Source organism: Schistocerca cancellata, chromosome 2, assembly GCF_023864275.1.
Source record: "Schistocerca cancellata isolate TAMUIC-IGC-003103 chromosome 2, iqSchCanc2.1, whole genome shotgun sequence".
Taxonomy (NCBI): domain Eukaryota; kingdom Metazoa; phylum Arthropoda; class Insecta; order Orthoptera; family Acrididae; genus Schistocerca; species Schistocerca cancellata.
The window spans coordinates 255,260,624-255,389,796 of NC_064627.1; the positions used below are offsets into that span (position 1 = coordinate 255,260,624).

General features: G+C 42.1%; 1 pseudogene; it reads left to right on the top strand.

The window, feature by feature from the left end:
* Positions 1-34,461: 34,461 nt before the first annotated feature.
* Positions 34,462-102,700, top strand: LOC126144955 (glutathione S-transferase-like; annotated as a pseudogene).
* Positions 102,701-129,173: the final 26,473 nt, after the last annotated feature.

Consider the following 129,173-nt stretch of genomic DNA (forward strand, 5'->3'; position numbering starts at 1 on the left):
TCGGGCATGGACGTGTGTGATGTCCTTAGGTTAGTTAGTTTTAAGTAGTTCTATGTCTAGGGGACTGATGACCTCAGATGTTAAGTCACATTGTACTTAGAGCCATTTGAACCATTTGAGCATCAACCTAGATATCAGTATTTATTTCTTCCGTGGTTCTGTGGTTGAACAGAGCAAGCCAAGTATTACATGATCATTGTTTAGGGAATGCATGTTGATATCCGGTGTCAAGAAAGGTTGTAATATGTGAGCATAAGGCTTGTTATCAAATCATACATTCGACTAGAATTAGCGATGTAGACTTATATTTGTCAGACTGATAAAACTGCTTGACAAGGGAAATGGCCAATTTGTAATGTCAAACCTCTGCACACAATACAGCAGAAATTTCGCATGTCACAGAACTGCTTGTATATGGCATCAAGTATTTATCAAACACCTGGCAGATTCTGTTTTGGCAGTTGCGATTTTTCCGAATGATTCTGACAAAATGCACTTTAACCTCAAAGGACTGAATAATGGATCGTCAGTGAAATGTGTTTTTTTGGAGAGCAACGCAGACAGCAGAGTTGGAGGAAACCTTAGATGACTGAAACTGCAGTACAGTAGTCGCATAAGGGAATCATGTTCATAAAGCTTCACAAAGTTGCATGGTCATTGAGGTGCACTCGGTAAGACAGTAATACATTCATAGCATGGATTCAAAATAGATTCCCAGCTAGTTGTAGAAAGTGTAGTACTAGGTTCTTACATAGATTAATATAGATCCTCAACTACTGTACCACAATGGTAACATACTTTCTTCGCAGATTACTTTATTATTCTTTAACAAACACTGATTTTCGCAATAGCTAGGCATCAGTGCGATAGAAATTTGTCAGTACTCATATCTAAGAAGACTTCTAAGTGGACAGGAGTATGTTACCCATTTGGTATCTAGCCCACTATTAATATATACATCGTAATAGCCTTTCAAAAATCCTGTCCTCCGCAGACCATCCATTCAGTAGCCTCCAATCCAGCAAACCATTTAGTAGTGACGCTGAACATGTGTCAGAACTCACAATGAATGAAACGATGATTTATTCAATCCCACAGTCATTATTTTAAAGTAAAATCGTCTGGACAGTACTGCACTGGTCTGCTGGAGACGCATGTATAAGTGCTATATAGACACCAGATGCCTTCCTGTGAAATTAGAGCTATGTGACAGGTGACACTTAGTATTAACTCCACTGTACTCTGCAGTAGAAAGGTTCTGGAATTCATGCCTACAATAATTTGTCAGCAACCTCAATTTCGTTTCGTGTTACAGATACATCATGTTTTCTGGATACCACTCTGTTGTGCCGCTGTAAGAACTATCGCATGTAAGAACTACATGTCTGGTCAATTAAATTACATCCTCTTGTGTGGAAAAATGACACTTGGTGTACAGAACTAGTAGCACTGTGGCTTACATTGTGCTCCACACAGTGATATAGAGTCGTTAGCAGATCAAGAGTGCTGGCAAAACAATGCTACAATGGACTCTTCCACTCTTCCAGAGGTGGAAGATAACTGGTGAAACGGTTGCAAATGCAGTATTGGAAGAAATTCTGCAAATTTATGAGTTTGTGGGCCATCCAACTACATAAAAAGTTTTGCATCATCCTGATTCCCAGAACTCCTGAAGATGACTGTGGATATTGTATCACAGTCCCTTTGACTGTTTAGAGACGTCACTAAACCCGCCCAAAGATGTAAACAACCATGAATGAGCAGCGCGTATTGGAAGGAGGAGGCCCGACAACCGATGAGTTCCTGTCATTCCACGAGCAAGGAGGTAAAAGGCTCGTGTTCTCTGTCGTTCAATCATGCCTAGACGGTCAATACCGCGGTTCGATCGTGTACGCATTGTCACCTTGTGCCAGGAAGGGCTCTCAACAAGGGAAGTGTCCAAGCGTCTCAGAGTGAACCAAAGCGATGTTGTTCGGACTTGAGGAGGTACAGAGAGACAGTAACTGTCGATGAAATGTCTCGCTCAGGCCTCCCAAGGTCTACTGCTGCAGTGGATGACCGCTACCTACGGATTATGGCTCGGAGGAACCCTGATAGCAACGCCACCATGTTGAATATTGCTTTACATGCAGCAACAGGCTATCGTGTTACGAATCAAACTCTCCGCAATAGGCTGCATGATGCGCAACTTCACTCCCGACGTCCATGGCGAGATCCATCTTTGCAATCACTACACCATGCAGCGACGTACAGATGGGCACAGCAACATGCCGAATGGACCACTCAGGATTTGCATAAGTTCTCTTCACCGATGAGTGTCGCGTATGACTTCAACCAGACAGTCGTCGGAGGCGTGTTTGGAGGCAACGCGGTCACGCTGAACGCCTTAGACACGCAATCCAGCGGGTGCAGCAAGGTGGAGGTTCCCTGATGTTTTGTGGTGGCGTTATGTGGGGCCGATGTACACCGCTGGTGGTCATGGCAGGCGCCGTAACGGCTGTACGATACGTGAATGCCATCCTCCCACCGACAGTGCAACCATATCGGCAACATACTTGCAAGGCATTCATCTTCATGGATGACAATTCGCGCCCCCAATGTGCACATCTTGTGAATCACTTACTTCAGGATAACGACATCACTCGACTAAACTGGCCAGCATGTTCTCCAGACATGAACCCTATCGAACATGCCTGTGATAGATTGAAAAGGGCTGTTTATGGACGACACGACCAACCAACCACTCTGAGGGATCTACGCCGAATCGCCGTTGAGGAGTGGGACAATCTGGACCAACAGTGCCTTGATGACCTTGTGAATAATATGCCACGACGAATACAGGCATGCATCAATGTAAGAGGACGTGCTACTGGGTACTAGAGGTACCGGTGTGTACAGCAGTCTGGACCACCACCTCTGAAGGTCTCGCTGTGTGGAGGTACAACATGCAATGTGTGGTTTTCATGAGCAATAAAAAGGGCAGAAATGATGTTTATGTTGATCGTTATTCCAATTTTCTGTACAGGTTCCGGAATTCTTTGAAGCGAGCTGATGCATAACGTTTGTGATGTGTGTATGTTCGACTGTAGTGAGACTTGAATATTCCCGACATTCGTCAAGCTAAGAGTCATTCAAGGTCGTGGGGACTTTGATTTTCTGAAGGATACACTGTGGCGTTTTGAATGAAGTTCAGATTTTGAATATTTTATGTGAAGCGGGAATATGGCATGAACAGTTCATGGACTGAGCAGGACAAATTTGAACTACATGTGACCGCATTATGTGACTGTGTTGAGGACTAATAGATGCAATGGGCTGATAATGCTGATTTATACTGAAATGAAATCTTCACTCTGCACAAGAGTGTGCACTGTTATGAAACTTCACGGCAGATTAAAATTGTGTGCAGTATCGAGAGACAAATTCGAAATCTTCTCTTCTGCTGGCAAGTGGTCTAGCAACTGAGCTACCCAAGCACGACTCGCGACTCGTATTCATGTCTTTAATTCCGCCAGTACTCTACCTCCTACGTTCAAAACGGGACAGAAGCTCTCCTGAGATAATTATGGGACTAGCATTCCAGGAAGAAAGGATATTTCCTTAGCAAGGGATATTTCCAGACTGCATTATTCACTTTGCAACAGTGAGGACGGGCTGTAAGTCATGCTTGAGCATGTCAGTTGGTAGAGCACTTGCTTGCAAAATGCAAAAATCCTGAGTTCGAGTCTCGGTCTGGCATACAGTTTTAATCTGGCAGGCACACACTCCACTGTAGAGTGAAAAATTTAGCCGGCCGGAGTGGCCGTGCGGTTCTAGGCGCTACAGTCTGGAGCCGAGCTGCCGCTACGGTCGCAGGTTCGAATCCTGCCTCGGGCATGGTTGTGTGTGATGTCCTTAGGTTAGTTAGGTTTAATTAGTTCTAAGTTCTCGGCGACTGATGACCTCAGAAGTTAAGTCGCATAGTGCTCAGAGCCATTTGAACCAGTGAAAAATTCATTCTCGATATATCCTCTTGGATCGGTCTAAGCCATATCTTCACAATATTCTTCCTTCCAGGAAAATTAGTCCTTTAAGTTTCGCAGGAGAACTTCTGTGCAGTTTGGAAGGTAGGAAGTAAAGCCATGAGGGCAAGTCGGGAGTTATTTTTGGGTATCTCAGCTGGTAGAGCTCTTGTCTGCGAAAGAAAGATATCCTTAGTTTGAGTCTCAGTCCAAAATACGATTTAATCTGCCAGGAAGTTTTATATCAGTGCACACTCCGCTGCAGAGTGAAAAATTCATTCTGGAGACATCCCCCAGGCTATGGCTAAACAATATCTCCACAACATCCTTCTTCCAGGGAAGCCAATCCTGCAAGTTTTGAAGAAGAAATTCTGTGAAGTTTAGAAGGAAGAAGATGGGATACTGGTGAAAGCAAAATTGTGAGGACGATCCGAGAGGCGTACTTAGGCAGGTCAGTTGGTAGAGCACTTGCCTGCTGAGGACAAAGTTCACGCGTTTGGGTCTCGGTCTGGCACACAGTTTTAACCTGACAGGAAGTTTCATACTAGCGCTTATTGTGTATGCAGGCTCTCCCCAGCATATTTCAGCCACCACATTCACGTGGACGTTTCGCAGGCCAGTTACGGCCCATGTCTCACTTAGGAGGTTGTTTGTAAACAGAAGAGGCGAGGTAGTGCGTACAGTCAAGCCGCCAACAGTCGCCATAGCGTCCGGTGCCGCCATTCTTGCCACTAAGTGGCGTGCAAACTCCCAGCACTGCAGTGTCGGGCACTAATTTACGTCCACACGGTCATGTGTTCACGTGATACCATGCACGTGTACTTCCGCAGCACTTATGTCAGTTACATCCCAAGCTCCTAGCAACCGTCTCGAGTCTCCGCTGCGGACACTGCTTGCTGCTGCCACCTTCTGCCTGCCAACGTGCCGTGCTGCCCTCATCCGCTCAGCTTCCGACGCTGCACTTCCACCCCCTCGCAGTACTTGATCTGACTGCTCATGTGATCATCGCCTTGAGGGAAATTTGTGGTAAGTTCCTATGGGACCAAACTGCTGAGGTCTTCGGTCGCTAGGCTTACACACTACTTAATCTAATGTAAACTAACTTACGCTAAGGACAATACATATACCCATGCCCGTGCGGGGATTCGAAGCTCCGACGGGAGGAGCTGCGCGAACTGTGGCAAGGCGGCAGAGACCGCGCGGCTGCCCCGCGTGGGTCGCCTTGTAGGACCATGTCGTTACCAGTAACGTTCGACGAAAGATTCGTATCGAAAGACTGGAAAGTTGCACAGGTCACACCAATATTCAAGAAAGACAGTAGGGGTAATCCAGTAGGTTCAGTCAGTAGGTTCATGTCATTGATATCGATATGCAGCAGGGTGTCCCAGCTATCTTGTCCACCCAAAATATCTCTGGAGCAATAACAGCTATTGGAAAACGACTTTCACCGGTATCAATGTAGGGCTGGGGCCCATGAATGTACATATTTGGAAACATTCTAAAACGAAAGCATATGTATTTTTTAACACAAACTTATGTTTTTTTTTAAATGGACCTCCAATATTTTTTCTTCAGCAATCCATAGCATGACAAAGCACATACACAATGGCGTTGATTGCATCGCAATATTCCCATTACATCCCGAGATATTAAGACGCGAAGTTGACGCTTGATACACCCGACATGCGCTTCTAGTGCACGTCCTGAGGCTCAGGCGTGAACCCCATGCTGCCCGTAATCGCGATGTGATTGATATGCGTAATCACACTTCCATACTTATCAAGAGGTCCGAAACGAATAATACGGTCTTTTGCGCGATTACGGGCAGCATGGGGTTCACGCCTGAGCCTCAGGACGTGCGCTAGAAGCGCATGTCGGGTGTATCAAGCGTCAACTTCGCGTCTTAATATCTCGGGATGTAATGGGAATATTGCGATGCAATCAACGCCATTGTGTATGTGCTTTGTCATGCTATAGATTGCTGAAGAAAAAATATTGGTCCATTTAAAAAACATAAGTTTGTGTTAAAAAACACATATGCTTTCGTTTTAGAATGTTTCCAAATATGTACATTCATGGGCCCCAGCCCTACATTGATACCGGTGAAAGTCGTTTTCCAACAGCTGTTATTGTTCCAGAGATATTTTGGGTGGACAAGATAGCTGGGACACCCTGTATAGTGTTCGAACATTATGAATTATCTCGAAGAGAACGGTCTATTGGCACACAGTCAACACGGATTTAGAAGACATCGCCGGCCGGTGTGGCCGAGCGGTTCTAGGTGCTTCAGTCTGGGACCGCAGGTTCGAATCCTGCCTCGGGCATGGATGTGTGTGCTGTCCTTAGGTTAGTTATGTTTAAGTAGTTCTAAGTTGTAGGGGACTGATGACCTCAGATGTTAAGTCCTATAGCGCTCAGAGCCATTTTTAGAAGACATCATTTTCGCGAAACACAAGTAGCTCTTTACTCACACAATGTGTTGAGTGCTATTGACACGGGTTTTCCGTATTTCTAGATTACCAGAAGGCTTTTGACACTGTACCATACAAGCGGCTTGTAGCCAAATTGCGCGCTGTTGGAATATCATCTCAGGTACGTGACTGGGTTCGTGATTTCCTGTATCAGAGGTCACAGCTAGTAGTAACTGACATAAAGTAATGAAGTAAAATGGAAGTGATTTCTGTCGTTCCACGAAGTAGTTCTATAGGCCCTCTGCTGATCCTTATCTTTATAAATGATTTAGGAGACAATGTGAGCAGCCGTCTTAGGTTCTTTGCAGATGGTATTGTCGTTTATCATCTAGTAAAATCATCAGAAGATCAAAACAAATTGCCAAACGGTTTAGAAAAGATATCGATATGGTGCGAAAATTGGAAATTGACCCTAAATAATTTAAAGTGTGAGGTCATCCGCATGAGTGGTAAAAGTAATCCGTCAAACTTTGGTTACACGATGAATCAGTCAAATTTGAGGGCCGTAAATTCAACTAAATATCTAGGAATTACAATTACGAACAATTTAAGTTGGAAATAACATATAGAAACTGTTATGGGGAAGGCAAACCAAAGATTGAATTTTATTGGTAGGACACTTAGAAAATGTAACAGTGTTACTAAAGAGACTCCCTATGTTACACTTGTCCGTCCTCCTTTAAAGTGCTGCTGCGTAGTCTGGAATTCTTAAAAGAAAGCATTAACGGAGTGCAACGAAAAAAGAAGAGCAGCACGTTTTGTATACGGCAAAATAGGGGAGAGAGTGTCACTGAAATGATACAGGATTTGGGGTGGACGTCATTAAAACAAACACGTTTTTCGTTGCTGCGGAATCTTCTCATGAAATTTCACTCACCAACTTTCTGCTCCAAATATTTTGATGACGCCGCCGACTTACATAGGGAGAAATGATCACCATAATAAAATTAGGGAAATCAAAGCTCGCACGGAATAAAGATTCCATATTATCTTTTCGGTGCATCCAAGAAAATGAAATTTTGTCAGAAAATTTTTGATAGAACGCTACACTGCTAAGAGCCTGTTGTACAGCCCCGGTTAGCAATAGCTTAAGTTGTAGTCTCGGAATGATGCAGAAAACATGTTGTACGATCGCATAATAACGCATAATATGGGATATCAAAATCTTCAGAAAGATGTGTGCTACAAAATGAACATATTTTTGAAAAGTCGATTTTTCTTCAAATGTCTGAGATCTTATCTCAGACGCTCGAGGGGAAGGGCATGGGCGGGGGCGCCACTATCAAGTTTCTGCCCCGGTTCGGAAATATTTTAGATTCGGGGCTAGTCTTGGATTCTTTTTCTACATAATGTTTGTGGTGTCACCGCCAGACACCACACTTGCTAGGTGGTAGCCTTTAAATCGGCCGCTATCAGTGATAGCAGACCGAGCGCCGCCACACGGCAGGTCTAGAGACACTTCCTAGCACTCGCCCCAGTTGTACAGCCGACTTTGCTAGCGATGGTTCACTGACAAAATACGCTCTCATTTGCCGAGACGATAGTTAGCATAGCCTTCAGCTACGTCATTTGCTACGACCTAGCCAGGCGCCATTACCAGTTACTATTGATGGTGTAAAACATGTACCGTCAAGAGCGATGTTCACCTATTATGGATTAAAGTTAAGTATTTCAACAGCTACGACCTTTTTTGCTAAAGTCTAACTTCCTAGACCTGTTCCAGACCTCACGCCAGCCTGCGTGAGCTTAATGCGTGCCTTTTGGCTTCCTGTCATAGTGGGTTGGCTGTCTTATCAAGCCACAACATTGTTAACGTTCTATTCAGTGCTTGTGGAATGCAGGGTTGTCTTAAATTCGTTATCCCCATGTCGCTCATTTCTCAGGCACATGTTTAGACATTGGCTTACTGTATTGTTTGGGCAGTCAGCGCTGGATGCTATTATGTGCCTCTTTCCTTGTATGGCACTCCTTTGAGATGGCTGCATCATCTCTTTTTAAGGAGCTAGGGATAGTGGGTATGTAGAACTGCTCTGTGTATATTTCCGCCACCACATTTATGGTTATGTTTTGCAGGCCTGGAGGTTATTTTTAAACAGAAAGTGCAAGCTACTGTGTACACTTAAACTGGCAGCAGTCAGCACAGGATCCGGTGGCGCCAAATTGGAAATTTGTGGTAAGTTTTATGGGACCAAACTGCTGAGGTCATCGGTCTCTAAGCTTAGACACTACTTAATCTAACTCAAAGTAACTTACGCTAAGGACAAGGCACACATCCATGCCCGAGGGAAGACTCGAACCTCCGATGTGGGGAGCCTCGCGAACCGTGATAAGGCGCCACAGACAACACGGCTACCCCGCGCGGCCTGGGGGCGCCACTCTCGCCACCAAGTGGCATGCAGCACACAGCACTGCAGTTCTATCTATCTATCGCGCAGTTAAGCAGGGTGAGCCATCATTAATCGGATTTGGCGTGTTAATGTTTTAAGGGGTGGCCAGATGCCCTTCCTGCTGCCACCCCATAGCCCCAGGACGGAATTAGTGTACCCCAACTGCGTGGAGTGTAATCCATGGAATAGTGCGAATGTGTTCAGGTGTCTGCAAGCCGTGTAACTGAGGCGGAACACGGGGACCAGCGCGGTATTCACCTAGCGGGATGTGGAAAACCGCCTAAAAACCACATCCAGGCTGGCCAGGACATCGGCCCTCGTCGTTAATCCGCCGGGCGGATTCGATCCGGGGCCGGAGCGCCTACCCGAGTCCAGGAAGCAGCGCGTTAGCGCTCTCGGCTACCCTGGCGGGTAGCACACCACTGCAGTCACAGGCGTTAATTTACGTCGGCACGGTCATACGCTCACATGATGCCACACATGTATCCTCCCGCAGGAGTGTACTGAAGTTGGCGTTCTGCACATGGACAGTGAGTTACGTCCGGAGCTCCCAGCAACCAACAGCCGCCTCTTGTCTCCGCTACGGACACCGACTGCTGCTGCCAATTCGCCGCCCGCCAAGGTGCCGTGCATCCTTGTCCTGAGCCGCCTCCGACGCTGCTCTTCCACAGGCCGCTCCGAGGGCTTCTCTTCGAAGTGTCTGTTGTGACTGCCCACATGCTCATTGCCTTCTCGGTCAGTGTTGTTACCAGCTCTCAGCCTCACAGGACCATATCATCGCAGCGCCTGTTGCTCATCTGTAATAAACAGTTGTTAGTGCAAAGTGTATGCTTCACTCCAGCGAGTCTCGCTCCTCTAGAAGAGGACCGAACAGAGCACCGTATGCTGCAGAGTGGAAACATTGCCAAGGTTGTGGCTAAGCCATGTCTCCGCAATTATTCCAAGAGTGCCAGTACCACAAGATTTGTAGGAGAACTTTTGTGAAGTTTGGAAAATAGGAGAAGAGGTACTGCCGGAAGTCCAGCTGTGAGGGTGGATCATGAGTCTTGCTGTTGTAGGTCAGTAGGTAGATCACTTGCCTGTGACAGGCAAAGTTCCCAAGTTTGATTCTAACTCTGGCACAAAGTTTTCAAGTGCGCGGAAGTTTCTAACTTACTCTATTGCACTGTGGAGACTGCATAACATTTCGCCGTATACATCAACATGTTACAACAAAGTTGTAACAATATGCGTCATGCATCATCATGTTATAGCAAAAATTGTAACAGACTGACTCATACACAAGGTGGCAATTACTGAACTATATGAAAAAAACGTAAGTTAGTTACAAACTACAGCGTGCACACACTTTATCCAACATGAAAATGTCACTACAGATATTCGGATTTAGGTTATGGCATGTTCAGTATGCCTGCCATCATTGGTGATGATGCAGCGCAGATGAAAATTTTGTATACCCTCTGAGATGTCGGAAGTTCAGTATGCCTGCCATCATTGGTGGTGATGCAGCGCAGATGAAAATTTTGTATGCCCTCTGAGGTGTTGGAACATCAATGCTGTCGATGGCGTCCTTAATGGCTGTTTTCAGCTAAGCATTGGTTTTGGGCTTATTACTGTACACATTTTCTTTAATATAATCCCACAAAAAGGGGTAGCATTTCTCCAGACCCGGAGAATATGGTGGCCAATCGAGGCCTCTGGGTATCCCAGAGCAAGTATGCGGTCCCCAAAGTGTGCCTCCAAGACGTAAAACACACTCCTGCTCCTATGGGGTCGAGTTCCGTCTTGTACGAACCACACCTTGTCGAAATCAGGGTCACTTTGGATAATGGAAATGAAATCATCTTCCAAAACCTACACGAACAGTTCGGGAGTCACCGTGCCGTCAAGGAATATCTCACCGATTTTTCCGTGACTGGACACTGCACACCTCACTGTCACACACTGAGGGTGAAGAGACTTCTCGATCGCGAAACGCGGGTTCTCAGTCCCCCAAATGCGCCAATTTTCCTTATTGATGAACCCATACAAATGAAAGTGGGGTTCGTCGCTAAACCAAAGCGTAAGCCCACACTAATTCCCGTCATTCCCTGCGGCCAACAGTACAGTTTTAACGTCCTAACGCAAACCGTTCACAATTTATGACTATTTTATTTCATATACACTCCTGGAAATGGAAAAAAGAACACATTGACACCGGTGTGTCAGACCCACCATACTTGCTCCGGACACTGCGAGAGGGCTGTACAAGCAATGATCACACGCACGGCGCAGCGGACACACCAGGAACCGCGGTGTTGGCCGTCGAATGGCGCTAGCTGCGCAGCATTTGTGCACCGCCGCCGTCAGTGTCAGCCAGTTTGCCGTGGCATACGGAGCTCCATCGCAGTCTTTAACACTGGTAGCATGCCGCGACAGCGTGGACGTGAACCGTATGTGCAGTTGACGGACTTTGAACGAGGGCGTATAGTGGGCATGCGGGAGGCCGGGTGGACGTACCGCCGAATTGCTCAACACGTGGGGCGTGAGGTCTCCACAGTACATCGATGTTGTCGCCAGTGGTCGGCGGAAGGTGCACGTGCCCGTCGACCTGGGACCGGACCGCAGAGACGCACGGATGCACGCCAAGACCGTAGGATCCTACGCAGTGCCGTAGGGGACCGCACCGCCACTTCCCAGCAAATTAGGGACACTGTTGCTCCTGGGGTATCGGCGAGGACCATTCGCAACCGTCTCCATGAAGCTGGGCTACGGTCCCGCACACCGTTAGGCCGTCTTCCGCTCACGCCCCAACATCCTGCAGCCCGCCTCCAGTGGTGTCGCGACAGGCGTGAATGGAGGGACGAATGGAGACGTGTCGTCTTCAGCGATGAGAGTCGCTTCTGCCTTGGTGCCAATGATGGTCGTATGCGCGTTTGGCGCCGTGCAGGTGAGCGCCACAATCAGGACTGCATACGACCGAGGCACACAGGGCCAACACCCGGCATCATGGTGTGGGGAGCGATCTCCTACACTGGCCGTACACCACTGGTGATCGTCGAGGGGACACTGAATAGTGCACGGTACATCCAAACCGTCATCGAACCCATCGTTCTACCATTCCTAGACCGGCAAGGGAACTTGCTGTTCCAACAGGACAATGCACGTCCGCATGTATCCCGTGCCACCCAACGTGCTCTAGAAGGTGTAAGTCAACTACCCTGGCCAGCAAGATCTCCGGATCTGTCCCCCATTGAGCATGTTTGGGACTGGATGAAGCGTCGTCTCACGCGGTCTGCACATCCAGCACGAACGCTGGTCCAACTGAGGCGCCAGGTGGAAATAGCATGGCAAGCCGTTCCACAGGACTACATCCAGCATCTCTACGATCGTCTCCATGGGAGAATAGCAGCCTGCATTGCTGCGAAAGGTGGATATACACTGTACTAGTGCCGACATTGTGCATGCTCTGCTGCCTGTGTCTATGTGCCTGTGGTTCTGTCAGTGTCATCATGTGATGTATCTGACCCCAGGAATGTGTCAATAAAGTTTCCCCTTCCTGGGACAATGAATTCACGGTGTTCTTATTTCAATTTCCAGGAGTGTAGTTCAATAATTGTCACCGTGTAACAACAACATTGTGACCAACTGCCCCCACGTTACAGGAAAATTATAACAAACTTCCCATGTTGTTCAAAAATGGTTCAAATGGGTCTGAGCACTATGGGACTTAACTTCTGTGGTTATCAGTCCCCTAGAACTTAGAACGACTTAAACCTAACTGACCTAAGGACATCACACACATCCATGCCCGCGGCAGGATTCGAACCTGCGACCGTAGCGGTCGCGCGGTTCCAGACTGTAGCGCCTAGAACCGCTCGGCCACCGCGGCCGGCCTCCCATGTTGTAGTAAAGTTCTAATAAACTGCCCATGTTTTACCAAAGGAGTTACAATCTGCCAAGCTTACAGTAAAACTGTATCAAGTAGCCAATGTTTCAGTGAAATAGTAACCGATTGCCCCCCTTTTACAACAAAATTGTAACAAATTGCCATGTTTTGTTAGAAATCAGCGACTTTTGTCTAGTAGCAGTTATTTTTGTCAAAAAAAAGGTTCAAATTGCTTTGAGCCCTATGGGACTTAACTTCTGAGGTCATCAGTCCCCTAGAACTTAGATCTACTTAAACCTAACTAACCTAAGGACATCACACACATCCATGCCCGAGGCAGGATTCGAACCTGCGACCGTAGCGGTCTCGCGGTTCCGGACTGTAGTGCCTAGAACCGCTCGGTCACTCCGGCCGGCGAACCCGCTCTTGTAATACTTACATTGGTGTTTGCATTATCAATCTCCATACAACTAATACCTAAGTGTATCACTTTAGCAAATGAATGAGCAATAAAAATAATTATTCACTCAGTTTTAAGCACCGAAATTCGGTCCGGCTCCTTAGCTGAGTGGACAGTACATCTGATTGACATGCGGAGAACCCGGGATCTATTCTCGGCTGGATCAATGATTTTCACCACTGTGGTATTGGGTGTTGTGTTGTAATCACCATTTCATCATCATCGATGATAGGTCGCCCATTGTGGTATCAACTGCAAGAACTTGCAACTCAGCGGCCGAAGTTCCCCTGGTGGGGACGCCCGGCCATCCATTCCATGTCGTCATCGTCGTTGTCATCATCATCGATCACTGAAATTCGGGAAATGGAACGAAATTACAAAATCCATGTGCAGTTCCACAGACTCAATAGTGCTATGTACTTAATCATAGATGGCGGATCTGGAGTGCAATTTCCGATTACATCTTAGGCACGGACTTGCCCATATAGCTGTCAGTTGCTGTGTAATTGTCAGGGCGGTGTCAATAAACCATAATATTGGACTTAACAGACCTTAAACGAGGAGAAATAGAAGACAATTGTTGCAGACCTACTATCGTGATACTGCTACCGCAGTATACCGGTAGTTGGTTCATGAGGAAAATTTCGTGCTCGAAACGTAACATACGAAGAATAGGACTGTTTAAGGAAGATATGTGCAATCTTTTCCATGACTGTGACACTTACGATTAATACATGTCCACAAAACAGTGTCAGCAAAAACAGTGGGACAGGAACAGCAGAAAGCATATATTCACTGTAGTGCTGGCCTTACAAGACCTCTCATAAAGTAGGTCACTTTAAAGAGAATTCTTCAGCAGCGCTGGAAGTGTGCATATCTCATATCAGTTTGATGAATGTGTTGTTGAAATAACATGTCTTCTCAGACTTAAAGTATTACATCACCAGGGAAGATGTCATGCTGGGCTGAGATCACAGTTATCTATCTCTCAAATTGCTCCATACATCAGAATGTCGCATCAAAATTGTATCAAATCACTCCAGGTTACAGTAAAATTATATCAGACTGTTTCATACGCCAGTATGTTACACCAGACTTGTAACAAACTCACGTACACTGTCAAGTTACAGAGAAAATTGTAACAAATTACTTCTGTACATCGCCATGTTATAGCATAAGAGTTGTAGCGTAGACCACGACAAATCAGACGATTACTGAGGAATTTCTATCACACTGTAGTCGACCTATGTACATCGCCATGTTATAGCATAAGAGTTGTAGCGTAGACCACGACAAATCAGACGATTACTGAGGAATTTCTATCACACTGTAGTCGACCTATGTCGAAAATTGGTGTTCGTTAACACTGTCACCTGTCAGAAAAGTATGTGGTCATTGTGGAAGAGCTAGTTGAGAATCTATTTGAATCTTTGGTAAGAACCTACTACTAGTACTCTTACTGCAGCTAGTTGGGAACCTGTTTTGAATCTATGGTATGAATCTACTGCTACCTTACCAGGTGCACCACAATGACGACACGTCTTCATGAAGCTTTGGAGTTTCATCCCTCTTAGGTTTCTTCCTGTTCTGCAACGTGTGTTGTGCTTTAAGAAACACATTGCTCTAATGACCCACTATCGAACTCTAAATACAACTAACGTGTTATAATGACTTGATGGTCCAACAAACGAAAGATGAGAGGAAAAGAAAAACTAAGCAATACTAACACAGATAGCGATGAAAAACACAAGTACGACTCATGTCGAAGTTATTAACAAATCTTATCCTACAAACTTTAAGCTCGGAGGTGCATTGTATTCTACAAGGCTTCTCATTCACAGGGTTCAGTTTAGTTGGCGCTTTGACAAGCTATTCTCCTACCACAGAAAGGACCACAACATACGTTAAAAAACGTATTACACAAAAGTCTATGCTTTTTTGCCATCAATATGATTTCATGAACATTCTGTCCTATTCTCAAACTGATTTGGTGCAATGACCAATTCTGTCTGCACTTCCTTCTTTCAGTTATATTCTTTCTGTTAAGTACTAAATATCCTTATCTACGTGTTACTACGTCTGCACATACTCTACTTACAAATAACACAATTGTTACATCATTTTCATGCTCGAATTTATTTTCTCGCCAAAGTTTTATCAGCCAGAGTGGGCACAAGTCATAGATTTAGCCATGGAGTCTATGTGTGACCATGCAGTTTGCATCAAACTCATTGCTCCTACTCCTAGAAACATCATGGCACGCTTGTTGCAACCGCGCCTGCTTTGGTGTGGGCTGCTTCTACGTCTCTCACACTTTCATACTTTATACAGGGCTATTACAAATGATTGAAGCGATTTCATAAATTCACTGTAGTTCCATCCATTGACATATGGTCACGACACACTACAGATACGTAGAAAAACTCATAAAGTTTTGTTCGGATGAAGCCGCACTTCAGGTTTCTGCCGCCAGAGCGCTCGAGAGCGCAGTGAGACAAAATGGCGACAGGAGCCGAGAAAGCGTATGTCGTGCTTGAAATGCACTCACATCATTCAGTCATAACAGTGCAACGACACTTCAGGACGAAGTTCAACAAAGATCCACCAACTGCTAACTCCATTCGGCGATGGTATGCGCAGTTTAAAGCTTCTGGATGCCTCTGTAAGGGGAAATCAACGGGTCGGCCTGCAATGAGCGAAGAAACGGTTGAACGCGTGCGGGCAAGTTTCACGCGCAGCCCGCGGAAGTCGACGAATAAAGCAAGCAGGGAGCTAAACGTACCACAGCCGATGGTTTGGAAAATCTTACGGAACAGGCTAAAGCAGAAGCCTTACCGTTTACAATTGCTACAAGCCCTGACACCCGATGACAAAGTTAAACGCTTTGAATTTTCGGCGCGGTTGCAACAGCTCATGGAAGAGGGTGTGTTCAGTGCGAAACTTGTTTTCAGTGATGAAGCAACATTTTTTCTTAATGGTGAAGTGAACAGACACAATGTGCGAATCTGGGTGGTAGAGAATCCTTACGCATTCGTGCAGCAAATTCGAAATTCACCAAAAGTTAGCGTGTTTTGTGCAACCTCACGGTTTAAAGTTTACGGCCCGTTTTTCTTCTGCGAAAAAAACGTTACAGGACACGTGTATCTGGACATGCTGGAAATTTGGCTCATGCCACAACTGGAGACCGATAGCGCCGACTTCATCTTTCAACAGGATGGTGCTCCACCACACTTCCATCATGATGCTCGGCATTTCTTAAACAGGAGATTAGAAAACCGATGGATCGGTCGTGGTGGAGATCATGATCAGCAATTCATGTCATGGCCTCCACGCTCTCCCGACTTAACCCCATGCAATTTCTTTCTGTGGGGTTATGTGAAAGATTCAGTGTTTAAACCTCCTCTATCAAGAAACGTGCCAGAACTGCGAGCCCGCATCGACGGTGCTTTCGAACTCACTGATGGGGACATGTTGCGCCGAGTGTGGGAGGAACTTGATTATCGGCTTGATGTCTGCCGAATCACTAAAGGGCACAATCGAACATTTGTGGATGCCTAAAAAAACTTTTTGAGTTTTTGTATGTGTGTGCAAAGCATTGTGAAAATATCTCAAATAATAAAGTTATTGTAGAGCTGTGAAATCGCTTCAATCATTTGTAATAACCCTGTATTTGTGTAACCACTCGACCCCCCGCCCCCCAGCCCCATGCCGTTGGTGGGGAGGCTTGCGTGCCTCAGCCATACAGATAGCCATTCCGTACCGTAGGTGCAACCATAACCGAGGAGTATCTGTTGAGAGGCCAGACAAACGTGTGGTTCCTGAAGAAGGGCAACAGTCTGGATGATTGACTGATCTGGCCTTGTGACACTAACCAAAACGGCCTTGCTGTGCTGGGTCTGCGAACGGCTGAAAGCAAGGGGAAACTACAGCCATAATGTTTCTCGAGGGCATGCAGCTTTACTGTATGGTTAAATGATGATGGCGTCCTCTTGGGTAAAACATTCTGGAGGAAAATTGTCCCTCACTCGGATCTCCGCGTGGGGACTATGCAGAAGAAAGAAAACTGGCGTTCTATGGATCGGAACGTGAAATGTCAGATCCCTTGATCAGGCAGGTCGGTTAGAAAATTTGGAAAGGGAAATGGATAGGTTAAAGTTAGATATAGTGGGAATTAGTGAAGTTCGGTGCCAGGAGGAACAAGACTTGTGGTCAGGTAATACAGGGTTATAAATACAAAATCAAATAGGGGTAACGCAGGAGTAGGTTTAATAATGAATAAAAAGGTAGGAATGCGGGTAAGCTACTACAAACAGCATATTGAACGCATTATTGTGGCCAAGATACACTCCTGGAAATTGAAATAAGAACACCGTGAATTCATTGTCCCAGGAAGGGGAAACTTTATTGACACATTCCTGGGGTCAGATACATCACATGATGACACTGACAGAACCACAGGCACATAGACACAGGCAACAGAGCATGCACAATGTCGGCACTAGTACAGTGTATATCCACCTTTCGCAGCAATGCAGGCTGCTATTCTCCCATGGAGACGATCGTAGAGATGCTGGATGTAGTCCTGTGGAACGGCTTGCCATGCCATTTCCACCTGGCGCCTCAGTTGGACCAGCGTTCGTGCTGGACGTGCAGACCGCGTGAGATGACGCTTCATCCAGTCCCAAACATGCTCAATGGGGGACAGATCCGGAGACCTTGCTGGCCAGGGTAGTTGACTTACACCTTCTAGAGCACGTTGGGTGGCACGGGATACATGCGGACGTGCATTGTCCTGTTGGAACAGCAAGTTCCCTTGCCGGTCTAGGAATGGTAGAACGATGGGTTCGATGACGGTTTGGATGTACCGTGCACTATTCAGTGTCCCCTCGACGATCACCAGTGGTGTACGGCCAGTGTAGGAGATCGCTCCCCACACCATGATGCCGGGTGTTGGCCCTGTGTGCCTCGGTCGTATGCAGTCCTGATTGTGGCGCTCACCTGCACGGCGCCAAACACGCATACGACCATCATTGGCACCAAGGCAGAAGCGACTCTCATCGCTGAAGGCGACACGTCTCCATTCGTCCCTCCATTCACGCCTGTCGCGACACCACTGGAGGTGGGCTGCACGATGTTGGGGCGTGAGCGGAAGACGGCCTAACGGTGTGCGGGACCGTAGTCCAGCTTCATGGAGACGGTTGCGAATGGTCCTCGCCGATACCCCAGGAGCAACAGTGTCCCTAATTTGCTGGGAAGTGGCGGTGCGGTCCCCTACGGCACTGCGTAGGATCCTACGGTCTTGGCGTGCATCCGTGCGTCGCTGCGGTCCGGTCCCAGGTCGACGGGCACGTGCACCTTCCGCCGACCACTGGCGACAACATCGATGTACTGTGGAGACCTCACGCCCCACGTGTTGAGCAATTCGGCGGTACGTCCACCCGGCCTCCCGCATGCCCACTATACGCCCTCGCTCAAAGTCCGTCAACTGCACATATGGTTCACGTCCACGCTGTCGCGGCATGCTACCAGTGTTAAAGACTGCGATGGAGCTCCGTATGCCACGGCAAACTGGCTGACACTGACGGCGGCGGTGCACAAATGCTACGCAGCTAGCGCCATTCGACGGCCAACACCGCGGTTCCTGGTGTGTCCGCTGTGCCGTGCGTGTGATCATTGCTTGTACAGCCCTCTCGCAGTGTCCGGAGCAAGTATGGTGGGTCTGACACACCGGTGTCAATGTGTTCTTTTTTCCATTTCCAGGAGTGTAGATACGAAGCCCACGCCTACTACAGTAGTACAAATTTATATGCCAACTAGCACCGCAGATGAAGAAGAGATTAATTAAAGGTATGATGAAATAAAAGAAATTATTCAGATAGTGAAGGGAGACGAAAATTTAATGGTCATGGGTGACTGGAATTCGATAGTAGGAAAAGGAAGAGAAGGAAACGTAGTAGGTGAATATGGAATGGAGGTAACGAATGAAGGAGGAAGCCGCCTCGTAGAATTTTGCACAGAGCATAATTTAATCATAGTTAACACTTGGTTCAAGAATCATGAAAGAACGTTGTATACATGGAAGAAGCCTGGAGATACTGGAAGGTGTCAGATAGATTATATAATGGTAAGACAGAGCTTGAGGAACCAGTTTCTAATAGTAGGACTTTTCCTGGGGCAGATGTGGACTCTGACCACAGTCAGAAACTGAAGAAACTGCAAAAAGGTGGGACTTTAAGGAGATGGAAACTGGATAAATTGAAAGAACCATAGGTTGTAGAGAGTTTCAGGGAGAGCATTAGGGAACGATTGACAAGAATGGGGGAAAGAAATACAGTAGAAGAGAATGGGTAGCTTTGAGAGATAAAATAGTGAAGTCATAGAGGATCAAGTAGGTAAAAAGACGAGGGCTAATAGAAATCGTTGGGTAGCAGAAGAGATAATGAATTTAATTGGTGAAAGGAGAAAATACAAAAATTTAGTAAATGAAGCAGGCTAAAGGTATGGAAACGTCTCAAAAATGAGATCGATAGGAAGTGCAAAATGGCTAAGCAGGAATGACTAGAGAACAAATGCAAAGAAGTAGAGGCCTGTATCACTAGGGGTAAGATAGATATTGCCTACAGGAAAATGAATATGAATATCAAGAGCTCAGATGGAAACCCAGTTCTAAGCAAAGAATGGAAACCATAACGATGGAAGGAGTATATAGATGGCCTATACAACGGGGATTTTCTTCAGGACAATAGTATGGAAATGGAAGACAAGGTAGATGAACATGAAATGGGAGGTATGATACTGCGTGAAGAGTTTGACAGAGCACTGAAAGACTTAAGTCGAAACAAGGCCACGGGAATAGACAACATTCCATTAGAACTACCGATATCCTTGGGAGAGCCAGCCCTGACAAAACTCTACCATCTGGTGAGTAAAATGTATGAGACACAGGAAATACCCTCAGACTTCAAGAAGAATATAATAATTCCAATCACAAAGTAAGCAGGTGTTAACAGATGTAAACATTACCGAACTATCAGTTTAATAAGCCACGGCTGCAAAATACCAACACGAATTCTTTGCAGACGAATGGAAAAACTAGTAGAAGCCGACCTCAGGGAAGATCAATTTGGATTCCGTAGTAACGTTGGAATACGTGAGGCAATATTGACCCTACGACTTATTGTAGAGGATACATTAAGGAAAGGAAAACATCCGTTTAAAGCATTTGTAGACTTGGAGAAAGCTTTTGACAATGTTGATTGGAATACTCTCTTTCAAATTCTGAAGTTGGCAGGGGTAAAATACAGGGAGCGAAAGGCTATTTACGATTTGTACAGAAACCAAATGGCAGTTATGAGTCGAGGGGCATGAAAGGGAAGCAGTGGTTGGGAAGGGAGTGAGAAATGGTTGTAGCCTATCATCGATGTTATTCAATCTGTATATTGAGCAAGCAGTAAAGGAAACAAAAGAGAAATTCGGAGTAGGAATTAAAATCCATGGAGCAGAAATAAAAACTTTGAGGTTCGCTGATGACATTGTAATTCTGTCAGAGACAGCAAAGGACCTGGGAGAGCAGCTGAACGGAATGGACAGTGTCTTGAAAGGAGGACATAAGATGAACATCAACAAAAACCAAACGAGGATAATGGAATGTAGTCGAATTAAATCGGGAGATGCTGAGGGAATTAGATTAGGAAATGAAGCGCTTAAAGTAGTAAATGAGTTTTGCTATTTGGGGAGCAAAATAACAGTTGATGGGCGAAGTAGAGAGGATATAAAATGTAGGCTGGCAATGGCAAGGAAAGCGTTTCTGAAGAAGAGAAATTTGTTAACATCGAGTATAGATTTAAGTGTTAGGAAGTCGTTTCTGAAAGTATTTGTACGGAGTGTAGCCATGTATGGAAGTGAAACGTGGACGATAAATAGTTTGGACAAGAAGAGAATAGAAGCTTTCGAAATGTGGTGCTACAGAAGAACGCTGAAGATTAGATGGCTAGATCACATAACGAATGAGGAAGTATTGAATAGAATTGGGGAGAAGAGGAGTTTGTGGCACAACTTGACTAGAAGAAGGGATCGGTTGGTAGGACATGTTCTGAGGCATCAAGGGATCACCAATTTAGTATTGGTGCATAGCGTGGATGGTAAAAATCGTAGAGGGAGACCAAGAGATAAATACACTAAACAGATTCCGAAGGATGTAGGTTGCAGTAGGTATTGGGAGATGAAGAAGCTTGCACAGGATAGAGTAGCATGGAGAGCTGCATGAAACCAGTCTCTGGACTGAAGATCACAACAACAACAATAACCACTCGTTTCCCGCCTTCTCCTGTATGTTACCAAACAACATAAAAGGCCCTGTCTATCTTAGCGGCACAAACCCTGAACAGAGGTGGTCTCTGAGCGTGTGGCCTCATGCAACTGCAACCTTCTAAATCACACAAGTTTTCTAATGAACCCAGAACATAGCAGATTCCACTATAATTGCCACTAATCTTGGCGTCTGATTCAGGCTGCGCCTCTGCTTTCTGCAGTGACACGAAACTCACCTGAACTTTTAAATATGTAGTCTGGAAACATTTCTCTCTACTATGATCAATGCTCATGATGTGGTTCAAACTTCGTCTGTTCGCATTGAAACCTCCCCTCAGAAAAATTTATGAATGATTGTGCTGATAAACCCCTTATGTTATTTGATTTTCAAACAGCTGATCAAAACTGAGCGTACTCAGACGTTTCTCTCTTTACTTACTCTGAACATCACTAAACTGACACACAATATTTTTAGCGCAACGCAATCTGACTTTCAATAATCCCTACAAAAGAATGGCCCCGACTAACAGTAACCTATACCTTTCATGAATCACTTACCTCACAAAAATCTTCGTTTCTCAAACTACTGCAATACAGCGTGCGCCAATACTGCCAGCTGAGTAATATATTCTAACTACTGAAGGCACTAACTACTGATAGGAATAGATAGGAAATGAAAGATTTCGATAGAGAACGAACAATGTATTTACCTTAATAGTGTTCAGAAGTCATAATATATATATATATATATATATATCAGTTCATGACATCCAGACTTACAAATTTACTCTCTCTGATGGACACACGTCCAGATCATCCGCTCTCAAAACTCTACCATCCCTCTCCCCACATCCACCACTGCTGGCGGCTCACCTCCAACTGCGCAACACTACGCGCTGTTCACATCCAACTGCCCAATACTACAATAGCGAATATTCCAACAATGCCAACGAGCCACAGACTGCACACAGCACAGTCAATGATTTTTATACAGAGCGCTACTTGGCGTTACCAACATAAAAACCTAAACAGCCTACTTACAGCATCTTCTATCAATAACATGCACACATGTTCTAACTGCAGCTCTTCTCCCACTTTCTCATCCACACTTGTTACGTGTAATTCATGACTGACTATTTCGTTCTTGTGAACCTCATCTTGAACATCTGCTATGGACCTGCAGCTTTCTACGACTGTAGGCTCAGATTCACTCTGCATGCTATACGTTTGAGCATCTGGTCCCTCATTGTGTTCGCCACGTTTCTCTACTGCTTTGTCAGGATTCTCTATTCCACTCTCAGAAACTTGCTTTTGAATGTTCCACAGTGCAGTGGCTTCCTGCCATCAAAGATACTAAATTGCTTATCATGTCTTCAGCTTGCTCGTTAATTTCCTCATGTCACTCGTCACATATCACAGATTGGTTATCACTGTTACGAGTATCCTATGAAGAAACTCCTTTTTGTTCCTGAACCATCCGTCACATTAGTGCGAGCATGTTGGTTTCCATGTGTGCCAGTATGGCCCTCATCTCAATTGCACCAATCCGGTTTGGTGACCCCACAATAACATTGTCCACTCTGGGCTCCAGACACACGTTTTTGCGTACCAGGGACATGGAAGGGGCCATTAAACCTGTTTCCGCCTCTCTTGTTTTGTCTGGCAGGTCGTTCGCACTACCCAGTATTGCGGTTCCTCTTGTGTTATGAAAACTTCCTCTTGTCAAATGAACTTCCTTGAGGCATGAAAAAAAGATAAGCAGTTCTATTACTAAGAACAAAAGAAAAACCTAATGACCTGTTCAAAAAGTATGAACATGATTACACCCGTTCTTTGACACATACACACACACACACACACACATACACACACACACACACACTCTCCCCCCCCCCCACATACACACACGCTCCCCCAAAAGAAACAGAACTTCTTACAAAATAGACACAATGGTGTTGTATGCTGCCAATCCAAAACACAAAAATTGTGGAACCACTGAAAAAGTAACACTACTCAACAGCTATTTGACATTTGGGATGTGATGTACTGATTACAGCTTATTTCTGTGTGTAGAATCCGAATCTACCTTTGAAAAGTATTCTTCCATAAGGTTTTCGACTGTTTGAAGGTTTTCATTGTTTATTTTCCATATTTTGTTGTTTGCTGTTCTTTTATTTGTGTGTCTAATTTTTATTTTTTTTCTACAGGAATGCTAGAAGATCTACTAATCGTCACTATATGGCAGCCTGATAAAAATTCTTAACTTTGTTCACTTTAATGTTTCTTGTGAGCGATAGTAAAAAGTTGTGATGATTCAAACGTAGCCTTAGCATATTTGCTCATGCTCACGTCAGGTTGGGGCTTATGAAGAATTTTGTAAAACGTATGGATGGAGTCGACCCTCCGACACGGAAACCTTTGCTACACTGGCCGAATCAAAGCTGAAAGAAGGTATATTTGTTGAAAAAAAAGTAAGAAAATTGATAAAAAGATCCAACTTTTGATACCAAACTCAAAAATATCGAATTAGCTGCTTGGTCTTCTTTCAAAGGACTTGAGAAAGGGCTTTTTGGACAACAGGAAGATGATACCTATGTTTCCATTGTGAATGATCTGCTACGTAGTTACAAGAATATGGGTGCAGAATGTCGTTTAAAATTCACTTTTTACATTCCCACCTTCATTTCTTTCCGGAAAGTTTGGGAGCCGTAAGTAATGACCAGAGTGAATGCTTCTACCAAAATGTCCGTGCGGTGAAGCATCGTTATCAAAATCACTGGAACACCTCATTGATGGGCGATGACTGCTGGGGTATTACTAGGGAGAGTGATGAAACGAGAAACAAAAGAAGAGCATCATTATCACATTTTTCGAATATCGGAGATTGAAGCTGTGAATATGTTGTGGACTAATTTAGACTTGCTATTGGCGTCATCTCCATATTAAACAGTACTGAGTTCTTAATTTCTGAACGTACATTTATTGTCTGTTCTAAGTTTATCAGTGTTCGCCAGTACTTTTTTGTGGTTCTACTGTGTATCTGGGAAATGTGATATGGTAGAGAAAAACAGATTTTACCAATGAATTTAGCTCTCCGAAACTGGACATATCCACCTATTTACAAAGCACACGAAGAAAGAAGTGTTTGTTTGTTGACTAGTGTAATTATAGGTAAAATATTTATAAAAAAGTTAATGAAAACTATTGAAATCTTCTCATCTTCTCAAAAACTATTTGGTAGCCGGATTAACTGTTAGTAGTTCCTTTATTACAGGATCATACACGATCGATTTCGCGATAGTTAATCACATTCTCAGGTGTATACATTTATGAAAAAATATAATGTCAATTAGAAGCTATAAAAATGCTAAAAATAAGGCAATTAAAAAGAAACACAGTCCTCCAGATACTCACATTACTAATTTAACATTGGTTCGTTGAATACACGGTCTCCCAACCGTTCGAATGCCATTCGAATTGCCAGAATCGTTTAAACTGTATGGTTACAAGATGAAACATCGAAAGTTGCAGTGGGTATCAGGCGCAGGTCATGTCCATGAGCACTGTGAGCTACAGGCATGAACCTAAAAAGGAGTAGCAATAAGACTGCAGAGGAAAACCGTACGGAATAAACCCGTGTTTGGGTAGAAAAATATAACAACTCACCAGTGATGAAACCTCAACAGATGCCCGAAAAGCCACATGATGGAGACGTGACTATGCCTGAAAGATTACAGTCACCTATGAAAATAGTTAAGATTGCAACAAAACCCATTACAGTAACATATGAAGTAGAGACAAGTAATCGTTCTACAGTCATAAAATAATACTAGACAAACTGTAGGTTGTTCAAATACATACGAGGGTAGACTGTGGAAAGGAACTAAAATTTCCCGTAGTACAACATGAGTAATTTGAAATCGCAGAGTGATTTATTAAACGGTTCAAACACATTAGGGCAACGGTTAAATGGAGAGAAATAACCGCTTCATAGTCATAAATTAATGCTAGGCGTAGATAGTACAAATGCATACATAGCGGGGTGTCAATGAAAACTTTAACTTCTTGTAGTGAAACATGAATAAATGAGATTATATAGTTATATATAGGTAAATGGTTAAACTGAAACAATACCCATTATGGAACAATTAAATGGTGACAAGTAACCGCTCCATAGTCACACTTTATGACAAGACTAGGTAGTGCAATAGATAAGCGGTAGATTGACAATTGGACTAAAAACTGAAAGGACTAGTATGCAAAAATAAAAAGAAAACCGGTGTCTAATGGAAGAACTTATGGTGAGAAACTGGAGGAGTGGGGAGGGCACAAGCAATCAAAACTGAGAGCATTTTACGATGTCTGAGTTCCAACTGGCTATTCAGAGAGCGGTCGGGATACTGTTTTGAAGAGTACAAAATAAGTACCTTCTCCAGTACGTTGAAGACATTTTCTTTGTTACCGTTACATAAAATTCTTAGATTAGTGACCGGGTCGGAAATAGTACGCTCGGTTTCACGTAGGTGAGTGATAAGCGTTGATTTAGAACACTTAAGGCTCAAATGTTTCTCATGCTGAATTCGGAAACTACGCTGTGTTTGCCCAATGTAGTGCGCCGGACAGTTATTACAAAAAACGGAATAGTTACCTGTAGAATGAAATTTATTGAGACTGAACTGAGAAACCTGTTATGTATGATCCAGTAATAAAGGATACGCTAACAGCTAACGTGGCTACCAAAAACTTTTTAGAAGATTTTAATAGATTTTTAAAGTTTTTTTAAATATTTTACCATGTATCTAAGCTGTGCAGGACAGTCGGAAAAGTCACATTGTGTAATTATCGTTATACGCCGAAGAGCCGAAGAAACTGGTACACCTGCCTAATATCGTGTAGGACCCACGCGAGCACGCAGAAATGCCGCAACACGACGTGGCATGGAATCGTCTAACGTCTGAAGTAGTGCTAGAGGGAACTGACACCATGAATCCTGCAGGGCTACCCATAAATCCGTAAGAGTACGAGGGGGTGGAGATCTCTTCTGACCAGCGCGTTGCAAGGCATTCCAGATATACTTAATCATGTTAGTGCCTGGGGAGTTTGGTGGCCAGCGAAAGTGTTATAGGAGCGTTCCTGGAGCCACTCTGTAGCAATTCTGGACGTGTCAGGTGTAGCATTGTCCTGCTGAAATTTCCCAAGTCCGTCTGAATGCACAATAGACCTGAATGGTTGCAGGTGATCAGTCAGGATGCTTACGTACGTGTCACCTGTCATAGTCGTACCTAGACGTATCAGGGGTTCCGTATCACTCCAACTGCACACGCCCCACACCATTACAGAGCCTTCACCAGCTTCAACAGTCTCCTGACATGCAGGGTCCATGGACCCATGCGGTTGTTTTCATACCCGTACACGTCCATCCGCTCTATAAGATTGGACATGAGAAATGTAAACAGGCAGAATATGGCCCTGCGATCGGCAACGCCTATATAAGAGAACAAGTGTATGGCGCAGTTGTTAGCGATTACTTCTGCTACAGTGGCAGGTTATCAAGATTTAAGTGAGTTTGAATGTGGTGTTATAGTCGGGGCACGAGCGACGGGAAACAGCATCTACGAGGTAGCGATGAAGTGGGGTTTTACCTATGAGTGTTTCATGAGTATACCGTGAATATCATAAATCCGGTAAAACATCAACTCTCCGACATCGCTGCGGACAGAAAAATATCCTGCAAGAACGGGACCAACGACGACTGAAGGGAATCGTTCAAGGTCACAGAACTGCGACCCTTCTGCAAACTGCTGCCGATTTCAATGCTGGGCCATCAACAAGTGTCAGCGTGCGAATCATTCAACGAAACATCTTCGATTCGTGTACCCTTGAAGCTACTTTACGCCTCGCTTGGGTCTATTAACACCGACATTGGACTGTTGATAACTCGAAACATGTTGCCTGGTCGGACGAGTCTCGTTCCAAATTGTATCGAGCGGATGACGACCTCATGAATCCATGGACGCTGCTTGTCAGCAGGGGACTGTTCAAGATGGTGGAGGCTCTGTAATGGTGGTGGTCGTGTGCAGTTCGATTGATGTGGAATTCCTGATACGACGAAATACGATTCTGACAGGTGACATGTACGTAAGCATCCTGTCTGATCACCTGCATCCATTGACATACCTCGTGCTTTCTGACGGACTTAGGCAATTCGAGCAGGAAAATGCGACACCCCGTACGTACAGAATTGTTACAGAGTGGCTCCAGAGACACCCTTCTGAGTTTAAACACTTCCGCTGCCCACCAAAAACTCTCCAGACACGAAAGTTATTGTGCATTTCCAAGATGCTTCGCAACGTGCTCTTCAGAAGAAGTCTCCACCCCCTCATACTCTTACGGATTCATGGACAGACGTACAGGATTCATGGTGTCACTTACGTCCAGCACTACTTCAGACATTAATCGAGTCGATCAGTCCATGCCACGTTGTGTTGCGGCACTTGTGCATGCTCGCAGATGCCCTACACGATATTAGACAGGTGTGCCAGTTTCTTTGGATCTTCACTGTATTTGAACACGGTTCACTCACGGGTCAACGTTGTTATGACGCTGTACTCCTTCCCCATGCGCGTCTATACTGGTTGCATTCGGCCCTGCCTTCATTCTTATCGATGACAGAGCGCGACCGCATCGAACCGTGCTGATGGTGGGTGTCTTAGAACGAGAGGAAATTTGACGAATGGACTGGCCTTCCCGTTATCCCCACGTAGATCCCAACGAGCTCGTGAGGGATGCAGAGGGGAGACGTCTCACAGCACGTCCAGGTGCACCAAAGACCGTCCAGGAATTGTCAACCGCGTTGGTGGAGGAATGGAGCGCTCTACCACAAGGACTCCTCACCAACCTTGCAGCCAGCATGGTAGCACGTTTCACAGCATGCGCTGTCGTCCTTGGTGATGACACAGCCTATTAACAACCGTGCCCCGCCTTTTGTAGTGTCCAAGGGGCGATAATAAATCACGGTGACTTCACTGTAACTATTGTTCTTGAATAAAAGTGACATCCAATGTTATTCAGTCTGTATATTGAGCACGCAGTAAAGGAAACAAAGGAAAAATTCGGAGTAGGAATTGAAATCCATGGAGAAGAAATAAAAAATTTGAGGTTCACCGATAACATTGTAATTCAGTCAGAGACGGCAAAGGACCTGGAAGAGCAGATGAAGGGAATGGACAGTGTCTTGAAAGGAGGATATAAGATGAACATCAACAAAAGAAAAATGAGGATAATGGAATGTAGTCAAAATAAATCGGGTGATGCTGAGGGTATTAGATTAGGAAATGAGACGCTTAAAGTAGTAAACGAGTTTTGCTATTTGGGGAGCAAAATAACTGATGATGGGCGAAGTAGAGGAGATATAAAATGTAGACTGGCAATGGCAAGGAAAGCGTTTCTGAAGAAGAGAAATTTGTTAACATCGAGTTTAGATTTAAGTGTCAGGAAGTCTTTTCTGAAAGTATTTGTATGGAGTGTAGCCATGTATGGAAGTGAAACGTGAACGAGAAACAGTTTAGACAAAAAGAGAATAGAAGCTTTAGAAATGTGGCACTAGAGAAGAATGCTGAAGATTAGATGGGTAGATCAAATAACTAATGAGGAGGTATTGAATAGAATTGGGGAGAAGAGAAATTTGTGGCACAACTTGACTAGAAGATGGGATCGGTTGGTAGGATATATTCTGAGGCATCAAGGGATCACCAATTTAGTATTGGAGGGCAACGCGGACGGTAAAAATAGTAGAGGGAGACCAAGAGATGAATACACTAAACAGATTCAGAAGGATGTAGGTTGCAGTAGGTAATGGGAGATGAAGAACCTTGCACAGGATAGAGTGGCATGGAGAGCTGCATCAAACCAGTTTGTGGACTGAAGACCACAACAACAACAACATCTGTGGGCCCCATTGGCTACTTTTTTCAGTTACCTTCTGTATTTACAGCAGTAGTTCTTTCTGCGTATGGTCCAAATTTCATCGAGCCATGTTACTTGACAGAGCCACATCACGTGAAAGCTACTTTCGTCCTTAAGTTTTACTCTCCAGCGAAGATATAATGAAGTCTGTCACATAGCGAGCCATTGACTCCATCGTTTACCAGTCATCAGCCTTTCAACTTTTTTGATGGCGCTCTCAATATCTTCATGTACTACAATAGCAACGAGCAACACTGGTAGCTTGTCTTAAATTTTCTAATCGTCGTCTCACGGGTATAATTTTACTTCTATGTTTAATTCGCCAGCCAATTTCACTATTCCTACAGAACTCTATGTTAGGATAACGGTTTTCTGCAGCAGCTTTCGTATGCTACATGTTCGTCTGTAATTAACAAATCTATTATTTCTGTTCTGGAAAGCAGATAATATTAATGCCTACACTTTTCATCTTTTGTATTTAAGGAATCTTTAGCGGCTATCTCGGCACTGCGCTTTATTTGGTTTCATGAAATTAATTATACTTTACAAAATTTCTTATCTTCATTCATGGAATAAAACGATGTAATTTATTTTATTCTGACACGACCTGAAAAATTTTATGTATATTACAAGTACACCTGTGGTCACATTGTGATAAAAACTGCCGAAGTCATCAGGACAAACACAAACACTTTAACGTGATAAGATGCACTGAAATCGTCGAATCATGCTTACTCGCTTCGCGTTTCTAGAAAGTTCCCAACTTGTCTTCCAGCGTCATTCTTGTTACGAGGTGTCACTGATCCTATTGCTTTCCGGTCACCAACCAGTCAAATTTTTTGAAGCTGTCCTCCATCTCTACACCTACTACCATACATTCACGCCAAGCAAAACTGATTAATTGTTTTACATTTTCTAATCATTTTCTTGCGCTATATCTTTGCCTCTACAATCACTTCCATAGCCAATTACACTGTTCCTAAAGTACAACTGAAACGGTACTGTTATCCTGTTTCATTGGATTTGTCACTTAGCTTTTCCGAGCGTGTTATTAACGTGCGAGTCACACCAATCTCACTCTTTTACTGTAGTGATGAGCCTCTGGAGGAAGAATGCGGACGAAACTGAGTTAATTTCTTATGCAATGGCACCTGTTTCATCCACTTCTCTTCCTGTGTACCCTTCTCAGTGTCTGAACGAGTGAATGGATCTGTCCATTCTAAGGGGAAAAAAAGGACGTACTACGCAGAAGGTATGCAAACTGTTCACGTACTGATATTCATACAGGTATCGACAGAAAATGCAAAAACGTAAACTTTGGCGGCGGGTGAATGTGTGTGTAACGCTTCAACTCAGTTTCACCGCATAGTAACTGTACCTCGTAGACAGGCGCGTGGATAACATGGACAGTTGTCAGCGTTTCAGAGAGGACATTTAGTTATACCCTGTGGCAGCCACTTAATTATAAATTGCAGAGCAGTCATTTAGATGTATATGAAAGAAGCTGACTGGAGAATTCGGCGAATCGCCCGACATGGGAATAGGAGCGATGCCACTGTTTACGATGTTGGCAGGAATGGGTGACGCATGGCAGAAAAATGCTTCAAGAAGGAAGCGGTCGATCTAGAGGGACGACATATAGCGAGCATCGAATAATTGTCAGAGACATACTCAGAGCCCCGGATTCATTATTATCATCGATCCGACGTGCAGCTGATGCTTCAGTTGCCGCAAGGACCATTAATGGGCGGCCCGCAAAAAAAATGTTTCAAATGGCTCTAAGCACTATGGGACTTAACATCTGCGGTCATCAGTCCCCTGGACTTAGAACTACTTAAACCTAACTAACCTAACGACATCACAGACGTTCATGCCCGAGGCAGGATTCGAACCTGCGACCGCAGCAGCAGCGCGGTTCCGGACTGAAGCACCGAGAACCGCTCGGCCACAGCGGCCGGCAGGCGGCCCAGAGAAAGGCGGCTGAGCTCACAGTACCCCTTGCGCCGACTACCTTTGACCTCTGTACACCAACAAGCCCGTTTGCAGTGGTATCGGGTACATTCGGCATAGAATCTCATTGAATGGAGTAGAATTGTCTCAAGTGAAGAGTCCCGCTTCGAACAGAGCCCTGATGATGACAAGCGAAGACGCGTCTGGAGATGTCCCGGACATCGGTAGGATAAAAACCTGGCTGTCGCCAACACATACAGCCCGGCAACCACGAGTGGTGGTCTGGTATACATTTCATTTCAAAGCAGGACCCCTTTCATTCTCATCCGCGGCACTCTTATGAAACAGTTGTACCTCGATGATCGTTTACGCCCTGTTTTATTGCCCTTCTGGGCTTAGATTTCAGTAAGATAATACCCGCCTGAAAACGGCGAGAGTTTCTACTGCTTGTCTTCGTGTATTCCAAACGCTTATTTTGTCAGCATGGTCGCCGGATCTCTCCCCAATTGAGAACGTTTAGAACATCATGGGCAGGCCCTCCAACCAGTTCGGGCTTTTGATGATCTGACGCACCATTTGGACAGAATCTGGCAGGATATCGCTCATTAGGACATACAACAAAGCTATCAATCAATGCCAAGCCGAATAACTGTTTGCATTAGGGTCAGAGGTGAACCTGCACGTTATTGGTTTGCTCAATTTGGGAAGGTGTTTCTCTTGAATAAATAATCAATTTTTTCTGAAATTTTAATCATTTGTCTGTCTGTACATGCGCATCTCATCTACCGATTTCGGTTCCATTCGTATCATTTCTTCGTGGTGTGTCATTTTCTGTCTTTTTTATGAGTTCCACGGTGTGGCATAGAGTTAACCACTATATTTGCCTGAGCTTTTTGAACATAACTTATTTACGGTAGTTGTGGACAGCAATGAACGCAGGGCAAACCCACAGAGACTCCGTTTTTCCTTAAGCGCCCCTGAACTGTGGTCGGCATTCACTAAAGGCACTGTGCGCCCATCCACACTTCCGAGAGGACACGAACGGCCGAAATTCGCGAATGGGAAGAAAGTTTTGCTTCTGAGACAGGCGAGCATAACACGGTGGCTCTTTTGAGACTACTGGTACAGTTCGTTTTGATTCATTTCAAGACGTAACAGGTTTCCATCTGTTATGATCGGAAGTGTAATGTAATAGATAACTTTGCGATCGTATTTCTTGGTTGTTTTTATTCACATGCTATGTGTAGAGTGCAGTTTCGCGTTGCAAGCTTTGTCCGTGGTGAGATGTAATTAGATCTGCCTATAGATCTGTAGATGTAGTCTTTCGTGAGCTGCTTCGTTTGTAATTTAAACGAGCGTTTAATGAAATGCTTTTGGTCATTTTACTTTCGAAATTCGTTCGATTTGTAGTCATGCTATGTGGCACCACAGCCAGTCTAAGTGATTTGAACTAATTAAGTGAAAAGATTAGCACCTTCAGCGATAGAGTTCAGTTATTTCGCACCTCTATTCTTCTGAGTTTTGTATGTGGGCTAAGCTATGTTGAATACAGTCGTGATGAACAGACTGTGTCCGTTGTTTTGTGGACAGCGAGTAATGATGTATCCCATGTTAAAATACGTCAAGTTACAGGCAGAACGAGTAGCGGCACATGTTAAGAAGTTTTCTCCTTGTTTAGTTACAGCATTTAATGGTTGTTTTGTCACTATGGCGTCTTACTTGCGTTAAGGGACTGCTTAATTAAGACTCCATCATTACTCTGGTTAATAGTGTATTCATATGCTGAAGATGTTTTCCTTTTTCTTTGTGAATGTTCATGGCAACACTGTATTTTAACAGTAAATACACGGCCATTTTCTGTGGTTACCGATCCTCATCTTAATTTGATACCTGTATATGAAATCCATTCCAACAGAAGTTTTAGACTGGGAATGAAGTCGATTTATAATAATACGTATTGAACCGTTCCATGTGTTTCTGCGTATCACTGAGCTTGTGTGCTAACCTTGAAGTTGTCCTTTGTACATGGCATCCTGGTATCGACACGTCCCCTGTTTACTATCCTTGCCAACTGTGCTGCAGCGTTACGCGTTCATCAGTCGGTCGCCAACGTTTTCAATTTCGCATTTTCCGTCGATACCTGTATGAAGATCAGCATGTGACCAATCTGCGCATCTCCTTCGTGGTGAGTCGTATTTTTATTGTCTTACAGTGGAGATCCATTTATTCGTTCGGACACTCACAAGGGTACACAGGAAGAGGTGTGGATCAAACAAGTGCTTGTGGTTCGGCAAACTTCCCATGCAGGTGGAACAATACTGTGAGCTATACGAAACTCCTGGGCACTTCGTCCTTCTTCGAGTTCCCCGATGATTCTTCCCTGTGTGAGAACATCCAAATATTGTCTCTCGCCCGCGTAATGGAGAACATCTCCACAGAGCGTCGCAAACACTCGCTGATTGACACACGCCGTCTTTCCCCGTTCCTTCTATTGCATCACGTTGAGAGACCAGCCCAATTTGACGCTACAGTGACGCTGACATCATGCCGTGTGACGTCCACCACGACTGCGAGACCTCTGGTAACATGCTGCCGCACTTACATTCACTTTTTTACCGAGTTCGTAATATGTTATGTAACGTTACCTATCTCGTCCTTGCCGGTCAGTGTGGCCGTGCGGTTCTAAGCGCGTCAGTTTGGAACCGCGTGACCGCTACGGTCGCAGGTTCGAATCCTGCCTCGGGCATGGATGTGTGTGATGTCCTTAGGTTAGTTAGGTTTAAGTAGTTCTAAGTTCTAGGGGACTGATGACCTCAGTAGTTAAATCCCATAGTGCTCAGAGCCATTTGAACCATATCTCGTCCTTAAGTTTTGCAGAGCGTTCTAAAATGATGCTGTAAATGACGAGACAAGTTACTAACTTTCTAGAAAGGCGAAGTGAGTCAGTATGAGTCGGCGGTATCGACGCGTCTTATCTCGTCAGTGTGTTTTTTGTTTGCTCTTAGCATGACGCAGCTCCTGCACAGTTACAAAACAGGCTGTAGCCGCCCATTCCGATTCAGACACGTGCGATTCGCCCAGCAGCGTTACGCCCCGCTCATTGCGACTGTACTCCACATCTGGTATGTAATGCACCGACACTAATACTCTTTACCTCATGATATGAATAACTGTGTGCCTGGCTAGCAGCTAGTCGCGGAGTTGTCGCAAATCTTTTATTTACGGGAATATCCTTGCGGGTTCAGTAACCAGAAAAGCATACTCAACCCTTGACTGCAGTCTTATTTGTTGACGAAATGTAAGATAACGGTTTAACGTTCCGTTGGCGACGAGTTCATTAGAGATGGAAATATTGAGGCATCGTATTTAGGAGATCAAAAATGGTTCAAATGGCTCTGAGCACTATGGAACTTAACTTCTGTGGTCATCAGTCCCCTAGAGCGTAGAACTACTTAAACCTAACTAACCTAAGGACGTCACACACATCTATGCCCGAGGCAGGATTCGAGAACCTGCGACCGTAGCGGTCGCGCGGTTCCAGACTGTAGCGCCTAGAACCGCTCGGCCACCCCGGGAGGCATTTAGGAGATCTTTTACAGAAAAATGCCTTGAATAGGAAAGTAAATTCTTGTAAAATTGAAATCGCCAGACGAAATTGTAATTCTCTCAGCAACAGATCTAGGTAGGACTCACTTTCCAAATGACTAAATCGTCGCATTTCTTATCGCTCATTGGCATAATGTAATTCATTGCGGGTGCACTGCAGTTTGGAAGCCGAACTACTGCAGTTATTCACTCCGGTAGAGTCGTAAGAGTGGATTGATCAACTTTATTATTATTATTTTTTTAAACAAAAGGATTTTCAGCCTAAACCTCGAGTATCTCAGTTCGATCGATATAACAGGGGTCCGTTATCTGAGTTCCGGTAGACAAGAAATGTGTTTCTAACTCTGCGTATTACTTCTCTTCTGTGAACAAAACTTACCATCCCCATCACCCATGTGTGGACAGGCTCAGTAACCTGGACCGAGAAATGCCACCCACCCCTACGCATTACGCAATTAACCCAACAGCTTTGAGCAATGATAGCTAGTCCCCTTTTGTCCATTTTAAAGTTTTAGTCACGTGCCCATAAAAGAAGAGAAACAATTGCCATTACTTTCCCCTGTTTTCCCACTACTTCCGTATATTTTGCACGGCCGCCAACGACTTGACACTTTTTTCTACTGAATGTAACGGTGGTTCCACAAATCATCATCATCACATAATAACGCCAGACGTACAACAGATTATGCTTCAACTTTAATAAACACTATGTAGGAATGTCCTTCTTACAGCTATTTCGGTCTGGAGTCAACAACAGCACATTCGGCTTCTTTACATGTAGGTCTTCACTCCCGAAAGTGTGTGTCCGTGATTCGACTTATTACAACATAAAAATGGAAGTGAGCGTATGGCGTCGTTGGCCGGGAGTTCCCAGACGGGACGTTCGGCCACCAAGTGCAATTCTTAGTGAGTACGATGCCACAGTGAGTGACTTGCGCGTCGGTAATGTGGATGAACTGATGATGAGGACAGCACACACCCAGTTCCTGAGGGGAGAAAATCTCCCCCCCCCCCCCCTCCCACAGCCGGGAATCAAAACCGGCATTCCAACGCGCTGACCATTCAGGTATCGTGGCAGACGTTACAATATACGAAGAAGAAGCTTAATACGAGGATCTCTTGACTCATTTTCTTTTTTTCTTCTTTTTTGCGAGAATTATCCGCCGTTTGACTGTTAATTTATTTTGCACACTCATGTTTTAGGTGTCATAGCCATTCTGAAGTGCACGTTGAAAAGTTAAAATATGTCTGCGACACGTCATCGTCAAGAAAACATGTTTCCTGGGGATGACGATGATACTGTATGTCAGAGACGGATCAGATATATTTCAAACTTGAAACATGCACTTCAGAATGGCTATAAAGCAGAAATCATGACTGTGTAAAATAAATGAACAATTGACAGTCAAATGGCCGAAATTTCTTTCAAAAAATTCTATATGACTGTCTCGTTATCCAATGTATCATATAAAGTGAGGTAACATAAGTCATGGGATACCTCCTAATATCGTGTTGGACCTCCTTTTGCCCGGCGAAATTCAGGAACGAAATCCAGGAACTCGACACGGCATGGACTCAGAAAGTCGTTGGAAGTCTCCTGCAGAAATATTAAGCCGTGCTGCCTCTACAGCTTTCCATAATTGTGAAAGTGTTGTCAGTGCAAGATTTTCTGCGTGGACTGACCTCTCGATTATGTCCCATAAATGTTCGATGGGATTCATGTCGCTCCACTCGTCCAGAACGTTCTTCAAACCAATGGCCAGCAGTTGTAGCCCGGTAACATGCCGCACTGTCCATCGTTGTTTGGGAACATGAACTCCATGGATGGTTACAAGTGGTCTCCAAGAACCAGAGCATAACAATTTCCAGTCAATGATTGGTTCGGTTGGACCAGAGAACCCAGTCCTTTCCACGGAAACACAGTCCACACGGTTATGGAACCACCACGAGCTTGCACAGTACGTTGTTGACAACTTTGATCCAGGGCTTTGTGGGGTCTGCGCCACATTCAAACCCTATCTTCAGCTATTACCAACTGAAATAGGGACTCATCTGACCGGGCCAGTCCTCTAGAGTCCAAACGCTGTGTTCACGAGCCCAGAAGAGGCGCTGCAGGAGATATCGTGCTGTTATCAAAGGCACTCGCGTCGCTCGTCTGCTGCTATAGTCCATTAATGCCAAATTTCTCCGCACTATTCTAACGGATACGTTCGTCCCACATTGATTTCCACCGCTAAGAAACGCCGCTGCTCTCAGTCACTAAGTGAAGGCTGTCGGTCACTGCATTTTCCGTGGTGATGCCTGAAATTTGGTATTCTCAGCACACTTTTGACACCGTGGATCTCGGAATATTTAATTCCCCAACGATTTCCTAAATGGAGTGTCTCATACATATAGCTCCATCCCGCGTTCGAAGTCTGCCCGTCGTGCGACCATAACACCTCGGAAACCTTTTCACAAGAATCACCTGACTGCTAATGACAGCTCCGCCAGTGTACTGCCCTTTATATCTTAAGTACGCGATACTACCACCATTTGTATGTGTGTGTATCGCTATCCCACGACTTTTGTCAACTCAGTGCATATCGTGAACTGTGGTGTGCGTACTGTAAGACCTTCGGTACACACACCATCAGCCGGCCGGTGTGGCCGTGCGGTTAAAGGCGCTTCAGTCTGGAACCGCGTGACCGCTACAGTCGCAGGTTCGATTCCTTCCTCGGGCATGGATGTGTGTGATGTCCTTAGGTTAGTTAGGTTTAATTAGTTCTAAGTTCTAGGCGACTGATGACCTCAGAAGTTAAGTCGCATAGTGCTCAGAGCCATTTGAACAATTTTTGAACACACCATCAGATTATTTGACTTGTCGCTCTAACGAAGTAGGCGAGTATGAGCAATATGTTTCGTGGTCTTATCGTGGCGTGTTTATCTTCTGCCGTTAGGTCAGACGATAGAAATGCCACTTGCACGCTTAGGGAAGCAGCTTGTGGGTGACCAACTTTAAACAGAACTTGACTAATTCTCACACACATTTATTAAAATAATAACAAGCATAAAAATAACTTAACTTGGTTCTGGATGCTATTTACAATTGACAATCTGAAGTTCCTTTGGTATTGGTACGTTAATCTTATTCTCACATATATCTCTGATACTTGGCAAAAGTGTCTATACATTTATCTTCATGGATGTACAGGATTATGGTAATCTTATTAGGCGCAGACTGAAACTTGACTATAGACTGGTACAGACAAATGTAGAACTCGTACAGAATGGTACAGACTAATGCAGACTGGTACAGACTGGTGCAGACAAATGCAGACTGACTAATCGGAGCTGGCCGGTGTGGCCGTGCGGTTCTAGGCACTTCAGTCTGGAAGTGCATGACCGCTACGGTCGCAGGTTCGAATCCTGCCTCGGGCATGGATGTGTGTGATGTCCTTAGGTTAGTTAGGTTTAAGTAGTTCTAAGTTCCAGGGGACTGATGACCTGAGATGTTAAGTCCCATAGTGCTCAGAGCCATTTGACTAATCGGAGGTCTCTACACTCGTTATAACACCTCGCGCGTTCATGTACCACTGTGCGAGTGTGATCCGTGAGGAGAAAAGGTTCTACGTTAGCAGTAATCTCATTGGCTGCGTTACATATTAATACGCGGATCGGCGGAAGCAGAATTTGGTCCGTCTCTATGGCAGTGCCATCTCGTAGTGCGGAGACGGACAAGTGCTGCGCCTGCGCTGTTGTGCTTAGCAGGGCGCGCCCTAGTGGGAAAGTTGTGTACGCGCTGACTCCGCGGAACTATGTACACAACATGAACGGAATTACAGGAATACTCCTTTGACACTCCATTGGGATATGCCCTAAGCTACTTTCATATCTGAAGAGGTAACCTACGTAGACTGACCAATTTTAATATTTTTATCAAATATAATACGTTCTCAACGTAATACATTTTAGAGAAAAATAATAGTAGAAAAGAGGTACAATGCTCTGACGCGACAAAAGTTCTTGTTGTTAATTTGCATTAGAATAGCCAGTATCAGCAACCTTAATTCTATTTTTGCTAACAGTCGTTGCATTTATCCACAGCATTTGTCGCTATGAAGGCAAAAATTCTCGTATGCTTATCCCAAACACGCACTTCTTTGGGAGGCTCAAGAAATGTCTTAGCCGCGCAGGGTAGCCGCTCGGTTTAAGGCGCCTTGCAAGGTCCGTGCAGCTGTCGCCGTCGGAGGTTCGAGTCCTCCCTCGGGCATGGGTGTGTTTGTTGTCCAAAGCGTAAGTTACGTTACATTAAGTACTGTGTACGCTTAGAGACCGATGACCTCAGAAGCCTGGTCCCATAAGACCTTTCCACAAATTTCCAAATTTTCCAAAATGTCACTAGTTGTCCTAATCAGATCTGCGATTAAATACTTTCCTTAATCTCCAAAATGGTTCAAATGGCTCTGAGCACTATGGGACTCAACTTCTGAGGTCATTAGTCCCCTAGAACTTAGAACTAGTTAAACCTAACTAACCTAAGGACATCACACACATCCATGCCCGAGGCAGGATTCGAACCTGCGACCTCAGCGGTCTCGCGGTTCCAGACTGCAGCGCCTAGAGCCGCACGGCCACACCGGCCGGCAACGTGTGTGCAAGTGCCGGCTAGTGTGTGCAAGTGCTCTTGTGCTCTTACACAACAGCCGCCACTGGACACAAATATTATTGTGAAAGACTTGGGGCGTAATATAAGTGATGTAGCTCATACGACTGTCAGTAACATCTGCACGTGGCATTCGGAGAACAGATTAACGCTTAATTGCAACTGAAAACAATGCATAAAGTTTCTGACACGTAACTCTTGTAAAACCGAAATTTTGTAGTCCGAAATGTGGTCAGTCAGTGAAATCGGTTATCTTAAACTCATAGGACTGAGTGTAGACGGACGGCATTCCTAGAAGTATCACTTCAAGATCTTGTGCAGAAACCGAAAGCTGCTATCTTCACAATAAGGGAGCTCTCCTCTGTCTCTGACACTGAAACACAAACACATGTTTACTGTGCTCACTTTGACTCTATTTTATATTTTGGGGCAATTCTGTACATTCACCAAGAACATTCTTAGCCCAGAAAAGAATGTTCAGACTGATATACGGTGTCAGTTCGCGAACTTTGTGTACACCGTCGTTCAAGTGTCTCTGAAATGTAACGCTGCCGTCCCTGTACATATATTCCATCCTTCAGATTTGTTGTTGACAATATTGACTCTTCAGAAGAAACTGCAATTTACATGCCGTGAAGACTAGACTGAAAAACGATATGTACTTGCATCACACTTCCTGAATAAACCAGTGAGTCAGCTTTTCGTGAATGTTCATGTATACAGTGCGAGCCTACAGCACAGATAAACCTGACCCATCGTCAGATCAACAGATGTCAGAAGCGTCGATAAACGTTACAGTCTCACAATCGATAATGATGTGCTTTATGGTTTTCAGTGCCTCAACTGGATTACTGTATGATAGAATGCAGAACTTAGTGTACGATATCTCATTTATAATCGCACAAAACAGGTTTTCCGATCACTCTAACTGTAAATATACTGATATCCGATTTAATTGTACAATATAGTGGGTGAATCGGCGTATATGTGGAGTGTGCTGCCGCCTAGCAGGATTTATGCCAAACAGACGTAGATAACAGCCTGCTGCAGTGTGCTACCACCTGGTGGCATTGACATAAACTTGTAGTTGAGTGGTAACGCTGAGCTGTGAACCGTGCACATTGTTTATCAAAACCGTATGTATTTGGCCAGTAAGGCAATTACGTCGTACCAGTTACGCATGGGCAGAAGCTCCTTAAAACGTGTACAGCGGAAGAAGTGCTTGCGACTCTGATGCCAAGTTCCACATATAAAAATAGTCTACAGGAGCAATGTAGCACAGCACGTATTTCAGATTACCGAATCTACATTACGTTTTATGGCATGCAAAGAAAAATAGCCAATAAAAAATGGCTCTGAGGACTATGGGACTTAACATCTGAGGTCATCAGTCCCCTAGAACGTAGAACTACTTACCTAACTAACCTAAGGAGTTCACACACATTCATGCCCGAAGCAGGATTCGAACCTGCGACCGTAGCTGTCGCGCGGTTCCAGACTGAAGCGCCTAGAACCGCTCAGCCACACTGGCCGGCAATGTATAAAAGCTAGAGTGTGCAAGTGCTCTTACACAACAGCTGCCACTGGACACAGATATTATTGTGAAAGACTTGGGGTGTAATATAAGTGATGTAGCTCATACGACTGTCGGTAACATGTGGGGTTGAAGTCGGTGCGCTTTTGGCCCTTTTGGCCCTCAGCTCCTCATCTGTATTCTAGTCTAGTGACCTTGTTGGTAGATAGTACTACTTGAATTTGATAATTTCCACAAAAGGCTGTATGTGTTTGGAGTTGGTTGCCTACTGTGTGGGAATAGGCTTTCCTATGCAGTGTCAACATGAACTCTGTTGAATCTGCATTAAGCGCTAACAGAAAAGAAAATCAGCGGGAAAAGTAAGCCACAAAGGAAGTAGGGCCTCCCAGACCAGATCTTTTGTCTGAGAAAGTGACGAAATCAATTAAGCGTGACTGCAAGCGAAATTGTAACAAAGAAATATATAATAAGCGTAAGCTGTCTCGTTGGTGCAAAGTAAGAATGCCTGATTTTCAGCTCAGAGGTCAATTTGTTAACTAATACATGAATATTATGGATCTTGTCAATTTGTCCAAAAAAATAAAAAAAGCATGGAAGCTCCCACTTACACAAAAATGCGAAACAGAGAGTAGCGAAAGCTTAAACATTATTTCGTTCTTGCCATAAACTGTAAGTAATTATGTACAAAACAACAAAATTTCACAAAAACAATTCTTCTTCCTTTCAGGCACGTTGTGCATATGATTGTTATTATTATTATTATTATTGACGATGGCTGAAGTTGTATAAATATGCTGATAAGCATAACTGTTTTACAGCAAATGCTATTAATTTCGCGCTCTTACATTTATCTGAATTTAAAAATTTGTGAACACCCAGAATGTATAGCTACCACTCGCCACTGTTTGTATCGTCTACAAAGAGAACAATGTTCCAGTCGTCCGTCATGTTTAACGGCAGATCACTGACGTACATCATGAAAAGCAACGAACTCAGAACCGAACGGTATCTCGTGTTCTGTGTATTTAGCTCGAATTATTTCGTAGAAAACTAGAAATGATTTAACCAGAATTCCTCGATCGCACTCGGGAATGCGTTTAGATCCTTGTTGGCTTTCTGTTTCTTAAAAAATAATTCGGTTCATCGTTATGGATCTCTGACTGCCAACTTAAGAAATACGCTTCGGAACACCAACTCCACACCCTAGCGCAAAAGGCTTGCCTCCTACATCCACACGAGGTCTACTGGTCGACGACATTTGGTTTCACGAGCTCCAAGTAGCTCCACGAAATTACTTTTAACCTCTGGCTCTTTCAACCAGCAAGTGTCAGACTGAGGACGACTCTAAGAGTGATCACTAGCAGAAGGAGATTGTAGACGCTATACTCTTCCTTTACCACACTACCAGCGTAAAATTACAGTACTATACACAACCACATCATCTGTGTCTTCCTAGTCGCACAAGGAGAAACTGTTCTTCCTTTACCCACTGTCACACATCTACCAAGCATATCGCTGACAGGACATATGTGGATCACGTCAACTCGTCAACTATGCCTTAGTCTCTTTCAGCAATGACAATCAAAACAAGATTTAAAAATAAGGGAAGCATACGGCCAACGGGTCACTGATTTTCGCAAGACTTTAATATGCGGTTTGTTTTGTTTTAGGTCACAAAAAACAACTGGGTTATACTCGCCCAAGTCAAAACTATAGAACACAAACACAGAGACGAGGGAAACGACTATACGTCAGCCGGCCGCGCTGCCCGAGCAGTTCTAGGCGCTTCAGTCCGGAACCGCGCGACTGCTACGGTCGCAGTTTCGAATCCTGCCTCGGGCATGGATGTGTGTGATGTCCTTAGGTTAGTTAGGTTTAAATAGTTCTAAGCTCTAGTGGACTGATGACCTCAGATGTTAAGTCCCATGGTGCTCAGAACCATTTGAACCATTTTTGACTATACGTCAGTCCCAATGGACAGAATAGGAGACAGCTAAAACGTGGAAAAAGGGCTAAAAAAACCATACGAAAATGGAGATCAAAAATTGAAAATTAAATGGCCTTCGCCATATTGCTTCGGCGGATAAAAAGGAAAACGCGGTCGAGAGCCCGCGCGTCATTCGCTAAAACGGTTGATGAATCAGATGGCGAACCCAAGCTGGAACGTAAATTGCTAAAAAAAAAAAAGGGCATTCCAGCAGGAAGTGGCGGACAGTTAAAATTTGGGCGCAATGCGTACAAGGTGGTGGCGCAGCGCCACTGAGCAAATGACGACGGCTAAAAAGGCAGTGCCCAATACGCGCCGAGTTACAACAATTTCCTCCTGGCGGGAGCGCCGAGAGGAGGTTGTCTAAGGTGCCGCGAGAGGCTTAATAAGCAGAAGCCGTGAAGGGAGGACCATTGGCGATGCCAAAGGGACACCACCTCCTGACAGACGGCAACACAGAGATCATCGGAGGGAATAGAGGTACTCGCGGGCTGAGGTACAAGGACCGCAGCCTTGGCAGCAGTGTCAGCAGCATCGCTTCCTGGCAGACCGTCGTGACCACGGACCCACAGAAACATGACATTGGCTCCACCAAGAGGGAGAAAGTGGCAGTTTTCCTGGACCCGCCGCACTAAGGGATGAGCAGGTGAATGTAACAAATGCTGTTCTAGAACGATGCTTCTCGAGCATTTGGGAAACAGAGGTTCTAAGTTTTATGAGCTTGTTGAATTACTTACGAGAGCACCAACCGCCGAGCCGTGGCGTTGGTATAACGGGTCAATATGAATTTATTACATTTGAATTCCGTTATTTTCTTCATCTACATCTACATCTACATCCATACTCCGCAAGCCACCTGACGGTGTGTGGCGGAGGGTACCTTGAGTACCTCTATCGGTTCTCCCTTCTATTCCAGTCTCGTATTGTTCGTGGAAAGAAGGATTGTCGGTATGTCTCTGTGTGGGCTCTAATCTCTCTGATTTTATCCTCATGGTCTCTTCGCGAGATATACGTAGGAGGGAGCAATATACTGCTTGACTCTTCGGTGAAGGTATGTTCTCGAAACTTTGACAAAAGCCCGTACCGAGCTACTGAGCGTCTCTCCTGCAGAGTCTTCCACTGGAGTTTATCTATCATCTCCGTAACGCTTTCGCGATTACTGAATGATCCTGTAACGAAGCGCGCTGCTCTCCGTTGGATCTTCTCTATATCTTCTGTCAACCCTATCTGGTACGGATCCAATACTGCTGAGCAGTATTCAAGCAGTGGGCGAACAAGCGTACTGTAACCTACTTCCTTTGTTTTTGGATTGCATTTCCTTAGGATTCTTCCAATGAATCTCAGTCTGGCATCTGCTTTACCGACGATCAACATTATATGATCATTCCATTTTAAATCACTCCTAATGCGTACTCCCTGATAATTTATGGTATTAACTGCTTCCAGTTGCTGACCTGCTATTTTGTAGCTAAATGATAAAGGATCTATCTTTCTGTGTATTCGCAGCACATTACACTTGTCTACATTGAGATTCAATTGCCATTCCCTGCACCATGCGTCAATTCGCTGCAGATCCTCCTTCATTTCAGTACAATTTTCCGTTGTTACAACCTCTCGATACACCACAGCATCATCTGCAAAAAGCCTCAGTGAACTTCCGATGTCATCCACCAGGTCATTTATGTATATTGTGAATAGCAACGGTCCTATGACACTCCCCTGCGGCACACCTGAAATCACTCTTACTTCGGAAGACTTCTCTCCATTGAGAATGACATCTTCCCACTCTACCATCAAGCACTAGTGTGATTATTGTCCACTCCCCCTAGAAGGTCTAGGTAACATTTCCATTTCAAAAACACAGTAAACGTACAGAAATGAAAGAAGGTCCTGACCGGTAATGACGTGTTGACTAACAACTCGATCACTTCTGCTATCGAAATGAGGCTATCTTTAACACAGCAGATACGAACCATGGCCCATCCCACAAATAGGGGACACAGCTGCTTTCTGTTCACCTTTCAAAATCAATATAATTGCAATGTACATTATTTGAAGGAGTTGTAGGTCGGTATGACTTCACTGCGATACTGGCATAAATGTGTTGATAAATAAATATTCCTTTCATCACGATTCGTTATCATACCTTGCCTCATACCTAGCACTATGATTATTATGATTATTACTATCGCTTTCTGAAGCAAGATAATTCGTTGTAATGCTACCAGTCTTTGATGGATGATTAGAAAAAATTAATGACGAAACTTGAACGCAAAATCGTCAGACATGATCTGTTGCTGACGCCACTGCTCACGCTTGACATTCAACGACTCGTAAAACGTTGAACCTAGAGTTCTCGGAAACCTTTGACAAACACATCGTACTAGAGCAATATTTGTTAAGTATGTCCAGTGTTGGGTTGGGTTGTTTTTGGGGGAGGGGACCAAACAGCGAGGTCATCGGTCTCATCGGATTGGGAAGGACAGGGAAGGAAGTCGGCCGTGCCCCTTCAAAGGAACCATTCCGGCATTAGCCTGGAACGATTTAGGGAAATCACGGAAAACCTAAATCAGGATGGCCGGATGCAGGATTGAACCATCGTCCTCCCGAATACGAGTCCAGTGTGCTAACCACTGCGCCACTTCGCTCGGTCAGTACGTCCAGGTACTACGCTCTTACGAAAGATGAGCACATTAGTTAGATCGCTGTTCCTGGGAAGTTCTGCACGTCAAACCTAACAAGTATTTCTTTGATTCTATTTTTTGAATTATACATCCCACAATCAGTCTTGATTAAGTAATCATATTGATCAGAGAATGTGTGTGTGTGTGTGTGTGTGTGTGTGTGTGTGTGTGTGTGTGTGTGTACATCTCACAATCAACCTTGATTAAGTAATCATATTGATCAGAGAATGTGTGTGTGTGTGTGTTTGTGTGTCTGTGTGTGTGTAGTTTTTTCCTCTTCGTTACTCCCTCGCTCACCCTTTCTCGCTATTTCCCAGTCCTCTGTTATTTCACTGCTTCTTCTGTAACTCTGTTAATTCTGTCAGTTCCATTTCCATTGCAAAACCGTATGCTATTTCTTTACCAGTGACTGCTGTTCCGAGACCGATATTAACTGTTAATGGCACTACTGATCGAAGCCCTCCGGGCATATGGGCCGTATTGTTCTTAAGAAGCTGTTATGGAAACGGTCACAACAGAGAAAAATCAATAGGAATTCAGCTTAACCGAAGAACTTAATAAGCGCCGCAAGAGGCCATTTCTCACATAAAGACGATAACAGCAAAGCACATCAGAACATGTGATTCTCCCCTTCATCCTATCAGGCTACCCTTGGCACTCGAAGAAAAAAAAGTTAACAAACTGTGAAGAAAATGTGGAAACAGTAAAATCGAGCAGTTAAGAGAAATCTTCCACGATGTTAAAATAATCAAAGACTTCTGGAAATCCTTCAGAGGTGCGAATCATTTAACTTCTTTAACCAGGTCAGAGGTCAGTCTGCATTAAGACTCTGTAGAATTAAAAGGATTACCTGTAAAATATGTCTCGGCAAAGGCTAAGACGGAACACCCGTTATGAGTGACGAATCAATGGAGTGTAAAAAAGAATCAAGTGAGGTGAGGTGAGGTAGCCATGTATGAGGGAGAGAGGGGTTCCCAATTCATGTATTTGGCTCCTGATTCCATGACTATAGTTATGTCCCTCAGCTGAGCATCACATACTAACATAATGTATGGTTCAAATGGCTCTAAGCACTATGGGACTTAACATCTGAGGTCATCAGAACTGCTTAAACCTAACTACCCTAAGGACATCACACATGCCCGAGGCAGGATTCGAACCTGCAACCGTAGAAGCCACGTGGTTCCAGACTGAAGCGCCTAGAACCGATCGGCCACAGTGGCCGGTAACATAATGTATACTGGTACGCAAAATAAAACGTTTCGGCGCAACATCTGCTGAAGTCAGCTCCTTTGGATACGTACTGTATCGCGAGATCAGTGCGTTGTCTCTAAAGGGTACGTTTTTTAATAAAGCACATTCAACGAATTAAACATATCTCTAGAGGGACCATTTGGATTAAAAAACCTTCTAAGAACTAAACAGTTACATGAGAGTTTAATTGTCATATCCCAGTGTGTCTTGTTCTATTTGCGCAAATCCAATTCACACCATCCGCGAAGGCTGATACGAGCGATCGTAAAATATATTTTCCATTCACAGTCGCTCCCATTAGCCATCATGACGAATGTCAACCTGGTTAATAATAGGGTCTTTCCACATGAAGTGAGCAAATTTTAGGTATCATCCAAAACTTTACTTAAAATTGATATTTTATAATAGTAAAACTTGGAAATTCGTGGTAAAGTCTTATGGGACCAAACGGTTGAGGTCATCGGTCCCTAAGCTTACACACTACGTAATCTAACTTAAACTAACTTATGATAAGGACGACACACACACACACACGCCCGAGGAAGGATTTGAACCTCCGACGGGGGAAGCCACGCGGAACGTGACAAGACGCCTTATAGTAGTAGGCTTCTAGTTTTTAGTCACGGTGGTGGGTAAGAAACGTAATTAATATACGTACGACTGATACAGATGACGATTTACTATCGAGCGTAAGAGCATACATGAAATGCGACCGCCACATTACAAGTCATCGAGCACACTGTTAAACCAAAGAGTCCACGCAATAACCTGCTGCCGGGAACCAGAGAAGTATTTTTCCGTCGTGGCAGCGGTGTTTTAGTCGAGTCCCCTCAGGCCTAATCCAAAGGAGATATCTGAATCTGATGCACAAATTGCTGTGTCATTCACCATATCCGTGCTATATTAGGTCAAAGCTGTGTATAATATCAATTGTGACGATTTTTCAACCATTTTGTTATTGTAGTAATGTTTGCACAAACGAGGTTTCAGGTAGCGCCTCTTAGTAGTTCCACAGAGATGTCATTGTCACTAGTTCTATCGAACTGCACTTGGTAAGTGTATTTTAGATGTAATAAATATGTACGCATATCATCAATATTGTGCATATATTGATGTCATGTGCTATATTTCTATCTATTTATTCTTATTTCATGAGAAAGTGCAAATGTTTTTGTCCTAGAAAAGATTTTGTTTGTCTTGGAGACCCTATGAACAAGACTAAAAATATAATCTTGAAAATACTACCGTCAGACACTCACAAACCATCAATTAAACAATTATATTTCGTATAACAAACGTAGTAATAGTGTTTTTGCGTGCAGCAGTGCACTTGATAGATTTCCATCACAACTAACTTCCTTTATTCTCAACAAAACACAAACCCTTCTTTCTACGGTTGCAGAAATAACTTGTTCTTCTTCCTGCCAGACATCGCTAATTTGACCCCTTACTGTTTAAGTTTTAAGCTTGTTTTGACCATGCTGACTGAAATTGTGAAGTTAGAAGAAACCTGCGGCACCTGCCAACTTTTGGGAGCGAATATTAATATTTTCAAATTTCAGTACTTGCAAAAACTCAAGTATTTTTCTTCAACTCACTTAGCAGTAGGTCATCATAATCTGCACAGCAGTGGAACTGTTGATCATTAGAATTTTTCTGTACAGATGATGATGATGATGATGATGAGCGTTTGGCGTCATTGGCCGGGAGGCCCCTCGCGGGGCAGGTCCGGCCGCCTTGGCGCAGGTCTTATTACATTCGGCGCCACATTGGGCGACCTGCACGCCGGATGGGGATGAAATGATGATGAACACAACACAACACCCAGTCCCTGAGCGCAGAAAATCTCCGACCCAGCCGGGAATCGAACCCGGGCCCGGAGGACGGCAATCCGTCACGCTGACCACTCAGCTACTGGGGCGGACGGTACAGATGTTTTGTCTTAACCTCAGCAGAAACTGAAAATTGTCTACAAATTTCAGGATGTACAGGACAAAACTTAAGCTTTATTAAATTTCTGAATCTAATTTCGGAACTTTCTTTTATTTTAAAGGAGAATGGCAAAGATTTGACAAACTTGAATTAAAATTCTCTGCAATTTCCGGTTATCCATGACCATCAGCATCTGAAACCTTTGATAAGAGTAACAGAATATTCAATTTCTTACGAACTCGTTCTGACATATTGAGTATTTTTTTTATATATTTCTAATTCAGCCGCTCTTCCTTTTCCTGGTGCAAGTAAGCCCTTTTTAATGCAAAATGATTCCAACAGTGAATTTGCAAAAAAAAAAAAAAAAAAAGAAAAGAAAAGAAACTAAATGAGAATTAAAGAGTCAATGAAAACAACTAATTGTGTGATGTAGTAAATCAGGGCCAACATCTGGGTCCAACTGTCTTGCAAACAATAATTTAAGATGGACATCATACACTGAAAAGCCTTTAAGCTACCTAGTAAACAAACCAATTTCATTTTATTGCATGCTTGAGAAATAAGTTGGCAACATATTGACCAGTATCTCCTTGGAGTTCAAGGTATATCACTGCAGTCTTGCTATACACTGAAATCCGCACAGCTGTAGCTTGCTGCTTGAGGAGCCAGAACAACATGGCGCATCCCATTGAAAGAGTGGAGTATCATGTCGCAATTTGTTTTCCACATTTTGAGGGGGAACAATACTGCGACAATCCATGCTCATTTGGCGAAAGTGTATGGCAACAATCCACCATTAATGGAACAGTGCTTAGGTGATACAAACTCTTCCAGTGTAGCAGAACAAGGCTGAATGGCAAAGAACGAAGTGACCGAGGAGGGCAAGGACCCAACCATCAATGGGCAAGGTGATGAGTGTTTCTTGTGACTGCCATTGGGTTAAAGTGTCAGCGGAGCGTACTACCAAAATCAGCTGATGAGGTTGTGGGAGGTTGTCAAGATGAAGTGCAAGAAACTTTCCAACATGGTATATTTGCTTCATGAAGCATACCAGCTCATTATGCACTGGATTCATCATACACGTTGCTTCTTTATGCTGTACAATTCTGCCTCACTTCCCTGTATTCTTCTGACATGGCAGCCAGTGACTTCTTCCATTTCCTTCAGATGGAGGAACCATTGCGTTCAGGCATTTCCAGAACGACAAAGAGGTGATATTCATGCTGGAACTTTTCCTGAACACAAAAGTGCAGACACATACAGCTGTTGGGAACAATGTGTTTCATTGACAGATGAATTTGTAAAGAAGGGCTAACACTCACAACAATTATACCCCGAACGACCATGCTGCTGTCGACAATTAAAACACAATTGGGGGGGGGGGGTCTGGAAACAAATGTGTGTGGTACTTGAAGAAGTACGTCTGTACAATTATCTACGGGTGAGTGGAAGCTTGCTCTCTTTCGAGAATTGGTCGGCCGGAGTGGCCGCGCGGTTCTAGGCGCTACAGTCTGGAACCGCGCGACCGCTACGGTCGCAGGTTTGAACCTTGCCTCGGGCGTGGATGTGTGTGATGTCCTTAGGTTAGTTATGTTTAAGTAGTTCTCAGTTCTAGGGGACTGATGACCTCAGAAGTTAAGTTCAAATGGCTCTGAGCACTATAGGACTTAACTGCTGTGGTCATCAGTCCCCCAGAACTTAGAACTACTTAAACCTAACTAACCTAAGGACATCACACACATCTATGCCCGAGGCAGGATTCGAACCTGCGACCGTAGCGGTCACGCGGTTCCAGACTGTAGCGCCTAGAACCGCACGCCCACTCCAGCCGGCAGAAGTTAAGTCCCATAGTGCTCAGAGTCATTTGAACCATTTGAACCTCCGAGAATTTTAACCAAAATATTTGTCACTTTTTAATCAAATAACACAGTGACAGATGTTAACTTTTGGTGGGTGTAAGCTACCTCTAAACTTCGTGCATCCAGACAGAGTAGGTCTGGAGATATGTAATCCACTACGTACGTATGTCCAATACTTGTGTAATCATCTGTTAGTGAGTGATCTCCCGTTCTTTTTTTAACTATTTCCATCCTGGATGCCCATTGCCTTAATACACTCTCCAGTCACACTAATGTCACCACTTGTCAGAAGCCTGGGTATTGTCCCCAAGGATGGATGCACACATGCGTTGATCCATTGTGGCTTCGAAAATGACGAGATCACCCAGGAAATGCCATGAAAACATTCCCCATACCTTAACCCTCCCTCCTCCGACCTGGACCCTTGGGACTAATGTTCCAGGGTGTTTGCTTTCAGATGTTTCACGCCGTACACGACAACGGCCATCTGTCTGACGGAGCACAAACGTGATTCGTCTGAAAATGCCACCTGTCGCGATTCACCGATGTCCTGTTGCTGTTGTTGAGGAGACATTGCTGGCAGTCCCAGGGCTCATATGGGCTGTCACGTCTATTCGCCCGAACGCATCGCAGTCATCATTCACCCCTGCCATCCGTGGCCCGTAGTGCATCGCAGTTACTTGGCGCTGGTTTTCGATAGCGCCATTTTGCTGTGCACGGTATACTTTAACCACGGCGGCACACAAACAGTTTAAAAACTTAGCCACTTCAGACATTCTGCCACGCTTGGTCCAAAAGCCAATTATCATGCCCTTTTGGACGTTGGCCACAGTATGACAACGACCTCACTGATTTATGCATCCCCGCGACACGCTTCGGTAGCTCTGATGGCAGAGCACTTGCCCGCGAAAGGCAAAGGTCCCGTGTTCGAGTCTCGGTCGGGCACACAGTTTTAATCTGCCAGGAAGTTTCATACTCTCCACTGTTAGTGCTGCCACCAGTCGTCTGTGAGCGATTACAGTATGGCACACTGATGTCGAACATAGGCAACGGTCACATTAATGTGACTGGAGAGTGTAATATTTTGGTTATGAACAGATGCAAATGAAAAGTAAAAATACTAGCAAACAAACAAAATTACAAAATCTAAAAACACTAAAATCTCTGGCTTCTATACTCTATACTAATATGTTAAAGACAAGTTGTTTAACATCGTTACCAAAAACCTCGAAAAGTATTTGACCGTATGAAACTTCCTGGAAGATTAAAACTGTGTGTCAGATTGAGACTCGAACTCGAGACCCGAGTTCGAGTCTCGGTCTGGCACACAGTTTTAATCTGCGAGGAAGTTTCATATCAGCACACGCTCCGCTGCCGAGTGAAAATCTCATTTTGGATTATTTGACCGATTTACTTCAAATTTTTACACCATGCTCTAATAAATTGTCGGACGGACCTCAGCTACTTATTTTTTAAAGGTATATGATATTTAAATGTATATATAATAGATAAATGTGGAACACTGTCAACAGAAATCTTGAAAGATTCTCGACTAATTTACTTCAGTTTTTTTAAACCGTACTCTAATAATCGTTCAGATGGACATGGACTACATATTTTTAGGATTGCGTACCTCAGTCGGTAGAAACGGAACGCATGTAGGATCACTTTTTTGTCCGTCTGTCTGCCTGTCTGTCTGTCCTACCCTTTTTCCTAGAAACCCTTAGACGTATTACGTTCAAATTTACGTTACTTAATAAGGTCTATGGTCCCTTGGCGGTGTAAAATATTGATGCTTCTTAGTCAATGCAATAAAAAACCAGACTATTTATGTCACGTATTTTTATACTCACAAACTCACTCATCAAAAAGCTACAAGATACTTCCCGTTCGCCTAGAATCATAAAATTTGGCAAGAAGCAAGGTTTCACAGTAAAATCAAAGGAAAAATCCAGAAACTGTAAATTTGTAGTTATATCTCACGGAAAATGTTTTTGTCGTTTGTTATCGCACTGTCTGTCTGTCCGTCTGTTTGCTAAAACCCCTTTCTCTCAGGAACGATTAAAAAGTATCACGTTGAAATTTGTGTCACGTACTAAGGTCTGTTGGTCCCTTGGCGAAGTAAAACATTGCAGCTTCTAAGTCAATACAATCAAACTATACGGCCATTTACGTCACATATTTTGTTACTCACAAACTTACTCGTCAAAACCTGTAGGGTACTTGCCGTTGACCTAGAATGATGAAATTCGGCAAGAAGCAAGGTGTCACATTACAAGTAAAGCAAAAAAAAAAATTCGAAAATTGTTAATTTGTAAGTATATCACACGAAAAAAGTTTCTATCGTCGTTTATTATTCAGCATCAAGCTTGAAATCTAATCAATAGTAGTTCTCCATCCACGTTGACTGGGTCGCAATGCTAAAAGTCAAACATCGGGCAAGGAATGGCTTTATTGCTCATATGGCGCGTTTGGGAAATTATCCATCGTCACATACCCAGGCGCGATTAATGCACATACATAGATACGGCGTTTCAAGTCGTGTGTGAAAAATACATTCACAGACATCTTGAAACGCTATATCTACGTGTAGCAATCGCTTCTCTATATCTGACGATAAATAAAGTCCAAAGCGCTTCACATGAGCTATAAAGTCATTCCTTAACTGATGTTTGACTTTTACCATTGCCATCCAGGCAGCCTCAATTGAGAACTATTGATTATTATAATATAGGTCGTTTGCGTCCTGTATGACTTTGTCACAATTTTGTTATTGACATTAAAACATTCTCCAAAATCGTGGAATCCCTTGGACTGATATCTTGCAAGTATCAATGTCGATAACAGGCAAAAATTATCGAGGGCCTCGACTCTCGAAATGGACGAACTGTCTATATACACTGATCAGCCAGAACATTATGACCACCGACCTACTGTCGATATAAACGCTTCTACGGGAAAGCAGCGTCACTTGGCGAGGAGTGATTGCTAGTCAGACACGCACGGTACCTCTTGTACCAGTGGGCGTGCTGTCCGTATGTAGAATGGGGAAGGCGCGGGGTCCATTTGAGTTTGAACGAGAGCAGATTGTGAAGGCCAGAGGCTCGGCATGAGCGTTTCGGAAACTGCACGATTTGTCGGGCGTTCGAGGAGTGTTGTGCTGAGTGTCTTCAACACCAGGCGAAACCAAGGGGAAACCATGTCCAGACGTCGCGGGATTGGCCGGGCACCCCTCATTACAGATGTCGGACGTCGTAGGCTGGTAAAAAAGGACAGGCGGCGAACTGTGGTGGAACTAACACCGACTTTAATGGTGGGAAGAGTACGTGTGTGTACACACAGTACACAGAACACTCCTAACAATGAGCCTCCGCAGCCGACGACCCATGCGTGTGCCAATGTTAACACCACGACATTGACAACTACAACTGAAATGAGCACGTGACCACTGGCATTGGACGTCGTCGGCGCAGTGGCAGAGCGTTGCAAGCCCTGATAAAATACTGGTAGGAGGGCGCGAATCCGTTGAGGGGGACAGCTCCTTGACTCGTGTACTGCAGGAAGGACAGAAGCTGGCGGCAGCTCCATTAGGCTCTGGGAAACATTCACATGGGCATCCAATGGTCCAGTTTAGCTCGTGCAAGGCACTATGACTGTCAATAAGTATTGTACACTGGTTGAAGACCACGTACAGCCCTTCATGACGATCATGGTTTCCTATGGCAGTGGCATTTTTCAACAAGATAAAGGGCCACGTCACAAGGGCAGGAGCATCATGGAGTGCTTCGAGGAACACAGTGGCGAGTTCCTGTTGTAATGCATGTAAACCATTAGACAAATTGTTTCTCCCATATACATTCTTTCTGCCTGCATTTAATTTAAACATAGATTGTATACAAAGTAATGTTCTGTTTTGTTTTCTTCATCAGCATCAGTTTTACAGAAAACGGGAAAGTTGTATTTATGGCTTATGGGTTTTTGATTAGAAGACTACAACGGAATATGATTCATCAAAACTTTGTAATTCTACCCATTTTTAGATTAAAACTAAGCGATATACTGTCATTGAAGTTACTATCCTCTGAGAGTCATCAGCTGGCGAGGTCTCTCTCATATCCTGTACATCAATGATCCCAACTTCAGTTCCCAATCAACAACAAACAATGCTCATCAGAGAGAGGAGAGAAGAGCAGATGGACAAGAAGGGTCAAGGAAATGGACATGGAGGAGAAGGACAGAGAAATGGAGGGGGGTAGGAGAGATAGGGGGGAGTGGCACACAGAGAGACGGGTGGAGGAGGAGATGGAGAAAGGGGGGGGGGGGGGAGGAGATGGACAGAGATTCGGAGAAGGTGTTTGGGTTGGATATCTAGTTCCCATACGTATTTAGCAATTGTGAAGCACTGTCGCGTTTGATAGCATTAAATATGAAAACAATTTCCAAGTATTTTATAGTTCATTTTATAAAATGGTACCCGTGGTCTAGGGGTGCTGGCACGGTAGCTCAACGTTTTATGTCTATGGTTCGGTTGGCCTCTGTAATAAAAAAACAAGTGAGGTATTTAGCAATCAACTCGAATCAGTGTCATGTGACGTCTGTTCATACCAAATGCCAGCAAATATGATAAAAATGAAGGAAGAAAAAGGGGTAGCGTCTTTAACTAGTAATGAAAATGTTTTTGAGACTCAGGTTCGAAACCCGCCACTGGCTAAATTCTGAATAAAAGTTATCAGCAGTGGCAGCGGAAGACTTAAGAAGTTACCCTCATTCTGCCAACGGCCTTGTCAAAGAGAACGGAAGAGCAGACAGAGTTTCAGGGCACTCTATTGCCTTTGGGGTGTGAAAACTGCCCCTAAAAGGCGAAAGAATAAGCAATGATCAACGGCATGATGATGCAGAAGGCAATGGAAACCACTGCATTAAAGACACATAATATGTATCTACAGGACATGTGGCGTGAAACTGAAAAAGTGTCATGATGATCTCTCCATTGGCAAAAGATTCAGGACTAGCCCTCATTCGGTTCTCCAGGACGATACTGCCAAGGGGAAGGTGACCTTGATAAAAAGATTGAATAACCATCGAAAGGGTAACGTTCCATGGTCCGGCGCGTGAAATGTAACGTGTTTGAACCTGATAGATAACCTAGAAAATATGAAAAGGGAAATGCAGATGCTCAATCTACATATAGTGGGGTCAGTGAAGTGAAACGTAAAGGAGATGAGGATTTCTGGTCAGACGAATATGTGGTAACATCAGTAGCAGCAGAAAATGAGGTAAAAGGAGTAGGTTTCGTTATGAATGGGAAAGTAGGCCAGAGAGGAAGTTACTGTGAACATATCAGTGATAGGGTTGTTCTCATCAGAATCGACAGCAAACGTACACTTACAATTACAGTTCAGGTATACATGCAGAGGTTGCAAGCAGAGGATGAGTAATACAGAAAATGTAGGAGGATACTGAACAGGTACTTCAGTAACTAAAGGGATATGAAAATCTTATAGTCATGAGGGCCTGGAATGTAGTTGCAGGAGAGGGAGTAGAAGAAAAAGTTCGGGAGAACATGGGCTTGGTAGTAGGAACGAGGGAGGACTAAAGCTAATTGAGTTCTGCAACAAATATCAGTAATAGCGAATACTCTATTCAAGAATCACAAGAGGAGGAGGTAACTTGGCAAAGGCTGGGAGATACGGGAAGATTTCATTTAGATTACATCATGTCCAGGCAGAGATTCCAAAATCAGATATTGGATTGTAAGGAATACCCAGGAGCAGATATAAACTCAGATCTAAATTTAGTAATGGTAAAGAGTAGGCTGAAGTTTCAGAGACGATTCAGGAAGAATCAGTGAGCAAAGAAGTGGTATATGGGAGGACCAAGGAATGAACGGTTACGCTTGAAGTTCTCTGAGTCTACAGATTCTATAGATACTACAGTAACGAATAGCTCAACAGGCAGTTCAGCTGTAGAGGAATGGACATCTCGAAAAATGGAAATCACAGAAGTTGGACAGAAAAACACAGGTACAAGTAGGGTAACTGCAAAGAATACATGGGTAACAGAACAAATACTTCAGCTGATCGACGAAAGAAGGAAGTAAAAAAAAATGTGCATGGAAATTCAGGAATACAGAAATGCAAGTCACTTAGGAATGAAGTACCGAGAAATAAGATGTACAGGAAAGCCAAGGAAAATTGGCTGCACGAAAAATGTGAATAAACCAAAACAGAAAGGACTGAATAAACATATTAAAAACTCAGAACAACCTTCGGTGAAATGAAAAGCAATGGCAGTAACATTAAGAGTGCAATGGGAATTCCACTGTTAAATGCAGAGGAGAGAGTGGATAGGTGAAAAGAGAACATTGAAGGCCTCTACGGGGGATGTCGTTACATCGTTACAGAAGAAGAAACAAGAGTCGACAGAGGAGAGAGAGGGGATCCGGTATTAGAATAAGAATTTGAAAGAGCTTTGTACAATTTAAGATCAAATAAGGCATAAAAGATAGATGAAATTCCCTCGGAATTTGTAAAACAATTGGGGGAATTGGTAATAAAATGACTATTCGCGTTGGTGTAGAATGTGTGAGACTGACGATACATCATCAGACTTTCGGAGAAACATCATACACTCAATTCCTAAGGCTGCAAAAGCTAACAAATGGGAGAATTATCGTACCGTCAAATTAAGAGCTCCTTCATCCAAGTTTATGACATGAAAAATATAAACAAAAATGGAAAAGAAAATTGAGGATCTGTTAGATTACCATCAGTTTGGCTTTAGGAAAGGTAATCGCACTAAAGAGGCAGTTCAGCCGTTGTGGCTATTAGTAAAAAGGAAGACTGAAGAAAAATCAAGACAAATTCATAGAATTTGCCGACCTGGAGAAAGTATTCGACAGTGTACTCATGAAATAGTGCAAGATGGTCGAAATTATAAGAAAAATAGGGGTAAGTTTTAGGGAAAGATAATATACAGCACAACATGTGAAAGAACCAGGAGGAAACAGTAAGACTGGAAGAACGAGAACTAAGCGCTCAAATTCAAAGCAATGTAAGACAGGGATGTAGTTTTTCGCTCCGACTATTCAAGCTATAAATCTAAGAAATAGTGACGGAAATAAAAGAAAGGTTCAGTAGCCTGATTAAAATTTTAGATTAAAAGATGTCAATGATAAAATGTGCTGATTACATTTCTATCCTCAGTGAAAATGAAGAAGAATTACAGAATTTTTTGAATGGAATGAAGAGCCTAATGAGTACAGAATATGGATTGAGAGAAAATTAATGATAGACGAAAGTAACGAATAGTAGCAGAAATGAGGAAAGTGAGAGATTTAACATCAGAAATGATCTTGAAGCAGATGAATTTAAGGAATTCTACTACTGAGGCAACAAAAAACACATGATGGACGGAGCAAGGAGGGAATAATAGGCTAGCACTGGCAAAAACGGTATTCCTGGCCAAGAGAAGCCCTCTAGTATCAAACATAAGCCTTAATTTGAGGAAAACGTTCTGAGACTGTAGGTTTGGAGCACAGTATAGTAATTAATCATGGACTGTGACAAAACTGGAACGGAAGAGAAGTGAAGCATTTGTGAAGTGTGCTACAGAAGAATTTTGAAAACTGGGTGGATTGATAAGGTAAATAATGAGAAGATTCACTGCTATATATATGTATAGGGAGGTCCATTGACTTTATGCATTGAAGCAAATGGGGACAATTTTGAACAATTTCTTCGTGGCTGATTTCATTAATTAAGAACCCCAAAACTATGATAGGCTAGGGAACTCATTCTAATCAAGAACACCAACATATTAAAGGCAAGGGGATTAACACTAATGAAGCACCCCAACATGTGAGATGCAAGGGGAATCACATTAATGAAGCACCCCATAGGAACATCATTCTACTGCGTCCATATCGTTGTTCCTGGGTAACGCGAAAGTAGGATACAGTAAATTTTGTACAAAAATTGCTTAATTTGGCGTAACGAAAGAATTGGTGCACATTTTGCACCATTTTGATGCGTCCGTCTCGGATCATTCTACATAAATATGAGTTCTTCCCAATTTTAATTTTTCTCAACTTCAGCGCCACCTGTCATCGTTTAAAAAACGGTTTCAGACACAATTTGATTACTTTTTTATGGAGAATCCGAATCTGCAATAAAAAATAGGTGTTTCCGTTTAAGATTTAAAAGTTACTCCCCGCCCCACCCAAGGGGGCGGGCGCTAGAGGTCACATGTAGTATCATTTGATGTCCCCCTCTGAGCTTACGAACTTGTCTTACCCACTATTTAGACCCAGTGTATAGTTTTCGAGATAATCTCATCCGAAACTTCAGATGAACCACCCTGTGTATGTTGTTGTTGTCTTCAGGCCAGAGACTGGTTTGATGCATCTCTCCATGCTACTCTATACTGTGCAAGCTTCTTCATCTCCCAGTACCTACTGTAACCTATATCCTTCTGAATCTGCTTAGTGTATTCATCCCTTGGTCTCCCTCTACGATTTTTACCCTCCACGCTGCCCTCCAAAACCAAACTAGCGATCCCTTGATGCCTCAACAAGTGTCCTACCAACCGATCCCTTCTTCTAGTGAAGTTGTGCCACAAATTCCTTTTCTCCCCAATTCCATTCAGTATCCCCTCATTAGTTACGTGATCTACCGGTCTAATCCTCAGCATTCTTCTATAGCACCAAATTTCGAAGGCTTCTATTCTTTTGTCGTCTAAACTATTTATCGTCCATGTTTCACTTCTATACATGGTTACACTCCACAAAAATACTTTCAGAAACGACTTCCTGACATTTAAATCTATTCTCGAAGTTAACAAATTTCTCTTCTTCAGAAACGCTTTCCTTGCCATTGCCAGTCTACATTTTATATCATCTCTACCTCTCTACTTCGAACATCATTTGCTCGCCAAATAGCAAAACTCATTTACTATCTTGAGTGTCTCATTTCATAATCTAAATCCCTCAGCATCACCCAATTTAATTTGACTACGTTCCATTATCGTCGTTTTGCTTTTGTTGGTGTTTATCTTATATCGTCCTTTCAAGCCACCGTCCATTCCATTCAGCTGCTTTTCCAGGTCCTTTGCTGTCTCTGACATAATTACAATGTCATCGGCGAACCTCAAAGTTGTTATTTCTTCTCCATGTATTTTAATTCCCACTCCGAATTTTTATTTTGTTTCCTTTACTGCTTGCTCAATATACAGGTTGAATAACCTCGGGGATAAGCTACAATCCTGCCTGACTCCCTTCTCAAACAGTGCTTCCCGCTCATGCCCCTCGACTCTTATAACTGCCATCTGGTTTCTGTACGAACTGTAAATAGCCTGTCCCTCCCTGTATTTTACCCCTGCCAACTCCAGAATTCGAAAAAGAGTATTCCAGTCAACATTGTCAAAAGCTTTCTCTAAGTCTACAATTGCTAGAAACGTAGGTTTTCCTTTCCTTAATCTATCTTCTATGATAAGTCGTAGAGTCAGTACTGCCTCACGTGTTCCAACATTTCTATGGAATCCAAACTGATCTTTCCCGAGGTCGGCTTCTACCAGTTTTTCCATTCGTCTATAAAGAATTCGTGTTAGTATATTTCAGGCGTGATTTATTAAACTGATAGTTCGGTAATTTCCACACCTGTCAGCACCAGCTTTGTTTGGGATTGGAATCATTATATTCTTCTTGAAGCCTGAGGGTATTTCGTCTGTCTCATACATCTTGCTCACCAGATAGTAGAGTTTTGTCAGGGCTGGCTCTCCCAATGCTATCAGGAGTTCTAATGGAATGTTGTCTACTCCTGGGGCCTTGTTTCGACTTAGATCTTTCAGTGCTCTGTCAAACTCCTCTCGCAGTATCATATCTCCCATTTCGTCTTCATCTACATGCTCTTCCATTTCCATAATATTGTCCTCAAGTACATCGCCCTTGTATAGACTCTCTATATACTGCTTACACTTTTTTGTTTTACCTTCTTGGCTTAAAACTGGGTTTCCATCTGAGCTCTTGATATTCACACAAGTGGTTCTCTTTTCTCCAAAGGTCTTTTTAATTTTCCTGTAGGCAGTACCTATCTCAGCCCTAGTGATATATGCCTCTACATCCGTAGATTTGTCCTCTAGCCATCCCTGCTTAGTCATTTTGCAGTTCCCGTTTATCTAATTTTTGAGACGCTTGTATTCCTTTTTGCCAGCTTCGTTTAATGCATTTTTATATTTTCTCCTTTCATCAATTAAATTCAATATTTCGTCTGTTACCCAAGGATGTCTACTAACCCTCGTCCTTTTACCTACGTGATCCTGTGCTGCTATTACTATTTCATCTCTGAAAGCTACCCATTCTTCATCTACTGTATTTATTTCCCCCAGTCTTGTCAGTCGTTCCCTAATGCTCTCCCTGAAGCTCTCTACAACCTCTGGTTCTGACAGTTTATCCAAGTCCCATCTTCTTATAAAAAATGGTTCAAATGGCTCTGAGCACTATGGGACTCAACTGCTGTGGTCATAAGTCCCCTAGAACTTAGAACTACTTAAACCTAACTAACCTAAGGACAGCACACAACACCCAGCCATCACGAGGCAGAGAAAATCCCTGACCCCGCCGGGAATCGAACCCGGGAACCCGGGCGTGGGAAGCGAGAACGCTACCGCACGACCACGAGATGCGGGCCCATCTTCTTAAATTACCACCTTTTTGCAGTCTCTTCAGTTTTAATCTACAGTTTATAACCATTAGATGGTGGTCAGACTGCACATCTGCCCCTGGAAATGTCTTACAATTTAAAACCTGGTTCCTAAATCTCTGTCTCACCATTATATAATTTATCTGAAACCTTCCAGTATCTTCAGGCCTCTGCCATGCATACAATCGTCTTTCGTGATTCTTGAACCAAGTGTTAAGTATGATTTACGCTTTGTGCAAAATTCTACCAAGCAGCTTCCTCTTTCGTTCCTTACCCCTATTCCATATTCATCTACTACGTTTCCATCTCTTCCTTTTCCTACTATCGAATTCCAGTTACCCATGACTATTAAATTTTCGTCTCCCTTCACTATCTGAATAATTTCTTTTTTCTCATCACACATTTCATTAAGATCTTCGTCATCTGCGGAGCTAGTTGGCGTATAAACTTGTACTACTGTGGTAGGGTGAGCTTCGTGTCTATTTTGGCCACAATAATGCATTCACTATGCTGTTTGTAGTAGCTTACCCGCATTCCTATTTTTGTTTTTTTCGTTATTAAACCTACTCCTGCATCACCCCTATTTGATTTTGTATTTATAATCCTATAGTCATCTGACGAGATGTCTTGTTCCTCCTGCAATCAAACGTCACTAATTCCCACTATATCTAACTTTAACCTATCCATTTCCCTTTTTAAATTTTCTAATCGACCTTCCCGATTAAGGGATCTGATATTCCACACTCCAATCCGCAAAACACCAGTTTTCTTTCTACTGATAACGACGTCTTCCTGAGTAGTCCCCGCCTGGAGATCCGAATGGGGGGCTATTTTGCCTCCAGAGGAAGCCATCACCATTTAACCATACGGTAAATTGTATGCCCTCGGGAAAAATTACCCCCCTTGCTTTCAACCGTTCGCAGTACCAGCACAGTTAGGCCGTTTTGGTTAGTGTTATAAGGCCAGATCAGTCAGTCATCCAGACTGTTGCCCCTGCAACTACTGAAAAGGCTGCTGCCCTTCTTCAGGAACCACACGTTTGTCTGGCCTCTCATCAGATTGTGGTTGTACATACAGTACGGCTATCTGTATCACTGAGGCATGCATGCCTCCCCACCAACGGCAAAGTCGATGGTTCACAGGGGGTATATATATTATCTCTTTTATAAAAAGTGTTGGTACCAATTAGCAATACAACATCAAATTATGTACACATTTTATGTGGTTTTTACATTTTAATTTCTAGCATACTCATGCATACGTTTTGGCAGAATTGATAGCAAGCAGCTTTCTTTACATAACTATTAAATAGTGCTCAATGTACGTTGTTTATTTAATAATTATGCAACCACAACATGGTTAACAAAATCGTCAGAACTGCTTTACCCAAATTTTGAACTCATGCAGCACAAAAATGGTATAAGACACAAACATGAAACTGTAACAGTGTGAAGAGCTCAAAACGTTGTCCACTTAATCCAGATATCTCGTTTACATTGCTTCTAGTTTCAGTTTAAGCTCTCTTATAGTTTGCCGAAAATATTGTTGAGATCGCATGACCTTAACAGCGCTCCATCGAAACCCCGAGTTAGTTGCATTTGGAACTTAAAATTTAGTTTTATAATATAGGTACCATCTATGCAAGATAACATTCAGATTTTAAATAATTGGATCCATTTGATCTGAGCTGGCCCAATAAGAATAAATGCCATACCATGTCGCATGAAATTGTTTCTAAGGGATACAACAAGTGAAGATCCTCATAAATTTTCGAGCAGGCATTAACAAAATGTATCATATTACTTTCAACCAATTTTTTATTTATTATTTATTTTATTTTCAACAATTTTTTTGACTGGAAATGTTCTTTGCAATACTGTACTTTTTATTTATATTTCGCTTTGCGTACAGTCATCAAGTGAGGAGTTTTGGAAATGTCATATTGTGCACTAAGGTTTAGCATGTATCATTGTTTCCCTCCCTTTTCAGTAACTAACTTTCTATGAACTATTTACAAAACTGCTTTTTATTACTGACTGTGGTAATAATAAAATCTGTTACTCACAATTAATAATATGTATGATAAGGTTGTGAATAGTTGTAACTAATGGAAGGCGCCATTTGTCTTTAATCGGTTGGATATTATAAGCATTTTAAAAAATTCGTTAGCTGATAGTGGCCACATAATACAGGGAATATCTTTTATTCTACGTTTCCCAAATCAGGTCATGCTAGTGGTGCCATTACAAGTTTGACTTCTTAGAAATTTATTAGCAGATTTTTAGAATATGCTATATAGTAATGCAATATTTCGGTAAACATGCAAGTCTGATTTTGGCTTTCTAAGAAGTCAAAACCAGTAATAATATAGTTTGTGTGGTCTGAGATTGGGAAGATACAATAAAATAATTTGGTTTACAAGGTGGTTACTTAGGCAGTATCCTTATAGTCGAGTCAGTGTAAGAAGACGCCTAACTGTTGACAGTTTCAGCAGCAAACTGCAAATGGCTGCAGGTGAAAACAGTCCTCAACAATAGAGCTGCCCCCAACACTGCCAGTGCCATAGACATATTTAAAAAATTTTGTTGCACAGCTGGTTAAGGTACATTTGCAAAGCTACCATGCCAAGCCCATTGCATTTGTCAGGGACCTTCGTGTACTGACTTGACTACAGTCTATGTAACTGAAATATATTTTCACTTTGCTTCAGGTAACAAAATATATTTATTGCAGAACATGAATGTCCATGATAATAAGTATGATAGTGAGTCAGTTTGAGTAATTTTTTAAAAAAGGTGTTTTAAACAATGCAAATAGGTATTCAGAAACGGTTATGATGAAGAAGAATATCAATCGTTTTTCCATATTATGTTAGTCATTGCTATGTTTTGAATTTTGTCTCTCATTAAGGTAGGTGAGGTAGATAGTATATGGAAAGATATGAATTATAGCCAATGTAAATAACAATAAATAATACTATGTTTTTTATTTATGTTAAACGCTCATACAATCGTCTGTTTCAGTTTTTTATTTTTAAATATGAATTAGTTCCAGATGGCACCAAAATGTAAATTAACTTACTTCAATGCTAAGGGAACTGCTGAACCAATACGTTTTCTTTTGTTCTACGGAAAGATAGAGTTTGAGGATGTCCGTATTGAACCTCTAGAGAAGTGGAGCTCAATGAAAACTTGTAAGTATGATATCTGAATTAATGCATCCATCATTTACAAAATTTCTTTTCTGTGTTCATATAGTCATACAAAGCAAACACAGCCCATTTAATCAAATGTATCTAAGCAACTTACATATGCTGATATTATTCGAGAAAGGAGAAATATTCACAATCAAAGCAAGTCATCAAGCAGCATACTGTCTCACAAAACACTCTTAATCCTTGTAACAAAGATACTGAACACACAAGATTGTGTTAGTGCATGCTCTGATGAAGAATTTTAGTTCTATGGCTCAGCTACATCTGTATTTTGATGCTCAGCATGTTGCCTGTATAGATAATGGTTACCTTTCCCATTTATAGTTATATAAAAAGCTAAAAATAGAATTTTTATATGAAACAGATGCCTCAAATGTAACAGTCGTTCAGCTGTTGATAGGAGTTGTACTGCAGATTTTGGTTTTCGAGGATTAGCAGTATTGCATGAATCAGTTCAAAGAGTCTTCTAATATTTATTGGCATATCGACTGAGTAATATGACTGAATTTTACCAGCCAAAAGAGCTTTTTAAAGAAATGCCAGAACCAGAGTGAAGAAGTATTAAACCTTGCTAGTCCTTGTACTTTATATGTGTAGCTAATCTGGCTTTATAACATCTTCATAAAAACCAGGTTAACATCAGACTGTGTTTAACAGTGAACTACTTATTGAACTCTGGCAATATTATTTTCCTTATTTTTATCAGTCTCACTCTCTTTATTTCTACTGGACCTAATGTGATGATTCCCATAGGAGGAATGTAGTAGAACAGTTGGCAGTAAACATTAATGATGATACAAACTGATCTGCTGCAGAATTCATCCAAAAAGTAAGTAAGTTCTTTGTCTTATTTATGTATTATCAGTGGCTCAGCACTGCAACTATTCAGTGAGTTGTTACCTCTACACATCAGATTATTTAAATGTGAAGTGACTATAAAAATTCTGCTACAACTTTATTTAGAGAAAAAAATGTTGAGACAGGAATGCAGGACTTAATTTTGACAAAAAGTTGCATTACCATACCTTGAGGTGGCACATGTACACAAGGATTTAAGTTAAAGCTACGATGTGAATGGCTACTCAACAACAGAATTTGTGTTTCATTATCTTCAACTCTGATTACTGGAGAAATATCTACAACTATATTTATAGTGAGTCAAAGACAACTCGCCAGATCACTCCATTCAACTTACGTAATTTTTCTGTGTTTATACTGAAATGGTAAACAATTGTTTCCAATTTTGCAGCCACACCATTTGGACAGGTTCCCCTTCTTGAAATTGATGGAAAGAAGATGCATCAGTCCATAGCCATATGCCGTTATTTAGGAAAGAAGCTTGGACTGGCAGGTGAAAATGATTGGGAATCTGCTCAGATTGATATGGCTGTTGATACAGTACTAGACTTAAGAACAAGTAAGTTTTGTGTTAAGTAGTATTTGAAGCATGTTTCTCAAAACTGTTATTTAGTTCTATATTTGTACAATCTACTAGAACAATTTTTTACAAACAGAATTGTCATATTAAAGATCGAAAACATTTGTTTAGCTGCTATTGTTGAAGATCTAGCATGAGAAGGGGTGGATTTGCACCATTTTCTTAGAAATAATGTAACGTATTAATCTCTAGATTTAAGCAAAAATTTTGTTGAACAGAACTTTGGGGTATCTGGCATTGAGGTAACAACAAATAGTGCAACAGTGTCTATAGTCACAATCAAATAATTACATTATGAATAGCAAACAACAATGACTAATTATTCAACTAGGTATGTGTCCTGTTAGACCAGGACATTTTTTCACCATTACCACCTCAGTCTAATTTTGTGCTGTTCCTCTTTCTTGCTTGAGCAGGCATGCCATTGGAACTTAATGATACAATATAATTGTTCTAGATTAACTAGGTTTTACTTATTTGCCACTCCAATCTTCCCACTGACAACTGAAGGATGTTGTGTAGCAAATATTGACAATTTGTTTTTAGATCCATTAATCTTCCATTATTCTCATGTAAGATTTGTAGTTACTGGTTTATCTGATGATGATGGTCAAACATTAACAAATGGTGACCTGCTAGTTTCAGATCACAGAAGAAAAGTCTTGTATTACAGTACTGTAAACAATGACTTGATAACAGTGTTTTAAGAGAAAATTTACTGTTAACTGGTTTACAAAGATAGATGAAAAAATTTAGCTCTTTCTTAAAGATATTCCTACAGTGCATTTAGCCTTTTTTCCTCTACAAAAGGTGTCCAAACTTTTAGCTTACCTGGATCACACTGGAAGAGGACATGGGGTTTTGAGCTGCACATAATGTACTTAATGTGGTGTCACCGCCACACCCCACACTTGCTAGGTGGTAGCTTAAATCGGCCGCGGTCCATTAGTACATGTTGGATCCACGTGTCGCCACTGTCAGTACTTGCAGACCTAGCGCCATCACATGGCAGGTCTAGAGAGGCGGACTAGCACTCGCCCAGTTGTACGACGAAATTGCTAGCGACTAGACGTACGAAGCCTTCCTCTCATTTGCTGAGAGACAGTTAGAATAGCCTTCAGCTAAGTTAATGGCTACGACCTGGCAAGGCGCCATTTGTAACATTGCATGTATCTTAATGAGTCTCACTTGTATCATCAAGATTGCTGTATACCAAAGGATGCATAAAAGTTAAGTGTTCTAGTAGCTACGTTCTTTTCTTTATCGCATTCACTAATTATCCCGTTCCAGAAATCACGCCAGTCGGCGTGTGTGTACGCGTGCCTTTAAATCGGCTACCCGTCACTGTGGACTGGCTGCCTTGACAGTCCACAACACTTAACATTAACACTAACACTGATCATGTGATAGATGTTCACTTCTGACAACACACTGAAATTTGCTTTGGACAATTTGGACAACATGCAGCCTGTGGGGCATAGATTGAACCCTCTGCTTCTAAAACAAACAAGGGTAAAATTAACTGAAAGATAGGACCTAATATAGGTAATCACGGAATAAAAAATATCTTGTGCTATGTAGGGAAATTTCGTACCTACTTTAGAGACACGGTGTAATAAATTACGATATTGAAAAATTCTCGAGTCTGTTATTAAAAATGTGAATAAGTGCACTAAAACACTGCAAAATAAACAAGAAAAATTTATTTGCACCTCTATTTGTGCCTCTGTTAATCCTTTTGATCATATATTGTACAAGTTGTACAATACAATATTGTAAAAGTCAGTTTTTTGAATTATAGGTCATGTGATTTGATATGTGAATTGATGGGTTGGCTTGTTACAAATGATGAGGTGATGATCTTATAAAAATATAGTTTTTGGAATAAACTAAATAATGATCACATACACAGTTTAAAAATTACGATTTCCCTGAATAACATGAGCTATCGTTAGAGGAGGAGGCAGTAATCTCACGTGCTCAACCAGAATTAAATGGATACTACATCATATTCAGTAGGCTTTGATCTTTGGGGGAGGGGGGGGGGGGGAAGCAGGTTTTCAATCCTTGACTCACTGATTTCTGTATCACAATTTTCAAATCTGTGTGAAACACACAGGTTCACTGATCGGTTTTTATGTAGTCCCTTTTGATTACATTTAGTGCAAGGACATATTACTTTAATATAATGTCTCAAAATATTTAATCTACATATTACCTACAGTTTGAAACAAAAAGTGGTGGATATGATACTAACTTTGTGAATACATTTACATCAATATTTATTTTAGGTCTTAAAGTTACTTAAATGTTCTTTAAATCAGGTGATTATAGCACCCACATATAAAATCATACACCAAAAAGTAATTAATGTAGACTAATGAAATTTTTGGAATCTGTTTGTCTAGTTATATTTGAGTGATGAAAACTGCAGGATCACAGGTTGATATAAGCGCAAGACATGTCATCACAAATGCTGATACATCAATAACCAATGCAGCTGTCAGAATGTTGAATACAAACATGCAGATGTGAATGCATTGTGTTGTACAGTTGCTCGATATCTCTTTGTGGGATGGAGTTCCATGCCTGTTGGACTTGATTGGTCAATACAGGGATGGTTAATACTGTTTGTGGATTATACTATAGTTGTTATCCGATAATGTCCCGTATGTGCTTGACTGGAGACAAATCTGATGATTGAGCAGGCCAAGACAACTTATTGACACTCTGTAGAGCACGTCTGGATACAACTATTATCTGTGAGTGAGTGTCATCCTGTTGGAGAATACCTCCTAGACTTCTGTTCATGAATGGCAGCGCAACAGATCGAATGACCAGACTAACGTACAAGTTTTCTCTCAGGGTGTATGAGATAACGACGAGAGTGCTCTGCTGTCATACGAAATCACACCCTAGACCACAAATCCAGGTGTAGGTCCAGTATGTCTAGCATGCAGACAGCTTTTTGCAACCCCGCAACTGACTTCCTTCAAACGAACACAAGGCCACCACTGGCCTTCATCAGAAAACACAACTGACTTCCACCATGTCCTCCAATAAGCTCTTGCTTCATGTCACTGAAGTCGCAAATAGTAGTGGTTTTGGATAGTGGAATGAACGTTGCAGAGTCGCTAGCTCAGATCTGTCATTGTACTAACTGATTTAAAACTGCTTATTGTGTCACTGTCATGCTAGCTGCTGATCAAATTGCTACTGCAGATGCAGTATTATGTGCCAGAGCCATATGCCAAATATGATGGTCTCTCCTCTTGGTAGCGCCACATGGTCACCTGGAGCCCACTTTTCTTGGGACCATACGTTCTCATGAGTGCCGCCAGCAAACACGTACAGTGGCTGCATTTCTGCCAAGGCTTTCTGCAGTATCACAGAAGAAACGTCCAGTTTCTCATAACCCTAATACATAACCTCGTTTAAACACAGTGAGATATTGATAATGGGGTCTTTGCTGCCTTAAAGGCATTCTTGACTAACGTCAACTCGTCATATCTATTCTCAGACTAATGGCCACGAGGTTTACAGCATGTATTTAAAGCAAACCTGATTTGCATCCTCATAGTCGCGCTACTACGCCACTCTTACGCGACTGGTGCGAAATTCCAATGGAATTCAACTTTCAGATGTGGAAACACACCTACCAGCTTTCGTTTATCTTGCACACATCCTTCTTGATGTTGCGATTCTTTTTCCATCAGTGTATAATACATACAGCAATTCAAATTTAGCTGTGGTTTTATATCCAGTTATATACAGGGTGAGTCACCTAACATTACCGCTGGATATATTTCGTAAACCACATCAAATACTGACGAATCGATTCCACAGACCGAACGTGAGGAGAGGGGCTAGTGTAATTGGTTAATACAAACCATAAAAAAATGCGCGGAAGTATGTTTTTTAACACAAACCAACGTTTCTTTTAAATGGAACCCCGTTAGTTTTGTTAGCACATCTGAACATATAAACACATACGTAATCAGTCCCGTTTGTTGCATTGCAAAATGTTAATTACATCCGAAGATATTGTAACCTAAAGTTGACGCTTGAGTACCACTCCTCCGCTGTTCGATCGTGTGTATCGGAGGGCACCGAGTTACGTAGGGATCCAAAGGGAACGGTGATGGACCTTAGGTACAGAAGAGACTGGAACAGCACGTTACGTCCACATGCTAACACCTTTTTATTGGTCTTTTTTACTGACGCACATGTACATTACCATGAGGGGTTAGGTACACGGACACACGTGGTTTCCGTTTTCAATTACGGAGTGGAATAGTGTGTCCCGACATGTCAGGCCAATAGATGTTCAATGTGGTGGCCATCATTTGCTGCACACAATTGCAATCTCTGGCGTAATGAATGTCGTACACGCCGCAGTACATCTGGTGTAATGTCGCCGCAGGCTGCCACAATACGTTGTTTCATATCCTCTGGGGTTGTAGGCACATCACGGTACACATTCTCCTTTAACGTACCCCACAGAAAGATGTCCACAGGTGTAAGATCAGGAGAACGCCCTGGCCAATTTATGCGTCCTCCACATTCTATGAAACGCCCGTCGAACATCCTGTCAAGGGTCAGCCTAGTGTTAATTGCGGAATGTGCAGGTGCACCATCATGTTGATACCTCATACGTCGACGCGTTTCCAGTGGGACATTTTCGAGCAACGTTGGCAGATTATTCTGTAGAAACGCGATGTATGTTGCACCTGTTTGGGCCCCTGCAATGAAGTGAGGACCAATGAGGTGGTCGCCAATGATTCCGCACCATACATTTACAGTCCACGGTCGCTGTCGCTCTACCTGTCTGAGCCGGCGAGGATTGTCCACGGACCAGTAATGCATGTTCCGTAGATTCACTGCCCCGTGGTTTGTGAAACCTGCTTCATCGGTAAACAGGTAGAACTGCAACGCATTCTCTCTTAATGCTCATTGACAGAATTGCACTCGATGATTAAAGTCATCACTATGTAATTGCTGATGTAGCGACACATGAAACGGGTGAAAGAGGTGACGATGCAGTATGCGCATGACACTATTTTGACTCAGTCCACCGGCTCTCGCAATGTCCCGTGTACTCATGTGTGGGTTTATGGCAACAGCAGCTAACACACCAACTGCACCCGCTTCTCCTGTGACGGGCCTGTTACGGACCCGTTTGCGTGCTACGACCATACCTGTTGCATACAGTTGGCGGTAGATGTTCTGCAATGTGCGGCACGTTGGATGCTCTCAGTCCGGGTACCGTTCTGCGTACACCCTGCAGGCTTCAGCTGCATTTCGTCGACACTCGCGATAGATGAGTATCGTCTCCGCCTTTTCAGAGTTCAAATACACCATGGTCACAGTTCCTACAACACTACACTATCACAGAGTCTGGTAACACGGTGTACTACAGTTGGTCTGCGTGCGGAGACGAATGCAGAATAACAATAGCAGCAAGCGCTACATGCGGACACTGCGACAGCTAGGCCAAACCACAACAGTGCACTACAGCCACACTCGTAAACACGGTCGTCATCGTAAACATGTCCCTGCAGATGCTGCTCGCCGACCGTGGCCCGTGTTTGTTACAACACGCAACTGAACGTCGGAGGTTTCAAGCGTCAACTTTAGGTTACAATATCTCCGGATTTAATTAACATTTTACAATGCAACAAACGGCACTGATTACGTATTTGTTTATATGTTCAGATGTGCTAACAAAATAACGTGGTTCCATTTAAAAAACGTAGGTTTGTGTTAAAAAACATACTTCCGTGGATTTTTGTATGGTTTGTATTAAACAATTACACTAGCCCCTCTCCTCACGTTCGGTCTGTGGAATCGGTTCGTCAGTATTTGATGTGGTTTACGAAATATATCCAGCGGTAACGTTAGGTGACTCACCCCGTATATTGTTTTCATACACTTCATATAAAGGTAAATGCAAAACACACATAATAAAACATTCCCCATTATTTACGTTCTAAGGTACTTTATCAGTTTAGCGCCTGTTTGTTGAGAAATTTTATCAACAACCCTGTCTGTATGGTATACTTCTTAGCTGGTCTTTCTTTCTTGTGTAATAAAAATGGGCATCTGCATTTCTTCTGGTAATTTACTATCTTTTATTAATGAAACTATTCTTCTGTATGTGTTAATAGATGGACATACCAGTATTTTTGGTTTTTGGAAGGCATTTCTGCAGGAGTCACTTTGGTGTTATTCAGAATAATCCCAATTGCCTTTTTTTGCAATATAAGAATTTTTTTGCATTTATTCTGCCAGAGCTTCCCTTTAAGCAATTCCATATTGTAAGTAGAGTTGAAGAAGAATGTGACACACTGTACACTGAAGTGGCTAGTTTCATAATGAATATTGCATTGCTTAATTTACAGCAAACACTGTCTATATGTGGTCTTCATTAGAGCTAATTATCTGATACAGTTTTCAAAAATGTTATGCAGGTAATTTCTTCCAGTCTTCTTCCATGTATAAGTACATTTATGAGATCTTCCTTTTATTTATTAGTGAAAACCATGAACACTGCCTTTTGTAGTTTTCTAATTCAGTCATTCTGTGAGAACTACTGAACCACGTTATCTGCTAAAACGAATGTGCAAGTTTCTTTCTCTGCATTTACCACCGTCATGTCACCATGATACAAAAATTTTTGTTCCTTCTCACTGACTTTGATGTAGTTTTCAAAGAGATTGGATAGTAGCTCACCATACTTGATGAAAATACCTGCAGCCATTGTTTGATGTTATTTTATTATATAGCAACCAGTTCATTTCAGTATGTATGTGAACAGCCCAAGTCACAGAGACCATTAATCACAAGGATGGATGTACAGAAATAGTGGACTATGTACAGATCCCTGAGGCGCATAGTATTTAATGGCCTTGCTTTCAGATATGCATCTAGATTCTGCCATCAGATATTCCTTTCTGTTGCTAACACATGATTTTATCCATTGTGTTGCATGTTGACATAAACTATGGCTTTCAAGTTCATCAGAAGAATGAATTTAGTATTTCAGTTTTCATTTTGTCATCTTCGTCTCTGGTCCCATGATAATCAACAGATACCTGGACAGGTGACTTTTGTATTAGATATGTTGGATATACAACAAAAAGCTGATAAGTGTAATAAGTATAAGATTTTGAGTAAAAACTTATTCATTTCAGAGGAAACAGTGAGAAGCTTTTTAATAACTATATCAAGTAAGACCTCCTCCACTCCTCTTTATTCCCAGCCAATGCTGATTCCAGCACCAGCTCCTCTGAATTGTACGAGAGATACACTATGTAATCAAAAGTATCCGGACACCTGGCTGAAAATGACTTACAAGTTGGTAGCGCCCTCCATCGGTAATGCTGGAATTAAATATGGTGTTAGCCCACCCTTAGCCTTGATGACAGCTTCCACTCTCGCAGGCATACGTTCAATCAGGTGCGTTTCTTGGGGAATGGCAGCCCATTCTTCACGGAGTGCTGCACTGAGGAGAGGTATCGATGTCGCTTGGTGAGGCCTGGCATGAAGTCGGCGCTCCGAAACATCATAAATGTGTTCTATAGGATTCAGGTCAGGACTCTGTCCAGGCCAATCCATTACAGGGATGTTATTATCGTATAACTACTCCCCCACAGGCTCTGCATTATGAAGAGGTGCTCCATCGTGTCGAACGATGCAATCGCCATTACCGAATTTCTCTTCAACAGTGAGAAGCAAGATGGTGGTTAAAACACGAATGTGCACCTGTGCTGTGATAGTGCCACGCAAAACACCAAGGCGAACAAGCCCCTCCATGAAAAACGCGAACACACCATAGCACCACCGCCTCTGAATTTTGAATTTGACTGTTGGCACTACACTCGCTGACAGATGACGTTCACCGGGCATTCGCCATACACACCATGCCATCGGATCGCCACATTGTGTACCGTGATTCGTCACTCCACACAACGTTTTTCCAGTGATCAATCGTCCAATTGGGGAGGCGTTCTTTGGCATTTACCGGCGTGATGTGTGGCTTATGAGCAGCAGCTCGACCGTGAAATCCAAGTTTTCTCACCTCCCGCCAAACTTTCATAGTACTTGCAGTGGATACTGATGCAGTTTGGAATTCCTGTGTGATAGTCTGGATTGATGTCACCCTATTATACATTACGACCCTCCTCAACGTCGGCGGTCTCTGTCAGTCAACAGAAGAGGTCAGCCTGTACGCTTCTATGCTGTACGTATCCCTTCACGTTTCCACTTCACTATCACATTGGAAACAATGGACCTATGGACGTTTAGGAGTGTGGAAATCCCGCGTACAGACATATGACACAAGTAATACCCAATCACCTGGCCATGTTCGAAGTCCGTGAGTTCCGCGGAGCGTCCCATTCTGCTCTCTCACGATGTCTAATGACTACTGAGATCGTTGATATAGAGTACCTGGCAGTAGGTCTCAGCACAATGCACCTAATATGAAAAAGTATGTTTTTCGGGGTGTCTGGATACTTTTTATCACATTAGTGTAGCTGTCCCTCCAGTACTCTTTGATTTCTGTATTCCCAGTTCTGTATTACCATGCACTGGACCTGGGTTCGACTCCCAGTCGGGTTGGAGATTTTCTCCGCTCGGGGACTGGGTGTTGTGTTGTCCTCATCATCCTTTCATCCTTCGCTTGTATATGAGTAGAATCGTTTACACTAGACGGAATCGAAGAGATCATGAGGTAGTGAACATTGCCTATGAGCGCTGTGTTATTAATTTGTAAAGTTTTTGGAGCTAATATTCGGCATACAGGATACAACTCTAGCTTGTTGGTGCCACAATGCGAAGCTCTGCTAATGGTTCAAATGGTTCAAATGGCTCTGAGCACTATGGGACTCAACTGCTGTGGTCATAAGTCCCCTAGAACTTAGAACTACTTAAACCTAACTAACCTAAGGACAGAACACAACACCCAGCCATCACGAGGCAGAGAAAATCCCTGACCCCGCCGGGAATCGAACCCGGGAACCCGGGCGTGGGAAGCGAGAACGCTACCGCACGACCACGAGATGCGGGCCTCTGCTAATGATTGAGGATTATTTTGCATGGAAAGCGCTCTGTTCTTGACGGAGTATGGAAAAAAGCGCTGAGAAGGAAGAATTTAAGTGCCTCATATTTTATGCAAGCGTGACATGCGTGCAAACTCGTGCACTTTACACGAAATTGCATCTCCATCTCTCCTTAGCACCGGTCCAAAATTTTCCTTGTATGTCGGCTGCCATTTATTCCTGGCTTCTCATTACCATTGAGAGGAAATTTATAAACAGAATACTAATTACCGACGTCGAGCATCATCTCAAGAGATGACACAGCTAGCCACCTAGTGTGTAAGGGATAATGGTCAGATCCTTTTTCTTAAAAAGAAAAAAAAAAACAGCATGCTCTAGTGGCAAACCGTGAGCTTCGTGGTCCAGAGAGCGCGCGATCAAATCTCGTTCAGACCGCAACTTTTTCACTGTGATTTTTAACCGAGCATTCACTTCTCACACGTGTTGCAGTGGCCAAGAAAGACATGTGGTTCGGAATCCACGTCAAACTGCAGGTCTTCATTTGCCGATTAGGTAACTGGGGAAGGTTACGGACATGTAAGCAGCTGCAGTGGTGTCCAGTTGATTGGTTGGTTGGTTTGGGGAAGGAGACCAGACAGCGTGGTCATCGGTCTCATCGGATTAGGGAAGGAAGTCGGCCGTGCCCTTTCAGAGGAACCATCCCGGCATTTGCCTGCAGTGATTTAGGGAAATCACGGAAAACCTAAATCAGGATGGCCGGACGCGGGATTGAACCGTCGTCCTCCCGAATGCGAGGCCAGTGTGCTAGCCAATGCGCCACCTCGCTCGATGTGTCCAGTTGAAACAACTGCAAAAGGCCTACCGGGTACACCAGACGGAATACCCTTTTGCTCGTGGTTGTTAGCTTGTCTTCTCCGGTGAAAACCTGGCTTAAACTATACAAACATTTTTGTGAATAATTTCATATCGATGATTCAGTTCTTGCACATATAATTCTGATAAAAGTGGCTAGCAGAGAAAATAAAATCATAGCAGTGTTTGATGTCACAGACGACTTCCATCAATGAGGACATGTAATATGTTGGCCGGCCGGGGTGGCCGAGCGGTTCTAGGCGCTACAGTCTGTAGCCGCATGGCCGCTACGGTTGCAGCTTCGAATCCTGCCTCAGGCATGGATGTGTGATGCCCATTTTATAAAAATTCCTATAGGTCTTTCCTTATAATAATGTTTGAATGTTTTACATTTGACTATGAATGAAAAAGCTCTTAGTTTATTCCTTCATAAAATTGCGAAGTGTCTAAAAAAATTGTTCTGAGCACTATGGGACTTAACTTCTGAGGTCATCAGTCCCCTATAACTAAGAACTGCTTAAACCTAACTAACCTAAGGACATCACACACATCCATGCCCGAGGCAGGACTCGAACCTGGGACCGTAGCGGTCGTGCGGCTCCAGACTGTAGCGCCTAGAACCGCCCGGCCACTCCTGTCGGCGAAGTGTCTATTGAATGACAAAAACAATCATTTTTCTTGCACCAATCACACCGGACAAAGGAAAAATTGATGCAGTCAGTCACTTCAGAATAACGACTGGTTTTATTTAGACAGAACTGAGACGGAATCAGAAATGGTCCCGACCTTTGTTCTGCATATTGCGCTGCATACCAGGCGTACTTGATCAAATTCGTAATGCGTGGCGAAGAAAACTGGTAACGCACAAATGACTGGAGCGTAAGAACACTGTTCCGCTGATACTCCTGAAATGAGAGAGATATATCAGAAAATATGTTGTCTGATAATTTCCCGAAAAATGCTTTCCACTGTCAAAAAAATTCTTTATCGAGAGGTTGAATCGCAATAGTAGTTCCAGGCGGAATCCACATTACATTACAGATTTCTCGTGGCCTCCACAAAAACAGAGGCATCGTTATGTCCAGACCATGAATCCAACAAAAGCAGTGAATTAGTTTATGCAGCTGGTAGGAATACGTTTTGAACGAAATGTCGAAAATTATTCTTCCCCTTTTTTCCAGATTTTAATACGTCGATTACAAGATTTTTGCAACTAAACAATCCATTGTAGAATGAAGGCTTTCACGACCGGTTGACATGGCTGTTTATATACTTTCCGGGATGCGAGGTCGTGGTCCAAGAACTTTTCTGCTCCTTACGTTTCGTCCAGGACTGCGCTGGACTTCCTCAGAGGCGCTGCTCCGCTGAGTCTTGCCGACTCAGCGGAGCAGCGCCTCTGAGGAAGTCCAGCGCAGTCCTGGACGAAACGTAAGGAGCAGAAAAGTTCTTGGACCACGACCTCGCATCCCGGAAAGTATATAAACAGCCATAAACAATCCATTTTTTTTAGTTTTGGTTCTAATATGCCTTGCGGTTCTTGAAGGCAGATATACAGGTGCGGGAACAGTGAACCACTCATACTTATCACTGGCATTATCGTATGTTAATGTGTCATTGACTTCATTGATTGGGCGAACGACTCCGTCTTTTTTACACCCCGAAATCATGAAGTGCGGTGTGCACGCAGTTCTTTCACGAAACCTGACTGATCAGCGTTATAAGCAGCAGCTGCGGGGATAATACCAGCTTTCGTCTTTACGTCAGCTATGGATTTCTCTATAGCATTGTCTATCAGTGGTAGTTGCTGTACACGTTTACGTGACGTAAACTTGGTAATTTTGCGACTTCCTATTCTGTAAGATTTCTTGAATCTGCGTAGCCAGGTCGACAAAGTCTGGAAATTAGTAATGTTCGTGTCAGATGCAATTCGGAAGACCCAGTCTCGTCGATCTCCATCGGTAACAGTGTATAGTCTCTCACGAACAATTCTAAATGTTTCAACAGTTTCCATTCAGATCGTTTCGGGTTTCCCTTTGACGCAAATTTCTTACTTCATGTAATTCATTCTTTCTTTTTTACAGTTCACGCCACGATTTTACGAAATGAAAACGCTTTTGCACACTGCGTAACTTCAAGCGTCTTTTCCCTCCTTCGTTTAAGCAATATTTCACCACATTTTCTTTGTCGCTAAAAGCTGACGCAATACATGTTTTTTTAAGGCTTCGAAGATATTCTTCTTTGGAACTGTTGCTGGCGCAACTGACGTCGCTCGTACCATAATTCATGGAATCGTCACAGTTATTTCCTATTTATTCTAACGTATCCACAATTTTAAACGAAATGTCAGTATGATTCGAATGAATGTCAAGGAAATCAACTAACAAGTGACACATATGTACGTCCTCAAGAGTAGGTGACTTATGCTGCAAACTACGTTCTTCATATTTCATCACTGCTAAACTGAGAAAGTTAACTAGGTTTCACATTACTGTGAAAATGGAAGGAAAAAAAGGTACTACTAGCAGCCTAGTCTTACGAACGCACAATAAATATTAATTCAGATTATCTGTATTGTCAATACTTACCAAAACTGCGAAAAGCAACTGATAATTTGTAATAGATGTTACTTGAGTGACAAATTCGAGAGAATAGTAACTGTATACTGTAGTGTCAGAAAAACTATCAACGAATGGTAACCTGAAACGTCCTTTACAAATTACGATCGGGTTGTTTGGTTTTCCTGTTTAAAAATGTACCGCCGACCTCGGCTGTGTGTATGTGTATGTATGTGTGTGTGTGTGTGTGTGTATACCTAGCTGCACATGCGCAGTTGCTACGCCGCCAATAGAGGTGTTCATTTCATGGCGCGCCATGAATCTGGCAATTTTCAGCTATTTTTTTAACACTTGCAAAGCGTCTTAGCAGCTAAAATTTTGACAGTGCATTTCTTTCGTTGTGTCCTTCCTGAGTAAAAACTTTTAGGGTAGGTTTCGACATGTCTTATTGGTCCATTTCATTGTGAGATACATGGCTGCACGAAATTTTTAAGAGTTTGCAGAGGTAAAGTCACATTGAGGAGACTTTCCGTGTAGTTCATTCTAGGCGATACAGTATTGTGTATTAAATGTAACCGATATATCTAAATTGTATTTAAAACTGAGAGCGGAATGATATCTCTTTTCATTCTTGAGATACTGGTTGTTATATCCACGGACAGGTCGCTCGCGGTGGGTCCGAATCCTTTCCTGCGCTTCGGGAATCAAGTGGTCGTAAAAATCGTCGTATCTCATAAACGGTTCAAGATATCGAAACGACGTTCTTTGCAAATGACAGCACGCAGAAAGGACTTTTTTATCGTATGATTAACACTCGATACGTGTTTGTCAAACGTGTGAGCAGAGCGAAAACAAGACTTCCTATAAATTACACCACGAATTTTGTCTGAATTTTCATAGCCAAACAAAGAGAGAAAAACAGGCAAACGGTGTATCAAGGTGCTCAACGTGAGATCTACAAGGTGTACAACTTTGCTTCCGCAGTTTTTCCCCAACATTTGAGGCTTAAATGAAACAAATTGGTTACACGTGTATCATTCAAAGAATTTTCCATCGCTGCCCACTACTTTCTCCCATCTTTCGGGCAGTGTACGAATCCCGGGTCGAAAAAATTGTTCATCTTTTGAAGCGATCCACGAATCGATCTAATTTGTGACTTCTTCATGAGATCAGAAGTGTTAGTCAGCCCTGCACCATTGATCTAAACAGGTGAAAGTCAGAGGGAGCAATGTCTGGAGAATATGGCGGGTGGGGCAGTACGTTTTCACCTCTTTAGCAGCGTGGGGTTGAGCGTCGTCGTGCTGCAAAATCACTTTATCGTGCCTCTCGCTGTATTGCGGCCGTTTGTATTTTAATGCTCTGCTCAAACGCATTAATTGCGTTCGATAACGAGCACCTGTGATTGTTTCACTTGGTTTTAACACCTCATAGAACACGACGCTGAGCTGGTCCAGCCAATGCAGAGCATGATATTGGAGCCGTGAATATTCGGTTTGGCCATCGACGTGGAAGCATGGCCGGGATATCACCATGATTTTTTGCGTTTAGTGTTATCCTAATGAACTCATTTTTCATCCCCAGTCACAATGCGATGCAGAAATCCCTTCCGTTTTTGTCTCTGAAGCAACTGTTCACAAACACACAAACGCCGTTCAACGTCTGTTGGTTTCAGATCACACAAAACCCAAGTTCCTTCTTTCTGTATCATGCTCATAGCCTTGAGACGTTTTGAAATGGCTTACTGTGTCACTCCCACTAATCGTGCCAATTCTTCTTGAGTTTGACTCGAGTCTTCACTCAGCGATGTCTCCAGTTCTGCATCTTCGCAAAAATTCTCTCTTCCACTACTATGCCGGTCTATGACGTTAAAATCACCGTTCTTGAAGCGTTGAAACCACTCACGACACGTTCTCTCACTAATATCGCCCTCTCATACGTACTTGATATCAGTCGATGAGACTCAGCAGCTGTTTTCTTCATATTGAAACAAAATAGTAACACCTCCCGCAAATGACGAGAATTAAGCTCGTAAATTGACATTTTAAATCAAGAACAACTTTATGATGCAGACACAAATCGACTAATGTTTAAATGAGGTTATGGTGACCGAGGTGCAAGCTAACTGCCTGATGTCTGCGACCTGTTTCTTTCGACCGCTACTTACCATTGTCACCACCTATCGGCAAACGCGGAAGCAAAGTTATACACCTTCTAATTTTGCAGGAAAATATTTAATTGCTTGAAAGTTATCAGGGTAATTAAGGAAAACTCAGTTACTCAGTTGAGGAATAATTTAAATATTTCACGAAAAGCTGCTGCAAAGCAGTCTTAAAAAGTTCCTCTGTTCGAGGCCTAGCTATTTTGCGCATAAAAAGATACATTGGTGCGGTATTTAAATGTCCGGAAAGGCTTCCTTCGAATTAAGTACTAATATCAGAATTTTCGAGAACAGAAGACGTTAGGAAGGCAAATGAGATGTCAGTAAGATCATGCTTTCTGAATAACTATTTGTAAAATGATTTATGTAATAGAAATAAATGGATCAGAGAAACATTCTATGTGCCTTTGAATGACGCTCGAAATCATGAATAGTAAATGAGGGGCTTCAAATGCTTCTCTAATATTCTTTTTATTTCGTACTTCCAGATAAATCAATTCGCAAAACGTTTGACTTTCTTTTCAAAACTTTTGTGTGCTTTACTTTTACAGACTATTTAGGTAGTGAAAAGCGTGGGCTTAACACTGACTGCTGATGAATTACGTTCTCAACATCAAATACCAGTAAAATTTCGTGACTGTTCAATGTATTTGATTAGGAATTTAATATGTGTGATATACGAGGTAGGTGTGTATACATTTAAAGATGAAGTACTTTGGCAAGACCTTAAAAATATAGTTATAGTTTACGTAAAACTTAGTATACAGAACTGTAGCTGAGTGGTCAGTTAAAACATAAGTAACAGTCGACACCGAACCCACGACCTTTCATCAGATGCTTTGGCAAACCTATGCTCATTCTTTTGTATTTCCGATACTCTGTCATTCTTCCGCATTTATCGGCTGTTAATAGTTCTTAATCATGTAAAAAACATTCGTCTTTAATTTATTGATGAGATGTTTAATGCTCCTCAGCTCATTCACGTGTATTCGAAGAATTTATTTGGTGATCTTCCTAACTGATGATATAAATTATGAAATTCTCCATAAAGATTCCTCTCTTTGTAAATTTCATCCATCGCTTTATTTTCTCAAGTAAAACTAATTTTGTAGTCTCACTCTCCAGCTACAGTATTCTACAGTTTAGGGGCACCGTTTTATAGAGACAGGTGGTCGACCCTAAGCAGAGAGATGGTCGCTCTCACGCAGGACATCCGAGCTTTTCGCACGATGCTGCTGCTTGTTGGTGGAGTGTCGCGTATCCAGATGTCGCTCGATGTCGGTCGCTTCTGACGCTTATGTAGGACACGGCCTAGGACGTTGGTGCAAAGACTGGTGATCAGGGACTTCATTCCACCACCCCTACCATGAAGACAAAGGAAAGATTACATGCAGTGTACATGTACTGGTCAAGCCCAATGATGCTTACGCCTGGTGACAGGATGGGAACAGGTTTATCCGCCATGCCATGGCCACTGAGCTTCAAATTAAGTAATTAATGCATGTGGTAATATTATCTCATCGAAAAAATACTTTCAGACTATTCATTTGTATCACATCGCTCGTAACTGCCACACTATACAGGGTGGTCCATTGATAGCGACCGGGCCAAATATCTCATGAAATAAGCATCAAACGAAAAAAACTACAATGAACGAAACTCGTCTAGCTTGAAGGGGGAAACCAGATGGCGCTATGCTTGGCCCGCTAGATGGCGCTGCCATATGTTAAATGGATATCACCTGCGCTTTTTTTAAATGGGAACCCCCATTTTTCATTACATATTCGTGTAGTACGTAAAGAAATAAAATGTTTTAGTTGGACCACTTTTTTCGCTTTGTGATAGATGGCGCTGTAACAGTCACAAACGTATAAGTACATGGTATCGCGTAACCTTCCTCCAGTGCGGACGGTATTTCCTTCGTGATACATTACCCGTGTCAAAATGGATCGTTTACCAATTGCGGAAAAGGTCGATATCGTGTTGATGTATGGCTATTGTGATCAAAATGCCCAACAGGCGTGTGCTATGTATGCTGCTCGGTATCCTGGACGACATCATCCAAGTGTCCGGACCGTTCGCCGGATAGTTACGTTATTTAAGGAAACAGAAAGTGTTCAGCCATATGTGAAACGTCAACCACGACCTGCAACAAATGATGATGCCCAAGTAGGTGTTTTAGCTGCTGTCGCGGCTAATCCGCACGTCAGTAGCAGACAAATTGCGCGAGAATCGGGAATCTCAAAAACGTCGGTGTTGAGAATGCTACATCAACATCGATTGGACCCTTACCATATTTCTGTGTACCAGGAATTGCATGACGACGACTTTGAACGTCGTGTACAATTCTACCACTGGGCACAACAGAAATAACGGAACGATGACAGATTTTTTGCACGCGTTCTATTTACCGACGAAGCGTCATTCAGCAACAGCGGTAACGTAAACCGGCATAATATGCACCATTGGGCAACGGAAAATCCGCTATGGCTGCCACAAGTGGAACATCAGCGACCTTGGCGGGTTAATGAATGTTGCGGCATTATGGGAGGAAGGATAATTGGCCCCCATTTTATCGATGGCAATCTAAATGGTGCAATGTATGCTGATTTCCTACGTAATGTTTTACCGATGTTACTACAAGATGTTTCACTGCATGACAGGATGGCGATGTACTTCCAACATGATGGATGTCCGGCACATAGCTCGCGTGCGGTTGAAGCGGTATTGAATAGCATATTTCATGACAGGTCGATTGGTCGTCGAAGCACGATACCATGGCCCGCACGTTCACCGGATCTGACGTCCTCTGATTTCTTTCTGTGGGGAAAGTTGAAGGATATTTGCTATCGTGATCCATCGACAACACCTCACAACATGCGTCAACGCATTGTCAATGCATGTGCGAACGTTACGGAAGGCGAAGTACTCGCTGTTGAGAGGAATGTCGTTATACGTATTGCCAAATGCATTGAGGTTGACGGACATAATTTGGAGCATTTATTGCATTAATGTGGTATTTACAGGTAATCACGCTGTAACAGCATGCGTTCTCAGAAATGAAAAGTTCACAAAGGTACATATATCACATTGTAACAACCGAAATAAAATGTTCAAACGTACCTACGTTCTGTATTTTAATTTAAAAAACCTACCTGTTACCAGTTGTTCGTCTAAAATTGTGAGCCAAATGTTTATGACTATTACAGCGCCATCTATCGCAAAGCGAAAAAATTGGTCCAACTAGAACATTCATATTTATTTACATACTACACGAATATGCAATAAAAAATGGGGGTTCCTATTAAAAAAAAACGCAGTTGATATCCGTTTGACCTATGGCAGCGCCATCTAGCAGGACAACCATAGCGCCATCTGGTTCCCCCTTCATGCTAGACAAATTTCGTTCTTTGTAGTTTTTTCGTTTGACGTTTATTTCGTGAGATATTTAGCCTGGTCACTATCAATGGACCACCCTGTGCACACACACACACACACACACACACACACACACACACACACACACACACACACTACATTGCGCAGCACTTTTGGTTGGCATCAGGACCTTTATGATACTGCTAAAATTCTATCAGATTCTTCACGATGTCCCCTTGTCCCAAATCGAAAATCTGAGTCAGCACCACACAACAGTTGATGAGATGTTGAGTTCATGGAAATGGAAAGGGGTTAGAATTTTCGTCACAGATCCTGGGCATAGGATTTTACAGTAAGAGTCATTTAGGTATGATGGTTTACAGTGGAATGACAGCTGTTTACCATTTTCTACTCAGTATTGCCTAAATAATCATTCACTTGTAGTACCGGAATGAGTTATTTAAGAGGTGTGCTTCAAATGATTTTTAAATATTTGGATTTTAGTTGTCTCTTTCATCTCCTTAGGAAGTCATTGTACAATTTTATTCCCTTGTATAAAATGGTGTTGTTTACTTGTTTACTCGGTTTACTTTACTTGGTAAAAATACGTTTAGTATGGATCTTCTCTGATGATCATGAATTCTGTAGTAACTGTTGTAACTACCGATTTTTTCCTTGATGTGCCTAACAGATTAATATATGCACTCATATAGTGTAGTTAGGATACCCAACTGTCTAAACATATCCTTATCGTGAGCTCAGGTAGTGTTTTGGTTAATATACTGATGATCCTATTCTGTAGTTTCACGACTGCGTACCCCCCCCCCCCCCCCCTTCCCCTGAGAAATGATTCCACAGTTAAAAATTGAGTGCATGTAAGATGTAACTAGGAGGCATTGTCTGCTACACACTGGTGACAAGACTCTAGGGTATAGCATGCTGATGACATTTTCTTTGCTAGTGTATTTGTGGTTCATTCCTCTTAGGTGACAGTCAATATTAATTGTTAAAATTTTTGTGTTGCTATACAAACTACGACATTTTCTTACAAATTTAATTTTACAGAATTATTTTCCTCCTTGGTTGGTGTAAGTTTATTGTGTCATGACTATAAACATTCTTCATAGTTTTTTGCTTCTTCTTCAAGGAATTCTCACGTTTTATTTGTAAATACAGTGTTGCTGTCATACGCAACTGGAATTTTTCCCATGACTAACAATGTCTAGAAGGTCATTAATGTACATCCTAAACAATGTAGATCCTAAGATGCTGCCCTGAGGGACTCCTATGTAAGTGTAGTTGTGAACTGACCAATGTGTCCCAAAAAAGTTTTCTTTATTTGAAGCCTTGGTTACCTTTACATTTTGTGCCTTGTTTTCTTGATACAATCAGAACCAGTCATTTACAGTTCCTCTTATTCCTAATGATTCCAATCTTTTAAGTAGAGTTTTATGGTCAACAGTGTATATGTTTGACACGTCCATCCTTGTCTAGTGCACCTAATAGTACTTCTGTAAACTCTACTATGCCTGATTTTGTACTTCTTCCATTCTCAAAACCAAAATTTGCTTTGGGGAGGAAGTTACATTTATCCAGTTAACTCATTAGTTTGTCATTAAAAAAAGATGCTATTATTTTTTAAGAATGATGACAGCAGATAAATGGGCTTGTGGTTTATGTATCTCGTGCATCACCATTTTTTCTTTAGCAGAGGCACATCTACTGCCTGTTTCAGATACTCTGGGGCCTTTTACTGCCTATGCATTCTTTAAATACGCAGGTTGGCTCTTCATCTATGCCTGCTCCCTTATTATTCTTTAATTTTTATACTCGTTTCCTGACTTTGCTCTCTATGGCGGGTAGAAACATCATTGTACTCGCTGCATAAGTTTGACTGGAACAAAATTTTAGATTTTGCAATTTTTGTTGTATTTTCTCTGCTATACATAAAAACGTTTCTTCTCAAAATTTGCTAGTTTCTGTGGATCAATAATCGACCTACCGCTATCTTTTATCTGTAATTTATTGTCATTCTGTTTTCCTGCTTTTTCCTATACAACCCTCCAGGCTGCTTTCCTTTCACTTTCTGCTTTAAGAATTGTTTAGCCATTTCCTGACATTTTAGTGGCAAGCAACGTCTTCCTGCAAATCTTTTTGTACATCTGACAATAGTTTCTGAACTCTGGTGCACTATGGATTTTTCTTATGGAACTCTGATATTTCAATGTTTGGTAGGTCTTTCTTATACCTGCTGTTATCTACCTGTCTTTATTGCGCTTTGCTATAGATGTGGATACTTTTGAAAATGACTGTTCAAAGTTTAGTTTAAATATTGTATGGAACATACAGAATTTTGTAACTATATTGTTTTACTATATACACTTCACCCCAGATATGGTTTAACAATGTCCTTGAAAACTATTGAGTTTAGTGTTTTGAAAGAGACCTTTAGATCTGGAGTCTGATGGGGTTATACAACACAGTTTTTAGTTTTGTTATTTGCTAGAAATGACTGGAGAGTCCGAGAATTTCTACATGTAGAAGGCAAGGTTCTGTGACTGTATTTGCAAAAAACATGATTGATTACTGAAGATAAAGATTTTGTTATCCTTGTTGTTCTGTTGACCAACTGTTACATGTCAAAACTCTGAAGAATGTTTATGACACTGCTACTGGTTTCATCTATGGTATCTGTGTTTTTAGTTATATCTGCTTATAAGATTATACTACACTTGTGCACTGAAACTTTGTTCAGAACCTTTATTAATTTATTAAAAAATGATATCTCTGTTTCCATCAGTGGTCACTACACACAAAGAATAATTACTCTTTCTTTTATAAAAATTTGATTACCTGCTAGTTCAATCCTGATATTTCAAAATGTTGACTGTGATAAGGTCATGTCTCAGTTTAAATTTTATTCTCTTTTTGATATGTATACATTATCTTATCCCCTTTAAAGAAGTCCTATGACAATAGCTTTCTCTCTCATGTGAGGATAATGTTTATGAGTTGGGTTTTTGTATCTCTACACAAGTGTAGAGTCACATTGTTGTACAGTTTAATACTAAACTGATACAATGCGCTTCATTAATCCCATAATCAAGCAAAATCTCCAGGGATTTGTAATGGATCACGGCATTGCCGAAACACCTATGTAAAATTACTTCAAAAATATTATCACCAATTACTCATCAATAATATAAATTTTCTTGTGTCTAATTGGGCATATGGTTGGTTATAAAGTGGCATACACAATCAGCAGCAGAACTACTATTTTTTTTTAAATACAGTTATTGTTTATTCAGCAACATTCCTCTGGTATTCTTACTATTATTTAGTCATTATGTGTAATATTGTCATGATTACTGTAAGTTGATAAAAGTTATGTGAGTATACAGGCAAGCATATTTATTTACAAATAAGTTTTGTAGTTGTTGTATTAATAGTAGTAATCATCCAGGAGATTTTAATCATCTGTCAATCAATTGGGACAGTTACAGTTTTGTTAATGGTAAGTATGAAAAGACACCTTGTGAAAACTTACTGAGTGCCTTGTCTAAAATCTACCTATAACATGTAGTTCAGAACCCTACTTGTGATGGAACTATATCATATCTAACGGTAATGAAGGAACCTTATCTTTTAGAAGATTTCTACACTGAAATCGGTTTCAGTTACCATAAGGCAATGGCAGCACGAATGATTAACAAAGCAGAAAGGGCAACTAAAAGAGGTAGAAATATTTATATTTTAAGTAACCTAGGCAAAGAAGCAGTATTACCTTTTCTCAATGTGTTACTTGGAACATTTAGCTCAGGGCAGAAGCATGTAGAGGAATGATGGTTCAAGTTTAATGAAATAGTTGACCATCCAGTGGATAGATATGTACCCAGTAGAACACCCTGCTGTGATGGGAGATATCCCCAAAGGTATAAGGTCATCGTAAATAAACTTCTAAAGAAACGGAAATTACTGCTTGACAGATGTAAAACAAAGCATAAGAATATATACAGAAAGATGCTGAATGAGATGCATTTGGCTGTCAAGAAGACAATTCGTAAAATCTTCAACAAGTTCCATAGCAGAAAATTTTTGAAAGTTCTCTCACAAAACGTGAAGAAATTCTGGTGGTATGTGAAGGCTGTTAGCGACATCAGTGTTATGGTCCAGGCTTTCATAGACAGGAACAGGAATTGAAATTGAGGGTGACAGAGAATAAGCAGAAATGCTAAACTCTATTTTCAAAATTTCCTTTACAGAGGAAAATCCGGAAGTATTTTCTCCACCTAATGTTCATACTGCTCTAGAGATGTGTAAAAAGGATGTCAGCATTAGTGGCATTTAGAAACAGCTAAAATTGTTAAAAATGAATAAATATCCAGGATCAATGCAATCTCTATCAGATTCTATACTGACATTGTGGCTGAGTTTGCCCCTCTTTAACCGTAATATACCACAGACATCAAACAAAAAATTGTGGCTAGGCATTGGAAGAAAACACAGGTTACATCCATCTACAAGAAGGGCACCAGGAGTTATCCACAAAACAACAGTGCAGTGTTCTTGACATCATGTCCTTGCCTTCCTATCTAAAGCAGTGACATTCATCGTAAAATCATCAAACACTTTCTGAGCTAAAACGTAATGAGATATCTCAAGTGTACTGACCAATTCCATACCAACCAGGTTGGGTCCCAAAAGCACTGATCATGTATAACTCAACTCATACTGTCCTCACATGACATGGTGAAAGCTGTGGTTCAAGGCAGTCAGGTAGCTGCAGTGTTTCTTGACTTCCAAATTGCATTTTTCTTGGTGTCACATATACACTTATTATTGAAAGTACACTCATATCAGCTACAAACCGAGATTTGCGGAAGGATTGAAATTTTCTTGGTGAGGAGAACAAAGTGTGTTGCAACCTCTGGTATTCATGTTGTATATTAATGACCTTGCAGACAATATTAATAGTAATCTCATACTTCTTACATACGATGCCGTTATCTATAATGCTGTACTTTCTGAAAAACGCTGCACAGTCAGATCTTGAAAGATTTAAAAACGGTGTAAAGACCAGCAACGTGCTGTAAAGGCCAGCAACGTGCTTTAAATATTCCAAAGTGTAACATTTTCCACTTTGAAAAACAAAAAATATAGCAACACCCTATGACTACAATGTCCGTGAGCCACAGTTGTAAGTCAGCTCAACCGAATACTTGGATGTAACCATTTGTAGGGATATCCAATGGAACAGTCTCATAGACTCAGTCATAGGCAAAGAGGGTGGAAAACTGCATTTCATTGTTAGAATACTAGCAAAATGCAACCAGCCTACAAAAGAGACTGCATACAAAACATGCATGCAATCCATATTAGAATATTGCTCAAGTGTTTATTTACTTTTTATGTATTTATTTGTCTATATAAATCTCTATTTCTGTACATATATCATACACAGGATATTGGACAGAAAACCTTTTGTCTATTGGTTTTTCAAACATCAAACATACAGTATTTAAATTTTATAACAAATTTGATCTATGCAGTTAATAATTACAATTTTTGAATACTGTATATTTTTAAGTTATTTCTAAAATTACAGATACAAGTTACATTTTTTCTTGCATGAGATACTGTGAGGTCGAATAGTAGCAGCTTTTCAGAAGGAAGGCTGTCACAGACTTTTTAAAGCTCTGTTATTGGTAACCTGTTGTGTAGTTTTTTTCCTGCATTATATACACCTTTCTGGCGTAGTGTGGGGTTACAATGATTAACATGTATGTCACTGTGTGATGTCTGTTACACTCATTTCAAGTAGGACTAACAGGCTATATTGAATATCTATGGTGAAGGGTAATGTAAATGATCACAGATTTGTGTGACCCATGAGAGAGAATTATCAGTGAAGGGTAACATAAATGATAACAGATTTTTATGACCCATGAGAGAGTATTATGGAGATGCTGAACAAAATGAACTGGTAGACACTTGAAGACAGACACAAACTATACAGTGCAAGTCAACTTAGAAACTTTCCAGAACCAACTTGGATGGTGACTCTAGTGTGATTGCAATGTCAATCAAGAAGACAGAATTCAACTAAATGCAGTATATACATATGAATTCCAGCAATTGTCCTTCTTGCATACTAAATAAGAATGGAATGAGGAAAAATCCCTAATAACTGATGCACTGGGATTTACCCTCTCCATGCTCTTCACAGTGGTTCACAGAGTGTAGCTTTAGAGGTAAATTTGCATCCTCTGAATACATAATAATTCTGCCAATAATTTTTTCTGAAATAGTAGTATGACCATTGTGTTGCTATGTGTGTACATTTTACAGATGCTTATTAAAGAATTTTTTGTTTGTTAGTCACTAATTGACATAATAATTAGCATATTATTTCTTCTGAGTTGTGTTTGTTGTCGTATACTACATTTATGTTACCTTACTATTGTCAGAACTTGCTGCATTTCAACAATGTTAAATTTCTACCAACTTTCTGGTATGTCCCACATACCTGAATCAAATTATTAGGAAATGTAGGTTCCAAGACTAATAGCTCACAATTTACAAACATCCACACTTTCACTGGTGGTGGTAAATAATGAGTTTTGTTTTCATGAGTCTGTATTTTCATTTTGAAATGATTTTTCTAATCTTGACGCAGAATTATCTGAGTTTTACTGGGAACCTGATGAAGCTGTAAAGCAGAGAAAAAAAGAACTGCCTTAAACGAAACACTTCCCTTCTTTCTGGGAAGGCTTGATGCATTGGTGAAGGAAAATGGAGGTTACCTTGCTGCAGGAAAGGTATGTAACAGTGTGTACACTACAAAGTGTAGAATAATTCTAGCCTGATTATAACTCCATACTGTGGTAAACCTAAACTCTGGGAAGAATCTCTTTTCTGAAAAATCCTAGCCCTCCATTACCATGGACGAGCATCTACGAGATTTAGAATGTACTGAAGAAGCCTGTAACTATTTACCTCTTTAATCAGTTCTTGGCATTGCTTGAGTAGTGCAGTTTTGTACATGCACTCACAAAAAAGGCAGAAACTTGCATTTATATTCCAGTATGATATACAGTTCTAGCTTGTCAGATATAAATAGAGGAATTCCATCTCAAATATGATATCACACAACAATCATCTGCAAATATTGCTGCACACATATTATGATGAACCCAAAAAACGAAAAGTGACTATTTTAAACTGGTTGTGGTTTGTTGGCATACGTGAGAGATTTCAGATTCTCCAAAGAAAGAAGGCACACTGAAAACACTTGGAAGCTTAAAAGAATAATTGACCATGCACTGAATAGATATGTACTCAGTAGAACAGGTCGTAATGGGAGGGAACCTCCATAGTACATAGTCACATTAAACAAACTTATAGAGAAACAGACAGTACTACATAATAGGTGTAAAGTAAAGCATAGGGCTATAGATAGAGAGATGCTGAATGTAATGCAATTTGCTGTCAACCGAACAATGCTCATTGCCTTCAGTACTACTGTAGCAGAGTATAATGCGCCAATGACGGGAGGACAACGGACAGAAGCCTACTCAAAAGATAGCAGAGCAGCTCTTGTTCATTTTCTTATAAATCATTGTTCAAGGCTGACTTAGACAGGGAACGTCGTTAGTGAAGTCTTAGAAGTGAACAGACACTTGTAAATTGCATTTGCTATGTGCTGTGAAGTTTACCTATGTTTGCACCTAGCAGTTGAACTTTTTTTGTGTGTTATTTATATGCAGTGTTGAAAATTTCATTACTCAACTTGTCAGAAAAATAAGTAAACCTTTTTAACATATTTTTGTGACTTTGTTACTGATTTGTTGGTATGTTGTAGAGTCTTCGTTCTCCTATCCTGTTACTTGACATAGAGCACAGCTGTGTAATAGTGACAGCGAAAAATTGTCTTAGCGGTGTTCTGCACCAGAAGCCGTTTCACAAACTCAGCCTACCGTTACAACAGTGGCAACTCGGCCTCCATAGCAGTAACGACGAGTCCTTTACAAAAGTGACGACGAGGGTTTACCAAAAATAATATCGATGAATCTCTTTTGGAATCGGCCAACTCATACAAATACCTGGGTGTAACACTTTGTAGGGATATGAAAATGGAATGATCTCTTTGGTTCGGTCGTGGGTTAAGCGGCTGGTAGACTTCGGTTTATTGGTAGAATACTGGGGAAGTGCAATCAGTCTACAAAAGAGACTGCTTAAAAATCACTCTTGCGTCCCATCTTCTAATATTGCTCGAGTGTGTGGGACCGGTAGCAGATAGGACTAACAGGGGATATTGGACATGTACAGAGAAGGCCAACACGAATGGTCACAGGCTTGTCTGATACGTGGGAGAGTGTCACAGAGATACTGAAGGAACTAAACTGGCAGACTCTTGAAGAAGGCAGACACAAACTATCTCGAGAAAGTCTGTTGGCAAAGTTTGAAGGTGTGGTTTTAAATGATTATTCTAGGGATATATAACAACTCCCCATGTATCACTCACATTGGAATTGTGGGGATAAGATTAGAATAATTACTGTACACTCAGAGACATTCGAACTACCATTATTTCTGTGCTCAATACGTGAAAGGAAAGTGAAGAAACCATAATAACTGGTACAATGGGACGTACCCTCTGCCATAGACCTCACAGTGGTCTGCAGAGTATAGATGTAGATGTGCCAACGCTTCCCCCCTGCCTCCCAAGAAAAAGAGAGAAATTCATAACTGATGACGCATTTGAAGATATTCAAACGACAGCTGTCTCTATGCCTTTCTGCTCTTTTTTGGTAAGCTAGTTATGTTTGCTTACATGCAGATTTCAGATGAAATTGCAGATGCTAATGTTGTTATGTCTCAACTTATAAGTGGCAGCCTGTGATCTTCGTAGTAATTAAATGCTACTGATACTGAAACTCATACATTCATTTGTTGGATAAGTCATTTTTGCATCAGTAATTACTCAGGAACTTTAGTAATTAAAAATCTAATATAATTTTAAATGTTAAAGACTAAGGTATTTTAACATGTGTAAATATCCAATCGTTTCAACAGAAAGTAGTATGATCTTTTTTAATGTTGATTATACACTCCTGGAAATTGAAATAAGAACACCGTGAATTCATTGTCCCAGGAAGGGGAAACTTTATTGACACATTCCTGGGGTCAGATACATCACATGATCACACTGACAGAACCACAGGCACATAGACACAGGCAACAGAGCATGCACAATGTCGGCACTAGTACAGTGTATATCCACCTTTCGCAGCAATGCAGGCTGCTATTCTCCCATGGAGACGATCGTAGAGATTCTGGATGTAGTCCTGCCATTTCCACCTGGCGCCTCAGTTGGACCAGCGTTCGTGCTGGACGTGCAGACCGCGTGAGACGACGCTTCATCCAGTCCCAAACATGCTCAATGGGGGACAGATCCGGAGATCTTGCTGGCCAGGGTAGTTGACTTACACCTTCTAGAGCACGTTGGGTGGCACGGGATACATGCGGACGTGCATTGTCCTGTTGGAACAGCAAGTTCCCTTGTCGGTCTAGGAATGGTAGAACGATGGGTTCGATGACGGTTTGGATGTACCGTGCACTATTCAGTGTCCCCTCGACGATCACCAGTGGTGTACGGCCAGTGTAGGAGATCGCTTCCCACACCATGATGCCGCGTGTTGGCCCTGTGTGCCTCGGTCGTATGCAGTCCTGATTGTGGCGCTCACCTGCACGGCGCCAAACACGCATACGACCATCATTGGCACCAAGGCAGAAGCGACTCTCATCGCTGAAGACGACACGTCTCCATTCGTCCCTCCATTCACGCCTGTCGCGACACCACTGGAGGTGGGCTGCACGATGTTGGGGCGTGAGCGGAAGACGGCCTAACGGTGTGCGGGACCGTAGCCCAGCTTCATGGAGACGGTTGCGAATGGTCCTCGCCGATACCCCAGGAGCAACAGTGTCCCTAATTTGCTGGGAAGTGGCGGTGCGGTCCCCTACGGCACTACGTAGGATCCTACGGTCTTGGCGTGCATCCGTGCGTCGCTGCGGTCCGGTCCCAGGTCGACGGGCACGTGCACCTTCCGCCGACCACTGGCGACAACATCGATGTACTGTGGAGACCTCACGCCCCACGTGTTGAGCAATTCGGCGGTACGTCCACTCGGCCTCCCGCATGCCCACTATACGCCCTCGCTCAAAGTCCGTCAACTGCACATACGGTTCACGTCCACGCTGTCGCGGCATGCTACCAGTGTTAAAGACTGCGATGGAGCTCCGTATGCCACGGCAAACTGGCTGACACTGACGGCGGCGGTGCACAAATGCTGCGCAGCTAGCGCCATTCGACGGCCAACACCGCGGTTCCTGGTGTGTCCGCTGTGCCGTGCGTGTGATCATTGCTTGTACAGCCCTCTCGCAGTGTCCGGAGCAAGTATGGTGGGTCTGACACACCGGTGTCAATGTGTTCTTTTTTCCATTTTCAGGAGTGTAGTATCAGTTATCAGGTGATATATTTGGTACATCAACCAAGAATATTACCATATGCTACTGGTTAATCACATATTGTTAGATAAGAATGTGTGTGTGTGATTCGGAGGGGGGGTTTAGGAGTTTCCCTACCAACTAGGGTGGTTATGTGCAAGAGAAGCTGAATATTGGCCAGTAGATTTGTGTACTCACGGAGAAACAATTTTCATGTAAAAAGAAAGAGTTTTGTTGGTTGAGTTCTTTTTTGCGATTTAAGTACTAAAGTTTATAACAAGGAAATAAGAAATAGTTCTTCATGAAAATTGGAACAATTTCTCCTATAAATTTTGCTTGCTCACCCGCGATCAACTGAACGAGTAACAACGCAGCTTCACGCCTAGTCTATGACATTTACAATGAGCTTTCCTGAGCGTCGTTTTGCCTGCGACAATGTAGCATTATGTAATTGTGTTTATTTTGGTTCTGCGATGAGGATGCACACTGTAACGACAGTTAGCAGTAGCAAACTGATGCAAGGAGAAATTTTAAACGTGACGAAAAGAGAAAAAGCTGACAAAAATAGGAAGAAGGAAGAAATCTAGAAATAGCAACGATAATTGAAATCAAGAAAGTAAATAAAATAATAACTTCCTCGGCAGTTAAACCTTTAAATCTTTATGTAAGTTACTTTTTGGAACAGTTTCAGGTGACAAGAAATACGAAATGCTTGAGAGAAGTTTCTGGTTTTATTTCTCGATTTTTTTTTTTTTTTTTGGTTGGTATTCTGACTGGTTTTATACGACCCGCCATGAATTTTTCTCCTGTGCCAACCTCTTCATCTCACAAGCAGCACTTGCAACCTACGTCCCCAATTGTCTGGTGGATGTGTTCTAGTCTCTGTCTTCCTCTACTGTTTTTGCCCTCCACAGCTCCCTCTAGTACCATGGAAGTCAGCCCCTGATGTCTTAACAGATGTCCTATCATCCTGTCCCTTCTCCTTGTTAGTGTTTTCCGTATATTCTTTCCTTCTCCCATTCTGCACAGAACGTCCTCATTCCTTACCTTATCAGTCCACCTAATTTTCAACATTCATCTGTAGCACCACATCTCAAATGCTTCGATTCTCTTCTGTTCCGGGTTTCCCATAGTCCATGTTTCACTACCATACAATGCTATGCCCCAAAGGTATGTTCTAGAAATCCCATCCTCAAATTAAAACCTATGTTTTATGGTAGTAGACTTCTCTCGGCCAGGAATGCCTTTTTTCCAATTCTAGTTTGGTTTTGATGTCCTCCTTGCTCCGTCCATCATTGGTTATTTTGTTGCCTGGGTAGCAGAACTCCTTAACTTAATCTACTTGGTGACCATCAAGCCTATGTTAATTTCTCATTTCTCCTACTTCTCATTACTTTCCTCTTTCTTCGATTTACTCTAAATCCATATTCTGTACTCATTAGACTGTCCATTCCATTCAGCAGATCATGTAATTCATCTTCACTTTCACTCAGGATAGAAATGTCATCAGCGAATCGTATCATTGATAGCCTTACACATTGAATTTTAATTCCAATCCTGAACCTTCCTTTTATTTCCATCATTGGTTCTTCGATGTACAGGTTGAAGAGTAAGGGCGAAAGACCAATCCGAGCACTTTGTTCTTGGTCGTCCACTCTTATTATACCCTCTTGGGTCTTGTACATGTTGTATATTACTGTCTCTCCCTATAACTTACCCCTATTTTTTTAAGATTTTCGAACATCTTGCCCCATTTTACATTGTCGAGTGCTCTTTCTAGATCGACAAATCCTGTGATTGTGTCTTGATTTTTCTTTGGTCTTGCTTCCATTATCAACTGCAACGTCAGAATTGCCTCTCTGGTGCCTTTACCTTTCTTAAATCCAAACTGATCGTCATCTAACAAGTCTTCAGTTTCCTTTTCCATTCTTCTGTATATTATTCTTTTCAGCAACTTGGATGCATGAAATGTTAAGCTGTTTGTGCGATAATTCTCACACTTGTCAGCTCTTGCAGTCTTCGGAAATGTGTGGATGATATTTTCTTGCGAAATTCAGACAGTATATTGCCAGGCTCATACGTTCTACTCACCAACGTAAATAGTAGTTTTGTTGCCAGTCCCTCTAATGATTTTAGAAGTTCTTATGGAATGTTACCGATCCCTTCAGCCTTATTTGATCTTAAGTAATCCAAAGCTCTCTTACATTCTGATTCTAATACTGGGTCCCCTATATCTTATAAATCTACTCCTGTTTCTTTTTTCTATCATATCAAACAAATCTTCCCCCTGATAGAGGCCTTCAGTGTACTATTTTCACCTATCCGCTCTCTCTTCTGCATTTAACAAAGGAATTCCGGTTGCACTCTTACGACCAAAGGTTGTTTTGACTTTCCTATATGCTGAGTCAGTTCTTCTGACTATCATTTCTGTTTCTATTTCTTCACATTTTTCATGCAGCCATTTCATCATAGCTTCCCTGCACCTGCTGTTTATTTCATTCCTCAGCGACTTGTATTTTTGTATTCCTAAATTTCCCTGAACATTTTTGTACTTCCTTCTTTTATCGATTGGCTGAGGTTTTTCTTCCGTTACCCATGGTTTCTTTGTCGTTACCTTCTTTGTACCTATTTTTTCCTTTCCGGCTTCTGTGAGTGCCCATTTTAGAGATGTTCATTCCTCTTCACCTGCACTGCCTACTGGAATAGCCTTTATTGCTGTATCTACAGCCTTAGAAAACTTCAAGTGTATCTCGTCATTCCTTAGTACTTCCATATCCCATTTCTTTGTGTACTGATTCTTCCTAAATAATCTCTTAAACTTCAGCCTCTCTTCATAACTACTACATTGTGATCTGAGTCTATATCTGTTCCTGGATACGTCTTGCAATGCAGAATGTGATTTCGGAATCTCTGACTGACCATGAAGTAATCTAACTGAAATCTTCCCGTATCGCCTACCTTTTCCCAAGTATACCTCCTCCTCTTGTGATTCTTGAACAGAGTATTCTCTATTACTAGCTGAAATTTATTACACAACTCAGTTAGTCTTTCTCCTCTCTCATTCCTTGCCCCAAGCCCATATTCTCCTGTAACCTTTTCTTCTCCTCCTTCCCCGACAACTGCATTCCAGTCCCCCATGACTATTTGATTTTCATCTCCCTTTGCGTATTGTATTACCCTTTCAATATCCCCATACACTTTCTCTATCTCTTCATCTTCAGCTTGCGACGTCGACGTACACCGGAACTATCGTTGTCAGTGTTGGTCTGCTGTCGATTCTGATAAGAAGAATCCTGTCACTGAACTGTTCACAGCAATACACTCTCTGCCCTACCTTCCTATTGATAATGAGTCCTACTACCGTTATATGATTTTCTGCAGCTGTTGATATTACCCTATACTCTTCTCACCAGAAATTCTTATCTTCTTTCCTCGTCACTTCACTGACCCCTACCATATCTAGACTGAGCCTTTGCATTTTCCTTTTCAGATTTTCTAGCTTCCCTACCACATGTAAAGTTATGACATTCCACGCCCCGACTCATAGAACATTATCCTTTCGTTGATTATTCAGTCTTTTTCTCATTGTCACCTCTCCCTTGGCATTCCTCTCCCAGAGATCCGAATGGGGGACTATTCTGGAAGCTTTTGCCAATGAAGAGATCGTCATGACAGTTTTTCAATTACAGGTCCCATGTCCTGCGGATACACTGTATGTGCATTTAATGCAGTGGTTTCTGTTGCCTTCTGCATCATCATGCTGTTGATCATTGCTGATTCTTCCGCCTTTAAGGGCAGTTTCCGACGCCAAGGGCAAGAGAATGCCCTGAAATTCTGTCCACTCCTCCATCCTCCTTGACAAGGCCGTTGGTAGAATGAGGGTGACATGTATGCCAGAACTCTTTGGCCGCCAATGCTGATTGTTAATCAAAATTTAGCCAGTAGCGGGTTTCGAATCTGGACCGAGGACAATTTGACTAGATGTTACCCCCCTTTTTTTCTTTTTGTTGATATCATTTGTTGGTTATTGTTCGTTGCATTTATTCTGGGCGGACGTCCCATGACACCTGTTCAAGTTTGTTGTTAATACATTCACTCAGTTCTTTTTATTACAGAGGGCAGCTAACCGAGCATGCTGAGCTACTGTGCTGGCGACCTCTAGACAATGGGTCTTTTGAATTAGTAGCTGGTGAACCTGAAGCTAAGAAGTCATTCATTGAAGTATCATTTTCAGAAGCATAATTAGGGGCAATCTGCGATATATTGTGTATAGATAGTGGGACGAAAACTGAAATCACTACCAAGATTTATTATTATTTATCCAACATTTACAAACTTGCAGTGGAAATTAATGACAACAAAGAATATGAAAAGAAAGGTGGTGATGCAAGTGATGAACAAGAGAATTCAAACCAAATGTTAAATGGTAAATGACTGAGTTTACTCGAAAAGGAGACAGGCGATGAAAGCAAAACAAGATTATCACCACATTCTCAAAATCAGCGTAAATTTTCTGTCATTTCATGATATTGATGGCGCTATAAGCCATTTATTGGCAGTGACAGATATCCAATTAAAAAGTGCGTCATGAACTTCAAGGAAATGGAGTTATTAATGAGTTGGAGACAGCTGCAAACCCTTGTTTATTCAAATAATCACTTGAGGATTTGGCTAAGCATTTATTCAGGGTGAGAACGATATTACATCGTGGGCTGCACTGAAGAGAGCATTGCAGAAAGAATTCAATGTGAAAACAAGAGCTGTGGAGATCAACCAAACTGCTGTCTCAATAAAAGGAGAGATAGGAAGATTCTCTTCGAGAATATTTTCTTGTAATGAAGGAAACTGACACCTGTGTTGATATTGATAATGTTTTGTTATGTCAGTATGTAACTGGTGGGACAGAAGAGAACTCTGGCCGGAAACTACTGCTTTATGCCCTGCAAGTGTGTAAGAGTTTAAGGAAAAAACGAAGTATTGTGAAAGAGTTGTGAAGTCATTGCCAAATAGACATATGTTAGCAAAAGTTACAGCAATGAAAATTTAAACTCTTGTGAGAAAGATGCTAAAGACTCAAGTAACAGGAATACTGAACGTGCAGCTTTAGATAAAAACAAAAATTAATTCAATTGCAATGCGAGTGACCACAGGTCAAATGATTGCAACCACAAGAGTATGGGAAAGAGACGATTCAATTGCAATGAGTGTGCCCATATTTCATCTGCATGCATGTAGAAGAAGAATGCTCAGAAAGCGACAATGAAAGCAAACACTGTTAAGAAGAATATCAACAACTGCAAATTTAAAAAGTATGAATAAGTAATGGAGAGGTGAAGGAACTAATTGACTGTGGCAGTCAACTCAATTTATTATGACAGTATGTTTCTGAGATTATACATGCTCCAAGTTTGACACTTGCTGACAAGACTGGTGACACGCTGATGAGAAACTGAATGATGGACAGTAGTTTTGTATATCCATGGAGAAACAATTTTCATGGAAAAAACTCAAGTTTGTAGGTTAAGTTATTTTATCTATTTGGCAGTTCATTATTAAGGTTTTTAACAATAAGATTAAGAAATACTTCTTCATGAAAGTTAACACTGATAGCCAATATATGTAACCCTTCCTGATTAGTAATTAGTACCATTGTTCTACAAACTGAATATTTCCATTAAATCTGCCGACACTTCCGCTCTGCTATAGTGATGACTATTACACACAAATTCCTTTTTTTATTATGACTGTAAAAATAAAATAAATAAAATTTATTTCACCATCAATTTAATTTCATAATACTAAGTGTAATCCAAATAGATAGAAACCACTTCTATTAAAAAGATAACAGTTAAGAAAACAAATATTAATTAAGCATAATGTTTGCAAATCTTTACCATTATGTCATCATATTATGTTAACATGCTCAAATATTCCTACAGATAAATTTCCCTAACAGCAGCCTTCTAGTTAAGCATTATACGTTTGAGTCCTTTAATAACTGTAAGGTTTGTCTGACCTCTGTCAAAGCATCAAAAAGATGTTGAAAGAAATGAAATGGCAGAAACTTGAAGAGAGGTGAAAACTATCCTGAGTAAGCTTACTTACAAAATTTCAAGAACCGGCTATAAATTTTTACCTTAGGAATATAATAAAACCCCTATGTTCCACTTTTGTATGAATTGTGAGGATGAGATAAGACTGATTATAGCGTACACAGAGGCATTTAACCACTCATTATTCGCATGCTCCATGTGTAGATGGAACAGGAAAAACTCCTTAGTACGTACTATGTGACATACCCACTGTTATGAACTTCACACTGTTTTGCAGAGTAATTGTTAAGTACAGCAGTCATGGCTCAGAAAATTGTTGTATTATGTTTTCTTGTGAGATTTAACTTTCATGCTGATATTATGCAGTAGGGTAATCGTTTATTAAAACCTAGTAGCTGCTTCAGTGTTGCATCACTCAAGAGTCTTATAAACACCTATTTAATCAAACTAGATTTTTTGGGGTTATTGTAAAGATTTTTCAGAATATCTTTACATTTTTTAAAGTACTGTAACAAGTTTCTGTTACACATTTCAGCATTTTACATTGTTGTTATTAATAAAACTGATTCTCTTAGCGGACTGAAAGAACACCCATTCTGCTGCTGTATGTTTGATGTTTTGGATGCACTAATTTAAGTGGAATCCAGTAATATTTTATTGAATGTTTACTTATTTTCTCCGCTAGTAATTATTAATGAGTCATACAATATGCTGTTGCTAGCAAACACCAGTAGCATACCAAGGGGGTGGAGGGGAGATGAGGTGGTCTGTCATGTCCTAGGCACCACTTCTAGAGTGACAACAAATAATCTCCACAAAAAACAAGATTTTATGGAAAATATAGTATTATTAAATTCTATGTTACATTACTATATGTGTTTCTGGAGGGAGAGGGACACCAGTGATGGGTAGTGTCGTACACTGGGTGCTGATGTTTTTGCTAAAGATTACTTTTTTAATTTTCTCAAAGAAAAGGATTGTGCCCCCAGGTGCCAATGTGAGAAAAGCGGCAGGGGGGGGGGGGAAGAAGGCACCAATGAAGTGTCATATGTTGGCCACCAGCTGTGTTTGCTATGCCACTGCAAACTGCTAAACAAATACAATGGAGAATGAATGTTCTCAAATGTTCAGGGAAGTCAGCAAGTGTCACATTTTGTAAAAATAAATCTATTGTGTTTCTTGTCACCTGGATCCTTCTTATACAAACTTTTCATTGATCGGAAAACTTAACTCATTTCTAGATCTCCAAGTGGTAGCAAAGATACATGTATATCTTCTGGCTACATATATCACACGCTAGCAGTGAAATAATGAAAGATACATTTAAATATTTTGGATGTTGATAGCTCTATATAAGTAAAATTCAAAGGATAAAGCTGTGAATTATTTAACAGATTGCTGGAGTATTTGGGTGGGGATATTATTATGAAGAGTAGAGGCTATACTATTATAACATATTAATCTGATTTGTTTCTAGACCTATGGTGCTTGCAATGCTGTACTGCAGTCCTGTTGAGATTAATATGAAATCTGAAATACCACTTATCACATATTTTCTTCTTTTGTTACAGTTGTCTTGGGGAGACTTCTTCTTTGCTGGAATCTCTGAATATATGAACTGTGTAGCTCAGTTTGAAATTACAAAAGATTATCCAAATCTAGCTGCTCTTAAGAAGAAGATATGTGAACTACCAGCCATAAAAGACTGGATTAGCAGGAGACCAGCATCAGTCCTTTGAGGTCATGCTTGTTCCTTGAAGTTGAAGGAAAAAGAGAACAAACTATATTTTTAAATAAATAGATTTATTTTAATTCAAATCTATCATTTCATCTTTTCATTCTGTAGCAAATAATAAATTCCTGCAGCAAATTTACATGTTCATATGAATGGTGTCTCTTTGAAATATGTGCTAAAGGCTATTTTACTTTTTTTTCTCCAAAAATGTCAGATACACGATGGTATATGAAACACTAATTAATTTATCACTTATTTTCTGCTTGTACTACTATAAAGTAGTACTGCTATGAAGTACTGCTATAAAGCAAAGCAAAAAGTACTGCTATAAAGCAAACTTTTGTTACTCGTAAATAATATGTGGGAAGTCCTTTAATTCAATATGTAAAGAAGGCTGGCAAAGGATGACACTGACTGAACTGTGATTCTGTGATTGAAGTTAGTGTTGTTTTTTAAAGAAAATAAGAATATAATTGTTTTACAATGACTGTTTACTGTGAATTAATACAATATGACCTTGTGAGCTCCCCCTAAAAGCATAACCCAGAAACTGTTTCTAACATTTGAAAAATGTTACAGTCATAGAGCAAACACAGTTCTTAAGTCTGCTCAAGCTGTATTATAAATGTTCAAAGTCATACAATCTAATATAAGAAAGAAGGTCATTAGCTGATCTCAAACTCTGTTTTCATAGTCTCTGAAAATTATTTATGTCAGTCTTCACACATTTTTATGTGTAATAACAATACTACATTTTTCATTGGTTAGTGAGGGAAATGTAATTGTGAAATTTACCATGTTGGGTACAGAATGGGGTGTGTGTATCATAATGAAAAAATGAGGAAAGTAAAACTCTTTATGTATTTCTTGTAAGCTTCCATACGAAGTTCGATCAAGTAATATACAACAGGAAATAACAAGCTGGGCAATCAATCATGCAGACTTCATCTGAAAATTAACTAAAGAACACATGAATTTTCATCCAATAACTAAAATTATTTTGCCTGATGTAACAATTCATGATTATAAAAGGTACCACATTTGGGTAATCGAACTTCAAAACTTTTGGCTCTAGGAAAACCTCAGATGATATATGTACATCAACTGCATGCATCAAACTCACTGCACACACTACACACATCTCACTTCAGCTGACATTACGACGATGATACGTCCCTGTCTCTCCATTATACCCTTTTCGTGCTACCATTTGTCTGTTTGAAACACAGTCAACAACCACCATAATGAAAGAAATGCTGATCTCAGGAAGATGAAAGAAGATTAGAATTTTAGATAACATACATTGTCCCAGTAACTTGTAATTTACTTTAAAAACATTCTGTGGAATGACAGTTAAAAAGACTCACTAGAAGCATTAGGATATAATACACAAATGAGCACATCACACACACACACACACACACACACACACACACACACACACACAAAAGCCTTAATCAGATTCATGTTCCGTCACTTTTCCCACTCATAATACCGCAGTTAGAAGTCATACCCTGACAGAAAGACGGAACTTCCATTACTTAAAGAGAGTACACTGAATACTTAATGGTATGCTGTGAATGCTACACCCACTGTTCCTATCCAATGTTTATTTTATGAAAAACTATAGTGATTTCCTACCTTTGTTTTGGGACATGGTTGGGTCTGATTGTGCCAGTGCCATTTGGACTACATGCTACACATTCTTACTGTTCACTACACTGCATCGCTTTAGGATTCATTGAATAGTTTTAGAGATTAGAATATTCAACTTAGTTTCATTTTGTAGTTCATGTTAGTCATGTTAGTAACTGCATATGTTCAATAAATGGCTGTTTTTCCCATGATAAACAAGTACTGCTCATAAATTCATTTTCATATTTCATTTGGTCAGCTCTCTATGAAAGTGCAAAGCTTTCACATAACTAATTTTTCATTCCTTATATGAAATCTTCTATACTATGGTGTCAGTTATTTCATGCACCTTTAAATGCTCATCATCCTATACTATATTACACACTTTCTCATTCCTTTTCCCATACTTATGATTACTGTTTCACACATAAATCATCTACAAGAGAAGTACAGCCACATTTAAGTTCACACAACTTGAATGGAAAACTGCACAAGCAGTCTTCCTGTAAACTACCACCACCACTATCCACAACAGAGAGTTTCATGATACAATGGTATTCCAGGCGACCCATCTGACTGGAGAGCTCACAAAATAATTACTTAAAAATTCCATGTAAACAAATTTCCAAGAGTGAGGTGGTGCAGTTGTTAGCACACTGGACTCGGATTTGGGAGGACATCAGTTCAAACCTGCATCTCGCCCTCCTGATTTAGGTTTTCCATTATTTCCCTAAATTGCTTCAGGAAAATGCCAGGAGGTTTCTTTGAAGGGACACAGCCACTTCCCTCCCCATCCTTCCTTAATCCAATTGGACCAATGACCTCACTTTTTGCCCCCCCCCCAACCAGTTGACCAATCAACTAACCCAATCAAATTTATTCCTCAGGTTAAATTGACATCTATCTAGCTAGTACTGAACTACATAGTGATACAGCAAAGTCATTGACAAAATGGTGAAAAGAGAAAACACCCAGATAACGAAGCCACACCAAAATCAGCTGATAAAGAGAACCAAATCAAGCACTGAGTTGAATCACTACTGCATGTTTCTTTGGAACTGAAATGTGACACAAAGATAATTGTTAAAGGAAGAGCTTTGGGGGAATATGTTAGTGCATAAGGTTTCCAGTGTCTCGACACTCAGCTGTACTGGACGTATTTTGAAGACACTACAGGGAGCATAGGTGAGCTACATGTATCATCTGTGGGGAAAGTCATTCATGAGGAAAATTCGAGAAAATGTAGCAATATTATTAATGTCGTTATTATCAAATTGGTCATAACATTTCTAAAATAGAAAAACAGTAACGCGCATCTCGTGGTCGTGCGGTAGCGTTCTCGCTTCCCACGCCCAGGTTCCCGGGTTCGATTCCCGGCGGGGTCAGGGATTTTCTCTGCCTCGTGATGGCTGGGTGTTGTGTGATGTCCTTAGGTTAGTTAGGTTTAAGTAGTTCTAAGTTCTAGGGGACTGATGACCATAGATGTTAAGTCCCGTAGTGCTCAGAGCCATTTGAACCATTTGAACCAAAAACAGTAACGCTCTTTTGATAGTAGATATTCTGGAAACATGAAAATCATTTATCAGTCAGTACATAATGGGTAATACTCCATCTCACCTTTCATCCAAGCAATGTGTTACAACTGTTGTGTACATTGCGTTAATACAGAAAGAAATCCTACACAAAATTATCTGTGGTGCGAAAGTACTAGATGCTGAGTGACTATCTAAAATAGTCATTATTAATAAAGTTACCAACATTATTAATCCTCATACCGGCTTTTTGAGCTTTGACACCCAAAATTATTACATGTAATGTGGAAGCCAAGGAATCCACTGAGTTTACCATCCTCAACAATGTTGCATGTTCCGAAGAGGTTTGGAATTTAATGCAGGACATTGCTGCCAGTATAAGGTGATTATGAACTTTATGCCATGACCTCTCCACCCCTTGTCAACCAAATGTTGTCAGCGGAATTTTTTTGCAACCGCCAGAATTCAAAGCAGCTATCTCAGAGTTGAGCACCACTGCACAAGAGCCCATCAGCAATCAGCTACAGAGGCAGTTTCCTAAGGGAAACATACATAATTGCATCAGTATACACCTCTTCCTGCAACCAAGCTGAAGTGTGTAATACTCATGTACTCATTAATCATGAGGTACAATTTGTACAGAATTGAGCTGTGCTTTAAATTCACTCAATTTAAAATTAGTCAAGAGCAGAAAACCAAACATTAATTGTACTTACATTTATGGTTCAATGGTCTTGATAGATGTTGGTCATAATCATTCCATTAATTGCAGAAAATGCTGAACTTTTCATTTTTTGCACACTTTATGAGGAACTGTTGATTTTTAATTGAATCTAACTTCCAAATTTAGTAATTCTTCCATTAAATCATTTTTTCTTCAATGTGTAACATTTGAAATACATTTAGGTAGTGTTCCTCTTATAGGATAGGGGAATATAACAGTAATACACCGGACACAATATAAGGATATAAAGCTTTTATCCACACATGATAACACAATAAAATGCATGCACTTTTTAACATGTTTTAGAGTGAACTGCCATTCCCAGTCACAGATACTCCACTCCTCCACATGAGACTGCAGAGCAGTGGGTGGCGAGAGGAGCAGAAAGTTAGCTGGCAGGGTGATAGTGAGCTTACCTGCTGGAGAATGCTGGGAGGATACAGCAACAAAATCCACCGCCTGGTGACAGGTGGAAGGTGTGGGTGAGTCAGATAGTGATTAGCATGGATGGGGAGTCTGTAACCTCATGACTAACTTCAAACAAAAGTTCTGTGTTGGCCACTTTCACCTTGACTTTGTCCAGTCAAAAGCTGTGGACATTGTATTAGTCACTGGTTCTGTGAGCCACGAGCCCAGTGTGGGTGAGTTGTCACAAGTGTTACTATCCTGAAAATCAGTTGGGTCATCCAAGGTGCAGAAGATACATGCAGGTTTCAGTCTGTTGATGGAGACAATCGTAGAAATAATCTGTACGTTACAACCCAACTTCAGCATCCTGAACAGCCCAGTATAGGGAGCTTGTAAGACTACCTATATAGTGGCATCATAGAGCATGACATATGCACAATTACGCAGACTGTAAACTTCCTGTGGATGAATGCCGTTGGGGCAAAGCGAGCAGATGGGAGAGGCACTAGCGAATTATGGATGTGATTTTTTACTTGCTACACCAAAGGGAAGAGTTGTGTCGAGTCAGTCATAGGAGTTGGTGGCGTGAGTGTTCTGCTGCACAATATTTCTTCGAGTATGGCATGTAAGTCATCTTTGAATGCTGCACAGACGCTGAGGGGTACACACAGAATGGCTTCAGTCCATGCACTCCTGTGGCACATGAGTGCTTGCTTCATAGTAAGATGCCACCATTCCACGAGACTGATGCTCTGTGGCTGTTACTCTGTGGTATGATGGTGGGTTATGCTACAGAAGATACAGAGGGCACTGAAGATCCGATGGGACCCTGACAATTGATAATGGTATCTGGGCAATTGAAATGGATATCCAAGCAGCCATGGGGGCTGCGACTGGCAAAGCTTCATCAAAGCGTGAAATACAATGATTCATGGAAAGTGATATCTATACTAGTCTGACTCAAGCAGAGATCCAATAAGGTCGAAATGTATGTAAGAAAAGTGCCCATGTGATATATGATGCTGCCAAGGGGCGCTTGCACATGGCGACACATCTTACTGAATTCTCACTCGAAGCATGCCCACTTCCACACATGGCAGTCGCACCTGACACTTGGTCAACAAATCTCTCAGTGTCAAACCAGATCGTCTGTCGAACTCCCAGATGAGCCAGGTTGTGGAGACGGCAAAGATTGACCATTGCATCGACGTAGGGAGGAGCAGTCGAAATCTGCGCTGGGACACATCACAGAGGACTCTAGCATTTTAACTGGGACACTTTGCAAAGGACACTGGCATCCAAACTGGGAACTGATTGGCACTCAAGCTTGAGATTCGAGAAATGTTGTCGAGAAAGACAGAAATCGTCAGGTTCAGTTCTTGTTCCTTAGCCAGTCTGCTGTGATTGAGAGTGAGACAGATCACGTGCCTGTGTGAGAGGTAATCAGCGACAGTGTTGTCCACTTCATACAGATGACGGACATTGGTGGAGTACTGGTCAATGAGATCTAAATTGCGAAACTGTCGTGCGTTCACTGTCATAGAGAGGTGACATAAGGCTTCAGCCAGTCGTTTGTGGTCACTGTACTTGACAATGTGGCGACCTCCACTGTTCTGCCAAAAGTAGTGCACAGCCTCGTATAAGGCGAGCACCTCGTGCTCGAATGCAGGCCATTTTATTTGAGAGGCCGTTAGTTTCTTGGAGAAGAAAATAGAGGGATTGTGTGTCACTTCTTGCTGAGGACTGCCCCAATGGCTAAATCACTTAGTCGATGGTGATGGTAGGCTGGACATCTGGTATAGGATAGTCAGGTACACAGCTGTCGCAAGACACTTCTTGGAGTAGTTGACCGCTGTTTGCAAATCCATAGTCCAGACGAGATTGCATTTCAAGTGTTTGTGTGGCGTGAGAGGTGCTTGAGCCTCCACCGAAGGTCATGGTATGTTCAAGGTGGTGGCAGCTGATGAACAAGGTCGACACAGTCTGGTGTTGGTTTTGTTGGTTTGATTCCATTAGCGTTGATGGTGTGTCCGAGAAATGTTGCTTCTGGCTTCTGTAACAGCGACTTTTCCTCATTGATGGTCTCTCCCGCGCCTCAGAGGGCAGCGAGAACTAGTTTGTCGTTTGTGGCTTTGAGCGCCAGTAGCGAAAATTAAGATACTATCTAGGAACATGTAACAGCAGTCGAGCTTGAAAAGTACCCATCAATAAAACACTACCACGTGTCAGCTGCATTCTTCAGTCCATAGTGCAACTCAGACAGACCACAGGACGTAATAATAGCCGTCTTGGCGAAATCTTCCAGAAGCATGTGGATTTGACAGTAGGCTTTGTGGACAATCGATCTCACTAGAAGTAGTAATTCCACAATGTGCGGACACATGAAGTCTTGGATGTTCACCACAGGGTAGCTGGCATGAGCTGTGCGAGAGTTAAGAGTTCTGTGGTCACCACAGAGCTGGAAAGAACCATCTTTCTTAGGATCCAACTTTATGGGAGTGGCCCAAGCACTGTCTGAAGATTAAACGATATCTGCTGCAGAGTGAAAAATTCATCTTGGAAACATCCTCTATGCTGTGGGTAAGTAAGAGACTGCAGGTGTGCTCGGTTGTTGTCAAGTCTTCGAAGAAAACACTGCAAAGATTAACTCAAGGAATCCATATACTGATGGCTCCATTACGCAAGTATCGATATATCTGACCGTCTGTATGTGGAGTGCATATGGGACTGAAGACGTCATTATTGAAGTGCCAAAACTGTTTGTCTATCTAAAATAACTATTGAACACGTACGGCTGTTTGGCGATTTCCCTCGGCAAATATTTGACTGGCCGCCGTCCAGATTCCACGATGGATCAAGAGAAGCTCAGCAGTGTTACCCCTGGAATTTGTGTCATCTAAGAAATCTGGACGATTGTGCACAGCCTCTGTGAAACAAATGTTCCACATTTGAAATGCATGTTGGTCTTCGCAGCTGGCCCAGAGCTGAAGGTTGTAGGGGAAACTGGTGGTACTGTCTTTCTCTAACACAAGTATTCCATAGGCTGCCAAAATGGTTCTGCACATTTGGCAATACACGAGGCACCTCTGGCTTATGGGCTACTACATAATGCCAGATGTTGTGAGATATGGTACATATTGCGTCATTTGAGTGTGTAGTCAACATGTGTTACCACTGGGCAGAGCCTATGATGTAATCGATCGACTTTTGTGTGAGTAGGAAGGGAAAGTTCTATTACGTTAAAGTATGTGTAGCAGGACAATAGCATTGTGCCATGCATTATGCCATGTTCAAAGTCTCGCCTTCTTGCTGGGCGTGCCCAAAGATATACTGTGACAAAAGTCTTGGGATACCTCCAAATATCGTGTTTGATCTCCTTCCGCCTGGCGTAGTACTGCACTCGACGTTGCATGCACTCAACAAGTCGTTGGAAGTCCCCTGTAAATAATGAGCCATACTGTATCTACAGGCATCCATATTTGTGAAAGTGTTGCCATAGCAGGATTTTGAGCACGAACTGACCTCTCGATTGTGTCCCATAAATGTACGATGGGATTTAGTAGGGCAATTTAGGTAGTCAAATCATTCGATCGATTTGTCTGGAATGTTCTTCAAACCAGTCGCGAACATTGTGGTCTGGTCACATGGTGCATCTTCACCCATAAAAATTCCATTGTTGTTTGAGAACAAGAAGGTAATGGAGACGGAAGAGATTAGTTTTTAACTTCCCATTGACAACGAGGTCATTAGAGACGGAGCACAAGCTCAGATTAGGGATGGATGGGCAAGGAAATCGTCCGTGCCCTTACAAAGGGACCATGGCAGCACTTGCCTGAAGCGATTTAGGGAAATCACCGAAAACCTAAATCAGGATGGCCAGTATCATCGATGTATCTCCAAAAAGCAGTTGGTTTACAAACCGCTCATTCAAGTGCTCTTACTTTCATAGTGTGGCTTCACGGAGAAGGAAAGTTAATGGAGTTTTGTCATCATCTCAACTCCATCCATGAGAATATTCGATTTACTGTGGAACTAGAGAAAGATGGGTGCCTTCCATTCCTGAACGTTTTGGTTAAACGGAGGAGTGACTGCTCGGTGGGACATTCTGTTTATCGCAAGCCCGCTCACACTGATTTATACTTGCATTCTCCAAGTTGCCATCACCCATCCTAAACCATGAGTGTGCTTAAAACCCTAAAACCCTTGTGCACAGGGCGCATACGGCGTCGGATGCAGAGAATCTAAGGAACTTGCACATTTAAGGACGGTGTTCAGAGACAATGTATAATCGACCCGGCAAATTAATAGGGCCTTCTCAACTAAAGCCAGGAACCGGGAAGTGGATAAAAAGGAGAAAGCGCCAGTCAAGTCCCCAGCTTTTCTTCCCTCCGTTGCAAAAATCTCCTTTAAAATAGCAAGGATTCTTAATAATTTTCATGTGAAAGTGGTTTTTCGTCCACCTTCCAACATTTCGGATCTGCTGGGATCGGTGAAGGATGATTTGTTACTGCAGAAGGCGGGAATTTACAAAATACCTTGTCAATGTGGTGTGGTCTATATAGGTCAGACAACGCGTACAGTGGAAGAGCGTTGTACGGAACATAAACGTTACACTCGCCTACTGCAACCCAGTAAGTTTGCAGGTGCGAAACATTGTATTTCCAACGGACAGTCAATGGAGTATGACAAAACTTCGATTTTGGCCACAGCAAGAACCTGTTGGGGCTCCATTATCAAAGAATCCGTTGAAATACGCATCGCGGAAAATCTAATGAACCATGACAGTGGTTACCAATTGAATAACGCGTGGAATCCCGCCATCTCCGAAATTTGCCAGAAGACTTCGATAGTTGCGGCCAGCGACAATACCGACGGCAGCTCAGTCTTGCAGTTCCACCAGCGAGGGCGCTGCCGCTGGGCGGTGTGGTCCTTCTCTCTCCGCGACTTCAACGCATGCGCGGTAGTACCATCAGCGCACTATATAAGACGGAGCGGAGAACGTCTTCGTCAGTCCTAGTTCGGCTCACCTGAAGATAGCTGGCAGCTGTCCAGCCGAAATATCGTGGAATGAAATTTACGACAACCGGCTGCAATCCCGAAATCTCTTTGAACCGTTGATTCGCCTGGAAAATTTTAAATTTCACAACGCAGACAAGAATACAAACTCTGATCATGTGTGGGTGAGCATTATCTCGCTAAAATGTAAGGCCATATCATGGAAGGCAACAAAAGAGAGCGCAGAATATCGTCGATGTAGTACTGTGCTATAAGTGTGCCGCAGATGTCAACCAAAGGTGTCTCTCTATGAAAATAATACACTACTGGCCATTAAAATTGTTACACCAAGAAGAAATGCAGATGATAAACGGGTATTCATTGGACAAATATATTATACTAGAACTGACATGTGATTACATTTTCACGCAATTTGGGTGCATAGATCCTGAGAAATCAGTACCCAGAACAACCACCTCTGCCCGTAATAACGGCCTTGATACGCCTGGGTATTGAGTCAAACAAGCTTGGATGGCGTGTACAGGTACAGCTGCCCATGCAGCTTCAACACGATACCACAGTTCATCAAGAGTAGTGACTGGCGTATTGTGACGAGCCAGTTGCTCGGCCACCATTGACCAGACGTTTTCAGTTGGTGACAGATCTGGAGAATGTGCTGGCCAGGGCACCAGTCGAACATTTTATGTATCCAGAAAGGCCCGTACAGGACCTGCAACATGCAGTCGTGCATTATCCTGCTGAAATGTAGGATTTCGCAGGGATCGAGTGAAGGGTACAGTCACGGGTCGTAACACATCTGAAATGTAACGTCCACGTCGAACTGTTCGTGCAGATGGTTGTTGTCTTGCAAACGTCCCCATCTGTTGACTCAGGGATCGAGACGTGGCTGCACGATCCGTTACAGCCATGCGGATAAGATGCCTGTCATCTCGACTGCTAGTGATACGAGGCCGTTGGGATCCAGCACGGCGTTCCGTATTACCCTCCTGAACCCACCGATTCCATATTCTGCTAACAGTCATTGGATCTCGACCAACGGGAGTAGCAATGTCACGATACGATAAACCGCATTCGCGATAGGCTAAAATCCGACGTTTATCAAAGTCGGAAACGTGATGGTACGCATTTCTCCTCCTTACACGAGGCATCACAATAACGTTTCATCAGGCAATGCCGGTCAACCGCTGTTTGTGTATAAGAAATCGGTTGGAAACTTTCCTCACGTCAGCACGTTGTAGGTGTCGCCACCGGCGCCAACCTTGTGTGAATTCTCTGAAAAGCTAATCATTTGCATATTACAGCATCTTCTTCCTGTCGGTTAAATTTCGCGTCTGTAGCACGTCATCTTGGTGGTGTAGCAATTTTAATGGCCAGTAGTGTATGACACCCAGGCCATCACTCATGGTTGTCGGGCTATATGGCGGGCGGTAGTCAGACAGGTATCCCACAAATGTCTGGGGCGTCTCAGGCACGTCTTATCTTGTCATCAGGGCCCAGTTTGAAGGGGGAATCGTCACTGAAGAGAATTCTGTTCCATTCAATGAGACTCCATGCCGAATGCGCCCGACACCACTGCAAAAGGGCTCGTTGGCATGCAGAGGTCAATGGTAGTCGGCGCAGGAGCGATATGATCTCAGTCCCCTTTCTGTGAATCACCTATTAATGGTCATTGTGGTCGATGATAATGATGAATCTGGGACTCTGAGTGCCTCACTGACGACTGCTCGGTCCTGACGATCTGTCCTCTCTGGATGGGCTGCTTCCTTCTTGAAGCTGTGTTCGGCCATGATTCACCCTTTCCTGCCAGCATCGTCGAATAGTGGCATCACTCCTTTTCAAATGTCGAGTGTTTCGCTAAGTACTCCAACCGCTTCTTTGAGCCCAGATACACGTCCCCTCACAAGTGCTGTCATCTTCGTATATTGTTGATGCTCCTGTATACAATGCACAGTCATTGTCCAACTGAGTACACTGAATGAAATTCGCGAAGACTTAATGTTCTCTATTCACTATCCTTGCCAGCTGCAGTGCCACACATTCATCCAGAGGAAGCCAAAGTTTACTATTTTACATTTTCCGTCGATACTTTTAAGAATATCAATTTGTGATCTGTTTGTATAACTTCTCCGTGATGTGTCTTTTTTTTTGTCTCATTATGTAGCACTGTAGTTTTCAAGCGGCGGATGATGCAGTGAAGAGTGTACAGCACAGTAATCCGAGAGTCTCGGGATCGAGTCCCGAAGCTAAAACATTTTTTTACTTTTTATTTTCAGTTTTTCCTTTACTTATACTGTAAATAAACCGAAATAATGTTAAATATACTGTTTAATTAATATAGTCAGGAAAGGCATTAAGAGGAAACGCAAAAAATTTGGGACTGAAAATAGTTTTCAAAAAAGGAACTTACTTACAGTGGCCACGAGGACTCTCCAAGAGGGGATTGTAATTATAGCGTTGAGGACTTCACATCCCGTTAGCTTGATTTTTACCTTCGAACAGCCTCCGGCAGCTGCACGTGAACAGTAGTCTGCGGTGTTTTACGATGAATATCATTCCAGCACATATAAATCATGATCTGTGGAAAAAATTAAATGACAGTATGGCAGACATTGCCGGGAGGACACATCCGGGGAAGTTCGGCTGTCGGTTGCGAGTCCTGTTGCAGGTGACGCCACATTGGGCGACTTTTGGGTCGATGATGATGAATGACAATGCGAACAACACAACAACCAGTCCATAAGCGAAAAAAATCCTCCAACCCGGCCGGGAATCGAACCCAACTGCTGCGTAGTAGGTAAACATGTTACCACTCAGCTAAGCAGGCGCACATCATCTGTAAAATCATAGAAGAAATAACTTCTTGTTTACGGCTTACAATGCCTTCCTGGATGTTTACCTGCAATCACACCATTTTCTTTGCTTTTTCTTTCCATGCCTTTTATGAAAATATTAATCAGTACAGTACAATGTGTATCAAAAAGAATCGTCCAGTTTGGCACGTCCATATTTCTGAAACTAATAAAGATATACAATGTATTTTGTTTTTGTATGAACGGAAAACTCAAAAAGATTTTTTATATTGTTTCATAGGTGTTTAATATGCCCTCCTTGAGATGCACGGCATATGTCAATGCCGTACTCAAATTGTTCCAAAACTGCAGCGAGCATGTCTTGAGTTAGTTTCCATAGATGCTGTTAGCTATGTCTCAGTTAATTCATTGTTGTTGGTAACGGAGGCACACAAACAGTCTTTTACAAACACCAACAAGAAATACTAACATACATTCAGGTCCGGTGACATTGGAGGCTAATAATGTAAGGCCGAATCATTTGGTGCACTGCGACCGATCTGTTGTTCAGTGCCGGCCGAAGTGGCCGTGCGGTTAAAGGCGCTGCAGTCTGGAACCGCAAGACCACTACGGTCGCAGGTTCGAATCCTGCCTCGGGCATGGATGTTTGTGATGTCCTTAGGTTAGTTAGGTTTAACTAGTTCTAAGTTCTAGGGGACTAATGACCTCAGCAGTTGAGTCCCATAGTGCTCAGAGCCATTTTTTTGTTGTTCAGTATCCTTTGATTTAAAAAATCCCGCACTTATAGATGATGCCAGTGTGGCGCTGCCTGATTCAGTCGTTCGAATCGGTCTCCAACTGTGTAAAAAGGAAGTTCTCAAGCATATCGAGATATGTGCCTCCAGTATTAGTGTTTTCGGCAAAGAAAAATTGGACCATACAGCTTTTCCCGTGAAACTGCACAAAAGCACACTAAATTTTGGAGAGTCCCTCTCGTGTTGTACAAGTTAATATGGTTGTTCCGTACCCAATATTTACGGTTCACCTTTTCAATTAAATGGAATGTTGCCTCGTCACTAAACACTAACCGTGGAAGAAAACTGTCATCCTCCATCTGGCCAAGAACGAAATGACAGAACTCCACACGTTGTTGTTTGTCACCTTCACAAAAAGCTTGCAGTAGCTGAATTTTGTATGGTTTCATGTGTAAACGTCGACGCAACACACGCCAGAGGGACATCGAGGGCATGGTGAGCTGTCGAGCTGCACAGCGAACGGATTTCTACGGACTCCTTGTGAAACTATGTCGGACGCGTTCGACGTCTGTGTCAGGCACACGGGGACGGCCAGGCGATTTGCCTTTCCTTATAACCTTAGTAAGGCCAATCATTTTGCTTCTTACCCCTCTGATATCTTTACCCTCCCTGACGATCCCCAGTTCGATTACTCCTTCTTCCCTGATGTCCGTGATCGAACTGACACCTCTGCCACTCCACTCGCTCCTGGCTTCCAGCATGTGGACAGCATTACACACACCGAACTCAGTGCCCCGATCACTAAAGATATCATATCTACACTCCGCGCGAAACGGAACACCGCTCCCGGCCATGACCGTGTTACTTATCGTCACCTCCGTGAAGTTCCTGCCTCCTTCCTCTCCACCCTGGCCAGACTGCATAATGTGGTCTTGTCCACCAGCTTCTACCCCGACCTGTAGAAAACCTCCCGGATCCTGATGTTCCTCAAACCCGACAAACTGTCATCCGCTGTCTCCTCCTACCGTCCCATCAGCCTTACCTCAGCCTTCAGCAAGGTCCTGGAACCCATCCTCACCCGACGTATCCACCAGCATCTCCACCAGCACCACCTCCTTCCTTCTACCCAATGTGGCTTTCGGCCGTCCTTCTCTGCCGATGACCTTCTCCTTCACGTCACTCACCTCCTCTCCAAACAACTCAACTCCCGTTGCTCTGCCATCTTCCTCTCCCTCGACCCTGAACGTGCCTACGACCGTGTATGGCATTCCGGTCTCCTCTTCAAGCTCCAAATCTTTGCCCTTCCAATTAACTACGTCTGTTTGATCGCCTCCTTTCTTTCCCACCGTCCTTCTTATGTCACCATCCATAACACGAATTCCTACACCTTCTACCCCTCTGGCAGTGTGCCCCAAGGTTCCGTCCTCTCCCCTCTTCTCTACCTTCTTCACACAGCGGACATGCCGCTGCCTTCACCTCCCTTACACCTTCTCCAGTACGCCAATGACACTGTCTTCCTTGCCCTCGCTCCCACCACCTTCTCCAATCCCCTCATGACTGATTCGCCATTTGGTGTAACGAGTGGCTGCTCAATGTCAATCCTTCCAAGACCCAGGCGATCATTGTAGGCAAAACCACCCCTTCCTTCCATCTCCTCGATTTCTGTCTCACTATCTACGGCCATCCTATCAACCTTACACCCACCCTCAAGTACCTTGGCACCACCCTTGACCGTCGCCTCTCCTGGACCCCCCCCCTCCCCCCCCCCCCCTCCATCTCTGGACGATCCAAGCCAAGGCACGCTCCCAACTCTGCCTCCTCAAGCTCCTTTCTGGCCGCACTTGGGGTCTGGACCACTCCACTGTCCTCCACACCTATAAATTCCTCATCCGCCCTATACTCTGCTATGCCCATCCTGCCTGGATCGCCGCGCCTCCTACCTTCTACAAATCCCTTCAAATCCTGGAACACCATCCGCTCCATCTCGCCTATCGCATCTGCCTCCCCTCCCCCATGCGGATCCTCTACGACTTTATTCCATTCCCACACCTCCTCCTTTTCCTCGAACAGACACGATCCCCCTAATCCACTTGTCTCTCCCATCCTTTCCCACTCCCGTCTGCTGCCGTGCCTCCCATATCCCACCCGCTCTCCATCTCTCCACACTCCATACCCTTGCCCAAGTTGGCTTCAGCCAACTTCCCCTCCCTGATGACGCTCTCCCCCTCCTACCAACTTTGATCCTCCCCTTCCTCCCCCTGTGTCTTTCCTCTTTCCCTCTTTTGCTTCTCTCCCTCCTCTCTTCCTGTCTCCCTCCCCTCCCCCCTCCCCCGGGCTTCCACACACACACACACACACACACACACACACACACACACACACACACACAGACACACACCCTACTCTCTCCCCTACCCCTCCCTTCTCCTCTGCCACTGGCATCAACACCCTCCCCCTCTCCCTCATACCCTCACCTCTTCCCTTTGGCAGGTCCCCAGCTTTTTCGTGTGAACAGTGCATCTTCGTGCGCCGGAGATCGTCGGCAGTTTTTTTTTTTTAACTGTGGGACTTAACTTCTAAGGTCATCAGCCCCCTAGAACTTAGAACTACTTAAACCTAACTAACCTAAGGACATCACACAAATCTATGCCCGAGGCAGAATTCGAACCTGCGACCGTAGCGGTCGCGCGGTTCCCGACTGTAGCGCCTAGAACCGCTCACCCACCTCGGCCGGCCGTCGGCAGTGCTTGTGTGGGTCTTCGCGTCAGTGCTTAAGTGTCTGTCCGTTTGTGCTCCTCCGTTAACGTGTGTAAACTCTGTCTTCCCCGTTGTGTACAGTGACGACCGTTTTTATCCAAACAGTGCGTCCGTGAACGGCTCCATTTATTTTGCTGAGTCTGTCTCCCGTTTTTATCCACCATGTTTGTTTATTTTTCTGTCTTTCTGTTTTCTGTATGTGTTCTCTGTGGCCGAAGAGTGGCGTTGATAGGCCGCTGCCGGCCTAGCTTTATTGCAAAGGTTTCAAAATAACAATACAGAAAAAAATGAATAAGGAAAAAGTTTCCAATATTACTTGATCCCATGACCCTCGGATTACCACTTTAGTAATCCGCTATCTAAGTTGAATGGTCAGGGCGTTTGATTACTATGAAGGGGCCCGGGTTCGATTTCCGGCCGTGTCGGTGATTTTCTCTGGTCGGGAACTGGGTGTTGTGTTGTCTTGTTGTTCGCATCATAATTTCATCATAAACGACCCGCAAGTCGCCTAACGTAACGCCACCTGAAAACAGTGGCAACTCGGCGGCCGAACCTCCCTGGGTGGGGACTCGCGGCCGTCAACACCAAACTGTTTTTTTTTTTTTTTTTTTTTTTTATGTTTCCATGCCTCAGTCTGTAAAAACGGAACCCATGTATGACCGCTGTGTTATCCGTCTGTCTGACTGTAAAGAACTCTTTCGCTCAGGAACGAGTAGACGTACCAGGTTCAAATTTTTGTAGCGTATTAAGGTCTATTGTCCCTTGGCGGTGAGAGATCTTAAGCTTCTAAGTCAACGCAGCCAAAACACACTTCCATTTATGTGACAGATTTTGAGACTCGCAAATTCATTCATCAGAACTTACAGGGTGCTTCCCGCTGACCTAGAATCATGAAATGCGTCAGGAATCAAGGTTTTATAGTACAAGTAAAGGGGAACATCCGGAAGTGTTAATTTGTACTAATGTCACACGAAAAAAAATGTTCTTCCGTCATCTGTTATCCGACTTCAGGCTTGAAATTAAAACATTGTCAGGAGTCAGGACCGATATGTTGCCAGTATCACTGACGATAACAGGCAAAAGTCGTCAATGTCCTCGATTCCCCGAATGGATAAATTGGCTATATACATAATTAAATTTGCACAGAATCCTCATTGGGCAAATCCTACTCACACCCGGCCACTTTTTCATCTCTGACCCGACCCAGCATATACCACAAATTTGGATGAAATCTTTGATGATGAGCAGGTGCGGTCCCCTTGTAAGTGGTCTTGCGGACAGAAAGGGCTGTTCCAAGTGCCGCGTATACCACAACGTGGGCCGACCACGCAGTCTGGCGTCTGCCACGGAGAAGCTGGAGGAAGATGGTCAATCTTTGAAGACCTAACGAGGAAGACAGCGAGCAGGGAAAGCAGTAGTGGCCGGCCGTGGTGGCCAAGCGGATAAAGGCGCTACAGTCTGGAACCGCGCGACCGCTACGGTCGCAGGTTCGAATCCTGCCTCGGGCATGGATGTGTGTGATGTCCTTAGGTTAGTTAGGTTTAAGTAGTTCTAAGTTCTAGGGGACTGATGACCTTAGAAGTTAAGTCCCATAGTGCTCAGAGCCATTTGAGCCAAAGCAGTTGTGGCGGCTGCGCAGCGCTGACGCAATTGTCATCAGTGTGACAGTCTGGTGTGGAGGACACGCCTGAGCCAGCCTCTAGCGCCAACTTGTCATCAGCACCCCGATATCGGTCCTGTGCCGAGTGGGCGAACGTCGCCTGGCGTCGTGGTTCCTGTGAAGACAGGACTGGCCGTACACCAGTGAATTCTATGCGTGGTGTAGGTCCCTGTGCAAGGGCACACCGAGAGAGAGAGAGAGAGAGAGAGAGAGAGAGAGAGAGAGACGTCCCGGTGGGGTTTGACAGAAACATCACATGCGCTTAAGTTGTTGTTCTCTTCAATGCTATCCCAGAAAGTGTATAATTTGATGTTGTTTTGTGTATGACTGTCTTAGGGGCAATGCCACTTCAAGTTCAAATTGTGTTATTTTGTAATATACTTCCGTCCTGGCGTGTTCTACAGTTAACTTGCCCCTTTGGGGTGTTATTATAGTATTGCTAAGCTCGTGCCAGGCGATTTAACGTACTATGTGCTCTGTGAACTAGTGTTCCTTAAGCTACTGATCCAATTTTGTCGTCCCCATCAAAGTGTGGGCCTTCTCTGCAGTATATAGTATAAAAACTATTGATTGAAATCATTTGTTGTAATCTACTTTTTAGATAACAATGTGCGCACAAAGTTTTAAGCATCTAAGAAAAGTAGTTAATAAGTCTGAAGACTTCAAACATAGACTGACAGGAATACTTTTAAATTACTGACTGACATATACATTTATATCATAAAGTTTATATCAAAACTGTTCTGATTCTTATACCAAAACCTTCATCTTTAAAACACTCTCATTGTTCTAAAATTTCTTTGTATTCAGAGTTCACATTATGTAGTTAGACCCTCATAAACTTTATGAAAATTCTTACTGTTTTTCCAGCCGTTCACTGGCAAGTTACCTTAAGTCTTAGGCCGTACCCTAAACGCTGAATTAACGGGTGTCCAAATGCTGGCATCACTGAACGTCTCAGATTTCCCGCGGCGCACATCAGTAGACAACAAAAATTACGGCATTTGTCGTTTTCAGTTCAGTGACAACAATCGATACACGTATATTTCTATCTGTGCAAGTGGTTCATGACGTTCAAACGTTGTAAATCTAGTTAATAAGTTTAATTGTGCAACAGATGAGTGGAAGAAAGAGAGATTACCCCAGTGGAGCTACGAAAAGAAGAAGTTCAGAAGAACGAAGAAGTTATAAAGAAATTGCTCAAAATTTCTTCATTTTTTTCAGCAATCAGATTTTTTGAGTGATTTACTTTGCAAAGGTAAGTACTAAAACCTTACCTATCTCCTCGGAAAAAAATACTTCTTGTTTATGATTTAGGTCACGTCAAGTAGCTTTCTACACTGTGTAACGTAAGACGCAGTGACGTAAATATTATTATACGTCATCGCGGAAATGTACAACATACATAATTATATTTGAATTGAGGTATCAAACCGTAAGGTTAGATTAAGGATGCGATTCCGATGCATGTCGCTCGAGAGCAACGGCGTGTAAGAAGTTGTATCTAGGTCTATCGTCTAGTCGAACAAAGTGCGCTAGGTGAATGCCAGCCAGCAGCGCGTTCGTTAGTTTGTACATACGCAGTACGCACCTTCATAAGAAAATACATTCCATAATTTTATGTGCACAAGTTTTCCCACATTAGGTGTATGTACATAGATGTTTAATTTTACGCGCTTCGTGCAGTGTGCATTAATTAAATAAATTTTTTATCTTACACAATCAAAAAGATGGTGATATTTTTAATTTGTTTACGACAGTGAGCTCATATCAGGAAGAGATCTCTTCCAACCAGCACATTTGGTGTGGAAAGGGCGATGAAAAATAAAATCAGTCAATGTAGACTATATTAACTACACATTTAATAAAATAAAAATTTTATTAGTTTAATACGGTATTACTATTTAACCCCTTAGAGCGAAATCGCCCAAGACGATCTCATGGTTAACGCCAAAAAAAAAAAAAAAAAAAAAAAAACTGATCCAGGTAGGAATACATTAGTTCTAATAGTTAATTTTATCGGTTAACACGAATTTCGGCTAAGGCGAATTACGAACCATTTTTTTCAGTCCAGAGCGTAATTACATTTCATTTTAACACAAACTTCCAATGTTACAGTAATCATTTTTCCGAAATGAATGCAAGAAATGAAACTACAGAGCTAACTACCCATTGTTGACTCGTTTCTAGCGTATTGCAGGTCCGGAGCTGCGATTATCAGCGTGTACGGTACATTTAACCAAATGTTAAAAACTATGTTTCACAAATATCTGCGCTTTGTCACGCATAATGAAAACAAAATAAGACCTGATACCTCCAACAGAAAAAAAATAGTTGCTTGGGCAACTGGCCCGATGGAAATTTCGTTATAAGTTAGGAGGATAATCGAATTTTTCGAGTAAGATCAATGAATTTATGGACTATAGGTTAGACGAAAACGTCTGAATCAGGATGGTATATCCGATGGGTTGACTTTGCTGGTTACGTATTCCCCCAAGACCATTAATTTCGTCTTAGAGCTGCTACAAATATTTGTTTCTAGTCTTGATGCGCCTTGGAATACATCATAGGTCAATATGCTTACGTAGTGTTTATTACAACATTCATTTGCCACGAATGGAGAGTATTAGGAAATAGCTCATCAAAGAAAAGAAAGGCACATTTTATATCGAAAAAGGACAGGAACACTGCAGTATACGTTAAGTAAAGCTTTGCAGAAGTGTAACATGAGCAAACAGAAATATCTCTCAATATACACCAAACTCACAGAGAATTGCAAATGGCAAGAGCACCAATACAGAGGTCAGTCAAGGCACATTTCGTTTTTGCGGCTATTGGAAATTGATATTCGTGAGGAATGTTTTTTGCAAACAAATCGCTAACACTCTTTCGTAACACACCGGCCAATCATTTTTACGTTCACCGGTGTCTGCGCAGTGGCGAATTCTATTTTACATTACGTTTTAAAATAAGTGTACTACTTTCGACATTCGGTGCGATCTTGATCGACTCGATTCCAAAAAAAATCTTCCCTCGGAGGTGCGGAAACGCCGTTCGCGCCTGTTCCGGCCCAAACTAAGCCCTGGGCCCCACTAGTTTATTCACATTTTGACTATCTCCCTATGTTAGGGTGACCAAACGTCCCGGAAAACCGGGATTGTCCCGGTTTTCATCCCTGTGTTCCGGTGTCCCGGAAATTTGTTTCGGGACGCTCAAAAGTCCCGGAATTCAGTTTTTAAATACATTTCGTGAAACTTTCTCAAATTTTTGGGATTTTGCTATATTAAAGGAAATACAACACAAGAAATTAATATATTTTAGCTTATTTGTCTAAAACGTCCATTGTCCCATACTAGTAATCACAGTAGCAGTATTGATACAGTCAGGCAATAATTTACTTTGAGCGGTACTTTGGCCAACAAGTAGTAAGTTGTATTATTGTAAAAGAGCTATGAAACCGCCCGATTGTCGCGCCACTTACTCACACACTCATTGTCAGAACAGTGTAGTAGTTGGTGTTTTGTCAGACAAACTGCAATAGTTTTTTCTCATATTAGTGGTATTATTGCTGCAGTACTGTGAAACGCAATGCCGAAACGTGCCTGCAAGTTCAGTGAGTGTTATTCCAGGGAATGGAATTTCATTAAGAAAGGTCGTTTTGATTACGAAGCAGAGTGTTCCGTATGTACCTGTTTTATTAGTATAAGTCATGGTGAACTTTCCAACATAGTTGATAACATCAGGTCAAAGAAACACTTTAACAGATACAGTGCACCGAGCTGCAGTAAAACTCTACAAAATTATTTTGTGAAACATCAGTCAAGTGAAGAGACGAAAGTTCGAGCAGCCGAGCTTACACTAGCCTACCACACGGTAAAACATTACCAAACTTATAGATCTAGTGATTGTACTAATAAGCTTAACAGCGTTATGTTTGATGATTCTTCCATTGCAAAAAAGTTTAGTGCAGCAAGAACTAAAGTGTCAGCCTTAGTGAAAGGAGTTATTGCTCCCCGGAGTGTAAAGGAAAGCCTTGAATACATCAAAAAGTCTTCTTTCTACGGGATATCCACTGATGCCAGCAATCATAAGGCCACTAAAATATTTCCGTTTGTTGTTCAGTTTTTCGATATTAATCAGGGAATTGAGACCAAACTTTTGAAGGTGAGTTCCCTACCTAATGAAAGATCTGACGAAATTTCAAGATTTTGTATGAATAATATCGAAATGTTTGATCTTGAGAAAAATAAATGTGTGACATTTTGTGGAGACAACACCAGCACAGACTTTGGTGGTTTAAAAAGACAAGGCAAATGCAACGTATTTACCAAATTAAAGGCAACATTGCATGAAAACATTGAAGGCGTAGGGTGCCCTGCACATGTTTTACACAATAGCGTGCAGACATCTGCTGACAGTTTAAGCTGCGATGTTGAAACTATCGTCATGAAGGTATACTCACACTTTTACATACATACAGTTAGAACAGAGAGGCTTAAGGAGTTCTGTGATTATGTGGGAACTGAATATATGAATGTAATGTGTCACTCAAAAACTCGCTGGTTATCACTGCTTCCTGCAGTTGAAAGAGTAATCCGCCTGTTTGAACTGTTAAAAGATTTATTCCTAAATGAAGACAAAGCCCCCAAAATATTGGTTCAGTTTTTCAGTAACCCTTTAAGTGAAGCCTACTTATGGTTCATTCACAGTCAGCTTAGCACTTTGCAGCATGGGATAAAGGAAATTGAGGAAAGCACGAAAAGTGTAATAGAGGTAAATGATGTTTTGAAAAATAGTCTTGAAACTGTTACTAAGAGGAGAGAACAGAAGTTCATTTCTTTTAATGTTAAATCTGTCCTTAAAAGAGCAGAAGTATCAGAAGCAGCGGAAAGGAGTTTTAGAGAAGAAGTTAACAAGTTTTATGACACTTGTGTAGAATATCGAGCAAGTGGAGCGGCTCATATTTACCCTCATCGCCGGTGTTTGATTGGATGTTACTGAAGAGAGTGCCAAAATGGCAAAGTGTTGAAGAGACAGTTTCTTATTTGAAGAGCAAAGAGATTGAAATCGATGATTCCATTCTCTTTGATCTGTTCGGCATACTGACAAATTTTGTTGAAGAAAGTCTTCACAAGTGGAATGATGAAAAAAAAAAACACCATTGGAATGTCATGAGAAGTGGGTGAGTTTTTTTAAACCTGTGACTGTCTTCAGCATTACTCTGAGTTGGTAATAATTGCAAGGTATTTATTTGCAATCTCAGCCCATAATGCCAATGTGGAAAGAATATTTTCGTTCACGAATATCCAGTGGACTGATGAAAGAAACAGAATGGACGTGGACTCTCTTGAAGCAATCCTGCAGATCCTGTACAACTACAAAATGGATTGTGCCGAGTTTTATCACTGTGTCTCAGAGAACAAAAACATTATCAAGAAGGCTGGAAGCAGTGAAAAATATCCTTTTCTCCAAGGACAGTCAATTCCATCTATAAGTGCTCAGTAATATTAAAGCTCATGTTAATATTAATTGATTAACAGTTGAATGGCTGTAATTTTTTTAAAAATCGTAATACATTTCTTTATTACTGTATACATTTATTAAATGTCATTAATTATACAGATGATCTAGATTATATCAATCTTTTGTATCCCCTTATTAGTTATAATAATAGGGTTAATAAAATGTATCAACAAAACATTAATATTTACAATTAAGAAAACTGGGTTCATGTGGAATGAGGTGTCCATTGGCACCCAGGTGAATGTGTTCTGGTTTTCACTGAAAATAATTTGGTCACCCTACCCTATGTTCCGAATGAATCTCGCCCGTGATGCTTAGAACTTTTCGTGCTGCTTTGAAATATCAGCCAATCTACGCAGTGATCATTTGTGCTGCGCTGCAGTATCAGTTACGGCATGTATGTTTTAATGTTGTTATTGTCGCTTTGTTGAGTGCTAAGTTTAATTTCTAATATTACTAGACGGGTGAGGGAAGTTTTCCTAGCACATTACTTATTACTTTTCAACGCCTCAAGGATACCTCCCGGGATAGTAGAAGTTTAATAAGTAGCGTATTTTAATTGTCAGTCTTCTCTTACTCATGAAATATCGGTATCAGAACCGGCATACTTTAATGTCATATTCTTTGGTAGAAAAATGTACCACATACGAATATCAGTGACTCTGAAAAGAAAGTGCTTCCACGAAATACCAATTGTATTCGTCGAATCTCCACCATAGCGGTGGAAAATGGTGTATGTGTGTGTGTTTTGCTTGCACTGAATAAGATAGCGCAAATTAAGTCTATTTATTTCACTCCTTCCATCGCAGCGTTGTTTATCCGCCTTCTGCACCTCGCAACCCCCACACCGCAGTGATCTTTGAAGAAGCTACAAAATATGGTCCGCTGTGACACGTCATCAAAAGGGCCCATGAAAAAATTTGGGTTCACCAAGCCTGGTATAAAGATTAATTTAAAAAATTAAACATCTGCTTAATGAACATTTTAACCCTACAGTTTTGTGTATTCTCCAAAAAATCTCAATTTCTAATTACTTCAATTTATTTTTAGATTCATCTGGAACCACTTGCTTACCAGAGGCACGAAAAATGGAAGAAACCCATACCGAATGTCGTAATAAGTCTGAGGAATTTCACAATATATCTTTGGTGACAGCCTTACTGAATGTGCACGTAAAATAATTTTTAAATCGGGCCCATTTAAACCACAAGGACCGTTTCCAAAGGATCCAGAAGCAAAGCGATGTTGTTCAACCTATCATTACTCATATTTCAACAAGGCTGGTATAAAATTTTCAAGGCCATGGCTATGTCATTTTAATATATTAAACAAACCGTATTGTCAGTAACAGAGGTTGTTTGCAGATGGTCAAAACAAATCATACTCCTCCGCATGGGTCAACGATGTTTTTAACGGTGGTTCAGTTGGAAGCAATTTTACAGAATGTACATTTGACCATGAAAACTAGCAGCAGTATATTAAAGCTGCTCTGTCCTGTAAGAATTGGTTACAAAGTAATACCATCTTTACTTTACTGCAAAGTGAAATCAATAGAAAATTACTATCTGGCGAGCTGTACTGCGTCGTGTTATTAATACCATAATTCCTTTAGTTTCATGTAATTTCCCATTAAGAGGCCATAATTCTGAATCTGGAAATTTCATGTCAATTTTACGTTCACTATCGAATTATGATCCTATTTTAAAAGAACTTCTTTTAAATCCAAAAGGTGAAATAAATGACTTAAGCCCCACGATTCAAAATGAGATTGTTAGTTTACTTGCTACTGCAGTTAAAGAAAATATTGTTTTTGAAATTAAAAAAAGCTTCATTTATGGTGATTATTTTGGATACAACTCAAAACCTGTCAAAAACTGACCAGCTTTCTGTATTTTTTCGATATACCTCGATAGTAGAAAATAATGATCGTGTGTCTAAAGAAATAAAACTGTATGAGTCATTTTTGGCGTTTATATCAGTAGCTGATTGTAGTGCAGAAGGGCTTAAAATTGAAATTTTAAATACTATAAAAGAATATGGAATGGGTTCGTCAGATTGCATAGGGCAGAGTTACGATGGAGCAAATGATATGTCGGGTGTATATGGAAGATTACAAGCCCTTATAAAAGAACATGCGGCTAATGACGATTATACTCACTGTGCATCACACGTATTAAATTTAATTTTAAATGATGTTGCAAAACGTATTCGTGAAGTGTCTTTTTTCGATAATTTGGAAATAAATATACACCTTTTTTGGCAATAATATAAAACGCTGGTCAATACTGAGTAACGATAAATAGCATATTTAAAATATAAAATTACTCTTAACAAGGTATGCCCTGCTAGAATGTTCAAGATACGACACTGTATCAGCTATAAGGGAAAATTATTCATTAATAATGAAAACTTTGTACCAGATAAATTTAATTTCCATTAAAAAAAGGCGAGCATGACGAAAGTAAAGCTATAATTAATATTTTAGAGAACTACGATTTTATAGTGCTTGTCGCCTTTTTTAATTTATTATTTGAAATGATTAATCCAATTTCTAAGGCTCTACAGCATGAAAATAATGACTTACAGAAAACTAGTATTTTACTAAGTAATGTTTTGAATATGACTACGAAGTCTTTCGCGACGGAGTCCTTGCATAAAAAGTTCTCGGTTTACTTGCCGCGTCAAATTTGGATAAAATCCCAAGCTTTCGATGACTACCTCCGTCCTCTTCGTCAGGGGTAAAACTGACGAAGATGACGGAGATGGTCATCGAAAGCTTGGGATTTTATCCAAATTTGAGGCGGCAAGTAAACCGAGAACTTTTTATGCAATGTTTTGAATAGACTGACATAAATAAGGAATCAAAATTCATTCAACGGTTTGCTAAACGATTCCAGAGACCTAGCAAAAGAGTGGGCGGTAACAACTGTTTTCCAAAATAAAAGTCGGTAGATGATGAAGCGATATTTTGATGAGTTGTCAGAAGATGAAAGAATTTCAGACCGGAGACCCGAGACCGTACTTCAAAGTAAGTGTGTACAATCGCTGTTTAGATATATTAATTTCTCAAACTAAACAAAGATTTCAAAGCCTCTGTGATCTTAGTAATACATTCGAAGTATTAAAACCGATGACACTCTTCTCATTTGCAAATGAAGAGGCAGAACATATCGAAAAACTAAAATCGTCTCCAGCTATGGATGATATAACACGTAAGTTTTCCGAAAAAAGGCGAGAAAAGCACATATTTGAATTCTTTGGCTAACTTGACGCCTAGGAGCATGAATTGTGAATAATTACTTAACTATGTAATTTATATTTATTCAATAAATGTTTATTTTATTCACAATGAGAGTTTTTGTTTTTTTGTGGAAAATCTTTGCCCTCCATTTGAGCTTCGCCACTGTCGGTTAAAGGGCCCAGCGACAAATTTTTATATAGGGCACATCTAAGGCAAGCTACGCCACCCAGTAGTAAAATGGTTCAAATAGCTCTGAGCACTATGGGACTTAACATCTGAGATCATCAGTTCCCTAGAACTTAGAACTACTTAAACCTAACTAACCTAAGGTCATCACACACATCCATGCCCGAGGCAGGATTCGAACCTGCGACCGTAGCGGTTGCGCAGTTCCAGACTGAAGCGCCTAGAACCGCTCGGCCACACTGGCCGGCCACCCAGTTGTAGGGCCCGTCTAAGGCAAGCTACGCCACCCAGTTGATGACATGTGGCCAACCAATATTCCATGAAGTGACGAATCAAATTTCGCGCTGCAGGGTGCAGTGAATACACAGAACTACCTAATTCGCCGT